The following is a 105,391-nucleotide window of genomic DNA, read 5'->3' as shown; positions in this document are numbered from 1 at the left end:
ATCCTCATGCCTAATCACTGAAACCCTCTTTCTGTATGAACCTTATGGCAGATCCACTGTGAAGAAGGGAAAAGCCAGTCAGAGGACACTTCAAATTCCCAGTAATTGGAGTCAGGCTGTAGCACAGAAGCTCCAGCTCACCCTCTGGTTATCCTTGCACATCTCTGACACAGATGTAGGGGTCTGCAGAAGTGCTGAATAGAGAATTAACAGGTCTGCCTGGAAGTGAAAGCACAAGGAACAGCAGCAGCTTCTGTGAGACTTAGGAGATGATGGTCTTCAGGACCTAAATGCCTCTGTTTGCAGCTTCTTTGGACACTCAAATCAGGAGGGAGAGTCCAGTGAAGACTCTCAAAAGCAGGACAGTTCAGTCAGACTAGTCAGCGTCAACTCCTGAATGATACACAATGCATGTTCAAAACCTGCACATGGTCACAAACCTAAGAACAACTCAGAAGAAGTGATGCAGACTCCACAGCTGACAGTCATTGTCACCAGTGCTATGGCGAAGAATCCTAGGGAGATTGTTTGGGCACAAGAACCTTGGTGGTTGTGAGAATATGGGTCGTCTGAGAGTGTGCTGAATGTGGCTAAGTGAAATCAGGCTTGGAGTTTGGGGGTTTTTTTTGTTTGTTTGTTTGGTTGGTTGGTTTTTGTTTTGTTATTGGGTTTTTTTGTTTGTTTTTGGTTTGTTTTGTTTTGTTTTTTTCCCAATGAAATCACCTTCCTCCCTATCCAAATAAGCTTTACTACACCGGTTCTACAGTAATGCAACATTATTTCCTATATGGAATCAATTGCCAAGCATCACACTCGGCTGTTTCCCTTCTGTTTCTCTCCTGCAGATGCCATGTGAAGGCTGCATGGAGAGAGACAATGTGAGCACTGGCGCAAGCATGGAGTTCCTCCTGCTCGGCTTCTCCGAGCTGCTCCGTCTGCGGGTCCTGCTCTTCCTTATCTTTCTCGCTGTTCATCTGGCCACGCTGGCAGGGAACATAATGATCTTCATGGCGGTGGTTATGGAGCCCTCGCGTCCACCCATGCTGCTCTTCCTCTGCCAACTCTCTGCCGTCGAGCTCTGCTACACTTTAGTCGTGGTCCCCAAGGCGCTCCTCGGCCTGGTGGCGGCGGACGGCAGCAGCATCTCCTTCCTGGGCTGCGCCGCGCAGATGCACCTCTTCGTGGCCCTCGGGGGCGCCGAGTGCTTCCTGCTGGCAGCGATGTCCTACGACCGCTACGTGGCCATCTGCCAGCCGCTGCGCTACGCGGCCGTGATGAGCGAGGGGCTGTGCCTGCGGCTGGCCCTGGCCTGCGCCCTGGGAGCCTTCGCCGTGGCGCTGGCCTTGACGGCGGCCGTGTTCCGCCTGCCTTTCTGCCAGCCACGCCGCATCGACCACTTCTTCTGCGACGTCCCCGCCGTGCTGCAGCTGGCCTGCACGCACAGCTACGGCCCCGAGCTGCCCCTGCTGGCCGCCTGCGTGCTCCTCCTGCTGCTCCCCTTCCTCCTCATCCTGGCCTCCTACGTTTGCATCGCTGCGGATTTGTTACGCGTCGCCTCCCCGGTGGCAAGGGGCAAGGCCTTCTGCACCTGCGTTTCGCACCTGACCATCACCTTACTGCACTACGGATGTGCCACCTTCATTTACATCCGCCCTAAGTCCAGCTACTCACCCGCTCGAGACAAGGTGGTGTCTCTGGTCTACACCAATATTACCCCGTTAATGTATCCCCTCATTTATAGCCTGAGGAACAAGGAAGTGAGAGGGATGCTCAGGAAAATGCTGAGGAGGAAGAAAATAGCTCAGGTGAACTGGGATACTAGCAGAGTTGTGATGTGTGTGTGTGATAAATCTTAGTGGAATAAACACATGCTCGTTGCAAAACAGCCCCATAACCAGATCACCATAGACTTTGCTAAGGCACATATCCAGGCAGGATTCCGCATGCATCACTACATTTATGAGAAAAAGGTATCTCTGTTCAAAAAAATCCCCATCCTAAGACTTGACCTACAGGAAAATGCTTAAGTGAGTTGTGAGGATGAAGAGCTTTGATCCATCACTGGTCTCGCTTCTGTGATCACATACATATTCAGGCTTACATTCATAGTCATCCCAGCACAATCAGAAGATCAACACAAACATTTTTAAAGGTAATAAACCAATATTAAAGGATTAGCTTCATTATTTTTCTGTCAAGATGACAGTAGAAATTGGGTAGTCAGTACAAATTTTAGACTGGTAAGTTCAGCAGCACAATAAATCTGTAGGGGCTTAAAGGAAGGTTAAAAGAAAAAAGTCCATGGCTATTTAGCTGCGGTTTTCTCCAAATTTAGCAGAAGGCTGCTCTCTGGCATCCCATGACAAGTGGAAAGATTGTTAGTGTAAACTCATCTAACCTTGAAATATTCTAGATATTGAAAGTTAAAATGCCATCAATCCGACAACAGTATGACTTTCCTATGCCTGTTCTGCAGGAAGCAAAACATATTTCCTTTTATAATGAGATGCTTTAGGCTTGGATTGTTCCTATGGCAACACAAAGGCTAACATACTTGTCTTATCATGTGACTTTTACCAGGAAAGACTGCATCATATAAATATGAATGCCTAGAGAATGTTGAGATCAATAACTGTAAAAGTAATAACACTGCTGCCACAGTTATTGCAATTTCTTCAGAAAAACCAGGTAGAGTTACAGCACAGGCTGGACTGCAGCAGGCATAAGAGTCTGAAAGGTGCAAAGCAGTGTTATTTTATGAGTTTCTTATGTGTAGGAGGAACAGGGTGATTCAAACAAATTAGGGTAAATCAATTTTGGCCAGGAAGAGGGGGGAAAGAACCAACTTCATTATTTTATTTAATATTTCCCTCCCCCGTGTCTCCTTAAAGGCCACAGAGACCCAATGATTCAGAACTCACCTCTTACGCAGAAAATTGTTGAGAAAAAATTAAAATGTTTGCTTCTGTTCCTCTGTCTAAACCAAAGGATTTTCAGCACCCCAGCTGCCTTTAGCTCTCTCTCTGGGCAGATCGAGAGAGCAGAGTGGTATTTACTTTCTCTCTGGGCCACAATCATTAAAAATTATGGTAAGTGGATTTGACAAATGTAAGAAATTGGCACTGTAACTAAGGAAGTTAACTTGAAGCCTTCTGACAAAAGAAAAAATGTGGAATTTAAAACTGACATTAAAAGCTGTCTTCAAGTTCACAGTTCTAGCCTGCCTAAAACATTAACACAGAATATTGGCTCTCACGTCAATGAATACCTAATTACTCTGTGGGCAAACATTTAGCTGCATTACTTAAAAATTATCAAAGTTGCAGTGAACATTTTAATCACCTGCCAGCTCTTCTGAAAGTGAGAAGTGGAGGGTCTCAATGAAAGAACACTAAGTACTAATAGAGAAGTACTTCAGATTTACATTAGAGAAGTGCTTTGAATCAAATACTATTAAGTAACTGTAATGAGCACAGGAAAAATAGGAAGCATAAATTCTAAATCCTGTCAAGTCAAATCAACTTTGAAGTTAATCCTGCTGCAAGCAGCTGGCTGGACTTGAGACGGCCAGAGGTCCTTCCTGAGATTAGCAGGACTTTGCATCAGAGGTTTCTAACCTGCCTTCTAGGAGGTGTTGATATGCCCAAATGCCTGGCAATAAAACTGAAGGACAGAAAGACACTGAGGTTCATAGCACTGTTCAAAGCCCTGGTAGAGGCCCTCCCATATTTCTGGCAGCTGTGGGCATGGGACAGCAGAGAGATAACTGTTATCTGCTGCCAGCTGTGGGAAGATAGCAGGGCTATCCCCTGAGCTACGATGTTCCTTGTGAACCACTGCAGAACAGAGGCACCTGGGTAGACCTCTCCTCACTAAAAGGATACAGGTGATGCTTTTGGAAGGGAAGACATGGCTGAAACAGCAGCCAGATTAGACTCCCAGCTCTTTCATTCTGAGATACATGTGAGAAGTATAACAAGCAGTGGAAGCTTTCTTAGAAGACACTTTCTCTACCCGATGTCCTTGCAGATGAACGGAGTGAGGAGATATCCCAGAGCCCAAGACCATCCTCACCAGTATTCCCACACCCACTAGTCCAAGACTAGCCCCATCAGTATTCCCATACCCAATCACAGAACCCTTTCCCCCATCCCATGCCAGCTGTGTTGAACACTGTATAGATCTGCAGAGAGGACTCAGGAATAAGAGTGGGAAAAGGGGTAGCTTATGACGTAAGAGCAGCAACAATGTATAAGAGATATCAGACCCACTTCCTTTCTAAAGTGTTATCTTTTTATTGACTGGACCTGCCTGAGGTCCCTTTTCTACTCAACAAGTGGCTGTTTCAGTCCTGTTGACTCAGCACACTGTGTGCTGAGAACTAGAGAGTGCTCAAATGAAGTAAGGCAGAACCATCCCTGATGTAGGCATGAGCACAGAAGAATAATTAAAAAAGGTAATTTTAAAGTTATTTTCAGAACTTCACAGGGAAAGTAGGATCCAGCAAGGCAGTGCAGATTTTGACAAGATTTTTCCACATCCAACTGAAGATGGGCATGGAAGAGATCTTTCCATGGGTGTTGTGTTTTTTTGGGTTGGGTAGGGACTCAAGACTCCCCAGTGAATGAGTACAGCTGAGTACCTGCATTTCACAAATGTTCCTGTCCTTTCTTGGAAGAAGAATGCTTGCATTCCCAAATTCACAGAGACCTAAGATCTGGAAAACACAGATGTCATGAAGTTTTCCACTGAAACCAATTAGGACATCACTAAGAATCACTCCATGGTTTACACAGCCGTAAAAACAGAGTATTCACCCTTGCAATTAATTTCGTAAAGGCAGCCCTGAGCAAGCACTGTGTGAGAACACAGATCTTATCAATGGTGGGGCACCAGAGCCCAGTCTGTAAGAGTTCAACCTGTAAGATCACATCAGTGCTGTCCACATTCTTGAAAATGAAGTTTGGAGGATGATGGTACAGACTTTGGGCAGCATTCAGGATACTCAAAGTCCAGCACCTTGAATGGTAAATGCCACTGAAAGAGGTTTCTCCACTCAAGATGATGCTTCAAGGTGGTTCCTTAAGAACCTACTACCTCCTACTACCAGTACCAGTGATACTGGGAGGATACAATCAAAACCAGTGAAAAATACAGTGAAAAATGCTTTTTAAAAAAAAAATAATTTTTTGCACACTATCATGTTTTGCTGACAGTCCAGGTAAGACATTTCCTAAAAGCTATTCCTAGAAATAATCAATCTCCTAAAAAAATTAAATGCACTTGCGTTACAAAAACAAACAAACAAACAGCCCTCCCCCTTACCCTAAATCCTTATTTTACTAGGAGTATAAATACAAAAAGTTTATTTGGGGGATTTGTTTCTATTATGGGTAAGGAAAATTGAAAAATTGGCAAAAGTCCAGTTTTAAGAGCTTGGAAGAAATTTCAGTGTATTTATCTCCCCTTGACAAAGTCATGTTATCACATCTTGTCTATTTTGGCATACATGGAAAGTGAGTCCACCAGCCTTTCTTTCTTCCAAATTCCTTAAAAGCCTAGAAAACATGCAAATAATCCTATATTTACTCAAATAGGTTTTGGACTTTTTTTTATAATTTGAGCTGAAGCATAAAGGTGAAATTAATACAGCTATTTGCAACAAATAAAATGAAATGGATGTGGGCTTAGTAGTAAACCTAGAAAATAGATGTTATTATCATGAGGGTGAAAAGTTGTCAATGATTTGCTTTATTGAGAAAAGGCCTCTGCTTCCATGTTTATTATGAACATGCCAAAGGAGTAATATTTACTGTGTTTTGCTACTTACATACTTTACTATGATAAAGGCTAGAACACTATAGGATTTTCTCTTGCAGATAATTATAGATAGAAGACTTACTAAAGAAGAGAAATGAGTCCTTCCTGGGATTTTTTTTCCTATTATTACATGAAATTACATATCCAGCATATAAAATTTGATTGGTTCCTATATGATATAAAACAAATACGGTCTACATCCCCTAAACAAGCTAATGAGAAAGAAATATAGTTAAATAATCTGCCATTTCTCCACAGAATTAGACATTTCTACAAGCTTTTTTATTTATCAACTCAGTTGTTGCACTGGCCTTAAATTTCCTTAAATGGATGGTTTCAGGAAGCAACCAGGAACATGGGACAAAAATTAATCAGGAGACCAAAGGGGAGCTGAAGAATGAGGTGAAGCTCCTGCCAGCTGGTTGGTTTCAGAATTAGTTTCACCTTGCCCTACAAGCATCTCCACATCAAAAAGCTGACTGAAGGTGTTATTAATAGTTCCAGTACTGTATCCCTAACCTAAAGCTCTTGGCTCTAAAGATCCTATTGTGCTCAGTTGTCTTCCAAGCAAGCCCAGGAAAAAGTGAGAACGGGAAGGTCGATACCCACCCAGTGTGTACCCTTGGCTTCACCTGCATAAGTGCAAGAATATGAGACAGTCTGGTTTTACAAATTGGTATGTAAAGACGTGAGCCCGTCTGGTTCTACAAATTGCCATGTAAAGTTGAGGGAAGACCTGATGGCTCAGCAGCATATGGCCTCTAGCCTAGTCACTGCTGAAAATCAGGTCTCCTAAAATCTGTGTTGTGTTTCATTGTGGTTTCGGTGTACAGTTGCTCTCAGCATTCATTTTAGTTTTCATGTTTTGATTTAATTAAAGAGTTCAAGTTTCAAAAAATCAAGTGGGAGGCTGAACTGGGAATAGAGTTGGCAGTGAGTTGGGAAGATGTTAACACGTTCAATGCCCTCTTTCCACCTGCAAGATGTCTGTTTCAAAAACCTTCTCCTGATATCCACCTTGAAACCTCTCAGGGAGAATGCTGTTTGCTAACACAGTGACCAGCAGAAATTATCTCATTTCTGCACTGGACAGCAACTCTTCAGCATCAGGATCAAGCTACAACAGCAACAATTATGGGCAAGTTTATTGTGTTTAGATTGTGGAGGCAACTGTAATTTGTTAAGAAAAGGACTGTAAAACTACCTTAAATAAACAGATTATAAACAGACATGAAAGATTTTAAATGTCTGTTATAAAGCCCCAGAAAATAAAAGATTGATTAACTTAGACATTGACTTGTAAGAGTAGAAAAAATAAATTTAAAATCACACTACCTAAGTGACTAGTAATATGGGGTTTTATGGTATTTTAGTAAAGCTTTTTCTATGTCAGTGAGATATTTCCATGCTTGAACATAATTAATCCAAGAGTGAGAAAAAACAGCTAGAAAATATGAACAAATTACAGAGAGGTACGTGTTTGCCAGGCAGAGGTTACTATTGCTATATTCTGAGCTTTGATTCAACTGCTGAAAATATTATAACCTTACTTTTCTATAATGTAGTGGAATAAGTCCTCTACATGCTCTACGTTCCTTATAGTGGAATAAGCATCTCTATTAGAAATCAAATTTATCTATGTCAGATTTTATGTTTATCACACATACGCTGTTGTGTATGTGTTAGTAATGCTCAAGGAGAAATTGAATCCTCTTGTGAAATCTTAATGCCACTGAGATGAATAAATATCTTTAAAAGTGCCCAGGATGAACGTGCTCCCAAGAAGAAGCATTTAGTGTAGAACTGCACTTTTTGGATTTCTAAGTATATAATGTGCTGCAATAGTATAATGGAAAGTAACTAACTCTTGTGACCCAGATTTGTGCCACTTCGGGAAATTTTATGATTAGGAGGATGAATCAGATTCTATTATGACTTGGTTTGCATTGCTTTCCTCTCGTCTATACAAAATGTCACACCTCAGCATAAGCAAAGCCCTGTTTGGCTGCTCTCCCGGAGCCGGCCGGGATCTCTGGGGCTCCACAGCCACTGGACCACGAGGGGGAGCAGAGCTGAGCCAACACGGCAAGGGAATTATCTCAGGTAATTTCTGCGGAAAAGCAAGGTCCTCCCCTTCATTTGCAGCATGGTGTAATAATTTAACGCAGTCCTGTTTTGCAAGCCAAATAAGAGCATGGCAGACCATGGCAGGATAAGCTTATCCAGAGACAAAAGCCAGCAAGCCTGCAGCTCAGGCAGCAGTGCAAACATGCTTCTCTGTCTGATCAGGTGTCCAGCCAGGGCATCAGTAGGTAGAGAAACACCTATTAGTGTGTTGCTGATGATCAAGTAAGTGGAATTTTTTTCGGGAATACTGGACTTCTTCTAGTTCATGTACTGTAGGACAACTCTGCTGGGTGGAAGATAAATCTGGGAAGGTACCCTCCTGTTTTGACTGGAAGCCCAAGTAAGGAACTGTCTGCATTCCTGGTGGAAGATGTGATTGCTTATCCACCAGTGATGAACTGAATGAGCAAAAGATTAATGTGGGGAGGGATGACTGGAGGTCTTTAGCCCAAATGCCTGCTCACTGCAGGGTTAACACCAAAACTGTGTCAGGTTGCTCAGGGCCTTTCCAAGCAAAGCTTGTACATCTCCAAGGGTGTTTATCTCTGCATATGTGAGGAAGAATAAGGGAGTGTCCCCTGTTTCTTCTGCGTATGGAAACTCAGATCTACGCCTTGTCTCTATCAGCTTCATTCATTCTCTTGCCCTTGTTATTCTTCTCAAGGGAGAAAGATAACCAGCTCAGCTACTTGTGCAGTCAGGTCCTCGGGTCTCTAACATAGGGGTAGCTGCTTTGTGATCCAGAGGAGCTACTTGTGCTTCTTCATAGGAGTTTAAAGTAGCTTTTCAAAATAAAATCTGAGTTTCTGAATGAAAAATGTCCATATACAAAACTGATTTAACAGCATAAACCACTAAATGGTAGGAGTCTCTTTTCTGCAGAAAAACAGTCTGAAGTCAGCTGTTTGAAATATTCTAAGATAATTGCTGGTGGAGTAGAGCCAGAAAACCTTCTAGGATAAAAATGAAAACATTAGAATATTTAACTGTGGTCGTGCAGGTGAGAGAGAACAAGGGACAGAAAGCACAAATTCTCTACAGGGAGTAAGAGATTGAAACAGCACATATCTTACACTCTGCAGAGCTGTCATAGATTATTCCTAGAGTTGTAGAGATAGTGGATAAAAGGAGTGAATCAGAGACCACAGAACAAGAGCAAGTTCCTCCTTTAGACTGAAGTGGGGCTCGTTGCAAAATGCATTTGAGGCCTCTGGAAGACCTATCCATCAGTGTTACTTTGATACCTTACTGAAAGCCAATTCAGGATGCACAGATTCAATTTATCAGTACCAAAGGGATGCTTTGATAATCTGGGAAGTAATATCAAGTGAGGAAGTCCAGAGATTATTTATAGGTTCTGCTTCATTCATCATCTGTAAGGACATTTAACAGCACAATGGTGAAACTCATTAAAAATCTGAGGAGCAGCAAACACAGTAAACAATTTGTAAGAATCATATGAGACAGTTCTGTCTGAACTGCAGTTCAAAAGAAGCACGTCCCAGCTCAGCCTTGGGAGTGCCCTTTGACTTTCCCAACAGCACATCAAAACAAGACCTGGTGCAGAGCCTTCCTCCTCACTTTCCTCACCACAAGCCCACATAGCTGTAGGAGGAAAGCCCAGGTGTGTTGTGTGGTGATATTTTCCAGCTGGATACCTATCACAGTGATACTCAAAACAGGATACTGGGAAATGGAAGGAAAAAATGTGCCCTGCAATTCAGAAATACTCAGAGGGACAAGAAAGACAGGATGAGATTCAGCCCAAAGACATGCTGAGAGTGAGCTGAAAAGAAGTAGTTATCTTCTTAAAACCAAAATGCATGCCAGAGACAGGATGCTCACTGAGAAGCCATGAGAGTGAGAGGCTGTGGAGATGTAAATCATAGAATCACAGAATATGATTGTAGACAAAACATAAAAAGACTTTTTAAATTAAGTTCTTTCAGTTTTGTTTATTTGTTGTTTTTTGGGATTTGTTTGTTTTAGTTGTTGTTCATGTTTTTGTTTGTGTTTCTTTGCTAGACAGTCAGGGAATTAGTCTTGCCCAACGATTTCCAAAGACAAAACCCAAACTTGTGATGCACAAACAGAATAACACTGCCAATGAAATACTCAGCAGAGTTGTATGAAAATGCACGTGTGGTACTCACTCTACTGGCTACAGCCTCTGTGTATATTCCCTCTTCTTCCCTTTGGATCTGCATTTTGATGCAGAGGACACATGGGAAAGCAATCTTGCAGAGCTTTTGAAGATATCAACAAAGTTCTAGGCATTTGGTGTTTTTACTTCTGTGTCCTCCCACATGTTTATAGATTTTCTTCAGATCCTGATCCTGCTGTAACATTAGATCATATTTTGTTTCACTATCATTGCACACACATTCTGATTGAGAGCTACGCTAGGTGGTCTCCAACCTGAAAAACCACAAAGCAATACATATGATTTCTGACCACATTATCTGGAAAACCCCTGTTGCTGATCTCCATCTGCCAACATTACAAGGGGGAGAAAAAGAAAATAATTTTTTTTTAGGCCATGCTCTCCAGTAAGCCTTATAGTAAATTCTTCCTGCCTACTCCTTAGATCAGCTGTTCTGAGTTATCCGCACACCACTGAAATGGAGATGGAGAATCCCAAGGCTCTTCACTCCAGAGCTTGTCACTTATGGGATTTCACAGATGCAAACTCTATTAGCCCTGAAGAACCAAACATCAGGCCTCAACACTGACCTTTTTTTATTTTTTTTTAACCTGAGGAAGGACATGAGCTCCTGACCTGGAGCCTTGTCTTCCAGTTGCAAATGGTTCTTCTCCTTTTCATGTCTATGTAGGCCCTGCCTATGTCATCCCAACACAGAGAAGTTAGCTGTGGGTTTATCTGCCCCACTGCTACATCACAGACTGAAGAAGGCACAGAACTATACAAATGAAGACCTAAATGGATACATTCCCCCAGCATAATGCATTGTAGGCCAAAAAATCTTACATGACTCCTTCAATAGGAGTCATTTAAATGTGGGGCAAACATAGGCATAAAAGGTTGAGATTTAGCACCATGGACTGATAAAGAGAACTTTAGACAGAATTAAACTGTAACAAATTTAAGGTTCAACTACTCTGCCGTTTGCATTTGAATTATTTGCACCTATATTTTACTTCATGTGCTACATAAAATTTAAAGCTTAGTATTGTAACCATTTATTCTGAAATTTCTCTTGCCTATGTTCAGACATCTTGGGATAGATCTTGTTTTCTCAAGATGTATTGTTTGAGAATCACAGAATTCACTGAAAGATTAGATGCAAAGGGCCCTCAGAGAGTCCACAGTCCCAAATGCTGCTCAGAGTAGGGCTGACTTCGAAGGTGGCTGTGTTGTTCATGGCTGTGTCCTGGCAAATCTGGAACATCTCCAAGGGTGGAGATCCCCCAGTCACTCTATGCAACCAGACAAGGTCCTTTCTTGAGCCTTCCTTGGGGAGGAGGAGGAAGAGAGCAGGAGGAATGCAGCCATACAGCAAGTGTAAGTGTAATAATACCACATGTATTTTACCGGGAGGGGTGTAATAGCTGTGTATGGGTGGGAGTAATATCGTTGATGAATGCCAGAAGAGACAGAACAAAGGTAAGTTCTTTCATATTTACGTCCCTCACGAAGAAAACTAAAAGTCCCGTGAGGTCTTCCTACCCAGAGAAAGAATCCTTCTAGCTTGTTTCCTCTCTCACGATTTCTTTTTTGCTGAAAAGCAGGCACTGTCCATCAATGCTGAGGAGCTAACTAAATAAAACACAGTAATTCTGCCAGACTAAGTGGTATCGCTGTTGCTCTGTGACGTACTTGGCAATGAAACGAGCCGCTGTCCCTGTGTACAGATGGAGTTCCTAAACATATGCAGTGAGGATGGCCCAGTGGTTTTAGCCCCATTATCACAGCTCACAGAATCACACAGTGGTTTGGCTTGGAAGAGACCTGGGAGATCATCTATTTCCAACTGCCCTGCCATGGGGGTTGGAACTGGACCTTCCACTAGGCCGGATTGCTCCATGGCTCCATCCAACCTGGCCTTGAACAGTTCCAGGGATGGAATAGCCACAAGCTCCCTGGGCAACCTGTTTCAGTGCTTCATCACCCTGAAGAATTTCTTCCTAAAATTTCAGTTTAAAGCCATTGCCGGGGCCGGCGGGACCGGCAAGGATGTCGAGGGCTGCCCAGGAGGTGGCAATCGGGAGCCTCTCACGGGAGTGGAGCAAAGGTGGAGGGAGGCTCCCAGGAAAAGAGGTGGCTGCCTTTAAGGTGGGTTTATTTGCCTGCCAGATGGGAAGTCTGTGACCAGCCCCTTAGAACAGGTAAAGGCAGTAAGGCTTCTCCACCCACTCGCCTTGATCTTTCATCACCTCCGTGGGCCAGGCGGGCGCTTGTGCAACGTGCGCGGCGCGCTCGGGAGCTGCGGGAGAGGCCCATGCGCTGCCCTCAGCAGCCCGGGAACAGCGGCCGGAGCCGGCGGGGGCTGCCAGCCGGGCCCCCTCCCCGGCCAGCCTGGGGCTGAGCACCTGCAGCGGCGGCATGGAGCTCTCCCTCGGGCTCCTTCTCCTCTGGGCTCTCCTTCGTCCCGAGGCGCACGGGAAAGAAGGTAAGCGTGGGACCCGCCGCCGGTCCCTCTGCCTGGAGGGCTGGGCTGGGGCGCGCAGGGAGCGGGACTGGCCCACGCGCCTGCGGCGCCAGGGACACCTCAGAGCCGCTGGGGTGACAGGGAAGGGCAGCCGGGGGTGGGGGGACCGGGGCCTGGCGAATCCCATCCGAATCTCGGGGGCTCAGTCAACGAGCCCACGATACGTTCTCCCCCTCCTTCACCTCCTCCTAGCTGAAGCACAAACGCCTCGGTATATCCAGCGATCCGAGGGAATTCTGCCCGTTTCCCTCAAACACGGGCCTTGCAGATAACAAGTTTAAACACAAACTCGGAAAGTTTCTCCCCTCCTCTGGCAACACCCCCGCAGTTTCCTCCAGAAGCCCTCTTAAGGACTTAACCCTTTGAGCCAGCAGACAGTCATTTCATCGGAGTCTTCTACCTACCCTACTCACGGAAGATGGAGCTGGGTTTTAAAATTTCCTCTACCACCTCTTTAGGCTTCCATGTTTCCCTTCTCTGTATCGCTTACTCTCTTTTATTAGATGTAGTGGGTTTTTTTTCCTTCCATCTTGGTAGTTGCACAGTGGTTATGAAACATGGGAGAAAGGTAACTTTTAATAGAGAGGTGAGGGAAGCGTAAGTCTCTGTTTCCTACCTCCTCCTGCGGTCAATTCCTGCCAGGGACTTCTGTTTTGTACAGCTGGGGCTTTTCCATCCCAAAGACAGTCCTCCTTCGTTGTCCAGGCTCTCAACTGAGGGGACTTGGTCATAACTGGCAGTCCAGCCATGGGCTCAGCTCTGATTCTGCCAGTGCTGAGCGATCTTTTAAAGCATCCTTGACAAGCACGTTTCCATTAAGGACCCAGCTACGTGGTGGATGCAGCTGGCAGACACTGTGCAGAAGGCCAGCCTGGGTGAGAAGTAACACCGGGTGGCATCACGCAGGCTTGGGTTTCCAGAAGCGTGTGACCAGTAGTTGGCAGTAACAGTAACCTGTCTGCCAGCTTCTCCCCTATCTCAACCATCTCACTTGGGCTGTGTCTGTGATCCACTCTTCCTTAACTTGTCTATCAGGGAAACAGCTCATTTTCCCGGCGTCCTCTCTTATCTAAAGCCTTTCTTCTTTTTGGGGACACCTCCGCCCCTGTGGCAGGACAGCCACGTGAGATGCCCAGCAGCAAAGCTGTGGACCAGAGAGCCAGCAGTCCCTGAATACTTCTATCTGTAGTCTTGACTGACCCAATCATCCTTTCTGCAGAGAATTCCGGTTGTGGGATTCACTTAGAGAAGTACTTCTCAGCAATGGACTTTGTCCCTCCTGTGGGCACTCAGCAGCTGAAGGAGCTGCCAGTGCTGCCAGTGCAGAGCACGGCACAAGGGCTCTGCCAGGTTCCTCTCCTGGCCACTTTCAAGTTCCTTTTTCCTGGCTCTGCTAGAGCTTGTCATGCAGCCCCTCTCACTTCCACACTGCCATTTCAGTCCTGAAGAGGATGGGACTGCATAGGTGTTATCTGGGTGATGGTTCTGGCAGGGGAGGCTATCTCACCCTCGGAGTTTTTGGAGCTAACCACAAAAGAATATTATCTCAAATAAAGAGATTGAGAGTAGAGGGGACGTGAATGAGAAGCCTTGTCTGGACAGGGAGTCTGTGGCTAGGAAGGTTGTGCCACATGACCATATTGTGAACACTTCGAACTTGCAAAACCTGGATTCCTGCTTTTCCCTTCTCCCAATCCTGAAAGGGTGTTTCAGAGGTGAGAACAGCAGCGCAATCCCTCTTATCTCTGATTCTGGGCCCACAGCCTGCTTCCTCATTCCACAGGACTCTTGCTGATCTGCACTTTACACTATTACTTATAGTTGGCAGGGAGTATTTGTAAAACAGTCAGATGAGGGGGAGGAAACCTGGTTATTTAAATGCCATTTAAAAATCTCCCCACTCCTACCTTTCACCCCCAAATTCTTTTCTGAGACGTTTAGAAACGACCCCTCTGACTACACCCACAGGAATCTAAAAGAGAATCCAAAGAATTTTCCTTGTTTCCTATGTTCCCAAGCAGGGACTTCAGTAGGTGCACAGAAACCAGTTGTCTGCTCTGGCAGCACCGGCAGACCCAAAGGCAGGCACGAAGCTGCACGTCCCACGGTGTGTCTTATCCCAACTCCTCTGCTTTCTCAATGTTTGCCTACAAAGTGACACATTTTCAACGTGTCTTTAGATCAGATCGAGACACAAAACTGTGATCGCATTTTCAAATTTCTTTGAGGGCTAAAAATGAACATACCAGTGATTTTCTCCTTTGTCACACGACTCCAGCAGCAAGTCTTAAAGCAGCCGTGCAATTCCGCAGGAGGTGGCCATACTATGGTTGGAGCCACGACTCTCTCTTGATGTCCCGGCCAGAAAAGTCGGAAGGTTGGGAGAGGGTTAAACGATTTCTAAACCACCGTCAGCTGGTGGACAGTCTGAGTTAGAAGCAGGGGGCTCATCAATTTGCACAACCGGTGCATCCCCCGGCTTTTGGGTACTGTGACAATGGAAAGTCCCTTCTACAACTTCACACTGCCTCTGTACTTTCCCACTGTGTTTCAAGTACTGAATAGTCCCTCCAGGCGACACTGATTGATCTTTTGTGTTGGTAATTTATTTGATTGCCTTCCTCTTCAGCCATTTAGTTTGCTGCCTTTTTATTTCAAGGAAAGATGTGTTCAGCTGCTAATACCGGGTTCCCATCTGAATAGGCTTCAGCCTCCTTCTTCCTTTTTGGGACAGTTTTAGGAAGTGATAAAATTTGTCAGGGTTGCATTTTTTTTGGATGTGTACAGGAGGGGGGAGTCTCATATATCCGTAAAAACTTTTAACTCCTGACTAGCTGCCCTGTCTTGTGCCTTTCCGTCCCTCCTCTAGTCATGCTTTTTCAGCGTGAAAGGCTTCGAAGGATTGGGGGTCGAGAGAGGAAATGCAGGCTTTACTTTCTTCGACAAAACAAGGACGGAACCATTCCGTGGGCCATATAAGTTGGGTCACCGATTTATTTTTTTCCTCTCTTTTGGTTTTCAGTGGATCTACTTGACACAAGCACTGCACAGGGTGAACTGGGCTGGCTTCCAGACCCTCCGGAAGTAGGGGTGAGTACCCACACTCAGGGAAGGGGAGCCACTGGCAGTACTAAATGATGGAAAAGTATAATCTATGTTGAAATTTCATCCTACTTCAGGAAACCGAGCTTCTGAGGCTCTATCCCCTCCTGGACATTTCAGGCTTTATTATAAGACTCTCTCCCTTCATCTGTGCAGCCTCACCCCTAGACAGCTTTTTAAGGACTGATGCCTATTGACTTCCAGTCTGTTTAAACATATCCTTGAAACATACTGTTTCCATGAAGTAATAAAGCAATGAAGAAAAATGAAAAAATCAATTAATCACCCAGTTTTTCATTTTGTCATGCTGCACATAAATATCATGTCTTTTTCTTTTCCTAGGAAAATAGGCAGAGCAAAAGTATTTCTGTCTCAGAGTCTCTCAAGAAATTAGAAACACATTTTTTAATTCAGCAGCTGACTGAAGAAATAACTCACGGGGCAGCAGTCTGCCCTTGTGGGTGGGCTGGAAGATTCTCGGACTTTACACCAAGCTGTGGTGTTTGGCCCACACAGCTGACAATGAGAGAGGAATTTCCCTTTGTTTTGTGACTGTAAAATTGAGTGGATGGAAGTGCTTCATAATGTACTCCTGAAACCGCTGCAATATTGGACCCTGAAAGACAGCTGAACTCTCAGCTATTTTCATATAAGTACAGCTATTTTGTATGAAGAACAGTTGAGCAGTCCCTCCGGTGTCACAACCTGCATCAGTAAAGGTGGTTTCCTTTGTAGCAGCAGTTCTGTGGGAGTGGTGGAAGGAAGGCACAAAGAAAAGGGAATTTAGGGACTACAGCTGCTGCAGTAGTTAGCACATATGTCAATACACAGTTTCAGTTCCTCATCCACGCTCTTGTGTTTGTAGGAAGTCCAAGCTTTCCAATGGAGAGTCTTCACCCTTCCTGTTCTAAAGTGGACCTGGGTTCAGCCTGTTCCTCACTCATTTTCATAACTTTCCTCTGTAATGTGCTGGTGTCTGGTTTAAATCCACCCCAGCCTCCTCCTCCCGGAAGCCTTGCTGGGTGAAGTAGAGCCAGACTGTGAGGTTCTTCTGTACTGGCATAACTGCATTTGTTTCATTATTAGTAAAGCTGTTTTGGTTACTATTAGTAGTATTATTATATCGTGCTCAAAACAGGTGCCCTAGTGAGACATGTATGTAGATCATGTTTTGCCCACTGTTCCCTTTGTTGTCTCATCAACTCTCTGTGTGGTAATTTTACCCCAATTCTAGGCCCCAGGCATGTTCAGGATGAAGTTTGCCTCCTGAAAATATTGAAAAAAACCCAAAACAACCCAACTGAAAAGTGCATTCTATTAAAAATCTGATAGACAGAAAATAAAACCTTTACTACAGAACATCTGAGTGTTGCACAGTAGGTTCAGAGCAGTGTGAGGAGTTGTCAAATCCTTCTGCTCGTACTACATTTGCTTTTTAAGATATGTATATTCAAAATATAATTGTAACTGAGAATTGTTGAAAATTATGGGGAACATGGCCTGAGAGAAATCAAAACTAACAGATCAGGATATGGATGACTGATAAAACAACAGAGGATGAAGAATAGATCCATTGACTTCTCATGAACATGCCTTTTGAGGAGATTTGTCTAATTACATCATTTCCCAATAACTGTTGGGTGGAAGTCTGACAAATTGCCACAAGCAAAAAGGGAACAATGGCTGATTCTCTTGTAATCAGAACTTTGAATAAGTGTTTCTGAAACCATTCCTTCAAAATGAAGAATTCAATCAGTTCAAAAAGAACGGAAATGAATTCAGAACATTTTTTGACAAAAAAGAGCCAAGATTAGTACTGAATAATCTGACCAGGTTGATTAGTAACAGGCTGGAAATGTCTGAGCTGCGTTGCACACAGAGCTGAAGGGTGTACTTCATGTAACACTGCTACTTGTACTTAACCTCAGATGCTAGAGATCTCCCATCAGTGAGCTGGATTTGTGTCAATATACTTATCGCACAGAGGAGGAATTTGCTGTGGGGAATGTTCGTGCTTTACATGGATAAGGCCTCCGAGGCATAGCCCAGAAGAGGCTGGCTAAGTCTGTGGAGGCAGAACTACACCTTTGTTTTCTCCTCACTTGTAGCCAATGACAGAGGATGAAGTGGCTTGCCAGGTGTGGTTGTTTCATGGTCTGACTGTGGCTGTATCCAGGGTAGACAATGCTCCTGTTAACACAAGGGCTGAGCCTGAGAACACCACTCAGTTTTGGACAGCACTTCAGTAGTTCAGAACTTCTGCACCACACTAGCCAGCATCTTGTGTAAGCTTAAGGGTAGTTTTTGAGAGAAAGTCTCTGTACCTTAAGTAAAGTGTCTGTAGAGTTTTGTTTGTCAAAAGGTTTGTGCTAGCTTGCTTTATAGTAGCTATTTGGAAAGGGTTTCATTAACTTTAGGCTACTATTGGAAACTAGGCTTTTAAAGAGGCAGACTGTAGTTTCTACAATCCCCTTTTATCTACCTTACCACCCACCACCTCCCTCCTCCATCATCTAACATACTCCTTGATAATTCTTTTTTGGCTTTGAAGTTTTGCCACAGCAACACCAGGTGGGCATATAGAGAGATGTATTACAGTACTAGTAGCAGATCTCCACCTTTTAACACATATTAGAGACCCAATGATGGCCACTTTGAAGGTGTCAGGAGTACAGAATTTACTTGCTCTCACAATTCTTTAAGACTCCTCACGCTGCACAAACAGCCTAGCCACCCTAACTGGTTTCAGATACCACCGAAACTGTTCAAAAAGGACCTCTCAAATCCAATCATGAACAAATTGACTTATCAGGCATAGTGGCACTGCTTCTTGGCAGCTTGTAAAATAACAGCATAAAATCACTAATTTGCTTTCAAATATAATTTCATCAGCTGTGAACAGATAGTGACAAGGAATTATGCTTTCCTCTTGCATTTTGCATTTAATAGACAAGGCCCTAAGCCACCCCAGCCTGGCTTTGAAGTCAGCCTTGTTCTGAGCAGGATATTGGAGTACAGAACCAAAGATCCTTTCCTGCCTAAATCTTTGCGTCTGTGTGATAATTTAGAATTGTTTGTTCATTAGAATTCTGAACTTGAATTTTTAGCCCAGGCACAAAAGGTCCTCATGATTTTATATTTAGATTTTTTTTTCATGATTTTATGTAATATCTATTCCTATGGATTTTCTATATCAGTTTATGTAGGCCTACAATACAACACACTGAGCAATCGAATATTTGTCTTTAATGCTGTGATTATCTCATTCCCACCTTGTGGGCCCATCTTGAAATTGTCCTTTTATCCGCATTTTCCAATTTTTGCATATGTGAGTAGTATTTGCATAATCCAGTCATACTTCCATGAGTACATGTGACTACTTAAGTTTCAAGCCATTTGTGCTGGAGAATGCTGCACCCTGGGCTTTTCAATATGACTTTCTCTATATATATTGTTGAATAAATTGTAAATTAAACACGTTATTATTTTTAGCTCTTACATTTTCTTGGGGCATGTGCTTTCACCAGTTCTACAGCTGTCTTTGCATGTAAAAGGGTCCTTTTTCATAGTGACTTCATTTTTAAATTGGATGTATGTTATTTCAGGAATCGCATGAACTCTACTGCTGCCAAATTGTGCCATATTTATTACATATTAAAAGCTTGGCAAGGCTCAGTTCTCAGCTGGTTTGTGGTTTGTGGAGCTTATTTTTCCCAGCTTACATTCCTACATGGATCATAGCATTATTAAAGGTTCCAAATGACTTTCTTAGTGTCCTTTCCAGGCTACTGTTGTTCTCAGTCTTTTATTCACAGTGAAGAGGAGGTCATAATTATTTTCCTGCCTATTTCATATTCTTGCTTGCTTCCACACATACTTCTAAGTATTGCTATCAGCTTCAAGCTTTCTATTGGTTTCCCAGTGTGCATGGCACGTGATCTGCTCCAAAGTAGACTTTTCCAAAGTCTACTTTCAAACAAGACTAAGGATGGGCATGTAATGCCAGTGGCCTAATGTATTCCAAAGGCTATCAGTGAATAGCCACTAACTACAGCTATTGTGCCTCCAAAAACACTTGAAAACTTTGGAAATTATGTGTTTCTTGTTTAGGAACAAGGGTTTCTGAGTTCTGCACCTCATGTTCCATGGAAAGTTTAACTATGACCATAGCAACTGCCGAAGCTATGTGAATACAATTTGATTAAGCCAAAAAAATCAGATTCTTTTTTTTTTTTTTATGCTGTTGTCCTTTTAAGGCCCAGGCATAGTTCAAATTCTACACTGATAAATTTTAAGGTAATAGCCTAGATCAAGTACCTGTGACCTGTCAGCAACTTCTCTATCACTGAGCACACCGTGACATTTACATGCCTTCAGGTTCTAGCAAGTGAGGTTGTGTTCCACCAGACTCAGCGGTCCCAGATTTCAGTATCAGCTGATGGCTGGTTTCTGTTCCACCACTTCTTGGTCAGACAGATAGTCCTGGTAACGAAGGAAATAGTGCTGTGGGGCACACGCCTTCAACCTGCAAGCAATTCCAGCACAGCATTCCTATCTTGTTAAACCTGGGCAGTTCACTTAGTCAGACTCAATGATCTCTTACTCAGATAGTTTTACGTGGAAGAGTCACAGCCAGTCAGCTTTTTGTAGCATCCAAAGGTGGTGTGAAAAACAGCCATCAGAAGAGCTGTTTTGTGCAGCTCTTCCCACAACTGTTGTTCATGCATGTCCTTTAGGAGCTAAGCCAGAGGAGTGCCATCACCTCTGAAGCTGGAGTGGAGTAGCAGCGTACACCTCACTGCTCTCAGTTTAAGTATCAGGCGTAGGGGATTAGTTCCTCTGAGTGAACAGGATCTGTATAGAAATAAGGGTAAAATGCCTAGTAAAGTCAGCAACTACCTGGAAATGAGAACAGCTCTGTCTTCAGGGCTGTATCTTGACATGACCTGCTGCTGTTGATCTGTGGGCTGGTGGAGAGATATTTGTTGATGATATCCTGTTAATTTAAAATTAGCTATTTTGTGTCAATTTGGGAGAGAAGGAAAAAAATTGTTATCCCTATCTAGATATACTTTACTCAGAAGTGTGAGAAGGGGGAGTACCAACCAGTGGGAACGAGTGTAGTGTAAATTAATAGCTGTAGGTAAGGCCAGATTGCATGAGCCACCAACAAAGCAGCCTAGGATGGAGTCACTGCCAGAGACCCAAGTAACAATCTTGGCCACTGCACTCAGTGTTGTGACCTGAAGGGCAGAAAAGAGCACGTTGTGAGCCAAAGTGAAGATGCTGTACAGCCATGACATTTATCACCACGGCTGCTCGGGCACGGTGGTGGTGACAGCCCTGTTGCCTGGCAGCTTCAGAAAGCTACTTCACTTTTTTATAGCTGTTGAATGAGTGGACAAGGTTCACTGAACTTCCTTGTGTCAACACAAAAGCAGCACAAGTCAGCTGGAGCTTGGAGATTAACCTGCCTATAGCATGGTCCTCCAAGAAGACTAAAGGTTATTTAAAATAATAACAATAATAATAATATTAAACCCCAACTCAACAAATAGAAAACCCAAACAAAACAACTTCTATTATAATACCAACTAAAATATTGGTGAATTTGCAGGCAATCAATTAGAAAGAAAAGACTTTACATCTTTTGTTGCCTGCTGTGTCCTTGAAGGATGAACCTCTGCTCTGAACTGCAGATCTGCAGAAAAATATTCCCACAATTTATTTCTTGGAAGGTTATTTCCATTGTTTTCAAGGCCTAGTTTCTGGCTTCTCTTTGCTTGACCTGAATATTGCCAGCTCCTCACATGACTTTCAAGCTGCCATCTCCTGCAGCTTCTTTTCTCCAGGCAGGTTTGATTATCATCAAGGCATAATTACCCCATCCCTGTATGGGATTCCACCTGATCCATCTTTAAAGGAACAAACAGAGCAAGTACTGCCCATCACAATCAGACTAATTTCCAGCTTCTCTGTAAACACTAGAAGTACATATGACAGACCATACAAAACCACAGCTCACAGTATAAAGCCCTTTACCTTGAAAAAATGAAAAAAATCACTTCCATTTACAATGGATCATATGCAATGTAATGCAAAAATAACATGAGAGCTAACATTTTCTTTATTGGTAATATGGCTTTAGCCATGAATTCTGAACTCTTGAGATGCACAATCTGATTTTTCACTCCAGTCCTTTTTGTAGTTATTGGTACTGTTAGTGAGTGTTAGTAAAACAGGTATATGCAAAACAAGCGTTCCAAAACAGCTAGGTGAAATGTTGGACTAGAGTATCATTATCCCTCATCTAGCACCATCTGTTGTGACCAGAACTGTTTTCATGCAAGACTTTAATGTGGTCAGGCAGTTCAGAGAATGAGCAGACAGCAGAACCTGGGTTTGATAAACAGGTTCTGTAATCAATGCACTGGAGCTCGGTGTCTCACATGAACACCTTATCTTCCCATAAGAGCATGAGTACCAGTTAAATTGAAAAGACATGGGTGGGATGGAGACCTATGTGCTAGTGCCCTAAAGAACCAGTAATTACATAATGGAGTTGCTCCTCCCTGAAAATAACCAATGGATCATTGTGGGGAAAAAATATATCATCCCACCCATAAAGATATTGTAGATAAGTAAACATCTCTTCTGTGTTCAGTTGTCTCAAAGGCTCCATGATGATATGATGAAATTAAAATTGCCTGACCATAGCCAAATGATCAAAGAAATAGGAGCAGCCTCAGCTGTTCTCAGATTTAAAGTTACAGGACTCATGAAGTGTCTAGATGTCACCACGCTTCTTTCATCATCGTCATCTAAATTGTCTTCCACACCAGCAAAAGAACTTCAAAGAGTATTGAGAAACTTTCAGTAAAGGGTCACAGAAGCTTCAATTCTGGAATACACCATTGTGGTGATGCTATTTTTGGTTGGCTGGTCCAGCTTGTCTCCTGACAAATTTTTGTCAGATGTATTTCAACTGAAGAGAAGCTCTTCACTGTATCAAGACAGGTGCCAGCAAGGTGCTTCTTTTGTCACTGGCTTTCCTCTGAGGACACTACACTGTGATTGTAGCACAGCTATAATTATCTTCAATGCTGAATCTGTTCCAGGAAGGTTTTTTGGTCATGGTAGCATGCAAATGCTACTATACAAAAGCCAAGACACTCCACAGGCAAGACTGCAGGTAGGGAAAGGGGATAAAAACTGTTCAGCGGCACATGTTTTCCTAGGTGGTTTCAGGCTTCGCATACCAGTGATGTATTGTTTTGGAAAAAAGGTTGCTGTTTTGGGGCAATTTTTTGTAATTTTTCTTTAAGAAGAGATTTAATGGCCTCTCAATTCTGTTGAAAATTGAATGAGATTGAGACACACTTGTTATGCACAGGTACACTGTAGCTGGCTTTACTTAGCTGGTCTTTTAATCTTAGTGACATTTTCTAACCCAAAGTTAAACAAGTTATTCGATTTCAGCAAATGAACTCTTGGACTTTTCCAGTAGGAATTCTCTCTAACTTTTCCAGTGGAGACATGCACCTTAGTTCAGTAACTTCAAGCCCACTTGCTAGATGCTTGCCTTGCTTTTGCTTCTGTAGGTCTCTTAAAAGTATTGCTGTGCCTTTCCTCGGGGGTCTGCAAACCACAGATTGGAAGTCACTGTGTTAAGGTATTGTGAAAACAAATGAGATAGAGGTCACAGCAGGCAGACTCTTTTCTGAAAGGAGACAAGGCAAGCTGGAGATGGAGACAGTGTTCTTATTGCGAGTCACAAGCTCTTCTGACTCCAGTCTGAGCCTACAATTTGCAATACTGTCACAGTCTGCTGCCTCTGTCACTGGTAGCGTAGCTCTCCATTAGCAGGGATGAAATTTGGATTTGTCAACATACAAAGCTTGTTTCCTTCTTTTTTCCCCCCACCTAAAAAAGACTAAAACCAAAAGAGACCGCTTCATTGATGCCTGCACAGCCTGAGACAGTGGCTCCCAAGATGTGCAAACTATTTCCATCTTATACCTCATGGTAGATCCTAGGAAGAGTAGTCCACAGATGTACAAAGGAATCATAGCTTGTCCTAGACAGGATCCTTGACACAAATGTAATCTAGAGAATGCTTATTGTACAGAAAAAGCAGAGCAAGCCTTCTGTAGGCTTCAGAGCTTCAAACTGTATAATCATTTCAGAGTCAATGACGGCAGATATTAAAAGGCACATACCTTATCTTGTTTTTGGATTTTTACTCACATGGCAGACCAAACTCAATACTGGTTGCTACAAATATCTATTGGTGCCCTTCCAGGTTGTCATTGAAGTCATTCTGAATGGCCTTTATAAAGACAGCTTTCTTTATATGGAATCAAACCAATGTGAGGAAAGGGGCTTTCCTTTTTCCCTTTTTAATGAACTTGCAGTGTTTTGAGGTTATTGACACAGTACCTTTGCTTTGAGGTTGTTATTCACTTGACTCTTAATTGCTGTGCTGGAATAATTTTGCTCTGTATTGCACCACTGCACCAAGAGTTTCAAGAACAAACCTCTGGAACTAGGTGCCTGTGTTAATATATGGGTTTCTGAGAAGTACAGAAAACCCATTTGCTCTGAAATTCAATGGCTACATACTTAGACTTTTTAGGAAGCCAAGCTACTAACCTATGGCACTCTCCTGAATGCACTGGCATTTGTTTTCTTAGCAACTTTTAAAGAATTGGAAACAATTTTAAGAGATTAAAGACAGTTTAAGGATAGTTTAGACTCTAATTTTAAAAAGAAGAGAGTTTAAAAGGCAATTTAAAGAATAACATGCAAAGACTTTTAAGAACTCTTTAGCTTCTTTGGAGCAGGGAATTGGATTAGATGATCTCCTTTCTATCCTAAATCTTTCTATGATTCTGAATCTCATGAGAAAGTTTTCTCTCACATCAAAAAACCACAAAAGCACTCACTGCTAAAATAAGGAAGACTAACACTGTTCTCCACTTGTAGAAGAATGTTGCCCATCCTATGGCCAACTTGTGACAGGAGTAAGGCAACAGTGTCTGGAATGAAGTGTGTAAAAAGTTGTATTATCAAACGAGGTTGATTCAATGTCATTGGCAGACAAACTGCAGAGGCAAGTAATTAATATTGATTGAGCCAGACTTTACCACACATTTATTAAGAACATTACATTAAAAATCAGAGGCATACATTTTGATTTTGCAGCAGATTCTTTGAGGATGGGAGACAGTTGCCTGGCAACTTCTGGTCTCATCACCCTTTCATTAAATGTTGTGTGTAACAGTTTTCCTCTACTACTTTGAATTTAAAAGCTTCACTGAATAATGAAAAGAAGTCAGAAGCATATTTAACAATAGTTCTGTATTGTTAGCATAAATAATATCCTCATTTTACTTCCTTTACCCATCAGCAGTAGAGTCTAGAAAAAACATGTCTGACTCCCTTGTTATTTCTTTGCACCACACTGCATATGAAACTGTGCAATTGTCAGTGCCAAGCATCTTTGCCCTGAAGAACTGAGTCTGGAAGAAGCTGAGCTGAGATGAGCTAAGAAATACATCGGTTAGCATTTGGACTTTTTTCCAGCAGTAGAGTTTAAAAAACTTTTTTTGGCTAGAGTTGTCACCACTGAAAATGAAACTTTGGTCCTGTATCATGTAAGTTTTAAAAATGTATTTTCAGGATGGGAACCAAACAGCTCATGTCTTTCAGTGAGACATGCAAAACCCACTTTCTGGTGACACTTATCTGTGGTACTGCCTTGGGATAAACTGCTAATGGAAAGTTGTCTAACTCTCAGCCTCCAAATGCAATAATGCTTTTCCCAGGGAGACAGACATTGAAAAATGCTTCTACAAGCCAGTCCTAACATTGGCAGCATATGAAAGTTAGTTTTCTCTTATTCTCCTTCCTAACTTCTTCTACTTCAAGGATGCATTGTAAATTCAGTTCTGTAACATCTTCCAGAAGGCTTTCAGTTAAAGACTGCAAGAGGTCACTAAGTGATTGTCCCTTCTGCTTGATCAATTGGGATTGATCCGTCAGTCTTTCTTTGTTTTGGTATCATAAATCCTTTGACCTCCAGTGAGTGAAATAAGTGTAAATCCTGTGTGCTGCAGGTCTATGCCAGCTGGATCAGATTAAGAGGGTGGGGTAACATTGGGGATTAATTATGTGGAGAAAAAAGGGAACAAGAAGGGACACATAGATACCATCCCCAGAACTTCCTGGGAGGAGACTGCTAGTATGCACTTAGGTAAGAGGCTGAAATCATCCAGAGAGGAGCTTGTGCTGTCAGCAGGACTTGCTGGCTTTCCAATACTTTTCAGAGTGAGGCTGTGTAGAAGGTATGGTCTAAGTCATGGCACAAAAACAGAGCCTCTCTGGCACTCTGTGGGTCCATCTCTTCTATTCATTCCACTAGCAGAGTGACCTGCTCTGTGTGGAGACAAGCTGTTGTGCTGTGAGCACAGGAGGTGGTGGTGCTGAAGAAATGTGTGAATCTCATGCTCAGCCCATGAGATTTGACAAGTCTGGAGTAATGCAGAGACTGAGGCCTTGTTTAAATTGCATCTTAACCTGGGGTGTGATTTAAAACCAAGATGCTTAAACTTGTGCCAGTACTTATGTGGGCACTTATTTCAATTTAATTTGATTAAACATTTAAAGCATAATGAGAAAGGCCGTCTTAGCATTGGGGCAAAAAGGATGTAAGTTATTTTCCCTGTGGACAAAACCTTGCTTTCCAAATTTTCAGTTCTCATGTGTGAATTACTCCAAAGAGAATGTTCTTTGCATTTTGTATCTGACCTGTGGTAAGGAAATAAAAACTAGAACCACCTAAAATTTGGCAAAAGTATATGTTAAAATCAGTATCAAATTTTATTAGAATCATGGAAATAGTATTAGTAAGGTCATATAACTAGCTGGGCCCATGTCCTCCTCTGAGCCATTATTTGCCTGGGGAAGATGCAGAACCTAAATGCAATATGAAGTCAGGAAAATCAACTGAATTTTAGTAGTTAAATTTGGTTTTGCAAAATATCCCACTTAAAGAAGCGTGAACTCCAAGTTAATGAGTACTTGCTCTAGAACAGTCCCTCTGCAATTTACCTTTCCATTATGCCTGGCCATCTTTTCTCTTACCCCCAAGTGCTGTGCATTATTTCCAGGGGAAGGTAATAGTCCTGGTCTGGAAGGTCCTGCTGTACACCCTGAATGTAAACTGTGTCAGAGATAAGTGGCAAATACATGGGAGTAGTGGGTCTTTTTCTCAGTCTCCAAGATAAGGGAGTACATGAAAGAAGTAAATTGGAACTAAGGTAGGAAGAAGGTGATGTACAAAGGTCTATATAAGTCAGATCCTAATTGCAGGATCCTCTTCGCTCCCTATGTACAGAGTTCAGGCAGCCATGGGGCTCTAGACCAGATGCAGCTTTTGCTGAGTGTAAGAGACTTTTTAGCTGGCCAGGCTCTGAGCCCCGAACCCTGTGTAAGAATTGATTTTTAGGCAAGATTTTGTTATATTTGAAGTGAAACTTGTTTCTCACATCTGTCTAACAGTATATGCTTTCTTCTCCCCTGGGAGCAGTGGAGTGAAGTGCAGCAGATGATAAATGGTACCCCGATCTACATGTACCAGGACTGCAGTGTGCTTTCTGAGGGGGACACCGATCACTGGCTTCGCACCAACTGGATTTATCGGGGTGAGGCAGCCTCACGCATTTATGTGGAACTGAAGTTTACTGTGAGGGACTGCAAGAGCTTCAAAGGTGAAGTGGTGACCTGCAAAGAGACCTTCAATCTCTATTACATGGAGTCTGAACAAGATGTTGGGATCCAGTTCCGCCGCCCGCTGTTCACCAAGGTCTGTATTGCTGGGGGTGAAGACTGAGTCATATCTTTCAGCTTAAACTTGTCATATCTTTCAGCGTAAGCTAGGTGTGTCTTGCTGGCTGGGACAGGCCAGGAGAACCAGCATCTGGGAAAGGGCATGGCTAGTAAGTGCTGTCCTTAAAGTAAACTTTACCCCCAGTGCCCTCTGAGATGCTAAGAGCAGACTTTGCCACAGGAGGCATAGGAGGTTTTAAGTGAGATCAGACCTGTGTTCTGCGTAACCTCTTATTTAACCAGACACCATGTAAGTAAGGGCTCTAAAGGGTTGTGACAGGGCTAGACGGTTACACCAATTTTTAGAAAGAGTAAAGCAGAGACCAAAGGAATTTTACTTGCCTTAGAGAATAAAACAAGCTTAGGCTAAGCAAAGAACAGAATCCATTTCAGGTCTCAGTGGTCCTGATTATTTACTCTGATTGCCATGAGATATAGGGTCTTGTTTCATAAACCTGGAGGTGATGGTTTGCTACAGTGAAATTCTCCCTGGTTTGAAGGTATTTCTTCACTGCTGTATTTTACCTGCAGTTTTTCTCAACACTGTGCCCTTTTGCCACAGAAACATTGGAATTACAGAATAGAGAACCTCTGCTTTTTTTTTTTTTTTTCAAAGGAAATCCTTTAAGCCAGTTCTGTTCTAATAGAAGCCACAAACCTAAATTATTTGACTGCCCTTTCCTTTGCAGTTTAAATGGGATGTGATGGAAACAAAGAGTAGGCCACCACCAGCCTTTAGAGCAGAACTCTGTTAACTGATTCCCCTCCCTCCCCAGTGCTCCTCCACCTCCCCTGCAGCCTACAACATGAATTTGTGCGATACCTCCACAACTCCTAAACATGCCTCATGATCCCTGCCAAATGCAGCTGCTCTACAGGGCCTTTCATCTCCCATCCAACTACAAGGAGTGGGTGGTGGCACACAATGGGAAGGGGCCTGCGGAGGAGAGTTATCAGGCTCTCCCACCAAGAAGAAAGGCCACTCCACCTGCAGTCCAGCTCTTCCATGTCACAGGGTGTCACAGAGGCCTTTCCCCTTTGCTCAAGCATGGAAAATATCCTCACTCACTCATACACTCTTATCCTTTGTTTGCAGAGGCAGTGGGAATGCAAAAGCACAGGAGCATTTTTCACCCAAGTACCTACAGTGCTGAAATATGTTGAGTGCTGCATAAGGCACCTTACAATCTGAACTGCAGCAACTACAGCCTAAAAATAAGTGGCTGTAATTAACCTGGCTGGTTTGAAAGCACAGCTCTTGAGTGGTGTTGTGAATTTACTGCATGCAATTTGCAAACAAAGAAAATTTTCACAGAAAAGATTTGCTCCTGTAAGGGGCAGTTCCTGAAGACCTCCGAAATCAGAGATTCGGAACGCAGGGTACTGTAGAAGACCAGTGAATAACTATAAAGCAGTTGAAGGAGATGATGGATGGAAGGTACAGAGGTAGGAAAAGATGCCCACCCCATTTTTAGCACCTCTTCCAAGTGCAGAGAAAGCATGCAGTGCAGTGGCATTAGAAGCAGATGACTAGACACCCCCCAAAAGGCCTTGGTGTAGAAGAGGCTTGAGAGGCATGGGTACCTCAGCTGCTGTGGCCTGCTCAGATGGTAAAGCTATTGTCTTTCTCATGCAGCTCAACACTGTGGCAGCAGATCGAAGTTTCACAAGCAGAGACATCGAGTCGGGGGCCATGCAGCTGAACACAGAAGTGTGCCCCATTGGGAAGCTCTCTCGCCGAGGCTTCTACCTGGCTTTCCAGAACTCTGGGGCCTGTGTAGCGATGGTGTCTGTCCGAGTGTATTACAAGACTTGCCCGGAGGCGGTGCGGGGCCTGGCCCGCTTTCCAGAGACGCTGGCAGGGTCCGAGGGGCTGACAGAAGTGCCTGGGGTCTGCGTGGAGTACGCGGCTGAAGAAGTGGGCTCTCCCCCCAGGATGCACTGCAGCACAGATGGGGAGTGGCTGGTGCCAGTGGGCCGATGCCTTTGTGCTGTGGGGTTTGAGGAAGTCGATGGGAGCTGCGTAGGTGAGTATGCAGACACTAGCTGTAGGCCATGGGAGAGGTTCCAGAGAGCTAGAGATCAGAGTATCTGTAAGCAGAAGGTGGGATCAGGAGAGTTAGTGTGGTCTACCTCTCCCTTGCCTACCCTCTGTATCTTGTATCTTTTCTTCTCCTAAGCTTCTCTTTTTTGGTTGTGATTTTTCTCCTCATGTGTCAGGTGTAAGACCTGCACACACCTCTCCACTCCCTCTTGGGCTTCATCCAGGAGCTTCCAGCTCTGGAGCTAGTTTCTGCGAGCTGTAACTATGTGATTGACACTGACTCACTCAACAACTGGTTCTCAACCCTTGAACAGCAGCCTTCTTCTCCCAGGGCAGATGGGTCAGACACACAGAGCAGGGTATTTGTCCCGTGACTAGAAAGCTGAGAGGCAGAGGGGACAGGTTTCTCCTCTGTCCCTCATTCTTCTTGGACTGGGATGGCTCTTCTGCCATGGGAATCCATGTAAAGCATATTGTGCAATATCGTGGTGCCAGCTCTTCTGAAGAGCAATTAGCAAGCAAGAGTTACCAGGGTGCTGGAGTCACAGCAAGCAAGGGCTGTTGGAGTAAGAAGTGCAGGGCTTTCCCTTGGCTGCAGAGGGGACAAGATTCAGCTTCTTAAGGCAACTTAGTTTGGTATGTGTGGTGTTTTAAGGGGATATGTATTACTGCAGGGACAGAAGCAGAAGACGGCAGATCTCTGCTCTTGTTGCAGAGCTTTATGGCACAAGGATATGGCCACAGGGATCCACGCAGTGTTCTCAGATTCAGCAGGTGCCCCGTGTCTCTGCTTTGCTCTGCTACAGGGATCTGGTGTCTCTAAGAATCCCTACTGCTTGCTGCTCGTTTTGCTTGGGGAGCTGGAGAAGGTTGAAGCACAAGATCCTTGCCCTCCTCCAGCAATCCCCTCTCCTTGCACAACCCAGCCAGTTTTTCCACTTAGGTGCTACAGAGCTCTCCCCGCCCTCCTGAGAGCACTCCTGTGGGAAGGGGCAGGGAAGCTGTCATGTCTGGACAAGCCTCGCCTGCTATCGCAGCACAGGTTCATTCTACATCTGTGCTTTCATCCCACTCCGCCCAAGTACAGCTGCAGCCAGAAGTATGTTTTGTAGGATTAGTAGGGACCAGGGTGGTCTCCCAGAAGAGGACAGGAAGAGGGGAGAACCTAGCAGAAATAGGGAGAGGTACTTCATGACCAGAATAGTGTCTTATTGGAGCATCAGGGGAGAAGGTGAATGCAGGAGGATATCTTAGGATCTGCTCCCTCAACAGAAAAGACCAGACTGCACAACAGACTGGGAGCAATCCAACTCAGGATAAAGACTGAAATCACAGCTTTTGCTTTGTCCTGAGAACAAAGCAGGACTTCTTCAGACATATAAAGTGTCACAGGATGGAAGACCTTGTAGTGTTATTCTGAGTTTTGCCTAGACTAAGGAGCAAAAAAAAGTGGAAAGCTGCACCTTTGCCTTTTAACAGGGAAAAAGAATGTGACCTTTGTCACAGAATGGGAGTCAACAGAAAGCCAGAGGGTCAGGTACTTAAGTAGTCCCCTCAATCTGTCAGTGAATTCCCAGCTGTATAAAGATCTGCTGGGTGCAGAATGGCTCAGCCACCCCCCAGTCCCAGAAAAGCTGTGCCTGCCCCACAGCATTCAGGCTTTGCTGCCCGTAAACCCGGAGCTCGTGATTAACTTCCTCAAGTATGTAATTTGCCGTGCCCACGGAGGCCGGCTGTGCCCCGGCCTGTGCTCTGGCTCCTGGCTGGGCTCTGCAGGGCGGCAGGTGAGCCGAGCTCCCCGTCAGCCCCGGTCTGCCGCCTTCCCGGCCTGGCTGGCGCTCACCAGGGGCACCTGCAGGAACAAGGAATGAAGGAAGCGCCCCAGCCATCCTCTCTGCCCTCTGGTGCTAGGTGAGCAGGCCCTTTCCCAGGCTTGTTTTTCCCATCGCGCCGCCCGGAGCGGGTGCCCAAGGCCCGGGGAAAGCGGGGACCAGCGGGGCTGGGCGGGGGCCGAGGCTGCTGGCGGTGCGGCCGCGGGCAGCCGCCCCTCCACCTCCGCAGCCCCGGGGCAGGGCGGGGGGAGCCGGGAGCCCCGGCAGGCCCGTCCTCAGCGCCGGGCCCAGCGCCGGGCCGGGCCGGGGCCGCTCGGTGCCGCCCTGGGGCGGGCCCGGGCCGGGCTCCGCGGGCCGCTCCCGCCCCCTGCCGGCCGCCGCCGCGGGTCGCCGCTGTCCCGCCGCTGCCTGTCCGTGTCTGACCCGCACCGGCGGGTCTGTCCGTGCCGCCCGAGTGCCCCTGCAGCTCCCGCACCGCGGCCTCTCCGCCAGCCTCCTGTCTCCTTGCGAGGCGGCTCCTGCTTGGGGCTGCTCGGCCCCGCCGGTGGCGCAGCAGGTGTGGGCGCCGGGCTGGAGTGGCGCTGGGGTCGGAGCTGCAGAAGCAGAGGCTCTGCTGGGGTCGGAATTACCTGTTCTGGAACACAAATCTTAGGAGCAGCGGCTGGGGGAGCTGGGGGTGTTCAGCACGGAGGCTCAGGGGACACCTTTCCGCTCTCTACAAACACCTGAAAGGAGCGTGTAGCCCGACGCGCATCACTCTCTTCTCCTAGGCAAGTAGTGACAGGACAAGAGGACATAGGCTTTGGCTGGTTTAGGTTGGACATTAGGAAAAATTTCTTCACAGAAGAGGTGATTAGACATTGGAATGGGCTGCCCATGGAGGTGGTGGAGTCACCATCCCCAGAGTTGTTTAAGGAAAGGCTGGATGTGGCACTCAGTGCCATGGTCTAGTTGCCATGGTGGTGTTCGGTCAAAGGTTGGACTTGATGATCTCAGAGATCTTTTCCAGCCTCATTGATTCTGTGATTCTTGCAAAAGTTCCCAACCCCAAATTTCTATAATCTACTTGCAGATGGTCTCAGTCTGATAAGAGTCTATGTATATTGTAACATATCTGTGGTAGGTAGTAGTATATAGGCAATATCAGAATCTCTTTGTGTTATACAAGAATGTGGCCAGGCACTTCCTTTGTTTTTCATGTCAAAGCTCTCCTGACACAAACTGATCCAATGTCACGAACTCTCAACTCTTGTGCTGGAGCAAAGTGGTGGGAGGCCTCAAGGCTTTCATCTTCATTCCAGCATGTAGAAGTGTTCTCCGTTGTGAGCAGCCTGAAGATCAAAGTAACTTTTACTGCCTGTTTCTCAAAGGGATGATTTGATCTGGAGTATAAATGGAATCTTTTCATGCTGTGACAATCAATACTTGAGCCTTTTAATTATTTTCAATGGCCTTTGCTATCATTAATCACATAGTTGCATGATTGTATCTCAGAATGATAGATTTGCCTGAGTGGTTCTGTCATTTCCCAGAATCAGAAGGTGCTGGTTGCTCCTACCTGTGATAATTTCTCTTTCCTGGGCTCTTTAAGCATCCCTTCTGCAGACTGATGATGAGTAGTCTTGTTTGGCCTGTGTTAGTGGAAAGTTTTCAAGGTCCCTCAGGTGTTCCTTTGTGCCACATAGTAGGGATGGCTGGGTTGTTTTTATTTGTCTTCTGGATGAAGAATCATTTCCTATTCTATGCTCCACCACAGTAAGCCATTTGTGTGAGGCTCCTGAACAGATGGTTTTCTCCATTGGGATCTCCTGAGGGATTATACAGGATATTGTTGCTTTTATAGCGCAATATAAAAAGGGTCGTTCCCTCAATGTGCAAGTTAAATGCAAAGTGGGTAGCTCTGGCAGAAAATTAGCGTATGCATTTCTCAACCATCTGATTAGCAATAGGTTGGTTGTTTCTTTAGCTAAAGAACGTTTGATTCATTTAGCACAGGCGGGCAAACCATTAGATTCAATGGCTTAAGCTCTGTCACTGATTTTCTCCTCCCTACTGCAGAACCATAGAGGTGAAGCATTGACAATCCAGACAGTGCTTCTGTGAGTTGAACTAATAGTAACACAGCAAAACCAGTTTGTCAGATGCTATACTAAGAGAGTGTGGCTGCTCATTTTTGCAGGACTGGAAGTAGAAAACACAGGACACTTACTCCTTTGCAGTCTGTGTTGGCTCCACAGCCAGTTACACTTGATACTGTGAGGTGAACTGATCACTTCCTAGATATTTCCCAGGGCCCTGCTTGGTGATGCTCTGGTACAACACTTGAAATCAGCAAAGATGCTTCTGCTAAAAAGCCTACTGGCTATCCCATATGAAGTCAGCAGGCAGAAGACTCTGAGGAGTGCAAGGATTTGTAGCTACTATTTATGGTTCTTATTTATGGGGTGGAAAGCTTGAAGGAAAATGTGAGGACCAGTCTGGGTTTACAGTGGCAGAAGATTCTGAGGCTGACTGGATTCCGTATTCATACAGCATCTGTGAGGAATTAGATCCCCCTTCTTCAGTCTACAAGTCCTGTCATAATACTGATGCTACCTTGAGTTTGCATCTTCTCTCTATCTGCTCTGAGAAGATTGATCTAGGTGACTGCCAGGTGTCCAGCTATTTCTTGCAACCTAAATATTTCTGTGAACTAAAGAACTGAAGGCAGATAAAGGAGTGTTCAAGAAGCTGAGCAAAACTGCCAGACATTTTGTTGTTGTTGTTGTTGTTGTTGCTCTAGGTTTATCGATTATCCTATGTTGGCTTTTTTGTCCTTGCACAGCCTGCCAGCGGGGGTTCTACCGCCACTCCCTGGATGCCAAACGCTGCCTGAAGTGCCCTCCCAACAGCTTGTCCAATGAGTCAGGGGCTACGTCCTGTTCCTGCAATGCAGGCTTCTACCGAGCACCTTCGGAGGGCCAGAACATTGCATGCACCCGTGAGTTGCACACAGAAAGAAATAAAAATATGCATACAGGCTGAGGGATGAACTTATTGAGAGCAGCACCACAGACAGGAACTTGAGGGTACTGGTGGGTGAAAAATTGGTCATGAGCTGGCAGTGTGAACTGGCAGCCCAGAAAGCCAGGTGTTGTCCTGAACTGCATCAAAAGCGTGTGGCCAGCAGGACGAGGGAAGGCATTCTCTTCCTTCTCTTGTGAGAAACCTCTGCTTGTGAGAAACCTCATTTGGAGGGCTACATCCAGGTCTGGGAGGTCTTGTACATCCAGTACTAGAGACACATGGACCTATTGGACCAGCTCCAGAGGAGAGCCCTAAAAAATGATTGTAGGGATGGAACACCTCTCTTATGAGGAAAGGTTTAGAGGCTCAGGGTTGTTCAGCCTGAGAAGAGAAAGCTTTGGGGAGGTCATCTTGTGGCCTTTCAATACTCAGTGGGGCCTGCAAGAAAGATAGAGTTTTTATACCAAATTCTGTAGTAACAGCACAAAGGACAATGGTTTTAAACTGAAAGAGGGTAGATTTAGACAGGACATACGGAAGAAATTTTTTATGATGAGGGTGATGAGACACTGGAACAGGTTGTGGGGCCCCTATTGCTGTTCAAGGCCAGGTTGGAAGGGGCTTGGAGGAATCTGGTCTAGTGAAAGGTGTCCCTGCCCATGGTGGGGGGCTTGGAACTAGAAGATCTTTAAGGTCTCATCCAACCCAAACCATTCTGTGATTCCATGAGCTGTGATACGGGGGAAGAAATGAAAGGTTGGAAAATGGGGATGAGAGATCAGAGAGAGAGAGGCTGGGGTGGAGTGAGGGCTCCATTTGAAATGCATCAGCAGGTGGGCACCTGGACTTTGGGCATTAACAGCTGGATCTAACACTCCTTTTGTGCTCCCTGTAGGCCCACCCTCGGCTCCCCGCAATGTCACCTTCTCCCTCGTTGGCACCCAGCTGAGCCTGTGGTGGCAGCCGCCCAGTGACCATGGTGGGAGGAAGGACCTGACTTACAGAGTCTCCTGCCAGCGCTGCCATTCCCTGTCCTGTGAGCCCTGCGAGGCTGGTGTGGTGTTCTCCCCCAGTGCCTCCGGTCTCACAAAGCCTGCAGTGGATGTGGATGGCCTAGAAGCTTACACCAATTACACATTCACTGTGGAAGCCCATAATGGTGTCTCAGGAATGGGACCTGCTCCACAGAGAGCTGCTCCAGCTGTCTGGGTCTCAGTTGGACATGCAGGTTAGCAGAAGCAGAGAGAATTTCTTTCTGCTCATCATGAAAAGGAAGAGGAATCTCTGTGAATATTTAAGCTTTCTCCATCTTCTCCTTCTGCCTGACACATGTGTTGGTATGGTATGATAAGGATTCTAAGGTGCCTCTGCCTCTGGCAGGTAAAGTCCAGTAGTCATATTCCTTGCAAATGAAAGTAGCAGTAATTGTTATCCACCAAGAGCTATGAATCCGCCAAGAACTTAACAGAGGTGAGGAGGATGAAGCCCTCCCTGTCCCACAGCCTAAGTATTGCTACCTGTGTGACAGGAAGAAGGAGGGCAATATTTCCCATGACTCAGATATTGCAAAACACCAAACATAATAGAAACCTTGGTGTAACTGGGAAAAAAAAAAAAAAAAAAAAAAAGGTTTTGAAAGCATGGAGGGATGAGGATGTTAAATCTTGATACATTTCTGTAGGTTAGCTTCAATCTGGCTAGTTCGACTGTCCTGTAAATACTTTCCAGAGCACCATGAAATGTGATTATAGAGAAATGACATCACAGTGCTCAACAACCCTTGGTGCATTCCCTGGGTTCTAATTTAGTAACAAAATACGACTTTTCTTCCTGATGCTATGTGGGGGCAGCACAACTCTGAGCTAGAAAAGCAGAGCTACTTTTGGCTTGTCTCATCACTTCCTGGTGATGATGAAGGACAAGGAGAGAACCAGGCTTAATTCCTCAGTCCTTGCAGACTCTTGAGAATTATCTTTTTATTCATGAATAGCATGCATTTGCAGTCAGCTGAGAGATTTTGAGCATTGAGTTTCACTGTACCCTTATGCAGTGCATCTGCATTCATAAATCATTACATAGGATAGCTGTGCTACTGCTGCTGTAGGAACATAAAATCTTAACGCTTTTTATTTCAAATTGGACACTTTTAGTGCAGTCCTGCAATAAATGCAATTTCTTGGAACATGGGTTTTGTTTTGAGTGCCAAACAAAGTTATGCTTGCACTGCAAGGGCAGAAGCACAGTGTTCACAGAAAACAATTAAATACAGCCAGAGATCTCATTTCCCTTCCACCACACGAGAGAAAAATGACAGTGGCAATGAGACTCAGTTCCAGTTGCATGGTATGATCAGAGCTTGTGGAGGGATGACATAGTTTGCATTTTGTTTGTATTTCTCCCTCATGTTCTCTGTTCTCTCCCACTGCAGCTCCAGTGACAGTATCCCAGTTTATTCTGACACAGAGAGATGACAGTAGTCTTTCTGTTTCTTGGCTTGCCCCACGGCAACGCAGCCGGACCTCAGTGGAGTATGAGGTCATGTTCTTTGAGAAGGTGAGGCCTGCCTGAGTTGCTCTCCCCCTTTTCACCTGAAGAGGTGGAAGTGTCCTCTTGCTCAGCATGCATTTGTTACTTGTTTGGTTCCTGCAGGGAGAGGAGGCACGTTATACAGTGAAGCACCTTCTTGAGCCGAATGTCACTCTGAGAGACCTGCAGCCAGACACAGCCTACCTGCTCCGTGTGAGATCCATCACACCCCTCGGACCTGGGCCGTACTCCCCGGAGCAGGAATTTCGCACCCTTCCACCAGGTAAAGGACAAGCACTGGTATCTCATCTGGGAGAAAGTCACTTCCCCATCAGATTGTATATTCTCATGGTACATGGATCTCTGTTTGTGTTCTGCTGGCTGTAAGGCAAGACACCACTCTCCTGAGTTTCTTGTCACCAGGGCCAAGCCTGTTGCTTTGGAAAGACAAAAGGCATTTTTCTTGTTTCCTTGCTGTCATAAAATTTGCTTGCACTTTCCGTTTTAGACCTGATCAGTCTCAGTTTAATGTGTTGTACTGGCACAATACTTAACCAGACCTTCATTTAGTCCTTGAAAGACATTTTAGTTTTGGCTAATGTTTCCAAGTTTGAATGCTGGTCAAATGATTACCATATGCCTCCTTTTGTGTGCCAGTTACTAGTGAAAAGGAGAACTCAGAGGACCTCAGCATTATTTTTTTCAGCTTTATAATTCCACTGTATGTAGGCCAGCTCCTGAGTATAGCTCTGCCCAGAGATGGTATGTGCCACTGAAAAAAGTTCTTCAAAGTACAACATGTAAAAGGCCAAGCTGTCAGGGCCACAAGAAGACCTTTCTCCTGTGTCAAAGAACATCTTACATAGGCCTGACATCCTATGTCATCCAACCTCTTTCCCTGGGTCACCCAGAAACTTCCTCTTAATCTAAAGTTTTCTGTGATGGAATTTGCTCTCTCTTCAAAGAACATCTTACATAGGCCTGGCATCCAACCTCCTCTTTCCCTGGGTCACCCAGAAATTTCTTCTTAATCTAAGGTTTTCTGTGATGGAATTTGCTCTCTCTTCATTCCACAGACTCCTAGAGACCCTATGGATAACTTTAGAAATACATGTACTGAAGTGCTGCATTTGAAAGACTAATTTTATTTTAATGAAATAAGGACACGAGGAAGAAAGTTAAGGCATACCTTTTTGTAACTAAATAGTTACATTAACAGTGTAAAAGGTGATAAGGAGTTAGATACCATTACTGGAATATAAAGGTTGGGCCCTTTTTGGCACCAGGGGCTTCTGATAAAATCTTCATGAAGTCATAGTGACAAATGATGATAACAAAAATGATGTTTAACCAATTAAATAATGTACTACCAAGGCCTTGTGAAAAAGATGTAAATTAGCATGAACAATTGTTTTGATTAAGAAAGAATAAGTTAGAAAGTACTTTCATCAATATTATGCTTTATTTCAAATGGAAATGGATCCCTTATCATGCCAAGACCAAAGGTATTTTTGAATACGAAAGGGATTAAAAAGAAGTACCAGCAAGGTTTGATTTGATGAGAGTTCTTGTTTGATAATACTAGGAGCATTTTTGAGCTATTATAGTCTGGGAATATGAATGTAGAAGAATTTTCAAGGAGTGGCAATTTTTTATTTAAATCTGAATTTGATAATTTAAATCCATTAAGTTTTTGTAGAAATCCTGTGTGTCTAAAAGCTTGTCCATTTTATTAGTAAAGATACTATTTCACCTTCCGTGTCTTAGCTTTTTGATTTTAGCAAAACAAAGATATTAGCTCTATGTCACGATTTTTGCTTGACTAAGCTGGTGATTTTTGATAATTTTAGTGGGGTGAGTCAGAGGAAGAGAAACTAGTGTTAATTAGGCTTTATGGATGCTGACCATTGGACTAAATGTTAGCAAACACTTCCCCACACAGTTCTGTGTATCATCTGTTCCTTGCTTTAAAATCTGCTCATTTATTAAAAAAAAAAAAAAAAAAATAGGGATTTTCTTTTGTCCAGATGTTTTCCTACATCTCTTCTGGGAAAATATTAAAAATATGTAGATTCTCATTACTTCTTCAATGCATTTTAAGTTCTTTATTTTTATTTTTTTTAATTATGGGAAATAAATTTTAAAAAGACCAGCAGAGGTAATATAGCATTTCCTCTGATGAATTCAAATGTACTTTGTGGAAATGCCTAACTTTAACTTGAGAACCTAAATGGAAGGAGACAGCTGTGTTATGTGAACACTATCTGAAAGCTATCCAGTCACAGAATGAAACCACCTGATGCCCAGTTTTGAGAAAACAGGAATATATGATAGATTGCAAGTTTGTAAGTCAGTACTTGTTTCAGGAGTCCTAAGCAGTGAGGGGCTTTTGTTAGGGTAATTAGGCAAAGGACCAGCCCTAGATATTGGTGGGAGGGGAGCATGTAATTAATTTCATAAACAAGAAGAAAGTCACTTTAGATTGTTGGGGAAAATCATGTCTTTGCTTTGCCATAGTTTAAATCAGCTACTGAGCAGGAAGAAGGGCCTGATCTGAAAGGATTTTTGGAGAGGAGTGTGAAGGAATTCACACTCCTCTCATTCACACTGCTCTTCATTTCTGAAAGTGTCATGGAATTAAAATAGGGAATCAGACATAGGGATAAATTACTCAACTGGAAGACCAAGACTGTAGATAAGAGTCAACCAGATAGCCACCAGAAGGTGCTCCATGCACATGAATAACAGTGTGATAGGACTCCCATCTGGTGCCTCTGCTGCCTGGAAGACAAGTGGCTGCAACTTGCCTAATGTCATTAGCTGGTAGAAACTGGTTGGTATATTCCAGACAAATAGATATTGGTCTTTTAAGTGATATGGCCTCTCTCTTTGTTTCTGCAGACACGGGAGCTCTGTCTGGTGGAGTCGTAGTCGCTATTATCTTTGGAGTGTTCCTATTTATTGCGCTAGTTGTGGGATTTCTCATGTTTTGTCGAAAGTAAGTATTGATTTTTGGTATTGAAAAAGGTATAGATGTAGGAATAGTTCAGCCATGGGAGCTTGAGAAAGGGAGGCCCTAATTTCTCACAGGATATTGTATATGTAGAGGGTAGTCAGAGTAGAAAAACAGCAGCGTGCTGGAGCGAGATGAAAAGGATCTCAGTAAATAATTTTGATTAGCAGGATTGGAGGGATTGATACCATAAGATAATGTTTGCTGTTAGGAACAGAGGAATATGTCATGATTTCTCAGTTTTGTTATAATCTAGCAGTATCATATTGTGATATTTCTCATGACAGACATCATATTTCTCATGACAGAGAAATAAAAACACTGTTATGGTACAATCATTTCTATAGCTGCTGACCAGTTGAGTGGTAATAAATGTATCCAGTCATTTTAGACCATTTTTCATATACCATTACTGTTGGGGTCCTTTACCTATATACAGAATTCTACTTTTCCACTCAATGTCTATAAGGCTGCTATTGCTTGGTTTTAAGAAGATCAGATATTCTACTGAAAGCGTAGAGAAAACATGAAATAAACAGAAATTCGTTTGTAACTCAGCACAAAACTCCCTGTATGCAAACAAAGCCTCATTTCTAAATGTTAATGGAGCATCACATTTTATTGCCAGCTGTACTTTTCCAAGTAGGTGCAGTATCTGGTTCCACTTTGCTCTATGCTATCCTGAACTCTGTCCCTAACCAGCTAGGGCAAACACCTTGGAAGTCTTGCTTTTCCCTTTGCTATCTGCTGACTATTTAATTTTCACGGCTCTTTGTGATGTTCCAGGAGGGCTCGGCGGAGACATGCACGGCCAGATTACAATACTTCAGGCTTTGAGCGAGGTGAGGTTCAAAGGGTTCATAAGACCAGGGGGAAGCCTAGAATGTGTTGGAAGGAATGAAAAGAAACATCAGTTTGAAACCAAACACTGGCATGGCTTTTCTGATGTAATTTGCTTCTTCCCACAAACAGTTCTACTCTTCAGCATAGGCTTGGTAGATTGTTTTACTGCCATTGTCAGAAGCCCATGGATTCACTTCTGCTTTCGTAGTTTTCTTTTAAAAGGCTGTCCAAAGAGTCAACAGGTTAATTTGCTCTTTTGTTTCCCTTTACCACAGAGAAGGTCTGGTTGAAACCATATGTAGATCTGCAACCATATGATGACCCCAGCAGAGGGGTGCTGGAATTCACTAAGGAACTGGATGTCTCTTTTGTCACTATGGAGAATGTGATTGGGGAGGGTGAGTTACTTACTGCTCTCCCCATCTTTCTGTTTCCCCACACTGTTGTTTTGCTGCTTCTCTCGAGTTCATCTGTGACATTTTGCCTCTGGTTGCCTTCAGGGGAGTTTGGGGAGGTCTATCGTGGGTCCCTGCGACTCCCGGGGAAAGAACGTATTGTGGTTGCCATCAAGACCCTGAAATCAACTTATTCAGACTCACAGTGGTGGAACTTTCTCCGTGAAGCAACAATTATGGGGCAGTTCAATCACCCGAACATTGTGCGTCTGGAGGGAGTTGTCACCAAAAGTAAGTAAGAGTGTGTGAGAGAGAGAGAGTCCTGAATGAAAGCAAAAACTGGCACAGTTCTCAGGCCTTTCCTAGAGAGTTTGCTGTCAGAGAGGCTGTTCTGGGAGAAGACAGGCACTGTCATGTCAGAGAATGAAGAAAGGAGGAGAGGTATGGATTTCCAACAGAGTCCTGAGGCAGTGTTAAGAGAGGTCTTCTAGGGCTGGTGAGTGGATGAGAAGTTGAGATAGTGTGAGGGATGCTGCAGGGTCATATGTGCAGTACAAGGAGAGGTACAAGATTGTTGGGAGATGTGTAAAGAGAAGGGGCACCCAGCTGTGCCAGTGGAGTGGGAGTGTTAGCTGGGGTTGAACGTGGTTCTCTGTGTTTGGGGAAAATGGAGAGCATTGAAAGGTGTGAGTAGAAGAATTTGAAAAGGTCTGAAACCCTCTTGTCTTTCTCAAGGGAGGCCAATGATGATCATCACTGAGTATATGGAAAATGGAGCACTGGATACCTTCCTCCGGGTGAGAAACTCCAATCTGTAATAGGCTCATGTACTACCAGAATTTAACACTTGACCTGGATTTAGGGCCCTTAAATAAAACTAGAAATAAGATCCAGACATCCACTTACTTTCTGCTTACTGACGTTTCTAGTGTCAGCAGTAGAAGCTTCATGCCATCCACTTTGTTCAGTGACAAGAGTGGTGTCTTTGGCAGTTGAAATGCAACTGCTTAATGATGACTGGAAACCACTACCAATCCCTTAGTGAGAACCTGTTGGGGCCTTTGGACTGCAGCATTGCCTTTTTGCTTGTTCGCCACTGTCCACTTTTGTATGTTGATAAGGTCAGTGACTAGAAACCAAGCAGATCGATGTAAGTTCTCTTGCTTCTTCTTCCATGCAGGAGAATGAGGAAAAATTTAGCCCTGTGCAGCTTGTTGGCATGCTGCAGGGAATAGCCTCTGGCATGACCTACCTTTCAGAACACAACTACGTGCACCGGGATCTGGCTGCTCGCAACATCCTGGTGACACGCAGTCTCCAGTGCAAGGTGTCTGACTTCGGTCTCTCCCGAATTTTGGAGAATGACGCAGAGGGAACTTATGAAACCAAGGTAATGCAAACCCAGTCCTTCAGCCTTGTAAATTAAAAAAAAAAAACAAAAACAACTTGTAGTAAAATTGCAACTCATGGTGTGGATGGTTTAGATGGGGGGTACTTTTGTCTCTGGAGTCCATGTTGATTTTGTTTGCTACGAAATTCAGAGGGACTGTGGTGTTGAAATGAGAAGCAAAATAGGAGGTCTGATCTCTTGGACTCAGTTGCTAAGTCTAGCTTTGAAGATAGCCTTGCTGTGGTCACAGTTTTGGACTAGAGTCATCTCCATGTCTCTTTCAATGAAAGTTCCAGTAATTCTAATGCATGGTGTCCTTCAAAGCAGGGTTGTGACTGGTGTCAGGCTCTTACTCCCACAGCAGAGATTTTGTGTAGCATTCAACTGAACAGAGGGCTTAAACTCATTTACTTTCCAAGAATATTTCTCTCTTTTTGAGAAATTTCCCTGGGGTGGTTACATGTCACTTCAAATGAAGTGGGCTCAATCTCTGAACCACTTTATAAGGTCCTTGCATGAAAACACTGGAGAAATACAACTCAATGAGACATGCTGGATACACTATGTTTCTGCTCTTTTACAGGGTGGTAAGATTCCTATCCGATGGACAGCCCCAGAGGCCATTGCTCATCGCATTTTCACCCCTGCCAGTGATGTCTGGAGCTTTGGAATTGTCATGTGGGAGGTGCTGTCATTTGGTGACAAGCCATATGGACACATGACCAATCAAGAGGTAACAGACACTGAGTTCAAATGTTGATTTAAAAAATAAACAAGGCGTGTGAGAAAAACTTTTGTAAATCCCCCTCAGCCTGCAGTCTTGACTTTCTTTTGAGCACATAACTACTGTGTTTCCCTCTCTGCTAAAAATCAGTGCAACCAAGTCAAGAGCAATATGTATTGAGGTGTCAACAGCACTAAGCCAAATTAAAGAGTGTTTAAATCAGCCATGGCATTTGGATCAGGAGATACTTTCTATTGGTTTTGTTTTCTCCTTCCTCTGGCTCTGGTGCATTATGTCTGGTCTAGTCTAGGCTCAGCACATGCTGTTAAAATTTTCCCTCAGAGTTCCCCTTTTCTCATTGTGCCTGTGCCAGGATATTTGGTCCTCACTTTTCATGAGCATGCCCTGAGTGGCAAATGGGAGCTAAACTAGTAAAGGACTGAAAATACATGCATATGCCACTTAAGTATTTGGCATCCCTTGGGTGTCTCAATCCTGTGCCATGCTGCCCAAACCCTGTGTCATACACGTGAAATCTGCACCAGCCCCTCCCTGGCTGCACATTGTGAAGTGGTGAATGGCTGCTCCCAGAGGTCTCTTGCTTCTCTTCTGCACTCTTTTGCTCCTGGCCAGATTTCTCTGTGTCCTCTGTGCAGGTGATGAAAAGCTTAGAGGATGGGTACCGGCTGCCCCCGCCTGTGGATTGCCCGTCCATCCTCTATGAACTCATGAAGAGTTGCTGGTCACACGATCGGATGAGGCGGCCTCACTTTCAGGAAATCCGGGCACAGCTGCAACATTTCATCTCAAGTCCCCAGCTCCTCCGGCCTGTAGCAGACTTTGATCCCAGGTAAGCAGGCTGTCACCAAAGGAGGGGTTAACTGGGACATTTCACCTTCTTGTCTCCAGCAGGAGGAGAGACAGTGTGAGCAATGCAGACTGGCAGGATACACCTTGAGTGCTCTGTGTGCAGAAGGCAGTGGTCATCTCTGTCTTCTGGTGACAGAGGGCAGAGCCATTGGCCTGCCCTGACCTCACTGTGCAGAGAGCAGATTAGTTGGCTCAGTCCTGGCAGGGGGTGCTTGCTTCCCCTTTGGTTACTGTCTCCCAGTGCAGTCCATTTCAGGTGGTTGCCTGGCTAACGGAGGGTTTATGTGTCTCTAGGGTAACACTCCGTCTCCCCAGCTGCAGTGGGTCTGATGGGATCCCCTACCGCTCCATCCCCGAGTGGCTGGAATCCATTCGCATGAAGCGCTACATCTCCAACTTCCGCACTGCTGGCCTGGACACCATGGAGTCCATTCTGGAGCTCACTGCTGAGTAAGTGCAGGCCAGGCTCCCACAGGGCACCTCAGGCTGTGCTGCAAGTAGCTGTGCTCATCCCTGTGCCATCTGAACAGGAAGGCTTCTCTCCATCCTTCTCCATGCAGTTAAATTGAAGCGGACTGGTTTCTTGACCTAAAAGGGAAGGAGCAGCCCAGAATGTGAGACTAATTCCCCAACTATCTATATCCATGCTTGAGGCTTTTCTGGGATCTTCAGCTGCTCTGAACTCCCATCAGACACAAACACCAAGGGGAAAGAATAGATGGCAAACAGATCTCGAACCTGATCATCTCCTCACCCTTGTAGGACTTTGTAAGATAATTCCCTTACCACAAACTCCATATGGACTAGTGATATACTCCCCACTCCATCAGCCAGGCACTGTTGTGTCATAGAGCAGATCTTTCTGGGTTCCTCAGAAGGACTCAGAACACAGCTGTGTTATTTTGTCAGGGATGAGCAGCCAGCTCCAACCAGGGCAGTTACACGAACCAAATGAGCAGGCTCAGTCCTGCTGAAGGGTTGAGACACGGCCCCTGTTCACAAGCTGATTTAATCACAAGTCCTGATTTACTGGGAGCAGAGACCTAGCCATGACGTAGAAAAGGTCCGTTGATTGGACGGGCAGAGATAGGCAGGGAAGGGCAGGAATATCTAGAGGTTTCTTCCCTCTAGAGAAAAAGTAGGTGTATTAGGAGGAACTGAGAGAAAGGAAGCTTTCTGAACTAATGCTTGGTAACTGTTTCTGCCTTTACTCACACCCTTGTCCCTAAGGAACAAGAATAGCAATTCATTTTTTCCTTTCTTTTCCCATTTCCTTCAGGGACTTGAAACAGATGGGAGTGTCACTTCCAGGCCACCAGAAGAGGATCTTGTGCAGCATCCAAGGCTTTAAGGAGTGATCAGTCGTCACATTCTTAAGCTTGAAAAATGTCCATCCTTACCAGATATCATTTGGAATCATTCCTATGGCAATTGCTTCCAAATGAGTGACTGGACAAGCAAAGCAAAACAACCAGAACTGAAAAAGCTCATGAGGCAACACCACCTGCTCTCATTTCTGTTCCCCCTTGCTTTTGCTCTACAGCAGCCATCAGTATGTTTCAGAGAACTGGTCTTAAAAACTATTCTCTGTCAGTATTGACTGTCTTCTGCAGTCCACTTTGTCCACCACTAAATAGGCCCTGTAGTCCACATACTGGAATTTCAGACCCTCAATATATCACATGGAATATGAAGTGGGTGGAGGGTGGTGGATAATGTTTTAAGATTGGAGATTAAGGTTCAAAATAGACTGGGACATTCAGGGAGCAAGCACAAGAATAAAGACAGGTAGAGACAGGGCTCATTCACTCCTTGGTATGCATTCCTTCTCACTTCAGCACCCTTCTGTCTTTTGTATTTTGCATCAGGAACAAACTATTCAGTCCTTCACAAGGCTGCTGGTAAGGCATATATTTTTTAATGCAACTGTTCTTGCTGTGAACACCACCCTGTGGTGTACTTCTTTCTTTGGAGGAGAAACAGAGTAGAAGCGCACCCTGCTGTAACTTGTATGATCACATCACCTCAGCATGCTGCTGTTTTGCACATGCACACTTCAGAGGGGAGATTTACATCTCTCCAGACTGCTTAATACCTTTTATGCTGTGGACAGAAAACCCTTTACGTATCCATTTTTCTCTGCCCCTTTTTAAAAGAGACAATAGTCTTGTTTGGCTGGAATAGGGTATTTGTAACAGAAAAATGTGTAGGTGGTCTGTCTTACTCCTTCTCTATGGAGGAAATGTTATTATTTATCAGATCTCAAGACAGTTATAGTCTGTAAATAATATTTTGTAAATAAACCTGTGGCAGAGCAGGCTGTGTTGGAATTCTTTGGCTTATTTCAAACGTGGTTGAGACCTTTAGCATACATAAGTCCCACTAGGGTCCTTGCATCCAGCCAATGGTCTTTGTCCATGTAACTGCAGATGTGACATTGAAGTGCAATTGCATTAGGATTAAAGGATACCTTTGCAGCTGGTCACTTCAGATTTTTTCTTTCAACCTATTTATAGGCATAGCTATCTGATATCCATGTCCATGTTTTACAGATCCTGTGATTATTCCTAAATCATAAATATTAGCAACTACTGCTGTGTTTGATGAAATAAATATATGTGAGTAGTACTTCTTTCTCCTGCAGACTAGACTCTCCAGAAGAAAGAAAAATTCTCACACTGATGTTCCTAAGACTTTCTCCTACTCCAGAAGAGTAGCTACCTCAAGATTTATTTCTCAAGTCTAGGTTGGTGAAGGTGACTTGCTAGAGATAACAGTGTTTCCATTACTGTATAATAGTCTAGATTCTTAAGACTATAAATTAACACTGCTGCTTGTGGGAGGGCCTTGCTTAATCATAGATGACAGGAGGGCTAAGAAGCAGAGATCTAAAGAACTCCAACCTGATGCAAGAAGGCTGGTTTCTATTCAACACAGATCATGGCTACCACAGACCACTGTAACTATAGCAAGACAGAGAGCTTAAAAGCAAAGCTCTGAGTTTTTAATATATCAGTCTTAGTTACAAATGTCTTTAACCTGAAGTACAGGTAACCAGTAAAGTTGCTGCCTGGCAGATACCCAAGCTAGCAGTTATGCCCTGATGAGGTGACACAAGATTATGTGCTTGTGTCATGCACTGTAAACTTTGGCCTGTCAGTGCAGGTGATAGAGAACTGGGAGTGGTTGATACATCAAATATATGTGCTGCCATGCAGAGGGACCGTAATAGAGGGGAGAAATGAGAAGAGATTTAGGCAGTTGAACCAAGGGAAAGGCAGAGCCTCATGACTGGGGAGGAATAGTCTTACATGCCACTACAAGGTGGGGACTGGAAGACAGCTTTCCAGGAAAGGACTTGCAGGTCACTGTGAAAGTTGTACCTGAGCCCTTTAGCAAAAGAAGACAACAGTACCTGGGCTGCATTTCAGTGAATGCATCACCAGTAACTGGAAGGAGGCAATTATTCCTCTTCATTTAAGCATCAGTCCTGATGTGTTGTGTCCAATTCTGGGGTCCCCAGTACAAACAAGGATATAAACTTAATGGAGCAAGTCCAGTGAAAGGCCACTGTGGTTTTGAAGGGATTAGAGCATCTGACATACAGGGAGAGGCTGAGAGAGATGGAGGCTGTTCAGCCTCAAGAGCAGAATGTTTGGGTGGCTTTTATTACTGTGTATAAATACCTGATGGGAGTCAAAAAGGAGCCAGACACTCCTTGGTGGCATCCAATGAAAGAAGGAGCAGTGAGAACATACCAAAATGCAGTAAATTCCATTAGGTGAGAAAAAAAACTTACAGTGAGAATTGTTAACGCTGGAACAGATTATCCAGGTCTCATCCTTTAAGATATTAAAAAGCAACCTGCTCTGGTTGACCCTGCTCTGACCAGGGAGGTCCCCTCCAACTTCAAGTGTTAGGACTGCTGAAGCAGCTGGCTTGGTAGAGAAGAGGCTGTTCAGTTCCATGTCCTCAGGGCACAGCCAGTAGCAAGCCTGAGCATGTATTCCCAATAGGCACTCATGCACAGAAAATCCCCAAGTATATAATGTGTGCACGTATATAAACACACACATACTGTACATGACTGGCCGGAGGCAGAGAGCACAACAGACATGCAAGCACAGCACTAACAGCCTAATCCTCTTCCCAGCTCTGGCTGATCAGGATGAACCTGTTAGAGGGAGACACACACATGTACAAGATGGATCCCTCTAGTGCCTGAGACCAGCCATCCTGCAGCTTGCTCCATGCCCCGGAGCCTGAGCTGCTCTCCTCAGTTGCTGGCACCTAGATATGCAAATCCTCAAGGCCTGCAGCCCTGCTGCAGTGGTGGGCATGCAGACATGCACACACACACACCCTGGAGCCCTCCAGGAATTAGCCTTAGATGTTGGCTCTACCCAGCGGCTGCCCCCACCTGGTCTCCCAGTGCCCTCATACACAGATGAAAACTCCTCTTTCAGCTGCTCTCCAGATGCAAGAGTAGCTCATGGGAGCTTGAGCAGCTGACTCACACATGTCTTCACAGCATTTAGCCAGACCCACAGCCATGCCATGTCCTGGCTCTCTATCTCTTATCTTACCAGCTACTCTGACTTGATTTTGCTGGCAGTAACATACCTACATAACATCCATGCACTCAGCTCTGTCCAGTTGCTGGCATTTAGATCCACTTGCACAGAACAGATTCCATGCACCAAAACAAAAAAAAAAAGCTATTGTGAAGACAGGACAGACTGCACTCATGACACACAGGGCATGGCCAGACAAGAGTACTGTGTACATGCAGCCATCTCCTTCTGTGCGCTTTTCCTGACCATTTTTCTCATGGTGCTTCCCCTCCTTGATCACTCCTGTTTCCTTTGATCTCTCCCATACACATCCCATGCCTCTCAGAGAAGAAACCACCCTTTTAACCCACAAGGTAAGCCCTTCCCATTGACTCCACCGGATACGCCAAGGCTATGGTCCTCTGACAGCTCTGGGAGGAGCAGAATTAGTGCTTCTCTACCCCAGGATTGTTCTTCTCTGCACTCCTTGGTGTTCATGGGCACAAGCTTTTAATAACATGGTCTAGAAACAACCTCTCACAACAAACTAGCAACTACTACAGTAAGAAAAATAAACATATGATTTGTTTATTCTCTACTCATTCTATAGAGAGCCTCAAGCCATTTACTGGATCAATTTGCAAGGAGTCATTAAAGATTTTCCCCAAACTGGCAAGAGATCAAGAGTAGGTTTCATGTCTCTGAAGTGTAGAAACATTGGTGCTTACCACAAAGAGGTGTTTCACCTGCAGTGACCATCACAGTAGCATGCTTAGAACCATAAACATGAAGGACAAACACTTTCTGAGAAGCAATCGTTAGGGGCAAAGCAAAAAAACTGTGCACTTTTATTACAATCCACTTCCATCTCACTGGAATATCCACCTCCAAGTGATTTGTGAAGCAGACTACAATATTCCTGTACTGAACTGCAGTCTTCCACTGCATTAATTGAAAGCTACTGTTCAGGCACAGAAAAATAGAAGTCTGAAAAGGAGACCAGGAGGTGGAGAGAAAAAGGCCATGTTCACACTCCAGATCTCTGGAGGGTGGGTGGAATAATCTTATATACATTTGGCAATGCATAAAAAAGCTATACAATGGCAGTTCTACTGCCAAAGACAGCAACTCTCATGGGTGGCTGGACAAATACAGCAGACAGGTTAATGGAAAAAAACCACATATTTTTATTGAATGCAAACAGTGGTCGGACAGTGTTGTTATTCAAAAGGCTTATTCAGTTTGAGACAGTTTCTAGTCCAGGAGATGGGGCTCGGTGCAGTAACACTTAGAGCCAGACAGTACATTGCAATTACACCGCAGCTTTCACCGACAGCAGTGAGAGAAATCCTACTGGAACAGGAGACATTCCTCAGTCTGCTGAATCCTCATCCACACACTGAGACGCCTCCTCACCATGTGCTGCCCGTCCTTATGACGGTCTCTATTTGTAAACATGCATTCTTTGGACTGCTTTGCTACTCTGGTTCCCAGCCTGGCTGTCCAGAAACCGCACTGGGAAACGATTCATTTTGGGAAGGGGAAAAAGATTAAAAAAAAAAAAAAAGAAGTTTCCAAAACTCAAAAACAGAGTAGTATTTCAAACACTGCCAGTTTAATCTGGCTAAGAAAAAAAATGACAAGACAGTTAATCAGTAACATCCATTAGAGACAGAAGAACTATAGCAGGTTAGCTTTTTCCAGCAACAGTAACAGATTCCCACTACTTTCTGCCTCCACACTCTAACCCAGGTGAGGGAGCAGGCAGAGGGAGACATCCTGATAACGAGGTGTTACAAGATAAAAAATAAAAGACAGAAGTGGTGCAGAGATGCAGGCTTCCACCATCTGAAGTTAAATCCTCGTTCTTGGCTCCATGGAACTGCAGAATGCTCTCAGCCTTTCCCAGCACCTGCCACCAGGTCTTTCTTGCTTCTTCCACCAGGCGGTGGTGGAGGTCTGATCCTTCTCCAGAGTCTTGAGGGAACAGCGATTGTGCACTCACCTTGATCACAGCCCCCAGCCTTCACTGTGGCCAGGAAGCAGTGACAGGAGAAGAGGTCCTTTCTTGGTGGGTGTGCAGAGTGAAGTCTAGGAGCAGTGAAACCTACATGAGTAAAAAACTGCGCTGGCATAGTCTCCATTGGTAGCAGTCTGCCTTGTCAGGCAGAGGGCAGGTAGGACAATGGCAGGGAGGGGAGGAGTATTGAGTGGGGGGGTCTCGAGGGGATGCCCGCTCCGAGCTCCTCAGCGTGCTGTTTTTGCACGGACGGTGTGACACTTGATACACAGCACGTGCCCATCCAGAGGAAAGCACCCATTCTCATCTGCTTCAATGGACAGGGGCTTCCCACAGTCCTAAATAGGAAAAGAAGAGGGACAGAGCTCAATGATGGCCAAGAACAGGGTGAAGGCATTCAAGGATGTAAGAAATGCCCCAGGGAGTCAGGATAATTGCTCACAGCCCACTGCTCTGATCCTGGTGGTGCTAATGGGAGATGCTGCTTTGAGAGGAGAGCAATGCCAGCAAGTTCCCCTCCTATACACAGCTGATGTATTGAGGTGTTAGAGAATGCAGCAACCCTGCACAGTCCCCGTGTTCATGCCTGTCAATGTCTATATCTTTTCTGAACGTGCTTCAAAAACACTCCAGATTCATTCAAAACAACCTCAGTGCCTGGTCAGCAGAGACGACAAAGGCACCCAGTTGCTGGTGATGGGCATGGGAGGCATGGAAGGAGTGGGGCCACCAGGCTTACCTCACACTTGTAACATTTCATGTGGAAATTTTTCTCCAGTGCAACAACACGCACTGTCTCATCCTTCCCAGGCTCTGGCATGATAGGCTCACTACAGACTGAGCAGCGTGGAGCATACTTCCTACAACACAGAACCATGGAGGAGGGACCGTGAACACCGTGGTGACATACACAGCAGTCTACTTAGTGCTGTTCAATGGCATTAGCAGCAGAGGAATAATAAATGTTTAGGTGGAAAGACATCTTAATACTTTGCTGACTCATTTTTAACTTCACGTCCAACAGATGACATGGGCAACCCAACCCCACACTGCAGCAAAAGGAAGCAGGTAAGAGGGAATCTGCCTTCTCTCATACACCACATGCACGTGCTCTCTCCGTACCTGTGGTAGTCATCCACACAGTGAGGCTGGTTGGACTGATCCACAATGAAGGAGGTCCCCTCCAGGGGGGTATGGCACATCACACAGGTGAAGCACTGGGGATGGTATGAGTTACCAGTGGCCTTCAGCATCCGGTCTGTGATGGTCTGCTTGCAGACACTGCACTTCTCCAAGGTGCTCTGAGCCCAAAGAAAACAAGACACGTGAATCCAATCTCTCACCCCTGTGAGGCTACACCACAGAAAGCAAAGATGCAAGGAAGAAAGGAAAGCAAGAGAACCACCACAGCGAGCTCAGTTCTTTCCAGCAGCTTTCACCCCAGTGACTCACAGCATAGCAGTCCTCACAGAAGGGCTTCTCATCCACATTGTAGAACTGCTGCCCCTGCAGCTGCTTCTCACATTTGAAGCAGGTGAAGCATTCCACGTGGAAGAGGCGGTCCAGGGCCCTCACAGCTGGCTGGGTCCGTGACAGGGGCTTCCGGCAGAAGCCACAGAGCTCTGTCAGTGGAAGAGGAAAGGGATCAGGAGACATGAAAAACCCACCAGAGTCTTAACCTTACTGCTGTCCACTGTGCGAACACACCAGAAGTTGCAGCCTCTGCTGGGGGTGGATGCTCCATATCCTTCATTAATTTCTGGGTCAACTTCTCCAGTTCTTCTACCTCCTTCATTGTCAGACAGGAATTCCCCCTAGGTGGATCTGCACTGGAACCTGTGGGTCTATGCTGCAGAAAAAGAAAACATTCAATCCCAGAGGATATACTCCCTCCCACCCTGTCCCTAATAAACCTATTTCTCTTGCCTTTTCAGGTCCTCTCTGTTCATCTCTAGGAACAATCTGCCATCCAGTGCTTGATTCTTTCCACCTTTACATGAAGTCCTCCACCACTATCTCTATAGTCAGATACTCTCTTATATATAGATATATAGTAGATCACTCTCTTTCAGATGGGTAACAGCCTCCCTTAGCCTGGGACAGATCTGCCCTCAGCCTCCCAACTTCACTCCCAATGTGCCTGTCCAAAGACACAAGTCCCACGGCTCTTTCTCTTCCCCTTACCGTGTCTTTTACAGCAGCAGGTTGTTCTGTTGGGCGTGGCTTCTCCTGCACTTGGGGTTTTTCCCTCTGCTGGGCGTAGGTGAAATTGGGGGGCTGTGGTCGAGAGGAGGGGCCTGAAGATGAAGGGACTGTGAACTGAGTCTGAAAGGACGTAGGGTATCTTGTAGAATTTGAGGGAGCCATTGGAACATTGTCACCTGATCTGGACACAGACTTAGGAGAGCCACCAACAGGAGATGGGGTGATTTTAGGGGTAGGCTGAGCAGAAGGAAGAGAGGGGGGCGGAGGGACTGGTGCTTGGGGCTCCTTGCGTTGCTGTGGGGCTGCCCATGGGGTTGGGGTGGGGTTCAAATCCACCCCAGAGGGCTTGAAAGATGAGCTTGGCTTTGGTGTGAACTTGGAAGGAAAGGAATGAGGAGTATCTTTGGGTGCAGATGGTATATCCACAGGGGCTTTTGGGGCCAATGGCTTCTCCAGAGAACCTGTGGATCCTGGAGTTATCTGTAATGAGAAAACAGACAGGTATCAGCTAGGTGGAAGAGAAAACATGTCATCTATAGCAGTGAGTCAGGCAGCAGCTATCCCAGACCCAGAATGCGAGGAGTTTCCACACTGTGACATATTCAGCAGCACCGACAAGTTGCAAGATCCATGCTTTCTGGTCCTTCACCAACACTTCTGTGTTCCAAAATCCAGACAATTTAATCTTCAGCAGCACCCTCCTCACCACCTTTGTTCAGCAAACCAGTCACTTCCTCCACCTGCAACATTCTGGCCAGCTCACCCGGGATTTGAAGGGGTCATTCTTCTCCATGTCATCCAACATTACAGACAGTGAGTCAATCTCAAGTTCAACGCTGCTCATCTTGCCACGTACCTACACCGCCATCCATGAGGAAAAAGGGAGCAGAGCATGTTATAGGAACAGCCAGAGAGACGGGTGCATCATTCCCTTACAGTAGCATATTTTGATCCTTTGGACTGTGGTACAGATCTGCTCCTTGCTTTGAATGGATAAAAAGCTGATGAGGATGAACAGGACACAGTCTCAAAGGTCTACAAACAGTGGGAAAATGCACAGCCCAAGTAAGATCTCAGAGAGATTCAGGCAGGAAACAGCATCTGGATGTCCGTGGTCCAATACTCTGCTTGCAGCAGGGCTAATTCCCAAGCAACACCAGATTGTCCAGGTGATTTCACAACATTCCCAATGATGCAGGTTCCCCAGTCTTTCTAGGCACACATGCCAGCAATGAGCCACCCTTGGAGTGGAACAGGGTTTTCTTCTGTCCAAGAGGAATTTCCCTTGCTACAACTTCTGTCCATTGTCTCTTGTTGTGCCTGAGTAAGAAGAATCTGTCTTCTCTCCAGCCCTCCTTTAGCTCTTGCAGACTCCAGTCAGACCCCTGCCTTGGGAGCCTCTTCTGCTCCAACCCCCAAAGGCTGCTATGACCTTTCACTGGACTGCATCTCACTCAGCATTTCAGAGGGGTTATTACACTGAAGAGCCTGACAGGATACAGTCCTCCAAGATGCAGCCTCACTAGCACAGACGGGAGGAGCATTCATGGCCTTGTCCTTGTCTCCCAAGCGCAACCCAGCGTGTGGTTGGCCTTCACTGCCACAAGGGCGCATTGCTGGCTCGCATTCAACTCAGTGTCCAGTTGGAATCCCAGGTCCTTCCCCACAGAGCTGCAGCCCAGCCAGCTGACCTAACCTGTGCTGGTCCACGGGCTGGCAGCATTTCCTGCTTCCCCAGATCTCAGGGCTTCCCGCTGCTGAGTACAGACAGCAGCGAGCGGCTGTCCCAACTCACAGAGCATCTATCCCACAGAAACCCCACTGCCTTGGACTGCACTCACCTGTGGGGCAGGAACCTTGCTCACAGGTTCTTCATCGAACATTGGTGGAGGAGGAGGAGGCGGAGAAGGAGGAGAAGGAAAAGTGTCTTCTGGGGCTGGTGGAAAAGGTTCTTCAAAGGGTGGTGGGGGTGGTGGAAATGCACAGTTTGAGGAGAAACTTGCATCCTCCCCAGGTGGAGGAGGAGGTGGCAGTGGCAGGTCTATGGGGAAGAATGAGAATAAAAGTGACTTCAGACCATTTCTTACTCCTAGCCAGGAGGGTTCAAGAAGGTATTGCAGCAAGCAGGATTACAGAATCACAGAGTGGTTTGGGGTGGAAGAGACCTTAAAGAATATCTAGTTCGAACCTCACTGCCATGGGCAAGGAAGCCACTCACTGGGCCAGGATGCTCAGGGCTCCATCCAGCATGGTCTTGAACACTTCCAGAAATGGGGAATCTACCCCTCTGAGCAACCTGCTCCAGTGCCTCACCACCCTCTGAATAAAGAACTTCTTCCTGACATCTAATCTAAATAAGTCCTTTTTCAGTTTAAAACCCTTGTCCTCTTGCTATCTGTACATATAGTCTCCATCTTCCTCTTTTTTATAACCCCCTTAAGGAAGCAGAAGGTCACAATGAGTTCTCCCAAGAGCTTTCTCTTCTCTGGGTTGACAAACCTCAGCTCTCTCAGCCTTGTCTTCCTAAAAGAGGTGCTCCCGCCCTCAGATCATCTTCATGGTCTCCTCTGGGTTCACTCTAACAAGCTCACGTCTTTCTTGTGCAGAGGACCCCAGAGCCAGATGCAGCATTCCAGGCCTCACAGGAGTGGAGCAGAGGCAGAATCCATCCCCACCTGCTGGTCACCTTTTTGGAGCAGCTCAGGACTCCATCAGCCTTCCAGGCAGTGAGTGCACATTGGCTTCCCTGTACTCATAGGACCTCAGCACCCATCAAGGATAACTGAACTCCACAGGCTGTTTTTTCACCTTGTCCAAAGCTTTTCATAACCATTTAATCTTTCCTCAGTAGCTGCTGCTATTAGTCACTGGGCAGAGCTGTGTATTTGGGAAACATGTCTTGCTATGCTCATTTCCACTCCTTGCCTCATTCCTTAGTCCCCAGCATACCCTTCCCTTGCCAGTACCTAGCTCAGATTACTGAACAGAGGGTAGCATACATGGAATGCCAGTGGACAACCCAGGACCCTGGAGAGCTGGTGTTTTTACACGAAAATAAGCTGGCATCTCACAGCAGGATCGTAAGCACTGCAAGAAACAAGGGGCAGAGGCAAAGCAAGCTGGACGAAATTACCCCTGATGTGTATAAATAATCTTTGAAAAGCCTTTGTTTTTCTGGGGAGGGGGGTAAAACCAGCTTTGATTTTTGAGGCTAGCATGTCTTCCCCCCAATATACATTAGGACGTGAGACTTTTTCCAAAACCCTTTTAAGCAGGCTGAAAGGCACCAGAGTGCCTCAGTTTCCTAGAAAACACAATTGCTTCCACCTATTCGTATTTGCCAAAGATGCAGAACAGGCAAAACCAACCATTTTCTACTAGAACACAGACAAATAAATGAGAATCCTCTTCCCCACATAGGGGAGAAAGCATATTCTTACCAACCACACAGCAAAGAACATGGAAAACAAGGAGGTGTAACTTTCACATGCCTTCTTCCAGACACCCACCTCTCTTCCCAGCCAGCCCCAATGAGCAGTAGGGTGAAAGACCAAGCTTTTCACTTCAGCTACTCCAAGTGCAACTTTTAACAGCAGTAATCAAATTGTCTCATCTTTATATCCAGCTGTTCTCAACAGGCTTTATAAGGGCTTCTCATCTGTAACCTGAGGGAGACGATACTGGCCTTTCAGAAAACGAAAGCCAAAATCTTATTAGCCTGTGGAATGCATAAACTGCCCTGGTATGCAACACCTCTTCCAAGCCTTCTGCTGCAGAAATTCTGCTGGGGGGAGGGAGTAATACTATGTATTTTTTTTCTTTGAAATTACAGTTTGGCATCAAGCTTGTACGTGCTTGCCTTTTCCTTTATTGAAGCAATAAGAAACAAAACCCTGATCTGTCGTCACATTGTTTCAGATGCACTAAAACCTCGTTCTGTGAACTATTCACAGGACAAGAAAGTTCCTCATGAAGTTGTCATACCAGATTTACAGAATAATCAATACCAAATATAACATTCCTACAGCAATACTATCTTAGACATCCTGTCATTTAAGACAAAGACTCCAGCTCCTACAGCTCTGCATCATACTACATTTTGTTTGGGGAATGTGTGAGAAAGGCACAGAAGGACTGAAGATATGCACCAGAGAAGGAACAAATCGGACACATTTTTCTCATGACTAAGTTTTGGTGGCTCATCTGTACTTCAGATGTCTTGCTGGCAGCCCCTACCCAATGATGACACAGCAGCTTATGACAAATGGCTCTTTTGCAAGTTTTCTGTCTAGAAAATGTCTAGAAAAACTCCATAATGCCCACTTTAATGACAGGAGAAGCAGAGCAAGCAATACCTAATGCTTCACTCATGCTCTATAATAAAAAGTAATTTTTAACGTCTGTCTGTCTGTCTACGTCTACTTCAGGTAATATTTGTGTCTGTTTGAGACCTTCTGACAGACACATCCCTAATCGAGACAACTACAGCAGAAAATGACAAGTCCTAGGACAGGCTTGGTTTCCACAGACACAAGATTCCAGCCAACAACATACAAGAAATAGGTCATCAGAGTTAACTGGTACAATTTTAGGAGGCAAAAGCACTTGCATGTCCTTGAGACTTGAGAAATGGGAAAAATGGCTTAATCACTTTTCTCCTCTAAGCACAGGAAGGTCAGCTGCCCACTAACTTAGCTTGCTAACCTACAGAATATCAGTTTTGCAGTCTCTGCTAAACAGTGAAAGAAAAGAAATTTAAACCAGCAGCTGGCATGCCCTGAACATGTGTGTCCCAACTGAGGCACACCCTTTACTCAATAGAGCCTTGGGGAAATAGGCAGTATCAAGGATTAGAAAAGGGTTCCTACAGAAATTTCTGGTGGCTGATCATGACTTCAAACTAGAGTCACACAACCAGTAACCTGCATCTTGAAGGACACAAAACCAACCAAGCAATAAAACATGGAACAAAACCAGACCACTCTACCACGGCAGGAAACAAACAAAACAAAAAAAAGGCCACACACACACAAGAAGAAAAAAAAAAAAGAAAGAAATAAGAAAACCACAGTGAAACAAGAAGTCACTCTAAACAGGAAAACCCAACCCAAACCACTAGGAAAAAGTACAAAACTGTACAAACCATACAAACTAACCTTTAAGTCTCACTTCCTGTTTATCGTCACTGCCACTAGTTTTTCATGCAATTATTTCTCCCTTCTCTTTGCCATCAAAGATGGCAATTGCAGAGTGCACAAGGACAGTCAGAGATAACCAGCTTGAGCTGGGACTAATCAGCAAGAAAGAGAACAGCGTGATTCATCACTATCAGGGTCAACTTCTCTGCAACATACTTGCTCTCAGACACGCTGGCCAGAAACCGACTGCAATTACACAACTGTGCACCCAGGGAATACTGAGAAAAATCCACTGCATTCCTCCAGCACCAGTGCAGTGCAGGACAGCCTCCCCCCTCCTTTCCTGATGGAGATACTACGTACTTTGAAATCTCTTTCCAATCCATTTACCTCACTATAGAACCTGCTAGACTCTACAGCAAGAATATCCATCACTTACAGCAGTTATGCCCCTCTTCTTATACTCAGCCCAGCTACAAACCTCTCACCCTGAGAATTCAGAAATGCATATTCACATCTGCCATGCCAGCCTTCACCTACCTTCTGCCAGCACGGACATGGGTGGTACTGGAATCTCCCCCACCTTCCCCATCTGAGCCCGCTGGGCACCAGGACCAGGAGGCGGGGGCAGCGACGGCTCTGAAGCACCCCCAGCCTTGAAGGGGTTCACCTTGGGTTTCGGGGCAACCACGGGTGCAAACTTCTTCTGTGGGTTGTAGAAGGAAGGGGTAGAAATGTTGATGCTGACTGTGGACGTCATGCGGGTCCCTGGGGCACCTGGGGAGGCCATCTTCTCAGCACCTAGCAGGAGAGAAGAGGGAGGAAACCTATATGAAGTCATCCTTGGGCCAGAGTGGAAATTAATGGAGAAGAACATGTGAAACAAAGGGATACAGGAATTTAACTCAGGCCATAGACTGAGGTGCCCGAGCGGTGCACTTACAAGACCAGCACAGGAAAAATGAAGAACAGAAACTGCAGACAGCTCGAATGAGCCATCACACCTCACCATTTCAGCTCAGGATGGCATTAACCACAACAGAGCAAACCCAGATTTCCACCGCACGGGAGCCTTGCACCTATGGTGACCAGAAGGAAGGCGATCCCCTGCACCGCAAAGGATGCCCCCAGAGGTGCAGTCAGCCTTTCCTCTCGCCCTTTTCCCGGTAACGCCAGCCGGCTCCTCTCGAGCCCAGCCTGTGACAGCGCCAGCCAGCAACGCCCGCTCTCCCCCGGCACCCGCACCCTTTACCTCCAGGCCCCTCCATGCCGCCGGAGCCTGCTCGGCAGGGCGGCAGAGGGTCTCCCGGAGCCGGGCGATGCCAGCCCGTGTCTCCCGCCCGCCTGCCCCGGCCCCGCTCCGCCGCCCGCTCCGCTCCGCCCCCGCCAGGAAGCGCTCCCCGGATGCGGCCGCCCCCCGGGCTGACCCCGCGCCTCCCGCAGGACAGCCGCATCCCGAGGAATCCCCTCGCCTGCGATCCAGGACAGCCGCATCCCGAGGAATCCCCTCGCCTGCGATCCAGGCCAGCAAGCCCACCCGCGCTAGAAGCCTCCATGGAGCCAGAGGCTTTGTTGTAAAGCCTGGCATGGCCATAGCCCTTCCTAACACCCCAGCACAATGGGGCTGCCGTCAGCACGGGGGCTCCGTGCCAGCTTTTCACGCTGGCATGTCCGAATCGGTGCCCCTCCGCGCCGCCGGCCCCTCACACGGACAATACCAGCTGCTGCCACAAACATCCGCCCACCCCGATTAACCCCCGGCCGCTGGCGAGACCTGCGTGCCCCATTCTCAGCGCTCCCACGACTCGGTGCAGTGTGGCACCATGCAGCAGCAACCTGTCACAGCTCCCCCAGGTCACAAGCGTGCGGCGACACAGACAAAGTCCACGCTGCCGAACTTTTCCTTCCTTTTGTGCAGTGCTGATAAGATGCGTACACTTGGACAACTCTTCTGGGAGCTACAAAAGGAGAATGAGGCCGCAACAATAAGCACGAGCCAAAACGCTGCGCTGAGCGTTCCCCCTGGATTCAGAATGGGAAAGGGCCAAGGCAGAAGAGTAATTACCAAGGTCTGTCCTCACTCCTCCAAACTTTTAGGGGTCAACAGACTTGCAAGTCAGAAGGGAGTGACCAACTCCCTCCATTCTGCACCACCAAGCTTCAGAAGCTGTTAGAAAGACCTCCAGCCTCTCTTTAGAGACTTTTACCTCATGCTCCACTATTTCACTAGGGTGTAATGAACCACTTGGCAGTAGTTCTACCAGATCTGACAGCATTATGAGCAGAACACTAGAGTGACAATGTCACTTCTAATGACGGGGTTATTCAACAATCTGGGGACGTCGGCTGCTTCACAAAAAAAACCACTGGCTTTGCAACCAGCAGCTGCTATCTCCCTTAAGCCAAAGCAGCCCATTTCCCGGTATGCTGTGTCGCACTTGGGCATTTTCAGCTCAGGGCTGTCTCCGCCCAGCAGCTGCCCGAGCTCATCCTCACGTCGGGTTATCAGTCCACCCACACACAGACCAAACCGGCTGAGAGAGCTTGGCCTTGCAGACAGTCACCCCCTCCAGCCCTGGGGCACTGCCAATGCCATCTAAGCCACAGCAGGAACACACAGCTCACACAGGTCCGGTGGCGCAGTTTGTGAGAGCTGTGGGAGAGGGAGTGTCACGCCAAGAGAACTAATCTCAAATCTTTCTCATCCTCACACTTAACCCCGAGGGGAGAGATTTCTCTACCTGGTGTAACAGCATTTAGGATGACTCAAGCGGAGCTATGAAGAAAGATGCCCTGAAAGGACATAGTCGGGATGCCTAAGTTCCCTCAAACACAGTTGCTTTCTGAGAGCAGGAAGCAGGAGGACAGAACCAAGGGACACCTCCTTCAGAAAGTGGGTCAGTTCCCAGAAGGTCTCATGGTGGCTCTGCCACCTGTTACACATCCAGACTGCTTTCACTTCTTGGATGCCGTGGCACCACTGTCAACAGCTCTGTTCCTTTCCCGGGGTAGCAAAAGCAGGAGGAACCTGAAGAAGCAGAGAGCTCAGTGACATTTTTCACTTCTGTTGGTAAAAGCAGTTTGGCAGCAGCCACACTGGGAGCCCCTACACACATAATTTCTGTACTTCCCCCATCGGCCAACTTCCTCCCAACCGAGGGGAGTCAGAGGAGGACGAAAAAAACATCCCAAACCCAAAAACCCACCAAAAAAAAAAAAATCTCCACAAACAAACACGAACATTAAGAACAGATTAAACGGATTCAGGAGTTAGCTGCTTTTCATCCAGAAAGTTCTCCCAGCCTGCCCCAAAGTTATAAAGCTTCAAAGAGAGCAAAGTCTATCAGCTATGCGAGCTGCAAGGTAAAGCCTTAAAGCAACCGGGCTGGGGGAGGGGGTTATTCGGAGCTACTAACTTCTCTCAGCAGATGCTGTGATTGCCTCCTCCCTATGCAAGGGAGGGAAGAAAAACCAGAGAAAACTCCAAAAAGCTATGCAAACATATGTAAAACGCTACGAAGTTCTACCACTTTGCAAGCGCTTTCTCAGGGCACTCCCAGGGGAGACAGAAACTCATAAATTAGGTAAATCTCATGCACAAAGGGCCCCAGATTCCTCTCCCGAGCACATCTGGAAAAAGGCTCGCGAGGTGTCTCGGTCATCCATGCGCACACAAAAGAAAGCTTGTCCCGAGCAGAGCCGGCAGCACCTCCTCCCTCTCCCCCGCTGCTGGGGCTGTGCGGGAGCGCCGAGTCGCCTCCATTCCACCGGGAGGGAAGAAAACTCACCACACACACACACACACACACACACACACACACACACACACACACACACACACACACACAAACACACACGCAAACCTGCCTTTCTCGTAGAAGGTGAAGCACCCTCCTCCCCCGAGCCAGCACCGAGAGCGAAGGGCTGTGTCCCAGGCGCAGAGCCGTGCGGGAGGGCGCGGCAGGAAACCCGCACCGCTCCGCACCACCCCCGGGGCGAAGGACAAAGGCTTTTTCTCCGAGCGAGCCCAGCGAAGAGACTCACCTCAGGGGGAGCGGGAAATGCCACCCCCGGCGCCGGGCTGCCCCGGCCGGCCCGCCGGCAGCAGCACCGAGAGGCGGAGAAGCCGCCGAGCGCCGGCGCTTCCTCCCAACTCGCGAAAAAAGCCTCGCCCAGGCAAAGTTGTTTGACCATAAAAGGCGCGAGGCCGCGGCACAGCTGAGCTCACTCGCTGGGGAATGTGGCAATGAGGTAACGGGGCCCGGGGCTCTGCCGGCGGGGAGGGGGCAGCGCTCTGCCGCCGGCGGGACGCGGCCCTCGGGGTTTTCCCCGGCCCCCTCGGCGCCCAGCCTGGGCCGGGCTCGCTGCCTGCCCCCCGCACCGAGAGCCCCGCTCCTCCCGCCTTCCCTAGCCTCGGAGCTGCCCCCAGCCCGCGATTTCACTTCCAGTCGCTGAGCTGGATTTTCGGAAGGAATGCGGCGGCTGTGGTGAGTCAGGGTCCCTGCTGGCCTCCTCCCCGCCCGAGCCAGCTGTGAGAGCATCTGACTCACGCTGCCCCGATCTGCCAGAAATTAAAGCAAACATCAGATGACTCCACCGTGCAGAAAAGCGACTTGTTCTCGTACTGGCTACAAGGCAAACACAACTAGCTGGTTTATACCTAACACTATCCGCACGGATTGCTTTGTTGGATTGCCAGCGCTGCACATCGGTTTTATTCTTACCTCAGTGCTCGCTTGGGGCTCAGCCTGCTGTAGAATAGGGGCAGCCTGACCCAACCCAACAGAACGTAATTTTCAACCCCAGCCTTTGCAGCTTCTCCTTGCTTCAGAGCCTCTCACGAAGGAGGAGCACCAATAAAGACATTTCCTGTGCTTTGTGCAATCATTGGGTTTGACTTTGGAATCTGACCTTAATATCGGGGTTAATACCCCTACTGTTGCGAGTTCCCTGGAAAATTACTGTATTTGGTAATGCTCAGGGTACCTGGGGCTTGTCTGCTTCAAAGACTTACCTATCAACACAGGTACCTTTCAGTACTGATAATTTACTTGCAGGTGAGTGAGTAAGCCACAAACCACACCAATGACACTCCCAGTCTGCACTACTGCAGAACGCTCACATTGGAGAGCTATGTAAAGAGATTCGTCCAAGGTTTAAATCCAGTATAAGCAAATCTTTAATTTTACAGATAAAGTTTGTACAAAAAGGTTGTGTCTTTTATTTAACCAGGTGATACAGTTGGAAGAAGTCTCTCTGAGGTTCTTCAGTGTTACATACCATTTGAAAATGCCACCCATAGCAATGCCTAGCACTGAGCATCTCACTCCCTTACACAGCTGCAACCATTGAAATACTGATCTATAGCTCCGAATTTCTTAGAGATATATAGCTCTTCTGTGGGTGCTAAATAATCCTGTTTACTGCTGCTTTTGTTGCATGGCACAGTTCCCTTACCTCCCGTGATTAATGCACAAAGTAATTATATAGGATAAAGAATGTATCTCTGTGATGGGTCTTCTAACACTGTCACATTTCTACTGCAGACAAATCTTCCCTTTTGTTCAGGTAAAGATGTCACTGCAGAGCTGAAAAGAATTCACTGCGTAACTGCAAACCAAATTCTAGAACATCACAACACACTCTACACAATGAGCCTGACGTCAGAGAACTCTGCCACTGTTCCCTGGGCTAGCTCTGACTTCAGAGAAAACAAAGAATGTCTCAGACCGAGATTAAAAAAGTGCTGAGTGAATATGAAAAAAAAAAAAAAAGCTTTTATACTTTCTGGTCACATCCCCATAAATCCAGATGCTTGCATGTTTGATTTTCTCACCAGTGCATTGATGTTAAAAGCTCATGAAGGGATCAAGGAAAGTGGGAATAAGAAAAAGAAAAGCACCCCTCGTAGACATTTTGTATGAACTCCTCACTATGAGGAAACAAATGCAAAACAAGTGTTTTGCAGGTTGCATGTGTGAATGCTAGAATTCTCAAATCAGAATACATCATAATAAACGAGGAAACTAATCTGGTTTTGTGCTTGCCGCACAGTGAATTTAAAGTTTGTGCTTTTGTAATTGGAAATGAAGATTAACTAACTTCCCTGTTAGTTCTGATTCCTCCAGAAAGAAAATAACAACCTCCTTATGCTAACAGTCTTCCTTTATGCAATTATTGGCTTGAAAGAGTAGGCATTTTTCTGCTGCAAATGAAAATTAGAGCCTTGAGATGCTCACAGTTGTAGTCACACTCATTAGCTGAGGCAAAATATTAGTCCTGAAGAGGCATTTAGCTACCTGGGTGCAGAGATGGATCAGCAGGTATACTTGGCTTGTGCAAGACCTTGTTATTTCTGGAATTAGCAGCTATCCTCTGCATAAATCGCTTTGGTTGTTCCATGCCATGAAAAAAAATGATCTGCTATTTTGGAGTCTATTGTGGTGTGAATGCTACTGTCACCGTGGGTGAAGTGACAGTGCACTACAAAGCAGGTGTTTGAGGGGTAGTTCTAGCTGGGTGCACCCAGTTCTAGCTGGGTGCTTCTTTTGAGGCAAGTGACAGGAAGCAAGCCATGCCACTGGCCATGAAATCAAAGATTAGAAATGCTGAGAGTTCAAGGCAGCCATCTCAGGAAGACTAAGTTTTAACAGAGACAGTTATGGAGAATCTTTGCTGGCAATTCAGTCATGTAATGCAATGGATAAATAATGAATAAGACCACACAGAAGGGGTGTGGCTAATTCATGTACTGCACTGGGACGAGGTATGTGCTAGCAGTGGTTAGGTGCCTATGAGATGAAAATAAAATTAGATGTAAGAATCAAAAATAAGTCCTTGAATACAAAAGGAAGAATTATTTGCAAGAACACTATTGGGGAATTAAACTTATCAGGCAGAAAATCTTTTTTGCTAGCCAGGCATGGTTTAGGTAGCTGCAGATGGGAATCTTTGTGTTCAATATGTGTTTAAGGTCAGAAGAAAGCAATCTGGAATCTGGACAGGGTGCTTTACTTGTGTTAATGCAAAATGTCTGCATCTGTATAATTTCCATCCATATCAACAGATCAATTAGTGCCATTTTATCTCAGCGTGAGTTAGTTAACAATTAGTGACGCCACACAGGAGCCCATGTTTTTCCTAAGCAACATGAAGTTCTGACTCGTATCTGTGTTGAATCTCTGATGCTTCTTTAGTTACATAACTTCTGTTTAGTCTAACCACGTTTCATTGATTAATGTTAAATTGCTACTTAATCAGCTTTCCCCATGCTGTATTAAATGCTATGTGTGGGCCAACTGGAAGGGTTGGGAATATATAATGGATCTGCTTTGGTCTCCAGGCCAAGTAGTTAGGCCTGCACTGTGCAGGGCAGGGCCACCTGCATCCACATGGGCCAACAGATGTTACAATTGGACTCAGTGATCTTAAGAGTTCTTTTCCAAGCTGAACAACTCTGTGTAATTCACCCTGGTAAGAGGTTTCCTAGGATCTTCTGTGTTCCCATGGCACAGCCTCTCCTGGTGTGCTCCTCGCTCCCTTCCTTGAGCAGGGTGTTCTCTGTGTGAAAGACAACATCTGGCCCAGACTGTGCCCTGCCAGGCTGCTGCTCACAGCCCTTGTGGAGGCCATGACGTGTGCAGAGCTGTCCTTTCTCTGACCAAACAGCAGTTTCAAGTTGGAGTGCCTTAGTGCCACTGTGGGATGTGTGTTGACAGCTGGGTGCCACACGCAGAGAGCTGTGCTGGGGACACCAGAGCCTCCTGAGACAGCAGTCCTAACAAGCCTCGTCATCTCCCTGCCTCTGTGCAACTGGCACGCAGTCAGGAATGCTGTTTGCAAAGGTCATGAGTTCTAGAGACATCCCTGAATGACCAGCTACCCAGGACATACAGCTATAGCTGGTTCTCTTCAAAACTGAGCCTGCTGTGCAAAGCACACGCCACAAGTGTGTGTCCCCAAGAAGGGGAGCTGTTCAGCAGCTACAGAGAGCCTCTGTCATCTCTGAAAAGGGCCATTGCAGATGCTCAAATCCCACTGTGAAGGTATTGCATGGTTCACATGCACATATGTACGTACATACTTCCAGAGGCATCCCACACACATGTACAGTTAGCTCGTCCTGACTAAAACACTAGAATAGGCCAAAAGCTGCAAAGAGAAAAAAAATCCCCAAACCCTTGCTGTGTCATGAAACACTTTCTTAGTGGGGCAAATCAGCCATATACACATAAGAGGGAGCAAAGTATCCCTGTGGTATGACCTTGGTCATGCCAGGATATGACTGGCCATCAGAGCAGCCAGGACAGCCAGGACAGCAGGGGTGGTGTCTGTCCAGGGAAGAAGCTCCATTTCCAGCAAAGCTGGCAGGTCTTTTCTAGACAGAGCCATGACAGGGGCTCTGGGGCAGGAGGTGCAGCTCCCAGATGAGTTACCATTGCTGTTTCCTTATCTCCTTCCACCAACATTTCCTGCTGCTTCTCAGCAGGCAGTGGCCTGCAATTCCATGGCTCCTGGGGCTGGCTCACTGGCAGGCTTCCTTCCCCTCACACAGCCCTCCTACACCTCCTGCTCTCTGCTGCCGGGCTCTGTGCCCAAAGAAAAAAAGATGCAAGCAGGTTGTCCCAGGGGATATCTCTTCCCTCAGGTGTTGTATGACCTGTTCTGCAACTCTGGAAAACTGTGAGATGGTTCCTGGGGCAGGCCCATGTGTGTGGCTGGGTATGGATGGCCGCCAGAGCCCATTCTGCTCGGAAAGCTGCCATTTCCACATTCCAAGGCATCCTTACCATTTCCTCAGCTGTATGCCCCACCCCTTGCCACCAGCAAGACAAGCTGTGACGTATTTGGCTGTTCAGTGGCAAATATTACTACTTGTCAGAACTGTCAAAGAAACACGTCTGTAAGCCTGCTAATTAAAGAGTTCCTGTGTGTGCTGAGAGCCTCTTTCCACCCAAGTACCACACTCCCATGGTAGAAGTCTCCTTTCTTCACTTACGTAGAGCTGTAAGCACGGCACAAACAAGCCATGCTCCTCCCTACAAACAAGTTTTATCAGATGCAGGTACATCTGGGTGTTGCATCCTGGTGGATTTAGACAAAAAGTCCCAGGAATAATTCCAGTGTGTGGCTGTGTCAGGGTGAGGGTGCTGTTTCCTGGGAAAAAGGTTCCCCCCCCCCCCATCCTCCCTGTAACAAAGCTGAGACACAAAAGCAGGTTCTCAACTCTCTTGATCTCCTATTGAGCCTCCTCCTGTGTAGTACAGTAGAAGTTCTGTTGTGGCTTCCCAGGGAAGCATCTGGAGCAGGTGTTTGGTACTGGAGGGAGAGAGATGCCAAGCTACAGTCCCAGTAATATTAACCTGGGACAGGATCCTGTCCCCACATGGCACATGTCTGTATGTCTGTTCCAGTGCTATTTCCTTGCATAAGAACTGAGGTGGCCAAATAAGCAGGGACCAGCTTTGGAGACTGCTAACTCTGTGTTTTGTAGTGTGCCTACAAAGATGTGCCATGGATATGCTGGATTTGTAGCACATGAGGAATACACAAGCTGATTGCTCTGGTGAGGAAGGATGAAGCCTGGTATAGTCCATGCCTGCATTATCTACAGGGTGTGGATTCTGCAGCAAACCAGCCTCTCATAAAACCAAGTAATTATTTAACTCCAGACGGGAGTCCTGGCAAAACCTAGTATGTACACAGTGTAGATGATCATGGAACCAAGGCCCTGGAGCAAAGCAACAGACCAACCAAACAGACAATACAGGCATATGGTCCAGCAGTCTGCTGGCAAAAAAAAAAAAAAAAAAAAAAAAAAAAAAAAAAAAAAAAAAAAAAAAAAAAAAAAAAAAGTTATCTACGAGATCCACAAGCTGCACAGTAAAACACCATTTGAGTACAGCTTTAAGAGGTGCAGCCCCCCAAGCCCTTGCCTTCCAGTAATCCAAAAGCAAAAGGTGTGGGGCTGCATGAAGTTTCCTGCAGTCCCCAGGTTTGGTGCATGTGGCTACTAGTATCTTTGCTAGTTAATTTACTGACAGTATGAATAAAAGGATGACCAGACAAAAATCCTTGACTGTTTCATGGTTTTCAGGAAAATTAGCAGAGCCATGCAGTGGAGCTACCGTCCTTCCAGTGGCAGCTAGGAGTCTGTAACAAGAGACAGCTGGTTTTCAAGCAAGGTATGGTTTTCATTAGGTTGAAAATATAAGGTGTAATAGACCTTACTAGAGATCTGTGCTAAGTCCCTTCTGTATCCAGCAAAGTGATGGAGCAAAGTATGAAAGCCACTGACTGGAGGAAAGGGTAGTAGTGGTCATATACCACCAGTGCCAGTGCTTTGTAGCTAATCCAAGGGATATTGAGAGATCAGCAGCCCCAGCTGTTGCCCAAAAGGGAGGAGAGGTCCTCAAAAAGTGTTCCATCTTGTATTACTGAGTCATTGACTATCCACACATTTCTCAAGGTGCATTTCCTTCAGTGAATCCAATCTTCAGTTGCCTTGATGAAGGTCAATATGACCATGGTACTTAGCAAACCTGACCTTTTGTTTTCATGGCTCGTGAAGGAAGTAATTTGGAACCTTTAACCTTACCCAAAACACTTCAGTTTCCCTATAAACCACTTTAGATATGCATTTGGTCCGATGCAGTCTACATGAAGGTCATCTGTGTTTAGGCTTCATCTGCAAATATACTTCTTCCCTGGGATTTTTGAGTCCCAGGTAATGTCTGTGACAGTGCTGGCTAAAGGTTGGGAGCAGCAAGTAGTGAAAGATGCTTAGTGAAACTAAGCCAGCAGTTTCTCACCAAGCTGCTAATGAAAACAGGCTCAGCTTATGAGGAGAGCCCTATCAAACCCTTTTCTGCAGTGACTGATGATTTCAGAGACAGCGTTAGACTTGCTGCTGCCAAAGGAAACAAACGGGATGTTTACAAAGCTATTTCAGTGTTGCTTTTCCTGGGCTTCCCACCAACAGCTTTCTTTCCAACACCTTGGTACACAGTGTTCAATGCCATGAGAAGGATTACTAAGTCCTACCAGCACTAATCCATTTGCTTCCTGTTTATTTAGCCTTTGTGGCAATGCTTTCCAAAAATTCTGTCTTCCCAAGATGGTCATCAAGCCTCTATCTTTAAGACTATAAAAAATAAATGAGTTCTGGTAAAAAAGGAGGGCTATATTTGGGTTCACAGTAAACAAGAAAATATTGTGGATTTGTGTAAGAGCGTGTCAAATTCGAAACAGTGCAAGAACCACATCTAGTCAATGTACAGACAAGCATTGCAACCTCAGATAGAACACCCTGAAAGGAAAGGAGCTGCCTTGTCACTTGCTTTGGACACATTGGACAGCCTGCATTTCTCCAATGCAGTAAAACAGCTCCTATTTTCTCCTGATGCAAGAGAGAGGAAATCTGCAGAGAGGTCCAAATTTAAATGCACATATGGGATACTGTCTGTATCCACTCCCTCTGAAGTTTCTGAGGAAGCATTCCACAGGGGCTAGACTACACACTGCCAGTGAGTCTTCTTGAGGAAGGAGACTGGGGAAGGTAGAGGGTACAGTTCATCTGTGAAGAATATGATGAAGATCTGGTTGATACTGTTCATTGCCTCAACTTCTTGGATGAAATCACTGCCGACAGATATCAGCCCTTTGGTGCCAAAAGCCTAAATTCAACTTAATGACCTTAGCTTGCGGTCAGGATTAGAGGGACACTAAATTGTAGACTTTTTTACTCTTTAATGTTGCATATTCTCAGGCCCCTGGCTTGGTTTTGAGGCTGGAATGACTCCCTCATTAGACTCAGAATCCATTTTGTCTTTCAGTCTACACTGAGGAGAAACCTACAGTATGCTGCATCCTGCTTTACTGTCTTAGCAGATTATACCAGAGTCCAAAGAGTCTCCACTTGTGTTTGCTTTTGACTCAGAAATTGTTATTCTCCAAATCCCTGCACCTCCAAGCAAGGAATGGAATTTCAAGTTACATAGTTGGTGCCTGAAGAATTCCACTCTCCTAAACATAGCAATTATTTATGTGACTCCAGGGACCATGAGAACAGAACTCTCCTCATCTACAATCATTTCAACTCCTCCCAGCTGCCAGTAAACTCAGGAAGAAGTGGTAAATATGAAAATATGATAAATATTATCTTACCTATTGCGGATTAAAACAATTTTTGGGGTGCTAGAAAGGAAAAGCAGCCTTCTGTGAGAGCATATAAAAGCAAAGAGGGTTTGCCTTAGCCCAGTATTGATGCATAGCACCTGCACAGACCGTCTGGTGCAACAATAAATACTATTATTCCAAGATTTTCTAGCAGCCATCTCTTCAATTGCATTGGTGGATTTATTTCAAGAATTAGCTATGGTCTCAGCAAGTCTGAGGATGAGGTGCTCTTTCCTGAGCTGCTTCTGATAGGTGATGCCTCCTAGCCAGAAGTGCCATCAGGATGTCAAGTGTTGCAAGACAGTAAGAGAAAAAGCAGTGAAGCAGCCTCTTCTGAGACCCTGTTCCTCAAATTTCATTGGAGAACACAGAAAACAGCAAGGTCCAAATGTGCATATCAAGGTGGCTGCCAGCAGGTAAAAATATTAGACCTCAGAAGACTTGTAAACAGATGGGAATGGAAAGGTCACCTCCAAATAAGCACAGAGGGAAGCATCCTGGATCCCACCATATTCCTTATGGACTGCAGCACAGCAGAGCAGAGCAGGTAGATGTATTCACATCTTCCAGAAACAGCAGCAGGCCTGACTTGATTCCAAAAATAGTTTGAGTCAATGTTGATTTGCCAGAGCCTACTCACAACAGCTGTGTGCTCTATGCTAAGAGAGTAATTTCTGGAGGTTTTTTTTTTTTTTTTTTTTTTAAATAGGAGGGCCATTCTGTCAGTGCATGAGTGAACAGTTTAAGTCGATATTTTGCTTCAGGATACATAATACTGTCATTATTCCAGACATTAAAATTCGCCAGGACGGAATCAGTAGCTTTTAAAATAAGTAGTACTTTTCTTTGTTCAGACTTGCTTTTAAGGTCTGGGATATTTTTGTATGTTTTTATTAAGATCTGTAAAACTACAAAACACATTGCAGAAAAAAACTCCCCACCTTATTTTTAAAACAGTTAGTATCCACAGTTTCTCTGAGCTTCTAGGCCCCCATCTCCAGTATATCAAAGGGAGAGAGTGAGGAGATGACAACTGGTATTTTGTAAGGCTAAAAATATTGTGCCTTTTTACATAACACTGGGAATTTAAAAAGCACATTAACTGCTTGCAGATTATTTTTAAAAATGCAGTTTGAGCAACACCACTAGTATAGATTCAACTGACATTTAGGAGAAGGAGCTGCTGTATGCTTCACTGCTGGGAAATGAGACATTCAGTAGAGGATGAAGTAAATGTTTAAAAAAAGGCAAAATAAGACTCAGACTGTACCAAAGATATTTTCACCCTAATATACACCTCACATTTATGTCATTGGGGGCGTCTCTTTTTTGAATGCAAATCAAGTAGCCTTTTTGACCTTCCAAAACAACCTCCTCAGACCTCCCCTCTTGTCACTACCTACCTGATGATGAGGAACCTTCACATTCTCAGAGTCACTGCCAGAGGTTCAACAAATTCCTTTTTCCACACTCCTGGAAGTTCCTTTCTGTTTTCCCCCTGACTCATTGGCATCTGCTGAGCCAAGGTATGGAGGGAGTGGGAAAGAGTCCCTTATCTGAACCCACTGATTTTCCCATTTCACTTGCTGCTGGAAAAGTCCCAGGACATGGCAGAAGAAACTCGAATTTCAGAGCATGGCCCAGCCTACCTCCAGTCTCACTCTGTGTGAGCAGGCATTTAGCTGGCTCAGACACAAGGTAAGGACATATGAGGATGCAGAATGGATTTATGAAAGATACTTGCCAGGAGGGTGTCGCTGAGTGGGTGAAGTTTGTGACAGATGAGGCAGCCTAGACTTGCTAATTCTTTGGTGCTGAGCTGCAGTTCCAGGGAGTGCCAGGTCTCCTGCTGGAGTGGCAGGTGATGCATGGTCACATGCAGTAGGTCACTGTGCTACACAGGCGAGGGGGAGACGCTACCAGAGCAAGCCGCACCACCACAGCTCCAGATGGGAAATTCCTTTCCTGTGTCTTCTACAAAGTCTTGAAATGGGAACTGCACAAAAATGAGATCTTAATAGATCTAGAACTCAGCATGACATTTCTGCATGACCTGGGTAAACAGGGATGAAGATGCTGAGAGAATATTACACTTGCTAAAAACCTACAAGCCAGTATTGTTGTTCTGAAAAACCATGAAGCTACAAATTCTTAAGAAAAACGAATGGAAGGCAGGTACCAAGGTAAGGTGAGAAAAGAATGGTGAACACTTGAGTATTGAACATTTATTTCTGTACCAATACTTCAAACCCAGGTGTTATACAGAAAGCTGATTGCATTTTAATAAAATACTGCCAAATTAAACAAGGTCACACAACAGGGATCTTGCAGCAAAGCATGCATGTGAGTCCTGTCTGTTGTTAAATTACAGCTGGCCCACTCCTTTCCAGGCCTTCATGTGTTGGAAAGACATATTCCCCGCTGTAGAAATTCTAATTTGTTTTGGAAAAATGTTTTTGAATTTCATCTTGTGTTCAAACAAGTGTGTTTTAAAGGTATCTGGTGAACATCAAACTATTTAGTTCCTCTGAGTAAGATTTGCGACACTGTCAAATGTTCAGTTTCCAATAGATGAAATCAGGATGTCCCAACCATGTGTCTCTACTGTGGCAGCACAAGCCAATTTGAGAATCCACTATGAAGTGGAGAAAATATTTTGGTGCTCACCATTATGTCTCTTCAGCAATATAGGACAAAATACCCAGGAGGAGTCTTTGATAAATGCACTATTGAGGATGTGGATTGATTAGTTTTATCTCAGCACTGAGCAATATGCTCCCCAAAAGTGTTTTATGGTCTCTGAGTGCAGGAAGAACAAGATAAGTTTGCTGGGGTGTGAGTGCAGGTAAGCATGAGCTTATATCACAATATGTAATGCAAACATACCCTACCTCTCTCCACCTGTTGTAGCTTCAGTTGATTCACACAGCCTCAAATATTTTCCCAGCTTGAAAGGACCCAGCCTTTCCCTTACGTGAGATAAGTTGCACCACTTTCAGGATCTGAACTACACTGGCACTGCTTTTTTTCATTCTTTAAAACCTCATAAAAAACCTTTCTGTTTGTCTTCTGCAGCAAAGGAGCTCTGAAGAAAGAACCGCATGAGTCATTTTGCTATCTCATTTCCTTTTCGGTCCACACGAAAATCCTATCAGCAGCTAATACAGCTTGATGTAGAATTAACTCTTATGGCATCTACTACATTACTTCTATGAAGCAATTACTGAGCTCTCTGCCAGAAGTAGCTTTTACTGGGGGATCCAAACTGCCAGTGGCAGGAGGCCAGCAGTGAAGCATATTGGAGCAACCATCCCTGGAGGACAATTCCTGCCTCTATAGATCTGATACAGATACTATTTTTGTAAACATCTCCTACTCATGAACTTCATAGGCCTCTGCATATTTTCCACAGCTGAAGACACATCTTGCAAGAAGCATGTAGGAAGTTTCTCCATGTCTTCTGTGATGGTAGCTGGTCACAAGATATTACATAAGGATTTTAAAAAGGATCAGAGAAGGTGGACATTCATCTTCCAGAGTCTTTTCATGGGATGATAGACATGGTTGCCAATGACACCTCTGAGGACAGAATAGACAAAAGGAAGATGTTTTGCATTATTTGGTGCTTGGTGATGTTTACTTGAAAGTGGGACATTAATTGGCAAGATTTATATTGGTTTTTTCTTTTCATTTTAGCTGGTTTTAGTGGTAGCTAAGGAAGATGACAGGGGCACATTACCTACTGTGATATAATCTGCATCCGTGATAATTAATTGATGAAAAGAATAAATTTACTCAGCAGGTAAGACAGTGACAATAGCTTTGTATTTTATAAGCAGTATTTCTCTGGAAGATGCTGTTCCAGTATTTATAATTTATAAGATCTTTATATAGAGATATAGGGAACATCTGGTAAAACAGGTTTAATAGATTCATCAATGGCTTATAGAAAAGATGAACACTGTTGAACAGCTGTCTCTTCAAACACAAACAAACAGTTAACAATTTACAGCATAAGCTGGTCTTCAGGGTTATGATGGAAGCATCAGGGTAGGTTTAGAACAAGTTGCTAAGCACTAGACTAGTTCTAAACCTGCTTTGCTCTGTGCTGTTATCAGCCCCTCTATCAGGCTAGTGACTCTATCAGTCACAAGGTGACTATTTTTAGATTTGCTTGAATTATGTTTTCCTCCCCACCCAGCCCTGCCCAGACTTACAGTGACCACACTTGTGTGCAAGGCATGGGGAGAAGAGACCATTGGAGGTGTGGATCTTTGTAGGTTCCCACTTCACCCTGGCATACAACCCCAGAAATAGGTGGTCCTCACCTAGGAGCACATGCTTATTAAATATGGTATCTCAATTTCTCTGTTGCATTCATGGCAAAACTGCAGCAATTGAGGAAGAAGAAAGTCAAGGGATCTTTATGTTGCACTTCCTCCAGCAGCATCCTTGACCTACTTTGGGCAGCACTGAAGCTCTGTTTTGCAAGCAGAAGTTGCTAATGGCAGTGACCTACAGAACACAACAGGTCAAACATTCCTCCCCTTTTGCCAGCATACCCCTCACAACACGGGCTGTGGAAGGGGAGGTTTTCAGATCTGCAATAAACAAAGGGGCACATAATTTCTCCCATCATACAAATCAGAAGGTTGCAAAGGGCTGTTTCAAACTGCTCCTTCCTTCTGAGATACCCAGCTATGTAAAAAGATCTATGTTTCTGTCTAGATATTTAAATATCTCCCTCTCCCAAACCTGTATGAAAATTTACATTTATGAAGATCTTTCAGACCAGCATTTAAATCAGCACTTGTCAAATTCGGTGCACAATTTCCTACATGAAACTGTTTAAGAACTCACAATACTCAGAGTATCCAGATATCCAGAGCCTGTCAGAAAGTGTATTTCGAAGAAAACCAAACCATTTATGTTCTGTCATTTACCTCTAGTTCCTTGCAGGAGCTTCTAGCAGCAGTGGGAATACTGCTGCTCAGGAAGTGCAAGGACAGAAACTGTGGGGCAGGTAGATTTATGCTGTTTCAGTCCCTTGTTCAGAGATTCAGTTCTGTCACTTCCCTCCTACGAGATAATTCTTATGAAATCATACTCTTATTAAACCATGTAATTCTTCAAAATGTAAAATACCTACTTTTCTTATGGTACAATATGATAAACATTTTAACTGATTTTAGAAAGTTTGTTATTGGCTTGATAAAAACTAGAAACTGTTCACGAATGATGAATTCCTTATTGCATAGAGCATACTGTACAGAAGAGCTGAGCAACTGGGTGAAAGCTGAGTCTTAACAAAATCTTCTCAACTTCTAATGAGAATTAAATTAACTTTAAATATGGAGATTTATGTGAATATAAATAACACATAATATTATGTAAACATAATAAATAAAGGTGTGATTAATAACCAAAAGATGGTGAAGAGTCTAGCCTTTCATTAGACTGACTACATTAGAAATGAGAGATTAGGCATGGCTCATGGCGCCAAAACAGGTATTGCTTCCAGCAGTTAAGTGATATTGATTTCAAATTAAAAAAAATGAGGGCGCTGGTGGCATCAGGACATGCGAGACAGCCACAAGACAGACCAATAGTTCTGGGGAGTGAATGAATGGACACTTGGGTATAATCCTTCTTTCCCGTTCTTTTTTTCTGCTGTGCATGTCTGGCAGCAGCATGGGTGCTTGCCAGATCCTGTATAAACTACCACCTCACTAATGCAGCAGCAGACAAACCCATGAAGAACTGGAAAGCAGCTTTTCAGGCAGGGTAAGTGCTAGGACTTGCTCACCTGCCTCTGGAATCACACCCTGAGGCAGAGCAGGTTGATGTAGATGATATTGTAACGTAATGAAAGGAAAGCCAAATGTACATTTGCTAGGACTTGGGATATGACTTTGAGCTTGAAATAAAGTGATAGACAAGCTCAGGGGGAATAAAGAAAGAAGAGTCGATGTGACTTGTCTGAAATCTTCACTGAAAAGCAGAGTTCACTCAGTGCAGAAAGTTCAGAGGAACAGATTTAGATTTGGTGGGTGGGTGAGAGGGAGAAGGGGATTAAAATGAAACCAGACTCTCTGAGCAGAAGAAAAGAAATTGCCCACAGCTGTGTTAGCAATACATCTTCTCAGGCCAGGGTGAGGTGCAAATACTGTTTGGTAGGATTTGGTGAAGCCGCTGAGGACAGCTGTCTTGATTGATCAGTCCACAGGAGACTGTGGGTGAAAACAGTTGGCTGAGCAGCCACCAACTTACAAAACGTTTACCAAAAACAGGACTTGTGTCTTAATATACCACTCTTCCCGTTGCAATCTGCTTTTGTTTCCCTTTTCCTTGCATTTTTAGCCCAGAGATCTGCTTTTTAGAAATGGTGAAATACCTCTGGTTAACATACTGCCAGACCTATTGTCTCCCAGTATTTTTACAGCCTAGGTTAGAAGAGTGTAGACATGTTGGGAAAAGTATCTTTAGTAAGTCATTCAGAAAACGAGATAAAACCTGATAGGTTTGGAAATATATGGGGGAGGTGGAAGGAGTGAAATAGGGAAAGAATTCTAACTGTGGAAAAACTTAATCCACAGAGAGATCTAATGCATTGTACCCAGTGATAAGCATTGTAGCAGCAGAGCAGACTGGCCTCGGGCACCAGAGAGGAGGGGACTGTGAATCTCTTACACTTCATGTTCACCATACATAGTAATACCTTCAATATCATAAAAACAGATAAAATAGCTGCATATATTCAGACAGTGTTTTGGGGTTTCTTTTTCTGCTTTTGTCTTTCCTGTGCAGATTTTATTTTGTAAATTGACTTTATCAGAGCAGACTTCCTGCTTATTGTTTCAGAGGGTCAGGCAAAATATGTTCTGTCTGAAGTCCTTTTTTTCCTTATTTTTTTCCTTCCGTAGGCTGACTGTAAGTTGTGAATGGAAAAATGAATGAACTTACCTATTCTTTGGTACTGCTGTTAATGAAGACTGATCAGCTGTCTTGAGTGACTTCTCAGCAATGCTGACAAAACCTGAATTTTCCGAGCACGAGGATGAGATCAAAATGGCTCAGCAAATGGGATGAGCAAAATTCAATCTGCCATTACTAGGGATGGGTGGAAGGATGCTGGCGAGATCAGAGAGGCTTTTTGGGCAAAGGAGGCACAAAGGGCCAGGGAGAAATTGTGAGCATTTCAGAGAGTGGAGGTGGAAGGAGCAGACTGGGGAAGAGTCCGTGGTGCTGGGGACGCTGAGAACACTGCCTGTTGCTGGTGCCATCAGGTGAGAATTTAGGCTGTGAAGAGAGCTGACCTAACTACACCTTCTCCATCTGCAGAGATCCCTCCTCACTGCCGTGTTAGCGAGGAGGACGTGGGAAAGGCCTCAGCGATCATCCTCAGGGCTGGGCTTGCTGCCTTCCCGGTTGTGCGGGGCCGGGGCAGAGGCCGGGCGGCGCCGCACGCCTGAGCCCCGCGGCCCGGAGCCCTCAGCCCGCCCCGGGGGCGGATCGGGCCGCGGGGAACCACCGTCTGCCCGCCGGATCGCTGCTGGGGCGGCTCGCCTGCCCCTCGGCAGCTCCCGCAGTCCCTGTAGGCAGGGCTGCGGCCGGAGCGCCCCGGCACCGCGCCGGCACCGCGCCGGCACCGGCACCGCGCGGGAGCGCGCCCCGGGGGAGGCGCGGCGTGGCCGCTGGGGGGCTGCCGGTAACTGAGTCGGGTCCGCAAGTGTAGTTACCGGGAAACCGCGCCCGCCCCGCCCCCATCCATCCATCCATCCATCCATCCATCCATCCATCCATCCATCCATCCATCCATCCATCCATCCATCCATCCATCCATCGCAGCGCCCCTCGCTGCTAATGCTGCTTCTGACGGAGACGCGCCCGCTGCTCACCCACCTCCCGCCGTCACCGCTCGCTTTACTCTTACGGGGACGCGCCCGCTGCCCACCCGCCTCCCCCCTCCGCTCCCGGCCTTGCGGCACCGCCCGCCGCTCACCTGTGCCCGCCCCGCCCCGCTCCCAAGGCGGGCGGGTCCCCGCGCCGCCCCCCGCTCCGTGCGCATCCCGCACCTGTCCCGTCCTGCCCGCCCGCCCGCCGGGCTCCCTCGCCTCCGCCCCGCCGCCGGCCGGTCCCGCGCTCCCCGCGGCCGAGGGGCGGCCCGGCGCTGCCTCCCCTCCCCGGGCCGCGGAGGGCGGCAGCCAATCGGCGCGGCGCTGCCGGGCCGAGCTGTTTACCCAATCTCAGCCCGCCCCCCGTCGGGGAGCCGGCAGCGGGGGGCGGCCGGGCGGCGGGGGCTCGGCGGCGGCAGCGGCGGGGACGCGGCGGCGGACGGGGAGCCGCGCGGGGCGCGGAACGAAGCGCGGAGGCGCGGCGGGGGCAGATGCCAGCCTGGCCCGCGGGCTCCCCGCCTCGCCCCGGCCGGGGCACCCCGCGCTCCTACCTGACCATGACCCCGCGCCGGTCCCCGCTGGGCCACCCCGGCGTCTCCCGCTGAAGGGACCGGCTCCTTTCCGACCTCCGCCGCTCCCTGCCTTCTCCGCCTGCTCGCTGCTGAGGCTGCCGCCTCTCCCCGGAGCCCCCCCGGAGTGATGGGCTGCATCGGATCCCGCACCGTGGGTAAGGCGTTGGCGGGGACGGCGCCAGAGGATGCTCGGGCAGCCGCGGCCCCCGCCCGGCCGCACCGGCACGGCGGCCCCCGGCGCGGCGGGTGGCGGGTCGCCCCTCGCAGCCCCCCTCCCGCTGCCCGTGCAGCGCCATTAGCTGCGGGCGACCCTTCCCCACCTCGGTCTCCCGTGGCGTGGCGGGGCTCCGCCGAGCCGCTGGCCTAGGTGCTGGCGGCGGGGCGGCGGGACGTGCCCGGGGCCGGGGGTCGTCTGCCCGTGTCACCCGTGACGAAAGGTCGCCGAACATGTGGGTCAGTGCGGCGCCTCCGGAGAAGGGGGTGGGTGCGGGGCGTGCCGTGCCGTGCCTCCCGAAGCGGGATCAGGCGGCCGGCGGCTGCCTCCTTTGCTCGGCAAGGCTTTATTGTTAGCCGAGGATGCATAACGTTGCATGATCTGCACGTCTTCTTGTCTCCCCCTTCCCCCTGCGTAGACTTCAATGGAGAAGAGCAAACGAAACCGAATCCCTTCCCTCTCGCGGAGCTATTGCGAGGGGACACGGAGAGGGATGGCATCCTTCCACTGGGCCATGCCATGCACATTTTTAACCAAAAGATCCCAAGCCTTCAGGCTATGTAACCCAGCTTTCCCCTCCTACACACACGCAGATACCAAGAGGTCCCTTGATCTTTAAGCACAGGTATCTACAGGTAAACACAGCATTCTGGACGTGTATTTGTCCCTTCAGGAAATTTTTCTTCTGTGCAAAGCTCTGTTAGTTACATGGGGATACATATAATAATGTACCAAAAGAATCTCTGAGAGCAAGACAGAGTTCATTTGGCAGTACAGCTCTCTCCCAAGCTGGTCTGCTCTGTCCCTCCCAAGAGCACACCGGCATCTGTGGGAAAAGGAGACCTCTGAGGACATCAGAATTGCACCACCACCCTACATGGAGGGACTGTGTCACCCCAGAGTAAATCTGAGGGGCTGTGTCAAAGCCTGGTGCTGTGACACTTCTTGTCCCAGTGGGAAAGCCCTTTGTGAGCACTTGCAGGGAACCATCTACTCCTGCAGCAGCAAACTTTAAAACTACAGAATTCAGTTTCTGGATTTTCCAAATTTTCCAAATTCCAGTTTTTGGGAATTAATTCCTGTATCTAGTCTATGTCTCTTAGCGGTCTCAAATGTCCTTATGACCTAGAGGAATCTCTTACGTGTGCACATGGCAAAGATCACTGCAACATTTCCCTTGAGATTCTTCAAGCTCACCTGGATCACTGTCTATAGCATATCAAGACATGTATTGCCTCCATCTCCTGCCTTGCTCCCTATCCTCCACACACCCACACTGCCGAGGACATTATTGTCCTGTTAACTGGGTAATTATTGATACACCTTTTATCGATGTGTGTCCAAACTGACAGCGCTAATTCTTGGTCTCTCTTCCCACAATGCTGTTGAAATAAAGAGCAAACATGCATTTAGTAACATCCACTCTCCACTCCCAAATGTGGCTAAGCTGTTGTACAAACTACAGGTGTTTGTTCCCGTGCGTGGCAGCGTTTTTATGATCTGTGACTTGGAATCTGTGTTACAGAAAAACCCCTGGTACAAATGAGCTGTTGCAAGTGTCATTCTCATATGATACTATATATATGTTTATATATATATTTATAAATGTCATACAGTTGTGTGGGCATAGATGAAAACAGAAAATAGCATCTTTGCTATATCGATGGGATAATGATAGCTGAAAATTCACTTTGTCTGCAAATTGCAGTCCTTCGGTACAGACCTTAATGGCACAGATGTCTGACTTCTCATACCGTGGCAATTTTTGGTTGGTGTGATGTACCTTCATTCTTGATGGTGATAGCTCAGTGGACTTTAGGGACCTATTTGTACAGTTAACTGAGGAGTTTTTCTTGCCCTGCTGTTATGAAGGTGTGCACTAAGGGGGATTGCACAACTATGATTCTGGTCTCTGTGGGAGTCAGATGTGAATGTAGTAATCCTGCCTGATGCCTGCTTCGAGTGAAACTTTCACACTGCTCTGCTTTAGAAGGGGCTTATTCTCTTGTCAGTCTTAGAGCCTGGATTTATTGAGGGTGGGATCCTTGAGTTTTATTTGGACTACTCCACGTAAGGAATTTTGTTCAGAACAATTCTTAATTGGCAGCCTAGATTTTTTTTGCTCCAGCCTTCCTGGAGTTATTGAGAGGATTCTTCAGACATATTTTGGGAAACCAGTGCTTTGAAGTACTGTGTCTGAGCTCTAGGATATGGTTGGAAACTAGCATCCTAGCGTGAGCAGAGCTTTGTGTTCTCTCTTCCAAGTGTATCTGGTTAGGTTTTTAGAATTACTTCAGTGTACAGGCTCTGTATTTCCTTTCCAAGACCAGGTAGGTCCAAAAGAAAGGAATGCTATGCTTGTATTGGAACTTGCATGGAGCAGATTTTGAACTCAGAATTCAAGAGGTTATAATTAGTGATAGAAAGCTCATAATCAGTCACATTTAGTTTATTCACCACACGAGGGCCAGTGCAGGATTGTGCCCTGAGCTTGCTCCGGGCCTTTTTCCATTCCAATTTTAAGCAAGCCACATGATTTCTTCATCTCCCGCAGGGATGTTTTACTATGATCTAGTTAGATGTCATAGTTCGCACATGTTTAGTGATGTGCAACTTCACATTTTCTTTCCTAAATATGAGTTTTCTGGTTATTTCTCCCCGGGGAAAAGTAATCGAGAGGGTCTTAGCAGAGCAGCTCCATATGTGATAATTTGAAATAGAGTCATAGAGCATCTTTAAATTTTACAGAGGATGCCAGAATGGCAATGATCACATTATGATTTCCTAAGGTATGGAAAAAGCTGAAAAATGATCTTAAAATGAGAACTTGATACCCAGTCACCTTTTCTACAATCACGTCTCAATGTCATACATGTGCTTTGTGTAGCATGGCATGATAGCAATTACACAATGAGAACTTGAGGTGGCTTCTTCCTCTGGTGATGGCCACAAGTCATGTCCGTGTATTGGTGATAGCCCATCATAGTTCCTAGAGAGCTGCCTAGCAACTCTCATCGTAGCTGGGTCTCAGTTTCTGGGAGAATTTTTGCTGAGATTGCTGGAAAGATAAGGCTGTAAAATCCATCTAGGAACTTGTAGATATTTGGGTGCCAACCAACTAAATGCCAAAGATCAGCTTGATTGTTGACAGTAACTGAGTTAGCCAAGTTTAGGATTTCAGGTCTGCTTAGGTGTCTGAATGCATTGCAAGTGTACCTTTGACTACAGCTTAGACATCTCCTAATACTGGCTGTTCTGATTAGTGTGGCAAGGTATCTCTTAATTCCTTGAATGGATTAACTTAATAGAAAGCTCAAGCCTGTTAAGCCCAAGATTGCTCTCTCTTTTTTTCCAGTGATTTCTCTGATTTTTCTCATGTCTTTGCACAGAAGCCGGCAGCAAACATGTTTTGTGAATGTGATGTAAAATGGTGGGAAAATATTCCAAGACATTATAAACTAATAGTACTTCTGGAGTGTGAGAAAAGAATAACCAGAGTTACTCACACTGAGTATCAGGAAAAGCTTTTTGATTGTGAGAGGATTGTCAAGCACTGTAAGGGGTTTCCCAGAGAGGTTGTTCAGTATCCATTCTTTGAGGGTTTTCTAGACCAGACTGGATAAAGCCCTGAGTAATCTTAACCTCATAGCTGACTCTGCTTTGAGCTGGAGCTTGCACCTCAGGAGGCACCTTCCAACCCAATTATCCTGTGATTCTGTGCTTAGGGTCTAAACCCTGGAGTGGTTGCCTCTGAGTCAGGTTGGACCCACTGCTTTGGTCTTGCTCTGCCAGAGGAGCCGAGGTCTCCATCATGTCATTAGTACACTCCTACATGTTACCCCCATCCCCACTTTCCTTTAACTGTGGAGATTGCCATGTGTCACAGAGTTCCTCACCATGATAACCCCAGCTGCCAGCTGAAGTCCTCTCTGTGTGGTTTTGGTCTGGCAGTTTTGCAAGAAACAGCCCAGGTGACAGCCCAGCTCATGCACCCAGCATCAGTCACTGACCATGCAGACTGGAAAAGGCAGAGCTCTTACTTGTTCAGTCTCTGGGTCAGGTGTGAGCTGCCAAAGCCAGGTACCTGGCTTGCTGGGCTCCCTTCACGAGCAGTGGTCAGTGTCCTGTCAGAGGCAGCAGTGCATGCTTCACGTGTTGCTTTCCCGCTGGGTGATCTATGCTAAGTGTAAGATCTATGCTATGAGTGGCTCATAGCACCCACAGGAGGAGAGATGGAGCCAAAGACCACCCACTCCTAATCCAGCCACTTTAGATTCAGCAGAGTAGGAGCAGGGTAGGAGGCTGACAGGAGAGGGGTAAAGCAGCTGGAACAAGCAGTGAACATCCCCTGCATTTTTCTCCTTACTTATCCCCCCTCACAGATCCATCGGTGTGTGAAATGAGATCTGGAACGGCAAATGTGGTCTGCACACTTGGAGTGTGAGAAAGTGAGACATCCACTCTGCATACATACCTCACACATATCCAGTATGTATCAAGGTGTCCAGTTCCTCCCTCCTTCACCTTCAACATCTGAGTGAGTGAGTGAAAAGGAATAAAGAGAGGGAGAAGCCTCAGAAAGGAAATGGTGATGCACAAGGAAACTGAGTCATGAGAGTAGGGATATTTTCACTGAGTTGCATGCACACAAGTGGAAGGGGAAGGAGCACAGAGGTCCGTGTAGAAACTGTAGGTGATGTGATTAAAGGAGTGGGCGTACATGAAAAGGGGCATCTGGGCATCTTGTTCCTCTCTTACTTGGGATAGAGATAAACAGAACAGAGGGTCAAAGGGACACCTTCCAGATTAGATTGCTTTGTGGTTGTTCTCACTTTACTACTTGTATTTCTTCCCAGTCTGGCTTTTCCTCTTTCGAGCAGCTCTCAATCTGATCACTTTTAGAAACTCAAGTAAAGAGCTCAGGGATGAGGACTTGTTTCTGCCAGTAAGATTCTGAACAGAGACCATCTCCCAGACCTAGCGGCCAGTTGTCCTGAAGGGTGTACAAACAGGTCATCTCTGAGACCTCCCTCTCTTGTCAGGGTTTCTGAAATACAGGTGAGTGGTTTCAAAGTTGTGCTGGGGAGAGGCTAGCAAAGAGCATGATTGCATAAGCCTGGCTTAATAAGGAAACAGTCCTAAAAGAACATGTGCAAGGTAAGTGTGTGTCAGAAACAGTCATTAGTAACAGAAAACAGTCTTTGCCGTGTTGCTGATTGAGGTAAGACTTTTGTGTGTGTACGATGCAGCAGATGTGATTTGAGGAACAGAACTGAGGTAGAGCATACTGACTTTGTGAACTCTTATGGACCGTAATATTGACAGAATTATGAGAGAAATTACAAAGGAGCTGATGAAAAAATGGAAGTAATGAATTCATCGGCATGATAGAGCTGGGAGTCTTAATTCTATAGACTGATGTGTATTGAAGCAGTAGTGAACTAATCAGTAAATGTTTTAGGCCTGCTTTCTTGGGGGGAAGTAGAAAAAATAGTTTTCAGCTCATTTAATAAGGTTATGCTCTCCAACAGCAAACAACTGTGATTTTAGACTGATACTTAAAACAACCAATTCAAGATAATTCACACTCATGAGTTTTTAAGCTCTTGGATAAAAAAATTAAAGCTTTGTTTTATAAGGTGTTGAAATAGTGAAGAAGGTCTCAAGTGAAGAGCTGGGGTGTTACCACAACTTGAAAGGTTTTGTGAGATGACCTATGTATTTAATTTTATCAGTTTGTTAAAATTTCCAATAAAATATTAGGACAATATATCAGTGAAAATGGGCTTATACAAAACAGAGCCTGTCAAGCTAACTTAATTTCATGACTTTATGAGTCTCCCTGCAGCCAAGTACTTCTCTGATAGAAGTACCTTTACCTACAATTGTGGTAATGGAGGTAAAATATGAGATTGGTAAAAGACAATGTCTAATCACCTAGTGATCAGCTTAGCACTGCATGATTCTTAGCTAGTTAATAAATGAGGACAGCACATCTTAAGTCCATCTAAATTCAATAGATAGCAAAATACCAACAAGTAAAGAATCGTTGTTGAAAAACCTGTGGCTCTAATTTTGCAAAGTACTATGTGATTTTAGCATACTGCTCGAGATCCTGAAGGAGATCTAAAATACTGATAAACTTGGTAGTATCTGAAATGACTGGAAGAACTGCTAAAAATGAAAGGGATAAATCACTGATACGGAACAGTTTGATTCGTCTTAAGTACTGACAGACAATGTGTGTTTCAGTTTAACCAAACAGGAGTTCATATATCTAATGGCAGAGGGTGTATAGTATTTATGGGACCAGAATTCTACGTTAGAAAGCAGTCTCACTGAATAAGCTTATAGATATTGGAACTGCAGATCAGCAGCTACTACTGAGGTGCTGCAGCCAAGGAAGCTGATGTGGTTCTTTGATCTTGAATATTGAACAGCAGGAGAGAAAAGCATATTTTCATCTGCATTTGGCACTTGTGAAAAAAACTATTTTTCATCTACTTTGTCTAATTCTACTATTATCACTTTGAGAAATACTGCAAAACTGAAGTATGACAAGAAAATAAACACAGAACCGTGAATAAAAACTTACAGAAGTGTCTTGATTACAGTCTTTAAGTGTTTGAAGGAAGTCATCTGACTCTTCAACCTGGTAGAAAACTTTAAAGATGTGATAGAAGAATGGCAGATACATTCAGATTGGAAATGAGGCAAAAATCAAAAAGTAAAAATACTGAACTCTTAGGATTATTTACTGAGAGTTGTAGGGAGCCCTCTGTCACATGAACACAATAAAATCACGATTTTAAAAAGTGCTTTAGTTCAAGCACAGCAACAGAAAGTATAATTAAGAAAGGGAATACATTTAGCCTCCATTATTTTAAGGAGGTCATAATAGATGATCAGGATGTTTCTCTGTGAGTTTAAGCTACACGTTCCCAAGTCCAGGAGTATACCAGACTTTTAAATGAAACATAATTTTGTATCCCAAAACGAATGTGATTGTATTTGCAAGTGCTGATCAGACATGGCTCATGGGGAAATTTTCAGCTCAAAATTTCTAAAGTGCGCTGGAGAAAATAGTTTGGTGACCCAAATGGTGAGCATATGGATTGACATTCCACATGGAAAAATGAGTTTTAGGGTTTATGCCAGTGGCCGTTTACATTCACTGGCCAGGATGGTGACAGAAAGGAGTGAGAGGCAGAGAAAGATCAAAGAGGCTGTGAAGGCAGGAAGCTGGGCAGGCTGCAGAATAAATGTTTACTTCAGGAGCTATTCGAAGAGCGTGTAAAAGGAAAATAACTTGCCTTTTGCAATGATTAGAAGGACTGAGTGCGTAGTATTACTACTGGAGAGGCTTGAGGTGATCGAGAGAGATTAAGACCACAGCAGAATATCACCACTCTCTGCCCCCAGCCTCAAAAGCCCAAAAATTTTGTATCTGTTAATTGTGGGAGAAGTTGTGGAATTTTTTTCTATGGAATTTTGCCTTGTTGGAGATGCATCACATGAGCTTCAAATCAAAGCCTCTGTGAGTTGTGGAACAGGTAGACAAAGAAGTGGTCAGATGATATTCATCCAGGACTTCTGGAGACATTTGAGGCTGAAAGAGCTGAACTGCAGATTGTTATCTAATGCTTTCCAGTTCCTTCGGTACAAAAAGATTGAAAGGTAGATGATGTGATGCCAGTTCTTAAAATGATTTTGAGATCTGGAAAACTGCAGGCTAGTAAACAAGATATGCCTAGAAGGCAAGCTAATAAGCATTACTCAGAAGAACAGAATTAGTGCATGCATGGACAGAAAAGATGTACTGAGAAAGAGTTAACCCTACTGTTGTTAGTGGATATCACAATTTATAAGACTTAGAAGGGGTCAACAAGCATTATGGACAAAGGAGGTCCAGTGGCAATAGTCCACTTGGATTTGCAAAGCACATTTGTAAAGGTCACTCAGCCCAGGCTGTTAAAGGACATGGATCTGCTGCTGAATCAAAGACATTCCTTAAGTAGCTAGGTGAAGATAGGAAACAAGGATTAACATGAAATGTCAGTTTTCCAAAGGGATATTTTTTTCAGATTTGTGCATATCCATAAATGACATGAAAAGGGGAGAGGGGTACATAATGAGGTAACAAAATAGGAAAATAAAGTAATCATTTGGGGGAGCAGGCAAAAAACTGCATGGAGTGACTTGAAAAAGGATTTCACAATATCAAGTTATAGGTCATTTGATTTCACAATATCGAATGGCATAAATTATGGGTGAAATTTGATGTGGATAAATGTAAAATGATGCACACAGGCAAAGCAATTCTAGAGTTACATTTGCAATGATGGAGGTTCAGAGTTTACTATTACCATGCAGGAACGAGATCTTGCAGTTATACTGTGTGGCTTAATGCTTAGTACCACTAAAAATGCCAATGAAATGTTAGCAATTAGGACAAGAATAGAGAATAAAATGAGAAACAGCATTATACTATGCATTATACTATGCATTATACTATGCATCTATCCATATGATTCCCTTATTTTGATCCTTTATAATGCATTGACCCTAATGGTCTATTCTTGTTTCAGAAAGGCCATAATCAAACTGGAAAAGATTCAGAAATGGGCAGGAAACACAATCAAAGGTATCGTGTGGCTAATATGAAAGGAGCTATTTAAATAGGGATTTCTCAAGTATGGAAATTAGATGGTTAAGGATGTGACAGATTTCTATAAAATCATGAATTTTCTCTGGGATAGGAACAGCATGGAGGAAATCATGAGGGAAGACTATTTCATTATACATTTTAAACCAGGGTCTAAACATCAAATGAAACTAGCATATGGCAAGTTTGAAGCAAATAAAAGTCAGCACTGCTTTATGTAGCACATAGAATTCAATTGTGGAAGTACTTGACATAGGATGCTACAGGTACTAAAAGGCTTTTTTTTATTATTTTAGAAGTGAACAGATGAATCCTTTAAAGATGACTAGATACAGTGGCAATGTCTTTCTTGGGAACTACTTGAGGTGTAAATTGTGACAGGTAGGACAAATATTCTGAGAAAATACCACTGCTGTTTCCCGTGTTTGAATTGTTCCCTGTCTTTCTTATACATCCACTCCCACTTTAAGGACAAACTGATACCCAGCTCTAACAAATACTAAATATCTCCTTTCCCACCACTTGCCAAAAGAAGAAGAGAATGAAGAAAAGAAACCAGAGAGGAAAAAAATCCAATCACTGAGGAATGGGGGGGTGGGAAGAAGAAAACAATAAGAAAAGAGAACAGACTAACAGGCTAAAACCTGGGAAACAGGGGACCATGGGGGAACCGTGAGCAGAGCACCCCTGTATTTCTGTGACATCCAGGAACTGGTAGATGTTGCCTAGTGATGCCCTGCCTGGAGCACAGGAATAGAAATAACACTGTTAGTTTGCTAGGATCTTGGGATTTCCTCCTCCTGGAGCTGACATATCCAGCTTAGTGAGAAACAAGATAGTTGATAAAGAGGACCCAGAATTAAGTGGGTCTTGGGATAGAAACTATACAAGATGTGAGAAGTGCAGCCAGAATCAAAATTGTAAGTTCTGTAGGAGACACAAGATTGGCATGTGTGGTGTGGCAGTCTCCCTCTGACTGCAGAAAAGGCATGACTCGGGGAATCCTCTGAAGAAACTTGTGCCTTCTGCTTGATGAAGGATTTTTCCAGCTGATATTCCCAATGGTCCATTGAATTAGCTCAGAGTAGAAACTGGCCACCAGGGTTCTTCATTCTCTTGTGACAGTGAGTGATCCTACAACCATGTATCATCATGGGTCTAAGGAGCTTTTGGGTTTGAGGAGGAGGTTGAACAAATGATGTGTACGTGTAGCAGAGAGTGATGACTGTTCCCTTGACAGTGGATTAGCCCTTGGAGATCAGAGGGACCTCTTGAACAGTTAGCACCCCTTGTGTAGGTGTGAATGCCCTCAGGCACAGCAGGGAAGATCTTGGGGTGGGGTTAAGGGTCAGTGTGATGGTGTTTGTGATGGTGAGATGTAGCCTCACCTGAGCAGGTTCAGGGCTGGGCATTCAGTGCCTGCAGCTCTGCCTGGTGAGCTCAGCCTCTGCAGTTTCAGTGCCAGCTGCTCTTTGTCATTTTCCCTAGTTGCTTAGGGAGCTGTGGAGCTCTGTCTGGTGAGGACACCTGAAGCCCTGGTGGTGGCTTTCTAGGATTGGGAAGAGTTTTCTTTACAAGATATCTGCTGGAAATACGATACAGCAGAGAGGAAAAAGACTAGGAGTTTCCCGGAGTGTGTGTGAGAATTTCCTGACCCAGCTGGTGAGTAAGCCAACTAGGGAAGGCACCTGCTGGACCTGTTGTTTGTGAACAGAGAGGGACTTGTAGGTGATGTGTTGGTTGGAGGCTGTCTTGGGCATAAGCCATCACACAATGAGAGAGTTTTTGATTCTCAGAGCAGTAAGGAGGGGGGGTCAGCAGAACTGCCACTTTGGACTTCTGGCAGTCAGGCTTTGGCTTGTTCAGGAGACTGTTTGACAGAGTCCCTTAAGAGGCAGTTCTGAAGGGCAGAGGAGTCCAGGAAGGCTGGATATTCTTCAAGAGGGGATCCTTAAAGGTGCAGAAGCAGGCCCTCCCCATGTGCTGAAAGGTGAGCCAGTGGAGGAGAAGACCAGCCTGGCTGAACAGAGAGCTTAGTCTGAAACTCCAGAAATAAAGAGAGTATTTCACCTTTGGAAGAAGGAGCAGGCCATTCAGGAAGACTGCAAGCATGTTGTGAGGTTGTGCAGAGACAAAATTAGAAAGGCCAAAGACCAACCAGAATTTAGTCTGACCATTGCCATAAAATGCAATAAAAATGTTTTTGTGAATGCATAAGCAGCCAAAGGAGGACCAAGGAGAATGTTTCATCCTTTATTGGATGTGGAGGAAAAGTGTAGTGACAAAAGCTGAGGAAAAGGCTATGGTATGTACTTTGTTTTTTGGGGAGGGTGGTGGCAGGGAGTCAGCTGCCTCAGTGCTTCTTGTCTGTCTCTGACCACTGCTGCTGTCCCAAAAGCAGATGCTTTGTGAGGACTGTGACCAAGTGTGTGATGGCTGTGGTGGAGAATGGTGTAGCCACCTGGCTGTCAACTCTGGGGCTGCCGGGGTGATACTCCACAGCTGAGGCAGGGCAGGTAAGGAGGGTGGAGCCTGAAACTCACAGGCTGCCATACCCCCATGTGCTGGTGTTTGGAGCAGGCTCTTGTTTTGTCCATTCCACGAAGAGGGACCAGGAGCATCCCTGAGGTGAGAAAGGTGCACTGTGATCTGCTGGCTGACTCTTGAGGAGCAGTGGGGGTGGTTCTTCTCCCACACTGTTAAGGATGAAACTACAGCGTGAAGATGGCATGTCTAATAGTATTCCTGTGCTCCAGGACAGTGCCCATGTGACATGCTGGCTACAGAGGGATTAAAATTTAAACACATATGGAGAGCAATGTATGAAACTGCCTGCTGCCTATTACTTCTGTACTGCTGGCTGCAGGCCAGCCAGAGAGGGCTGCTACCTTGGTTCATATTGACGTTTTCATACTTACTGTGCTGAGTGAGGCCCCTGGGGACACATTCTCTGCACTTCAGAGAAGCAGTGAAGAATGAGGATAAACCCATGGCTGCTGTTCGTGCTGGCTGATACTTGTCCTGCAAATGAGACAGTGCTCTGAGGTTTGGGTTTTTTTGAGTTTGTGTTAATTGGATGTGTTTCGTTTTGCAGTACCTCCTTAGCCCAAATGACATGAAGGCTGCTCAGGGCAGAGCTCCTTGTGTCTAGCATTAGGCTCTCTGCTCGTCTTTTACTTAAAGATAGGTGGTAGCCTTTAGTATTGGTTTGACAGTGTTTCCACTCAAGAAGAAAAATGTAGGTGTTCGTGTAGGCTTTGTTCATTAATTCTGTCTCCTAAACAGCTCTGAAAAGGGACCTACCTGCAGGGAGAGGTAGAATGGTTTGGAAAAGTACTCAAATTATCCAGATTCAAAGCAAAGATCCTGAGAACTGGCCATCTGACTCCTAATCTTACAGACATGTCAGAGTTGCAGATGTTTCCATTTTTTATGAAAAATTTGAAAGGCATCTGTTTTGTGGAGACCAAGACATTTCTGTGCCTTTATGAGCACAAAACTGTTCAGCTCTGTCTCCTCCACAAAACCAGGTTTTTTTTCTGTTTCTCTTCCACAAGTGACCCCATTGGTATCTATCAGCAGCAGATAACTAATTTTCATGATTCCTTCTGCAGTACAAGCTAGAATTCGTGCAGAGTTAGGTGAATAACTTGGATTGAATGATTTCTCAGCTTTACCTAAGAGAATTCGAGTGCTTCCTTCAGAGGTTCACCTCAGGGACAGCTCTGGTGACAGAGGTTTATTCCTTTCCTTGATGACCTTTTGGATAGCTTTGATTTGCTCTGTGTAAAGCAGGCAGGGAGGGAGAGGGTTTCTATGGTTATTCTAGCCACCCATCTGTCAGTCCTTCCCAGTAGCTTCAACTGCTTTAATTTCAACCACATTTGACAAGATACGATGATGTTATGTTTGACAAAGATACACACTCCCACGAGTATCATGAAAATTGGTACCAGGGAAAGAACAATTTAAAGACTGATCATAATTACTGCAATTACATTTGTTGTTTTCTTAGTTGTTCGGGGGAAAAAAAGGGGGGATGGAAAAGAATAATTGAACCATTTACTCTAAATATTCATCTTTACCAACATTAACGTTGGCTACCAATATCAAATGACAAGGTTTCTACTCTCTGCTGGAAAGTAACATTTGAGAAATAGAAGAAAGTGTGCTAACGGGGGATAATAGCAGTGCTGGAAAGTCATTGCTTAATTAAAATGTTTCTTGTGTTAATTGGCATGACACATCAGAAGCCAAATAACACAAATACTTATTTGGTATATGGTGTAGGTCTTCACCAGCATGATGTTTGGAAGGGAAAAACAAAATTTAAGACTCTCAAACTCTGTTCATCTATTTGATGTGGCACAAAATAGAGAAGACAAATTGGAGATATGTTTAACATCCAGCAGAGAAGTTACAACACAATGGATTATTAAAGGCTATAGATGCAGATTGAAGTAATAGATGTAGAAGTCTGATTCAGGCATGGACTTTGGTAAATGAAGAAAATACAGGCAGAGGTACCAAATATAGAATCAGTTAATGCACACTGGAAACAGCAATTGAGAAAATGTCAAGAGGAGACCCAAGGAGAATGGGCTTGTTTAGATTAAGTTTTGAGTAATTCAAAACAATTTGAATTTCTTAGGATCACAGAAATGCAAAGAAACTGAAAATTTATCCAACTAAGAAACTCAACGTCTCCATGGTAAATTAAGGTATATGGCAAAACGAGCTACAGGAATAGTAAAAAAGTAATAATAGTAGATCAGCAAGGTGAGGTGCAGTCATCCAGATGGCATTTTGGATTTTTCCAGTGCATTCATCAAAATGGTCACTTTGTTTGGGAACGCTTACTACACACATTCCCTAATTCCTGAGGGTCCAGAGTTATGATGCCCTAAACCCCCCAACTAAAGCAAAAAGTGGGGAAAAGGATATTCTCTTTCCCCCATTTTTTCCTCTTTAAATATTTTTCATCTTTATTATTTAAAAAGGCTTGATTTAAAAATAAATCTTGATTTTTACCTTAACAGTACTGTAAGAGAAAGAGGGATATTTTCCCCTTGAGGCTTAAACGACTTGAGTTGGAATATTATGTCAGTTGTAATGGAGACATCTTTTTCTCACGACTGTTTTTGCAGACTTTGTTTTTTGTCTCATTTGTGTTAAAAATACAAAGCAGTCATGATCTGAAATAATGTGGCTTAATGTGTTTCGACAGCTTTCATTTTCCCTCTCTGCTTTGTGAAATCAGCTTCCTTCTTTTTCTTCAGCCATCTACTGAGTCTTCCAAAACAAGGATGAAATCTACGTTAAAAAACCCAAACCAAATAGCAATATTTTTTAAAAAATGAAGACATCTTTTAAAAGTTCAATGAAAATTAATCCCCTCTATACCCTTTCTATACACACCATACAGAAACAATGACAGGGAAGTCATAAACCAGTTATCTTTCAACTTTCATCACCTCATTTCAGAACATCTAAATGAGAAATTTGATAGCATGTTTGTAAAAATTCCACTTTAAAATTAGCTTTATGACCCATTCATTTTAAAATTCTTATCAGCTCCGTATGGAGAAGAGCAAATACTATTCTGTAAGAGGTGATTGATCATAGAATTACAAATGGAATAGTCATGATGATAAGCAGGAGCTGGAATGGAAGATGGAGAAGAGAAATTATATTGGAGAAGAAACACACCATTACAAAAGAAAAAAAGCTCTGTACTAATTGCAGGGAGAAAGAGGTTGACAATAGACTGGATAAAAAGAATACTAATTTACAAAGTACTGGTTTCAGTTTCTGTTTTCCCACTTCACTCTCCATATTTTTTTCTAAATTTCTGTGTTTGTTTCCTTCCATCTGTCAGAGGAGAACTTGTTTTTTCATGTCTTGATCTAACATGGGTTAATGTTGCTCTTGCTATTTCTAGCAGGAGAGAAAAAAACCCACTAACCTTTATCCAACTTTCAATAAGAGAAAGTAATGTTGCCGCAGGCCCAACATCAGTTAGAACACAGACATTTTCTTTTCAAAGTGTGTGATGCTGTAACTTCTCAGCAAATATGACTTCATTTAAAACCATTTAACAGATGTTAAAGAGTTATTTTCTCAATATATTTCTCTCTTAGTAGCTGTGAAACTGTTTAGACCAAGAATTTATTTTCAAAAATTATTCAGTCTTTATAGAGCATGCAAAATCACATATTACTCATTCTTTTTCCCTGAACTAGGTAGATGAGCTGTTTCAATTGGAAAGAAACAGTAGTAAATAAATTCTGTAGTTCTTCAGATCTGCTATTACAGAACAGGTGTGGACTTTGAGACAAATAATTGTTTGATGTTCTTCAACCATTTGATGCCACCATCTGCCAGAATAGTATTAATATTTAGCCTGGACAAGAGAAAGCTCCTGGGAGACCTTACAGCATCTTCCAGTACCTAAAGGGGGCCTGAAACCTGGAGAGGGACGTTCTACAAGGGCATGGAGGGATAGGGCCAGAGGAGGTGGCTTCAAAGTGGAAGGGTTGGTTTAAATTTGATGATGAGAAGGATTTCTTTACCGTGAGGGTAATGAGCCACTGGCACAGCTGTGGATGCCCCGTCCCTGGCAGTGTTCAAGGCCAGGCTGGATGGTGTTATAGTTTTGCTTGCTTTGTTTTGGCTGAGGCCAGGATGAAAGACACAGGAGACACAGAGTCAAGTTTGGTTTTGGTTGTTTATTATATCTTATTTATTTACAGTTTCACAAAGCACTGAGTTTTAACTTGTTATTTAAAGAAACGAGACAAAATGGACCACTTTTAATTTTTACTAAGGCTATTTAAGAGATAATTACTCAATACTAAGGTGACATATTATTTATGCTTTTGACTCAATAATGACTATTCAAGAAGGTCCACAATGCGAGCATCTTTCACTTAATTAGAGAAAACTACTCAAATCTGTGAAGAAGAAGGAGAAGAAGAACCTAGACAACACTTTGAATCTTCTGTCTTGGCTCACATGCATTACTGTACACCAAAACTTCAAACTTAAGTTTTTACTTTGTGAGATTACACAATACTCCTTTAACTACACACTCATAACCCCTGTGCTATCACACAATCTCAGAAGCCTGTTTCAAGGCCTCAAGTCAAATGTGCCTGCCTGAGGGTCAGCACCGCTCAGCTCAGAAGGCTTAAAATTTTCAGCCTCCAGGGTTCCAACAGGATGGGGCTCTGAGCAACCTGATCTAATGCAAGGTGTCCTTGTCCATGGCAGGGGGCTGAAACTAGATGATTTTTAAGGTCCCTTCCAACCCAAACCATTGTGTGGTTCTATGAATATTTTCCACATTCTAACACTTCAAGAAAACCATCAGTGGGCTTGCAGCATTGAGAGCAAAGGCTGAGTGTCATTTGCTGAACTTTGGAGCTGTCAAGTCACATGTACTGAGCAAGAGGCTCCTTTTCCTTTGGCTGGGGCAGAGGTGTCTTTGCAATGCATGCCCAGAATGGTGCTGCAGCCTGCTTGCAGTGTATGCCAGGGTGGCTCTAGACTTAGAGAAGGGCCACAGCATTAGGCTCAGAAAGAGCTGAGAGTACAGGAAAAAGCATTGGCTAAACAGAGATTAAACAGGTGTGATGCTGTTACCTGCACGGAAGGGTTCTGCTCTGGAGAGGTGATGTCTCTCCTGCCTCTCCAGCATCCCTATCTTGTTCAGCTCTGTGGCCGGAATGCCCCAGCTCTCCCTTTCTAGTGTGTGGGGTGGCATGTGGAGGGATGGAGCACAGACAGGAAAAGGCAGCTGGATCCCAGTAGGCAGGGGCAGGCTCCTGCTCTGCTCTTTGCACCAGTTTCATACTCTATTGACCTCTGTTGGACACTCAGTTCACCCTGATCACAGTCAACCCCTCCACTCCTTCCTCTCTAGGTTTGCACTTCCTAGAAGTGCTTCCTTCTTCTTCCCTTTACTCCTTCCCTATTCAGGGGGACTGAGTACAAGTGTATTCCATCCTAAGCCATAGCCAGACTTTACAGCTGATGCACATGGGGCTGTCAGCTGGGCTTTCACAGCTCTGCCTGGAACTTCCCTTTTCTAGAGAGACTTCCAGCCCTAGAAGGTTTACTTCTTACCCAGATGTTTACTTCTTACCCAGATGTAAGAGGTTCCCAGCCATGGTGGCAACAGGCAACTCAAGTGGCCCATTAAGCCTTGCTCCTCTGCCTTGGGTACAGAAATCCCCAGATCTCCCTCTCCTGCTTGCTGTACTCGAGGTTGCCAATGCAGTTGGTGACAATGCAGTTAGCAAGGGCTCAGTGAGGCCCAATACATGCATGTGCTTTTCAGGAGAACCAGTGAAGAGGATCACAGCCCTGAGAGGTGGTGTTTGTCATGCTCATCATAGCCATGTCCTGCTTTCTCTTGAGGTCTGGCTGTGTCTGGTGTCTGTGCTCACCTTTGTAGCATGCAGTACAGGAATCCTTCTTTTGAGTTCCCCGAGTTGCAAGGAACTGCAACTCAGAGAGCAGCAGCTTTACTCACCCTAGTTAGAAACATATGGGGGATGCTATTAAAGCACTTGGTTCTAATGATCCTGATGAACAGAAACGTACTTTGGATGTGAAGGAAAAAATATTCCTTAGTGGAGCTTCCTGCACAGAAGCAGAAATTGGAGATGTGAAGGTGTGGTGGACACCACAACATGCAAATACCGTTGTCTTTCTGGTGTTTTTCATAGTGCCATGTTCAGCATTTTTAGGCGACAAAATCAGGTTTTTTGCAGTTTGAATTCTAGCTGATGAATACCTCAGTGTGACTCAACTGAGTGGCTCCATGGCTCCTGCAGGCCTGTTGGGGTGGAAGGCAGCATCTTTCACCTGTCAGAAGATTTGTACTGGGGAAGTGCAGTGATGAGCACTCTCTAAACGTGTCAGAGCTGCTTAGAACGAGCAAGGGGCTTTGCGTATGTCTGTGGAGGAGAAATTTGCTATAAAGAGCAAAAAAAAAAAGTTAGAACATCATGAAAGTAGAATCATTCACATTGAATCCAAACAGACTAGACCTTGCTGAATAGGTCCCAGGAATAGATGATTATTCTGACAGCTACATTTTGTGACAGATTCTAGGAGACTTGGGTTTAGGACAGTACAATTATTCTTCCATGATGTGGGAGCAAATAACTCGAACCAGAGTTTAAGGATGGCACACAGGCTGAAGGTATGGCAAATTGCTGAACTGCACAGAGCAGTCCTGGTTACCTGGCTGACTACTTACATGTGCTTCTTAGCATTTAGTTTTACTTCTTAAATTTAATAATATTTAATTTTTTAATCTTAATAAAATGTTATAATTTCTATTTTATGTTATTGATATTTAAAATTTGAAATGTAATGACAGGTATGAAAAAAGTCTTTTGTCTTGCTGAGGATGGCAAAGCAAAGGCTCCAACAACTCTGAGCTGATATCCAATCAATTCAAACCATAATGGTGAATTGCCTTTTTGAGGGATGATGGTTTAATATTGAAAGGAGATATTAAAGGAATTGGTTCTCTCTCAGTCGCACATCATGACTGGATGGATCTGTACTTTAGCCAAGCATACATCATGTTTGAGAAAAACACAAGTGACATAGTCTTCATATGGAGATAGCTGTGAGAAATACAATAGTTGATGAGGTACAGGTGGTCTGATTAGAAATGGAATATCTGATTTGAGTCCGTTGTGGCCTTAAACTCACTGATTCTCCTGCTTGCTTCGCTGAGTTGGCTTAAGACTGATAGAACAAATTGTTGTGGCATTCAGAAACCTGATCAGATGTGTTCCCACAGGAAATGAGGTGATTGCAGTAGACTGGAAGGGACTGAAAGATGTGGACCAAATCAATATGGACAGCACGAGTTCACTGCATGGCAGCAGCTTCCATCGACCTTCCACTGAGGTGAGTGCCTGACCCAGAGCTGCTTAGCCAAGGGTAGAAAGCTTGAATTCTAAGTTCAGAAATGGATGTTGTGCATCACTGAGGCCCAGAGGAGGCCTGGAATGCCAGTGAGCTCCTGAGGATCAAACGTCTGTAGTTTGGCTTGCTCTGAATAGAATTGAGTCACTCCCTTCACAAGATCCATAGTGAGTAAGAATTTGCAAAAGAAATTGATTTTTAACCAGTCATGATGGGAGTAGAACATAACATGAGAAAAACAGTGACAGTTCTGACAAGCCTGTAGGTCTGCATTCCTTGGATAAGGGATTCACATTGGAATGTCCAGCACTGTGTCTGTCTCAGCTTCTGCAGCACAGCCGTTAAATCTTTCAAAGAAACACATTTTGTCTGCGTTTTAAATTTTACAGATGCATTCATTAGTAACTCACAGACAATTGACTTACCATGCAGTATTTTTAGGGCTGGTTCATTGAATTATTGCAGCTTCTGCATTCTTAAATACCCGAATTTTCAGCTTTGTAAGGTTCAGAGTATGCAATGACAATTAATAGAATATATTTTAAATGCATAATACTTGAAGGATCACAAGTAATGTTCACAAATAAGCTTAACAAATATGATACAGTTTGCAAAACCTTGAAAAATGTTAATAGGTGTACCTATATAGGTATTTTTATTTTGTTTGTGTACCTTGCTAGCTTGGAAAGTAACTTCAAGACAGTTTTGTGGGCAGAAATTGTTGGGCCCAATCTTGTATGGAAAACTCAGTTAAATCAAAGCAGATCTAAAAGTCAATGAGCGTAAACCACACCTCAGTGAACATTTTGATTTATATGCATGGATACCATAGGTGTAACATGAGTCATCTAAATTTTCCTGAGTGTCTCCATCCCCAAACCCAAGATGTTGAGGTATGAGTCCTCACAGCTGAAGGAAACACACTCTGAACTGGTACTGTGATAGATGGTGTGGGAAATATTTCTGGTTTGTGAGGGGCGAGTGAGTCAGAATGGGCAAACCAAAACGCTGCAGGAGGAAATAATTTCAGCAGAATTGAGTTGCTTGCTGTAGGACACTCAAAATACAAAGGTGGTGTAGCTCCTCCTTGTGTTAACCTCAAAGTGTTGCAACCCACATTTAAGAGGGGAGCCTTGTGAAAAGGTGCTTTTCTCTTTCCTACTCTGTCACCCCACTCACTATTTCACCTTCAAACATCGTGACACTTACAGGCACCATAATCACCAGCAGGGAATGAAACCATCTTGAAAGACCCGAGTTTTTTATGACATACCAGATAAAGTGGTGCCTGTTAATTATGGCAAACTACTGGAGTTGCATGGCTGCTTGTGAGTTGTTTGTAATGCTGACGTGGTGCCATTCTCTGCTTTCTTTAGCAAACGCGGACGGATTTCTCCTGGGATGGTATCAATGTGAGTATGCACTGCATCACTTCCCAAATTTCCAGTCATAGGAAGACCAGGATTTGTCTGACATTAGATACAGTGGAGGACAGAATGGGAACATGACTGGAAGTCCTTAGTGCTGCTGAAATTCTGGGAGCTGTCTACGATTCAGAGGACAGTGATAGATTTTTGTTTGCTACTAAGTCTTTTGCTGTCTGGCAGGTATTTCAATCTGTAGGTGGCTATTGAACTGCTTTCATCCTTTTGGGGACAGATGTGTGCCATTTCATATCTTCCGTTTTTGAGTTCTGTGGGCACTGCTACACAAGAAAGGTGTCTGTCCAGCATATTTTAAAAAATAGTAGTAGTCCTTGATGCGAGCATCATTTGATCTCCTCCAGGAATTTGGGAGAAATGTCTCCCTCATTTTCAGTTGCACACAGAAGTGACAGAATTCTTTATGTCTCCTAGGGTAGGTGGTGAGTACCAGTAAACTTCTGTTAAAAAGCAGATGAGAAACAAGCAAACATTTTAACTACACATGTTCCTTTTGCTCTTAATACCTGTGCCATGGGGAAAATATTCTTTTTTCTTTTTGACAAATGCAGAAACTGCATCCTGAAAAAGAAATAATGCATGTTTGTTTGACTGGAATATTTTCAAGGATACTTACAGAATATTTTCACATAAGTTGACTTTATGGTTTTGTACATTTGGAAGGCCAGGGTTAGCAGCTCCATTTTGAGTAGTACAAATATTTTCAAATTCCAGATTCTTTCAAAACTTTTAAAGTACCTGCACCTTTCTTCTTTACTGTGATTTAAAAGCACTTGGGACATTGAATATAATTTTTAACTAATTCTCACTGTGCTGATACTTCTTTCATTGTGACACTTATGGCTTGGGATCTTTTGCCTAGGATCAGTTACAGAATCAAATTGTGTTGGAAAATAATGGTGCATGCAGCAACTGTCTAGAAGAAATTTGTCTTTTTTTTTTTTTTTTTTCCTCACTGCACCTGTGTCTAGCTGAAGAAGGTCGTGTTTCCTTAAAGAAAGTAGACGCCAGTTTCCTTACTTGCAGTTTCCCATTTTCCAACCCATACAGAATCCATGGAGCTCTTTCATGAGGCATTACCCAGTGTAGTTCCAATAGATCTTCTCTGGTACCGAAGCTGGATCATGAATTCCCTTCCCTTCCCATTCATTCCTGCCTTCATGTCACAGCTCTTCAACCTTGCACTAGTAGGAGCCCTCTGCAATTTACTTTCTTTTTTTGATGAGTTCCTTGGGGCAGCTGACAGCACAGCCCCCAGGCTGTCTTGGAACAAGTGGGTGGATACTGAGCAGGAGCACCCAGGCAGGGATGACCAGTGGGGGCATAGATGGACTTTCTCCAAGCTTCCTCACCAAAGGAAATGCATCATGGAACAAGGGCTGTGCTCTCACTTTTTACTGTTCTTTCTCTGCTTTCTGATTTCCTCAGCTCACATTACACACGGCACATTCCTGGCTCCGCAGTTACAGGATGCCTTAGCTGGTGCATTTACACTCAGTTTCCAGAAAAACACACCTCTCATATTTTGGCAACTGACTGGAATTATACACAGTGCAAGATCTTTACAATGCCTTCCTTTGCCTCCAACTGTTTCACTGCCAGTTATTGCTCCACTTACTTTTTGAGTGAGTGAGGTCTGTGCCTATGGCAAGTGCTTGTTTTGTGTCAGGATTTAAAATTTCCAGTGTCATAGTCACTACTTTGAGTATCCTTGTGTTTGAAACATTCTGGCCTTGATTTTCAGAGAGGTTGAAATGAAGAGCAGAAGCAATGCTTATTTTGCCCTTGTAAAAGTTAAGCCTCATATGCAGTGCCTGGCATCTCTGAAGAAGCCTGATGAATTCATCTTGAGAGATTATTTTTGTGATGATGTTTGTGATGGATGCCTGTCCCAACAGTGCCCTGTCCTTGTTATTCAGGGACTGAGGATAAACATAGAAAAGACAGTCAAGAAAATTAAGCAGAGCTTTAGACAAAATTTCTTCACAGCCATAGATGCATGAAGCAGGACCCATCACTGATATAGTCATGATTACTTTATTAAGACTATATAAGAGGAAAAAAAAAAACCCAAAGTGAAATTAAAAATTTGATAGTATGATGCATATATGATATATTACTGTGGCCTGCCTATTGCACTGACAACTCCCCACTTCAAGATCCCTGAATTGTCCATCAGCCATGTCTTGCATCTCTAACAAAGAGCTGGGAATGGCGCAGCATGTTCATGGAGCACTGGCATCTGCTTACGGGAGGCTTCTGACAGCCTCTTTCTGCCTCTCCCTCTGGCCTCGCCTCAGTCAGTCCAAATGCTGTGCAATATCCAGTCCTGGTTAAATAGCCTCTAATTTTTCTTTTTCTTCTTTTGTTCTTACTGCTTGCTTCTGCTCCTCATCTTCCAACTACCTACTGTTTTCTCACTTCAATTCACTTCCTTTTCTCCTTCCTGTATATCATTTCTCCATATTCTCTCTCTTTTCAGCTCTCCATGGAAGATACGACCTCCATCCTCCCCAAGCTGAAACGCAACTCCAATGCTTATGGGATTGGGGCTTTGGCTAAATCATCTTTCTCTGGTGAGGTCCTCAAAATTTGACTTTAGCCTTGGCAGTTTCTCTCCACAGGCCTTTGTGCCTCTTCCCATACCTCTCTGTTGCTCTCACAACTGCTCCTTTCTGGCTTTTGCCTTTTCATGGCCTTAGAGGAGTCTCCACCACCGTGGTTCTAAATACAGAAATCTCACAGTTGTTGCCCTTTTAAAGAACAGGTTTGTCTTACTCCTGTTGGCTTCTCACCATGCACCCCTGCTCAGACGTCTTCAATTTCTTCCCCTCAGTCTTGGGTTTAACCCCATTTTCTGTTTCTTAGTTTGTTCACTTCCAGGCTTCATCCTTCATGCCCAACTCTATCCTAAATGGATTCTAGGCAAGGAAGGAAATGGTCTTTCATATTTGGGGTTCCCCTTTTTCCCCCCCTTCCAAGAGTTTGTCCAAGGAAAGATGGAGAAACCCCCCTGGAGAGTGATGCAGTGAAAGGTGGGAGACACCCAGCCCTAGTCACGCATCCTGTCAGGAAAGGAGGGGAGAAGCTCCACTTCTAAGGGAGGCAGAGAGCAGGGCTGGAGGCGCCGGAGCTGTGTGATAGCCCCTGGTTGTTTTCCGATGTCTGGCCCCTTAGGGATCTCCCGCAGCATGAAGGACCACGTGACGAAGCCGACGGCCATGGGGCAGGGCCGCGTGGCGCACATGATCGAGTGGCAGGGCTGGGGCAAGGCCCACAGCCAGCAGCAGCAGCACACGCACGAGGCCGCGCGCAAGGACGCCGACGCCTACTCCGACCTCAGCGACGGCGAGAAGGAGGCCCGCTTCCTCGCAGGTAGCCGTGCCTGGGGTGTCTTCGGCACGTGGATTGGACTGGTTTGGGGGTGCCCCAGAGCAGAGTCCCTCTGAGAGAACAAAATGCAGGAGCTTGGAAAAGACACTCGGGCTGTGGGTGGTTCAGGTGGCTGAAGTAGAGAGAGGCTTCGATGGTTGGGCTATTGCCAGCTGGGAAGGCAAGGTGGAATTCTAGCCACCTGTGGGTGATGGGTGTTGCTGAGATAGGACCAGAGTGGGACAGTGTGACCAAAACATGGGGTAAAGGATGATGGCGAGAAGTGGAAATTTTAATACATCTTTGCTTCCCTTCCCTGTCTCCTTTGGCACAGGAGTGATGGAGCAATTTGCTATTTCTGAAGCGACTCTCATGGCCTGGTCCTCCATGGATGGTGAGGATGTGAGTGTTAACTCAAATCAGGACAACCCAGCAGGCAACTACTCTGAGAACTATCAGGAGCTGATGGAAAGTCAAGGTGAGCTCCAGTGCTTCTTGCTAATCTTATGACACCTCCTTCCTGCTCTGTTTGCCATGTTGCTCCCTTTTGCTCTACCCTGTTTTATTCTGTAGCCCCAGACAGATCTGCTAGAGTCACCCCTGTTTGTGGTGCTGTCCAGGGAATCTAATCTTAACAGGGAGTTTCCAAAGCCCAGGTCCTTTGGCCTTTTTAGAGCCCACCTGTGGAAAGCTACCAGCTCTTAAGTCAGTTGTGGGTATAATCAAGGCCAGCTGCCAACTGCCCAGAACTGTGTCTTCTCTTTGCCCTCCTTCCCTCAAGGATTCATCCACCCTGTGCAGCACAGTGCCATGCGCAGGCACACAGGCTACCTGGATGAACCGGCTTGGCCTAGGGAGGGTGTCTAACTGTGTGTTGTTTGCCTCCTTTGCTTGCAGAGCATATGGCCCAGACGCAGTACGATAGCTGGCCTCACTCCTACGTCTCACAGGGCATGTATTGCTTAGGTTCCTCTGACGCCTGGGAGGCCAGTGACCAGTCCCTCATCGCCTCCCCAGCCACTGGCTCCTACCTGGGCCAGAATTTTGATGAATCCCAGACAAACCTTCAGGAAAGCATTTTGCTTCAGAGCAGCTTCCTCCAGCAGCAGCAGCTGCAGCAACAGCGGCAGGAGCAGAACTTCATCCAGAGCACGGGGCTGGTCCACGTGTGGCCCCTGCAGACTGCTCAGAGTGGGGGTGGAGCTGAGTCCAGCACATACATGGAGGACCACATTGAGGATGAAGGGAACCCACGGCTGGAGAAGGCTCCTCTCCTAAACACGAAGCCCTCTCCAGAGGAGGATGATGCAGTGTGCCGGGACCTGGAATCTTTGTCTCCTCGAGAGGAGATGGAACATGCTGCACTGAGCCGCAAAGTCTCAGACGTCACCTCCTCTGGGGTGCAGTCCTTTGATGAGGAAGAGGGAGAAACAAACAACTGATGCTTTCTGTGAAGTTCTCATCATTGCTGAACAAAGACAGGGGTGGCAAGGAATGCAGTTACAGGGATTCTTCTCTCCAGCTCCCCATATTTCCAAGCAGACACACCTTCCATTCCTGACATTTAATTATTTTTTTAAATGAGGAAAGTCTCAAAGTGATTGACACATAAAAATCTTTTCTTCCCCTCCCCCATGGACACATATTTTGGATTTTCATTGCTCTGGGCAACATGTGATGTGCTTGGAGAGATCTGGATTGGTAAATAATTTCTAAATCTTTTTAATACAAAGTCTTGGCTGTGGATACAAACTCTTCTGGTACTGGGAATGTGGCTGATGAGACAGGCTTGGTGTAGGGAGCAGCTTTGCGGCTAGAATTCATCTTGGCAGAATGGGTGTTGCTCTGTGGACATGGCCCCCTTTGATAGAATATATGAATATTAACTGGTTTGAAATGAAGATGTGGCTTTGCAGATCTAGATTGCACTAGATATTGCAATTGTGGCTGATGGCAGAGGATCAGGCCGTGTTCGATACAGACCATGTGGAGATGAAAGATGTGCTGTGTAAGCAGATCCTCAGTAGCACCTTGATGCAAAGTTGTAGGTTTGATGGATATGAACTGTGCTTCCTGGGCCCGGGCTGTGCTGCCAGTGTGGCTCTGCTGTGGCATGGAAGAATGGATGCAGACACGAGTCTAACCCTGCTCCCAGATACTCATGCTTTGGTCTCTTTCATTTATTTGTTTCTCTCTTTGACATTTCTGCCTTCCCAGGAGCTGGCAAGAGTGGTGTGTCCTTTTGGCAGTGGGCACTGCGAGCCAGTGGAAAGGACATTTTCAGCTACAGAGACAGTCATAAAAAGCAGACTCTTGCAGGGGGCTTGAGGACATGTCCATTTTGCTGCTGCTGCTGCTGTGTCCTTCTGTCTTTTCCTTGCCAGCAGAATGGGGAGACCCAGAGAGTAGGCAGCAGGTCCAGGAACAGTGTGTACAGCTATGAGATCACAGATACCTAGTTTACATTAGAGTTTTCAGTTTTTGCTCTTTTTTTTAACCTTTTTATATGCTGGATAAGTGTTCATAACAAAGCAGTTAGTAATGGGAAAGGCCTGTACTCTAGTCATGACTTAACAGAAATACTGCACCTTCCTCATTTCTGCCACTCCTGCAGTGCCAAATATAGCTGGAGGAAAAGGGGTGAGAGGAAACTTTCTCCTCCTATTCGTCGTCTTCTTCTTCCTGCCTATGTTTTGTTCTTTTGTTTTCCTACCCCCAAGCAGTGGGGTACTTGAGCAGTGCTCAGTACTGGGTCTGTTTTTCCCTCCCATCTCTTTTTTAGGTGTGGAGAAAGCTGATTTCAGGAGTTTTCCCTATTTGTACGGGTTCTATATATTTTTTGTTCAAAAAAACATGATTCTCTGATAAGGGGGAATTTGGTCTCTTGCAATTCCTCGACTTTTTTTTACAGACCTCCTTTTGGAAGGGAGAGGTTT

General features: G+C 45.1%; 4 protein-coding genes and 1 long non-coding RNA gene across 11 annotated transcripts; 3 read left to right on the top strand and 2 right to left on the bottom strand.

Annotated features, from left to right (window-relative positions):
• The first annotated feature begins 688 nt into the window (after nt 1-688).
• Nucleotides 689-1,856, top strand: LOC136373576 (olfactory receptor 10AC1-like). The gene has a single exon (XM_066338495.1). It carries the CDS (start codon nt 846-848, stop codon nt 1,854-1,856), a length of 1,011 nt encoding a protein of 336 aa, XP_066194592.1. The 5' UTR covers nt 689-845.
• Nucleotides 1,857-12,484: 10,628 nt separating this feature from the next.
• On the top strand, nt 12,485-46,638 carry EPHA1 (EPH receptor A1). Its single transcript, XM_066341094.1, has 17 exons — nt 12,485-12,578; nt 15,640-15,707; nt 27,310-27,585; nt 29,245-29,635; nt 34,309-34,464; nt 35,386-35,718; nt 36,919-37,043; nt 37,140-37,299; nt 39,918-40,014; nt 40,816-40,871; nt 41,148-41,558; nt 42,003-42,064; nt 42,448-42,657; nt 43,241-43,390; nt 44,038-44,231; nt 44,546-44,701; nt 45,531-46,638. Exons 1-17 carry the CDS (start codon nt 12,512-12,514, stop codon nt 45,607-45,609), a joined length of 2,991 nt encoding a protein of 996 aa, XP_066197191.1. The 5' UTR covers nt 12,485-12,511; the 3' UTR covers nt 45,610-46,638.
• Nucleotides 46,639-49,967: 3,329 nt separating this feature from the next.
• Nucleotides 49,968-62,376, bottom strand: ZYX (zyxin). 7 transcript variants are annotated; one of them, XM_066341086.1, is made up of 10 exons: nt 62,031-62,376; nt 58,708-58,968; nt 54,871-55,070; nt 53,793-53,885; nt 53,009-53,509; nt 52,532-52,673; nt 52,277-52,446; nt 51,947-52,125; nt 51,564-51,684; nt 49,968-51,162 (listed from the first exon to the last, which is right to left on the bottom strand). In XM_066341086.1, the coding sequence occupies exons 1-10, from the start codon at nt 62,359-62,361 to the stop codon at nt 51,052-51,054; spliced, it is 2,109 nt and encodes a 702-aa protein (XP_066197183.1). In that variant the 5' UTR covers nt 62,362-62,376; the 3' UTR covers nt 49,968-51,051. The 7 variants fall into 7 exon arrangements, with proteins under 7 accessions (XP_066197183.1, XP_066197189.1, XP_066197190.1 ...); XM_066341092.1 differs by having other exon boundaries at nt 62,212-62,326; XM_066341093.1 differs by lacking the exon at nt 62,031-62,376 and adding an exon at nt 60,375-60,394.
• Nucleotides 62,377-72,805: 10,429 nt separating this feature from the next.
• LOC136375529 (uncharacterized) lies at nt 72,806-77,901 on the bottom strand. The gene is made up of 3 exons (XR_010746087.1): nt 77,304-77,901; nt 75,288-75,409; nt 72,806-73,923 (listed from the first exon to the last, which is right to left on the bottom strand). It is a non-coding gene; the product is annotated as an uncharacterized lncRNA (long non-coding RNA).
• A 773-nt stretch (nt 77,902-78,674) lies between these two features.
• On the top strand, nt 78,675-104,402 carry FAM131B (family with sequence similarity 131 member B). Its single transcript, XM_066341085.1, has 7 exons — nt 78,675-78,966; nt 97,514-97,623; nt 99,018-99,053; nt 101,566-101,659; nt 102,261-102,458; nt 102,790-102,933; nt 103,353-104,402. The coding sequence occupies exons 1-7, from the start codon at nt 78,939-78,941 to the stop codon at nt 103,895-103,897; spliced, it is 1,155 nt and encodes a 384-aa protein (XP_066197182.1). The 5' UTR covers nt 78,675-78,938; the 3' UTR covers nt 103,898-104,402.
• The last annotated feature ends 989 nt before the right edge of the window (nt 104,403-105,391 follow it).

The sequence above is a fragment of the Sylvia atricapilla genome, chromosome 2, assembly GCF_009819655.1.
Source record: "Sylvia atricapilla isolate bSylAtr1 chromosome 2, bSylAtr1.pri, whole genome shotgun sequence".
NCBI classification, from domain to species: domain Eukaryota; kingdom Metazoa; phylum Chordata; class Aves; order Passeriformes; family Sylviidae; genus Sylvia; species Sylvia atricapilla.
This window is presented reverse-complemented; position numbering and strand designations above follow the sequence as displayed.

Excerpts from the sequence above, each read along its gene's own strand:
- LOC136373576 (XM_066338495.1), top strand. The coding sequence starts at position 846 with ATGCCATGTGAAGGCTGCATGGAGAGAGACAATGTGAGCACTGGCGCA.
- EPHA1 (XM_066341094.1), top strand. The coding sequence starts at position 12,512 with ATGGAGCTCTCCCTCGGGCTCCTTCTCCTCTGGGCTCTCCTTCGTCCC. Across the intron at positions 29,636-34,308 it reads AGTCGATGGGAGCTGCGTAG|CCTGCCAGCGGGGGTTCTAC; the intron begins GTGAGTATGCAG and ends GTCCTTGCACAG. Across the intron at positions 44,232-44,545 it reads GTAGCAGACTTTGATCCCAG|GGTAACACTCCGTCTCCCCA; the intron begins GTAAGCAGGCTG and ends ATGTGTCTCTAG.
- ZYX (XM_066341086.1), bottom strand. The coding sequence starts at position 62,361 with ATGGTCAAACAACTTTGCCTGGGCGAGGCTTTTTTCGCGAGTTGGGAG. Across the intron at positions 55,071-58,707 it reads CATGTCCGTGCTGGCAGAAG|ACCTGCCACTGCCACCTCCT; the intron begins GTAGGTGAAGGC and ends TCTTCCCCATAG. Across the intron at positions 53,510-53,792 it reads ATGACCCCTTCAAATCCCGG|ATAACTCCAGGATCCACAGG; the intron begins GTGAGCTGGCCA and ends TTCTCATTACAG.
- FAM131B (XM_066341085.1), top strand. The coding sequence starts at position 78,939 with ATGGGCTGCATCGGATCCCGCACCGTGG. Across the intron at positions 97,624-99,017 it reads TCCATCGACCTTCCACTGAG|CAAACGCGGACGGATTTCTC; the intron begins GTGAGTGCCTGA and ends TGCTTTCTTTAG. Across the intron at positions 102,934-103,352 it reads GGAGCTGATGGAAAGTCAAG|AGCATATGGCCCAGACGCAG; the intron begins GTGAGCTCCAGT and ends CTTTGCTTGCAG.